Below are 144,179 nucleotides of genomic sequence, written 5' to 3'. Positions count from 1 at the left end.
AGAATTATATTAAAAAAAAAATCTTTAGCAATCCTTTAAATTTAGTAAGTAGGAAATCTAAATTTATCGAATTTCATAATCATTTAAAGTATGCATTATAACGCTTCATTTCATTAAGATTTAAAAAAAGACATTTCTGCACACTAGCTTGATGCAATAAAATAATTTTTTTTTTTGAAGTGAGAACTTCTTTAGAATCTTTGTGATTTCAAACCGGATGCAACGGAAAAAACGACAGGTAAGAGACACAAATACAAAAATGTGTAGGATGAAGCCAGCAAAGAGTGAGACAGAAATATACATACTATTTAATACAGCGCCATCTGTGAGATTTTTTAATACTAACGTGTGTATGAAAGCTCTTGTAGTGAATTTTAATTTAGGATTATACGTGAAATTAAAATATCAATTCACAGAGGGCGCTACCTTACAATTATTTACTAATGACAAAATTTTACATATACTTAAGACGTTTAGGATAATTGTATTTTAATTTTGGAAGGTTTCACTTCTACCACGTGTGAATTGCACACTTTTTTTTATTTTTTTTATTGCCTTTGTAGGCAGACGAGCATACGGCCCACCTGATGGTGAGTGGTTACCGTCGCCCATGGACTTCAGCAATGCCAAGGGCAGAGCCAAGCCGCTGCCTACCGCAACGTCTACGTGATTACATTTAAAAAATTACGAAGGCTAAGAATGTGTTCATTAAAATTTTAATGACCCTACTACCTATATAGTTTATTAGACTGTTATTTTTTGCACCATAACTCGGACGGAATTAGTTTAAAAATGTGATATTGAGTAAATATGATTATTCATACAAGATTGTCCTTATACAAAATTGTATCGGCGTTAAAATAAACGGCACAGACACAGTTTACTCAACAAATCTGAGAAGACGCTGACATAAGCTTGCTCAGCAGTTTAGAACCGAGTTAATACAAGATCTATAGAGATCATTGGTTTCGCTTCCGTCCCTCTTTAACGTTATGTATTATCATAAAGCAAGAGCCAGATAGCCATACTCGTAATACGGATTGTACACTCGTGACTTGTCTAATATTTTTCTTTTATGATGTGACGTTTATTTTCGAGTCCAAAGGTCCACAACAGTATCTTATTTTCCACTCATCGAGTTGCGAATCATAGAGATAAAAATAACGGTTATTATTTTGTTGTTGTTGTACTTAGGATTTGTCGACTAAATGTGATAATATTAACTTACCTATTTTAAGTGATTGTATTAAAATACATCGTAAAATGTTTTCAGTCCAATTCATTTTCTTAATTTTTGTATTTGATATACTATAAGCGATAAAGTTTTCATTTTTCGCATTAGACCAATCTTTTTGTTAGCTTTCAAAGATTAAAGAAATCAACACAACATTTTTATTATTATATCGCAATAATCTTCTTAGACGAATTTGACAATTAATAATTATCTTATTATTAATAGTTGAACTGACTATTTTCAAGAAGAATTTCTGAAACATTTAGTACACATTGGATAAACAGGATAAACATTAACCTGTATTTGAATGTTTTCAATTGTAATCCAATATGTTCCAAATTGGTAGCGTTTCTTTGACTAGACCGTACTTACTTTCTCTTCTTTAAAACCAGCTTGGTGTTATCAGGAAATGTTCTTCGACAAACCATGTTAAAGGAAAATGGCCTCTACGCAATGACTATAAAACACAATGAGGAAAAAGGTATCATGTACACATTTCGCTTTGAATTTCCGCACCCAACGTTAACATGAGTTAGATTTGAGGACAATATAAAATCAATGCGAGAAATGAATATTATTTGATAAAAGTGCTTTTGTAAATATTTTACTGTTTTCCTGGTTGGTAACAAAATACTTTTGTTGAAATGAAGTCAAATATTACTTATATGTAAAATAAATAATATTGTATGTCCTGCTCGTGTTGTCGTTCTTGTTTGGCTCGTCTTTGGCTCGATTGAGTTGTAACTATAAGAGAAATTAATCACTATTTAAGCTTCAGTAAGTTGTTGTCGAGAACTTGGAAAAATTAATAGTTGTAGGTCACGTGGAAGGAAAGAGAAGTTGAGGAAGATTGCCAACCAGGTGGACTGACATTATCAAGGAGGCCACAAATACCAGCGTCCCGGGCGCCATTAAGTAGGCCGAGTACAGGCAATATTGGAGAAAGCTAGTGCAAAAACTGGACCAAGGTGGTCACGACCCTCAGTAATGAGGAAGCGACAAAGAAGAAGAAGTTGTTGTTAATATTTGAGCGAAGGTTTGAAAAGTACAATTTGGATAAAATAAATAATTAAAAATATATTTGTATATATATCTCGGGACGTCAGCAGGCCGGGCTTTTACTTATTACGATTGTTAATTCATTCGGTGGTCGTTGAAATACGAGAAATGTTGAAATATGTAAACTGTAGTGTTGACTTTTCACTATTTTCAATATACATGCCCTTAAATTACCAAAAGAAGCGCGGATAACAATAATAATCAGTGATTTAGAGTCATTTGGTTTGTGTATGAGCACCACGTGCGACCGCTGTGAACAAGAAGTCATTGTGGCCTAAAGGATAAGACGTCTGGTGCATTCGTATGTAGTGATGCACCGGTGTTCGAATGCCGTAGGCGGGTACCAAGTTTTGTAATGAAATACGTACTTAACAAATGTTCACGATTGACTTCCACGGTGAAGGAATAACACCGAGTAATAAGAATCAAACCTGCAAAAATATTATCTGCGTAATTACTGGTAGGTACCATTTTAGTACATAAGGTACCAACGTATATACGCCACCCACTTTGAGACATGAGTTGTAAGGTGTCATTTTTAAATACAGCTGCCTGGCCGTTCAAACCGAAACGCATTACTGCTTCACGGCAGAAATAGGCAGGGTGGTGGTACCTACTCGTGCGAACTCACAAGACGTGCTGGTTGTTTTAACAATAATTGTTTAGTGTGTAAAATTTTATTGTTATTGAAATTTATTTTACAAATATTAAATCTAGCATATTATAAAAACTGAAGTCCTAAAGTCATTGCAATGGTATTATTATTATTCTCTTTACTAAATTCACATAAGCAAAGCCTTGAAATGTCACCGATAAAATATGTTTGATTAAAATATCATAGCCTTGTTTGGTATTACAGTGGCATTCGAGAGAATAATACACGCGGAATTAATCATGAGTGGAACGTTAATTTAATTGATTTATGGTTTTCGGGGCCTGCTGCTGTTCCGAATGGTATTTTTTTGAAACATCGTCATTTACTTTATTTTGTAATTTTCTTTTATGGTTTAACAATAATAGAGTTAGTGTTGCAGTTTTTTAGTACAAGTATAGGGCAGTTTGATTTGACGAAATGGACTAATGTAGCTTGTCTGATATTTTTCACTTATTTTTCTTTCTACCTATGCTGATAGCCTTGAGAGACTATTTCAGCTTCTCCTTGACGTGTAGACGAGCTCAACGGGCTCGAATCGGGAGTGTTGCTAACACTGGCCCTAGCAAGAGCAGTGCTTCGCAGAATCTAACACCGGATCGGAAACGCGACCCACTGAGAAGATCCGGCGAGAAATTCAGTGGGCTTTGTCTATGGGTTAATTTACTCATTGAGCCCTTCGTCGTAAGCGACGGGTTTGGCGAGGATGGTGACCGGTGCTTGAGGGAGGATTCGTTATGACGTGTTTAGGGCATTTTTCACGATTATTCAAAGCGGCACTTTAAATTGATCCGGCCCTACTTCGGTCGCTATCCAGCATTAATTGGTGGAAAAGTGCATTTTGAGTCATACTTTTTGCCTATTTAGCTACAAAGTAATCATCATTTTTAGTTGCGCCATTTTGAGAAGGCGGCACGACATGAGAACCCACTCATCGTAGCCGCTGGAAATTACATACCCGACCCAGTAGACCGAATGGTAAATCGTCGACGTCGCCCAAAGCACATCATTACAGATCCTCCTGATCCATTAACGGTGCTTTTAGGCACCACAAGCACCAGTCACCGTCCTCGTCGAACCCGTCGCTTGCGATGAAGGGCTCGACGAGCGTACTAACCCATAGACACAGCCCACTGAGTTTCTCGCCGGATCTTCTCAGTGGGTCGCGTTTCCGATCCGGTGGTAGATTCTGCGAAGCACTGCTCTTGCTAGGGCCAGTGTTAGCAACTCTCCGGTTGAGCCCCGCGAGCTCACCTACTAACGTTAGGGTGAAGCTGAAATAGCCTCTCAAGGCTATCAGCATAGGTAGGGAAAAAAAAAACATTTTTAGTTTGAAGGGTAGGACATACTCATAACAATTGAATTTCCAATCATCGTTCACAATGCTGTTTCAGGGTAACCATTCGGTACCCATTATGTTAACCATTTAATCAGAGGTAAGAAGTTATCCATAAATCTAGAGAATTAAAAACATGTTTTAGTAAACATATTAGTCAAAATACCGTATTCTGATTTAAAGTTTCGTTAATTAACCAGAACGATTATAACTACAAAAACTGCCGAAATCCGAAGGTGTAAAGTTAAGACATATTTAAATGAAACCAAGAAATGTCTTTCTTTGTCTATTATTTATGTAACTTGCTTCTTCATATCATTATTTGAAGTACCCGTAAAATGGCTATATTAGTCCTAAACGAGTTGCTTCAGGAATACTTGCGGAAGTGTTTAATCCAAGCGAGTTTAGAGACTTGTGAATACTTTAGACATTCCCTTCGTTGCTTGTTTCTACTTTTTAGTACTCTGTAAAATTAGGGACCAGTTTACTGTACGTGTCTGATAATATACCAAATGCGTTCAAATGATATGTTCTGCTATGACCTTCAATAATGAGTGAGAGCATAGCAATTTTATTCAGTTCGATTATTTTAATAATAAGATGGGTGACGAAACTAATTTTGTATTCAAACGATTTCTATCCAATAAATGAGTCACTGCGGTCAATAGAAAGAAAAAGTATGGCAAATTAGGGTCTTCGAAGTTTATTCCTAAAGAATCAATTTCGTTTAAAGATCCTGGTACGATCATTTGATGGATAATAACGTCAAGTTTTACTTTTTACTAAAAAGAGTAACATTTTTTCATAAGCATTATATTAAATGGAAAACGGATTTTATCGCATTACACTTAAACATCAGTTGTATTCAATTTTCAATTTTTCTCTTGCTTGAGTAATTAACGTAGAATTTAGTTAAAATTAAAAATTTGTTTACTCATTTCTTCTATCTGTAGTAATGAAATTTAATTTAACAAATTAATTTTATAATTAATTCTATAACCTGTCGATGGACGCAGGACATGTTTTTTTTTTATATAAAGTGTTTTATGTACATTATCAAATCAATAAAAGAACATGTCTCAGTATCAGAATTTCATTCATTTACCGCTATTCCAATATTGAATATTCAATGATAACAACACTTAAGAATTGACCCTGATCAGGTATCGGTGATAACACACATTTTACTTCTGAATTTTTCTGTAATTAGCTTCTAAGCATAGAGCAAGTTGTAAAACTATAAAACTTCAAAAGCTTGTACGTAATCGTATATTTAATATCATCATAAACCCATGCCTTATCTGATAGAATCGTTGGTTTAGCAGGATCGTTATAGCCCAGCGAAGAATTATTACGGACGCACCTGACGCCACGTAGCGAGGGAAACTTGCCACTTAGTGGATGCCTGCATTAAAGACGAGACGCTCTTTCCTGTACTCACTATGTTTTTGGTTTTAAAACGTTACGCAACAAAGATTTATTGGTGGTAAGATAATCTTTCGGCACCTAAATGCTTGGCCTAAAATTTCATAGTCTGTTGAATTGTTCACTTTGATTAAATAGATGAAGAAGCTGGTTTCCATAATGTATTTGGTAAATTATTTTCTCTTAAACACACAGGCTAGTCGTTACACAAAAGAGTCTGAGACTTCTGAAGTCTGAGAATCTTTGACGGCATCCACGTTTGTCGTGTCCTAAAGTCTTTGGTAACCGCATAACGAAATACATTGAAAACTAAATGTATCAATGTACCAGATCGGGCAGACTATAAAATTAGTGTACCTTGAACTCAAGTAAGTGATCGTAACCAGAATAAACACGAAGACGACACGAAATCGTAGTGCAAATGAAATTTGAAACTAAAACGTTGCGGAGTAAAGAAGAATCTTTGATGGAGTGCTATTATCTGAGCACCTACCTACTTAAATATCACAACGTGAATCGCTGCTAAACTAGGGAAACGAGTGGAAATTGCAAAAAAAGATCTACTACAAATAACATAGATTATACAGGATGGAGCCATAATATGTGTAAAACCACGAAAAGTAAATCCATTCTCAAAGTCTGGCTAGTTTTCAAAATGGTCAAATTTTCTAAACAAACTAGTGTCTAAAAGCGTTAATTAACTCCGCTCAACAGTAAATACATAGTTTTCCGAATTATTTAAATTCGTAATGAGCAACAGAGTGAACGTCCAGCATTCTACAAGTCACGTCGCACGGGACCCATAAACAGTGTCTTTCGACCGCCCGTTTGCCGCAAGAACTTGTTCTGTTATTTAACATTTAGTGCTTGTTCACGTTGACTCGCGGGCGCGGTGGCGGGCGCGGTCACGAAATATCAAACTTATATGGCGTAATATACGAGTGTTCACGTACGAAACGCACGCGCGGTCTAAGTAGCGGGCAAGCTAGCGACTTGCGCGCGCGTTCCGCTCGCGACAATATCAGACGCGCGAGTTGCATGGGTGTATTGACGCCGAACTAGCGGCGAAGCGCGCGATTCACTCGCGACGTCAGGTAAGTTCAACCAGTTTAATTAAACTTGTCGCTAGAAACGATATGTCTTTCAATACAGAAGAAATAAGAATAAAGTATGAAATTCACCATACCGTTGTTCTCTTTCTTTATTAATTTCATGCACACCGTTTCTAATTGTTATCATCTCCCACTTTAGGTATGAATTTTCGGTTAAAAATAACAGATCGTCGTGATGTTTTCAATTTCACAGTCAAACTCGCGCAAACGCCTGACGGCCAATGTGAACACGAACTCGCTACGTCTACCGCGCCCGCACTCGCCGCCGCGCCCGCGCGTTCGTCGTGAACAAGCACTTAAGCTACCGGACGGTGACCGGAACGATGTAAGTGCACGAATGCGGACGGTAATTGCGTTTTAGTCCACAGGTTTGTCCAATAAATTTGTTGAAATGTCCGAATACGATTTATGTTGTTTGATTTTATTCTAAAATCAATTTCCATTTGTTTTTTTTTTGTGTTGATAACGTCACTGTATTGAAAAGTGCAAAGTCCTGTGCTCTGAGGAATTGTTTGAGATGATACCGTCATCTCGTTTTTACTATCGCACCGCCCGCCACCGGAGTAGAGTTCATCCGTAGTATGGATGCGGTCATCCACAGTGCGTTTCAGAGGTCATTTTACCACCTACCATCCGGCTATGGAATGAGCTCCCCTCCACGGTGTTTCCCGAGCAGTATGACATGTCCTTCTTCAAACGAGGCTTGTGGAGAGTATTAAGCGGTAGGCAGCTGCTTGGCTCTGCGCCTGGCATTGCTGAAGTCCATGGTCGACGGTAACCACTCACCATCAGGTGGGCCGTGCGCTCGTCTGCCTACAAGGGCAATAAAAAACAAGTCCTACTAATGAAAACTTCCGCGCGTAAATTACACGATACTATAATACATATAATGTGATGTTAATATTAAATAGCGTGTCAAAAGTGATACAGCAATCTATATCTATACTAATATTATAAAGAGGAAAGATTTGTTTGTTTGTTTGTTTCGAATAGGCTCCGAAACTACTGGACCGATTTGAAAAATTATTTTTCCATTAGAAGCCGACATTGTCCCTGATGAACATAGGCTACTATTTTTTTTTTTTTTTTTATTTTTGGAGTTTACTCCTTAAGAATCGATTTACATAATATATATAGGCCCGGGGTATGAAAATTATGGGGACCAAAATCGTACTAGAGAGTATAGCATGTCACACGAAATGCGTTATGCGCCTGATTGGCCATGGTGATGCGTGCGCGCGCCAATCAGGAGCCAACGCGCGGCCGCGTTATCGCAGGTGACGCCGGGCTGCTGCGCCGGCAGTCCGCCACAAAGCCTCGTACTGATCGCGCGTTTCTCTCATTATTGTATTTTCATATATTTGTTAGTCGTTTGTTTTGTGTCTCGTTAATTTGTTAATAATCTGTAGTGTATCGTGTTGTCGTAATATAGAACTATTTCTCGTATTGTTTCGTTTAATTTACCGACATCGTTTTGCTTGTGGCCGGACGCCGTTCGGGTTCGATTCCTGAACGTATCAACTGTTAGTGGGTTGATACCCGAATATAACCCGCTACAAATCATTTATTAATAAAGCTTTTTTAATAAATGCATATTTTACTGTATTCAACTGACACAAATTTATATTTATATCCAGTAAACTCCAGTCGTGCGTCGGAGCGGACACACACACTTTTTTTTTTTTTTTGTTTCATGTGTGTTTTAATGTTTCCGAAGCGAAGCGAGGGCGGGTCGCTAGTAGTATAATACATTCATTAGCTATGTTCTTGTTAAGTAAAACTAAACTAAATTTAGCTTAAAATATACATAGATTAACAAATCAGTAATATATAGATGTACCTATAAGATGTACCTATAACATTTCTTTATCGTCCATTTGAGATTGCCTGTTCCCAAATTTCAAATTTGTGAAAAGAAAATACCGTACGAAGAGAGAAAGAGCCCTCTCATTGAATAAGTTTATTCGCATACAATCTGCGTATTTACTGTGTTATTAGACCCAGTCATTTGTCGATCGTCCTCTTTCATTACTTACGCTTAACGAGTTTTATTAACAACGTTATAAAGATTTACGATGCCGAAACTCGATTGTTGATAAATTAATGAATCATTATTGGATCGCGCGTTCCACGATATACTGAAGGTTAATTTCTTATTTTCTTTTAATAATAATGGATATTTACTTTACTTCAATTAATTATTTATAGGTCTTTTCTTTTTTTTTTGTGTAAACTGAACGTTTTATCTCTATATTAGTTTGTGATTAATTATATCATCCCACGCTCAAACTTAAAATTCCAATTAAAAAAATTCAGTGCAATAAATCACTTAACAGTTAGGTTGTACTTATTTATTATTTCTTCTGTTTTTGAAAGAATTAAATCTGCTGTAATTTAGGTTTCATTATAACCACTTTGACGTTTTAATCTTGCATTTTATATTGATTATATTATTTACATTATTTAGTATTGCAATAATAGTGATGTAACTAAAGAACACATGAACAAAGTGTTTGGCCTTAATAGACACTAAGTTAGGTCAGTGGACTTTATTCCTGGAGACATTGATTGTATTAGTTGTTTACTTTAAATTAAAATTATTTAATTATCCTCATTGACTTACATTGTAATCCTAGTATTATGCCGCACCTAGGTTTTGGTACATTACAGAAATAAAAATTATTTCGAACGATTCAAATGCTTTACAGTTATCGCCGTCACGGCCGATTGATTAATCCATAAAAATAGTTTATAAATGGCTAGTTTACAAATGAATGCACAGGCACATATTCATTTTTTCATATTTTTCCTGCCCTGTATAAATAAAGCCTTCGGAAATTTCCTACGTCGAACACCAAAGATAACTACAAAATCTAAGTAAACTTTAAATAAGCCATTGAAACCTCAGCCCAAGTTTTGTAATTCTTGCCACTTTCATTCCGACAACGAGCAGATCTCGCCGTAAACGAAAACTTGATCCGAGTTAAACTAGTTTCATTGAGACAAAACTGAAATCTCAAGATTCACGAAGCTGTAAATAATTGTATAATTGTAGAAATATTTGTAGCATCTGCGGCGTTAGATAAAATAGGGTTAGATCAGGGGTTCGTAAACTTATTCTGTCCACTTTGAGAATAAATTATTTTTAGCGCCCCCATTTTTTCGCCTACTTAAAAACCACTATAGCGAAAGCTCAGTCGGTGTCTAAGAGTCCTCCTAGATGAAATTATAAATCGCCTCCCAAGTACACAACGCCCCCATATTTTTTCCGGGTCTCTTACCGCCCCCCTTTAGGCCTTCAGCGCCCACAAGGGGGCGTTATCGCCAACTTTGGGAAATGATGGTTAGATGATCTAAGCGAACTACGTATACACGGGTTTTAATCAAAAGATATGCATACAGCCTTTTTGACTTCAATCTTCTTCTATAAAAGCTGAAATTCTGTAATGTTCAGCAGTACCATTGCTTAAATCTCCATATTAATCGCAAAATAAGCTATTGTTGGGTGTTCATGGAGTGCTGTACCCCACAGCACGTGATAGGCGATGAAGACCCGAGTTTAGCTGGGAGACATACGTCTCATATCGGTAGTCAATGTTTTCACAGCTATGCCGTGTTAAGCCGAAGTGGGTACCAACTTAATATTTGTATGCCGAACAGGTTTGAACGACACTCAAATGAAATCAGCGAAGTAATAAATTATTAGAGTTAGAGGGCACGTCGTGTACGGGTAGGAGTAGCTCTCGCCATAGTAATATCAACCTTCCGAAATTTTATTATAAAAGCGCAATGGGGGCTGGTTAACTCTAATTTTACGCCTAAAGATACAGCCATACCTTGAGAATATCTATGGGTTCTGTTAAATATCCGGCAGGCTCAAACTCGTAAGGCAGTTTCTTTTCTTTTACGAAAAATACAATAAACCTGCCTAATAACATATTCAGTATATTTAAATTCAAAAAATATGTTTGATGCAGTATGAGTATAAAGGCGTAAAATCCGACTGCAGTGAATGTGTCGGATATGACGTCAACTGCCATTTAAAACTCGGTCTGGATATTGCATTAGATTTGCAAAAGTCCTCTTGAGAACTATTTTAGTTTAAATGTGAAATTATATTCAACTAAACAGTAGTAGGTGTTGAATCTGTTGTTAGGTATGAAAATCATTCACCATGTTCAATCCTTCGCTAATTGTTGAGCATCGTGATGCGCCCACCCGATTTTCGTGTAATTTACAGCTGCTTATGTCGGTCAGGATTTAATCAGGACTCCATGGAGCGGTTGGTAGTGTAAGGGAAAGTCAAGGGCAAAAGATCTTGCGGACGATCTCCAACACGATGGACCGACTTCATAAAATCTGTGACTCACTTCAACATAAATGATTGCTCTCACTCTGCGAAACACCGTGCTACATGGCGTCGCATCGCGAGACCATCGGTATAGCAGGATCCGACTGATGCATAACCACGACCATTCTGTCAAGAGTGTACGAATAGGAAGAAGAAATGTCGGTCAGTGGCACACTTAAGTGCGTCGCTCAGTCTCGTGTCCAGGCGCTCGGATACTTGATCACTACATCTTTTCAGATTCCAACCCCTGGATCGCTTTTCATTCAATTTACGCGTTACTGTTAGTCTCTCCAGGTTGAGAAATGAATGACATAATATGATCTCTCTCATGAAAATCATAGGTTTAAACAAACTAAGCCTTCAAAAAGAAGAGGCAGGTGTAGCAGATTGACGAATATGAGTTCTGATTTTGTTATTCTGTAGTCCAAAAATGTGTTAAGTTGGTGGTCATGGGGGTCGGGACCGGGGTCGTATCCGTGACCTGGCCCCCTAAGAGCTAGGGGTCCCACCCGTTTTGTGCGGGGAGGGACCCAGACGAGGGGTGGCGTGCTCTGCACGCTCACCCGCAATAGGAAGCCGGGTGATGGTAGACCGCGTTCCCCCGACCGCTCTGGGGGAAGGTGTAACGCGGCGCCATCAAAGCGGGCTCTCGGCCCGCTGAACGAGGGAACCGGTGGTCGTTTCGCTGGCGGCCACCGGTCCGGCGTCCGTGGGACGGTGGGATGGATGTAATGTGCTCTGCGTCAACCCTGTCCCGCCGTTTCAATAGCCCCGACTGGGCTCCGGCCCGGTCCGAGGTAGGGCGCCGGTTGTGAGCGGCAGGAGTTTTTAGTGAGGTTCAACTCCCACATACCCCACCTGCCGCGCGGGTGGGGATCCGGCGATTTTCTCCTGTGGAAAAAAAAAAAAAAAAAAAAAAAAAGTTGGTGGTCATAAACGAAATTGAATAATAAACAGAATTATACTTGGGATAGAGAGAACAAACAAAGATGAGAACATCGCTAGAATGTTCACAAAATAAAATATGCGTTAAGGTGTGGCCATAATGTCGTGGGTAACAAAGCATGGCTTTATTTATCATTTGAAGTCATTTCTTTTGGACTCACAAAAACTAATTTAATTTATAGTATTTATAGTAACCAGTTTAATCCTTGCTAGTGAAAATTTTCTTTTATTAAAATAATTTTTAATAATGTACAAGTGTAAATGTTGTGCTGCTTGTCAGTAATAGTAATAGTGCTTTATTTTATTTTATTTTCTTTGTTGTTTCGTTGTAGGCTGCCCACAGGTCGTTATTACTGTGTGTACTTATGTGTGTTTTGTATTCAGGTTCACCATTTAATTTGATTTCTGTTTTGTTTTTTTCTTATTTCTTTATACTAGTTTATACCATATTCTCAGTCTGTATACACGTACCTAGCCTTCATTCCCGCAAAGAACCAAAAGGAAACGGGGTGACTGAAAATCAGCGCTGTTCGATTTATCGACCTTGAACAGCATTAGCTGAGCCACCTCCTTTTGCCTTTTTCTCTTCTTTTTCTTTTATTTTATTTGTATTTTATTTTTATTTAATGTGAAAGGCAGTAAATTATTTTATTATTATTATAAGCTCGACAGTCCATTGAATGCAATAAAAAATGTAGACCAACTTCATCAAAAAAAATTACCCCTAAATTACGAAACTTAGAAAGAATCTGGACTAAATAATATTATTGTTGGCCTTCAACAAATACTCGAGGCATTCAACTGAAGATGAGTATATCAGATTTCAATAAAACATTTTTACGAGATTCTAATGCCGGCCGAAGAAACATGATACAATCGACAAGTTTACTCGGCGTTCGAAGAAAATAATATAAGTTTTGTTCTGTATCTCTTTAATATACCATCACTATGACTTGACATTATGAACTTTTGAAATTTGAAAAATTATATATTGCTTATTTATGCTAGCAAAAATTCTTACTATGTTTTAATTACATTAATTTAAAGAGAAACGCCGTCAACCTCCTTGAAACATGTTCTCAAAGTCTCAAATGTAGTAAACGCATTACTGCTTCGCGGCAGAAATAGGCAGGATGGTAGTACTTATACATTTTTAGGAAAGAAGGAAGGATTTAGAGGAAGAGGTAGACCTAAGAACAAATGGATGGATATCGTGAAAGACGATATGTGTAAGAGAGGAGTGAGCGAAAAAATGTTACATGATAGAGGAGTTCTTCTCAGTTATATGCGCTCTTGGCAGAGTGGTCGTGCTCAACATTCGGGTGGTGGTGCGGTTTTTTTTTTTAAAAATGTATTGCTTAGATGTGTGGACTAGCTCACAGCCCACTTGGTGTTAAGTGGTTACTGGAGTCCATAGACATCTACAACGTAAATGCGCCACCCACCTTGAGATATAAGTTTTAAGGTCTCAGTATACTTACAACGGCTGCCCCACCCTTCAAACCGACATGCATTACTGCTTCACGACAGAAATAGGCAGGGCGGTGGTACCTACCCGTGCGGACTCACAAGAGATTCTACCACCAGTAATTGTTTGTTATTAGTATTAAATACAAAATCTGAAATAAAAAAAAGCCTATGTAGCTATCTATATAAACACAAGAAACACGATTATTTAGATACAAAGTGTACACATTAATCACAATTAGCTTTGGAATCCAAATTGACAGGATACATCCTGGTAGCTACCTTAATGTTTATGTAATCATTTGAGACGTGTATGACATTTGACACATGTGTGTTTGTAAGTCATATGGTCGAACATTAAATTTGTAATTAACACCACTTACTTGCCCCCTCAGTCGTAACACGGAAATATCTTATAGAATTGATTGATAGCACAATGCTGTTGTCGCGCCGCCTGACTCGTTTAGCACAGCAAGCTAGCCAAAACGTCATACCAGAACATTTACTACTACCGGCACCGCGCGCTGACAGCATTCAACAACATTCTTAAGATACCTCACAATAATCATTATTGACAAGATCCATCCTCATCGAGAAAGACGCATCATTCATATTTTCATCGACGAACAATCACGACTAAAGCATTGTAAATTATAATTAAAGCAAGTAGCAAGAATTCAATTGGTTTTATTATAGAAGCAATAAAGCCACAGTGTCTCGCGTAGACAGCTGTTTTCACTAATAAAGCATTCAGAAATATCTCGATATCATATTGCTACGAGTACTGTTTATTTATAAAGCGAACCATTTTATATTGCAGACTGTAAAGTTTAAGAGTAGGTACTTACATAAAGAAAGAACTACATTTTACCTTTTCTAAGTAGTTTATATTAAACTCGAACAAAATGGAAGGCGTGGTGGCCTAAAGTATAATGCGTCGGTTTTTTATGAACCGGGCGATGCGACCATGTTTGCGTTAAAATCCTGCAGGCACGTATATTATTACAAAACATTATTTCTAATGAAACAGGACCTTAATGCATGTTCACGAATGACGTGTACGATGGAAAAGTACATACTCGTAATAATATAATTTAAACGAGTAAAAAATATAATTTGCTTAATTACGTAGGTATACTTATAATACTCCCCTCGACTGGATATCTGTATACTAATGCCCCAGCGATAAAAAAAAGAGATACTACAGTATTGGTTTCTGCCACGAAGCAGTTATTCATTTTGATAAGTAAGGTTGGAACAACCCTTGTAGTAACTATTCAATTGTGACTTAGACCTCATATATCAAGGCAGGAGGTAGAATTAGCATCATGACACACGTATACAGGTTCCGAAAATCACTTCACACCAACAGACATAAAAAAAAAGAGCTGTGAGGATTCAAGAAACTGGAACTCATGGTATCTATGTAGTTTCACAATATGTGCTGATACCGATAAAATCGAAAATGTATCATTTTCCACGGTGTATATAGTTTCACGAAAGCTCTATTGCCTTAAACTAAATTCAGATTAAAATTTATTAACAAAATTGGTCAAGTGAAAACAGCGAATGCGTAATCAATGAAGGTATTAAAAAAATAAAGAACACAATACGAAGAAACTTATCGCCCATTAGGGTAAAGCGTTTGAGGTCCAATTTACTTCTTACAGAGTAACTAAAAGGCTAAAGGTGTTATAAATTTTGAACACGTTCATTAGGGCCCACATCTCTCGCCCCGGCTTTTAGCCGGCGACACACGTCGGAATTTCGTAATAAGATTTCCTTAATTTAAGACTACACATTCACCTATACGTAGATAACCAACTCATTTGTGAAATTCTCGAATCAACATAATATTGGAGCGGTGGTGTCAGGTATCATGGGAGCGAAATACTTAAGCGGCTTTGTTACAGAATTTTATTAATTAACTAGTAATATATACGGGTTGAAATCCTCAATTTTTATCCAGATATATGAATTAATAGTCTCTTTGTCTATAAACGATAAAATAGGCAAAAATTGCTCCGAACTCATACTGTAAAAAAATTCCATAGTTCGGTAATCTTAGTAGTAAGTATCTTTATATTCCACTACTCCCATACTACTTGTTATCAACTCCAGTACCGAGTGTCTTTTGTCCTAGATGGGTATACGAGCAAACGAAACATCTGGGGATAAATAGATAGATAAATAGTTCATACAACAAAACGCGGATCTTACAACTCAGAGGGAGGCATGTGGTGTGTTTTTTTTTTCCTACATATGCTGGTAATCTCGAGGGGCTATGCCAGCTTCCTATACTTCACCGAGCGAGTAGGTGACCTCACGGGTCTCTAACCTGACGAGTTTGCTAACACTAGCCCTAGCAAGAGGCATATGGTCCAAGTCTTAATTATATTTATATGGGCCCGTCATACAAATCGGAATCGACACCTGCTAGATGGAGCGACAAACTGCGCAAGGCAGCTAGCTAGCTGACAGTGACTGGATGCGTAGAATCGAAGATCGGGTTCATTGGCCAGTTTTGGGGGAGGCCTATGCCCAGCAGTGGACTGCCGTAGGCTGATAATGATGATTATGATACAAATCGGAACGCATGACAATTTCACTGCAGTGAAACTATAGTGGCTATAATTATTGGTGCGGAATCAGAATAAGTCAAACTACTACTATTTAAAATACATCAAATTTGACTTATTTGGCCTCAAATTGACCTAAATCACATAGATTAACTTCAAAAAAGTGTGAAAATAAAATAAGATCGGGAATGATAGGTACCTCATCAAAAACATTTGAAATAGTCGCATATCTTTGCGGAGGATCATCCGATATCCTGCGTTCTGCTGGGAGTCGCCGAGGGAATGTAGTTTATGAGTCAGATACATAAAAATAACGAGAGCACATGTTCGATTCATTGTATTCAATGAGAAATAGAATAACATATCCTTTGATAGATGTTAAATAAAAAAATATATTCAAATACACAATTCTGTGGTGGAATTAGAAATTAATTAGCAAAAATTCATCCCGAAATGGATTGGCGCTGTGCAATTTTAATAAGGTACGGGCATCATCTTTTTTAAATAATAATGAAATAAATATTTGCGGCCTATGAACAAAGAGATAGGAACAAAGGTTTATTTTCTCTTTGTTGGTAGAACGTTTGTTCGATTGAGATGGAACTTGGTAAAGTTTTTGGCATTTCAAAGATGACTTTTGGTATAACAATGCGCGTGAGTCCGCGCGAGCAGTTCCAATGAATTTGTATAATTTAAGTTAAGCCACACAAGTTTTTGTAAAAATTGTGAAAAAATGGTGTAAAGTAAAAAGAGGAAGTTTCTCGTATATTTTATGACAGCAAACTCACTGTGCTTATACGTTACGACAGAAGCCTACTCCCTCCCGGTTCACACTAAATTGGAAAATCATTTCAGTATTGTACGTAATTTTTGTCGGAATCGCTGTTCAAGGGTTTGCTTTCCCGAATTTATGATTTTTGTCACTTTAACTTTCCTGCTTTTCGAACATATAAAGCTAACCTTTTTTTTATATATATTTTATTATGTGTGATTGTTATTAAAGTTTATATAATAAAAAAAAGTTATTGTTTTTAAAAAAAAACTAATTATCTTAGCCGAGGAGAAAAATCTTTATTAACATGCATTATAAGTGTAATTTCCGCTTCCTTACGTCGTGGCCTCTTTGAATAACTTTTTCTTGGACTAGCTTGCGGCAGATTTTTTTTTTTTTTTTTTGTTGCTTATGTCGGTGGACTAGCTCACAGCCCACCTGGTGTAAAGTGGTTACTGGAGCCCATGGACATCAACAACGTAAATGCGCCACCCACCTTGAGATATAAGTTCTAAGATCTCATTATAGTTACAACGGCTGCCCCACCCTTCAAGCCGAAACGCATTACTGCTTCACGGCAGAAATAGGCAGGGCGGTGGTACCTACCCGCGCGGATAGCATCGTAAAGAAGTGATGAGTACAGACCCTCCAGTGCATTGAACTTCTACCTCTGGGGCTTCCGCATACCTTGCTTGTTACTAGCAGCTTTTCTATATTGTCGCGTTTCTTTCTGGCATTCTGTCCGAAGAACTCAAGACTCCTCTTGAACTCGGTAAGAATGGATTATTTTATTGCATAGACCAGCGAACAACACAACATCACAATGTGATTTTTATTGCTTAGATGGGTGGACGAACTCACAGCCCACTTGGTGTTAAGTGGTTACTGGAGCCCATAGACGACGTAATCGACATCTACGACGTAAATACGACACCCACCTTGAGTTATAAGTTCTAAGGTCTCAGTATAGTTACAACGGCTGCCCCACCCTTTAAACCGAAACGTATTACTGCTTCACGGCAGAAATAGGCGGGGTGGTGGTATCTACCCGCGCGGACTCACAAGAGGTCCTACCACCAGTAAGTAATTACGCAAATTAAAATTTGCGGGTTTGATTTTTATTACATGATGTTATTCCTTCATCGTGGAAGTCAATCGAGAACATATTTTGTAGACTACGTATTTCATTAGAAAAATTGGTACCCGCCTGGGATTCAAACACTGGTGCATCGCTCAAAACGAATGCACCGGACGTCTTATACATTAGGCCACAACGACTTCTAAATGCAGACTAAAGGGAGCTAAGTATTAATTGTGAACAAAGTCTTTTACCTATCAAACTGAAACGCCCATACCGCCTTTTAATATGCCTTACCACCACGCTGCTAGTGAAATATTTATATAGGCCTGCCTTATTATGGGCACGATACAATCGTATTCCGCTGAAAGCATTCGATTTTTTCCATAATTGCTATACAAATAAAATGCTTACTGCTTATCAGTGCTTACTGCGGCCGAGTCAGCTTTATTCGCAGCGTAGACGATAAAAGATAAACCGGCAACGATTCAGAAAGACAAACTGCTCGCCAACGTATTTACTGCTAAACACAGCATCTTCTAACGCAATTCTTTCCCAAACAAAGCTATATCCGAGAAGAAATATTCTGTAAATCTCAGAAGCGGCCCGGACCCGTTTCGCCCACTCTCGGGAAATAAAGCATTACTCTATATGAATAACTCTTCGGAGCTTGACTTGCCGATGTTTTTCAAGAAGCACGATAATCTACTCCATTATTCTTTCTGTGAGTTTAGTCTGTACCATCCATGGATATATTACATTTGTATTCATGAAAGTGGAATGTTTTATTAGTAATTGTTTTTGTCTTCGAACGAAATCAACGTAGGCTATTCAATTTCGTGTATTAGGGCATTATTGTGAAAGACAAAATAAGTGGCAGATTGTACGGGACTCATCGCATTTTATAATGCCCAATGGACTAAAACAGTGTGTAAAGTAATGTCTATGTAAAAGCAACTACAGTGAAAAGCTCTCTGCGTAAAATATTACCACTTTGCGTAAAACTACTTTGTAGCTTAAGTGAAAATCAAGATATTCTGATATGGAACTTTGTTTGCATATCTTTCTTATTGCATTTCCCTAACAAAAACTGTTCTTAATTTGTTTGACGTTGGATCTAAGGAATTGTAACTACCATTCAAACTAGAGTACCTAAGCAGTCGTCGACACACACGGTGCTACCATCATAATTAAAATCGAATTTTTAACATATAGGTCTATAAATTTATTACCCAATACGCCTTACGGTACAGTACGATAAGATCTGTTTAATTCTGGCTCGGAGTTAGTACCTTTATTAAATTTATTTGGTGTACAGAAGAAAATACTAACTTTCAGTACAATCAAGTGTTGAAGATGATATAATTACGAAAACAAATAAACTATTTACAATTTACACTATTTATTATTTACAATTTTATATAATTTGATTTGTTATGTTGGTTCGACTGGATTGTGCCAATTGTAATATTAAACTATTGTTTGTATTCATTGTGAAAGTATTGACTTAGAAGCATAAAGTACCAGAAAGACAATGTATAAGACGGGCTATAAAATATAAGATATAGTTATTGCAAAGGCACAGAATAAGTTTATGGACAATGTTTTAGTGATTCTATAGAGGCTGAGTCACGGGCAGTTAACTCCAAAAAAGGGTCAAACTCGGCTGTTAGATTGGCTCGGACTGTAGACGCTACGCGGAACTCTTTATTGGCCATCAGAGATTATCGGCTTTACGTTTATGTGATCTTTTTCAGTTCTGTGACTATTTCTACTACAAAGCCGTCTTTTGGTAAACTGTTGTTTTTGCATTCGTCAGTAATCAAAATTTATTATAAACATTTACAGTTAATTCTAATGCAGAGTAAAAAATGTATACTTTTCAAAATATTCAGGGTGCTTTAATGTATGAAAACCGAAACTTTTGTCGTATTGTCAGATTTTGCATGCTACTTACTATATTATATGCAATGTGCAATTTGAAGTCGTCGTGGCCTAAAGGATAAGACGTCCGGTGCATTCGTATCGAGCGATGCACTGGTGTTCGAATCTCGCTGGCGGATACCAATTTTTCTAATGAAATACGTACTCAACAAATGTTCACAATAAGCAATAAAAATAAAAAAATAAAACATGTGGTATTTTATTTAAGCTACGAATTGGAGTAAGACGGAATAAATTCAAAAAGCAAGTTTAAATGTTTCACCTGTCTTCACCTGCATGGAATAAGGCCGAAATAATAGTCTCGTAAATTCGTAAATGACAATTTCGAAGGCCACCCCAAAACTTCTTCCGAACTTTAGGGGCTACAATAAAAATGTCAAATCGAAAAATTCTCTTTACATAATTTACTACGGGCACGAACGTTGAATGTTTATAACCAGTGAATAGGCTGCATTCGTTTTTAGTGTTTTATCTGGGTACACTGACTGTATAAACAACTATCCTATATTATTTCAGGCTGGGAAATTTATTTCTTTTATACGTTTTTTATTTCTTTCAAGGTAAAAATAGTACAACTTCTTAGAAAAACGAAGTTTTTGATAGCAAGAATACTGTGATGTGCACTTAAATATTTAGTACTAAATATAGTATCTTATACATATTATATTTGACGGCGTTAACGATATTTATGTTATATAGCACGTGCAATAGGAGTGACTCACACAAGCCAGGCGCGCCGGCCGTGTCGTTCCACTCGTAAACAACAACTGCAACAGAAGTGACTCATAAGCCAGCTGCGCCGGCTAGTATAAAAAGGCGGAACGTGCCTTGAAATGAACATTCGTTGGACTGCGCTTGCCTGGTGCACTTACTATATCCTTGTTACGTTGTGTGATTCAGTGATTGTTGTACGTACTGGTTAGTTGGACAAGTGTTAAAGTGAATTGTTAAGATAACATATTGTTGATTAAATCAGGAATCTCAAGTGACATCGTTTTACTTGGTGTTCAACAAGATAATGTCTACCCTCAAGCTTACATATTTTTAAATATGTTTAACTCAAGCTTAGTAAATTATTTGTTTATTATTTAAAGGCGAAACTTAGCTAACAATAATTCTGTGATAAGTTTTTATTTTTAGTTCGGCAAGTTTAGTAGATACTTCGGTGACCTTTTGTTAAAAATCATCAGTATTTACACTACCATTACCACATCGGCTATCAAGCGTCCCCAGGGAAATATGTTAGTCTGTATCGGTTGGTCGATCATTGCCCAAATTAAATTTACTGCCTCAAGCCCAACAGATCGCTATAACGATACCGCGACCGCCATTTATTGCCAATAAATATTTTTTAGTAGCAGCTTCTACATGCTCTTGTATCGTTTTTCAGACCGTTCTTACACCGTATTTTATTTCATAACCGATAATTTTATTGCAATAGTATAGGGTTTTTGTATTCATTCGTTAGCTCAGAAGTAAAGGATCGGGTATGCACGATTTCATGGTTTCAACGTTTTAGTGGGGATGATATATGTGGGGTTTAATTTGGAATATACTTTTAACTGTTGATTATATGCAAGAAAACCTTAGTTATTTGATAATTCGATTTGGCGTTAATATTAACTAAGTCTACGTTGAAATTGTAACCCTATTGTAATGCATGAAATTTCAGACTGACTCTCAAGTGAAGAAATTCGTGGCATTTGGTTTGGAAAAAAAAACCAATATGATTTTTGTTAAGCTGTCAACCGCTTTTATCATATCTTATTTTTATTACAGTCGTTGTAGCAATAAAGTACCTATAACAATTCCAAGTTAGTTATCTAATCATCAGGTTGGTTATGTCTAATCATGTAATCATCAGGTTACTTAAGTCTAACCAACAGGTTGCGACCGGGACTCAAACTCAGGTATCCAGTTAACGCCAGGCTCAATAACTAACACAGAAATGAGGCCATCGAGTATGTCAATATATCAATATAACCTACGTGATTTGCTTAATATTTTCATTTCCGCTTTATTGTTTCATATTATTGTTTTTACTGGTGGTAGGACCTCTTGTGAGTCCGCACGGGTAGGTACCACCACCCTGCCTATTTCTGCCGCGAAGCAGTAATGCGTTTCGGTTTGAAGGGTGGGGCAGCCGTTGTAACTATACTTGAGACCTTAGAACTTATATCTCAAGGTGGGTGGCGCATTTACGTCGTAGATGTCTATGGGCTCCAGTAACCATTTAACACCAGATGGGCTGTGAGCTCGTCCACCCGTCTAAACAATAAGAAAAAAAAGTATAGCACAAGCAATTTCCGAGTCTGTTCCTATTACAACAACAAGAAATAAAAAGAAATGAACAGAATGAAATGAGAATTTAATTTTACACTTGGCTGGCCAGTGAATGACAAGGGTGAGCGTGTGTGGATATCATCCTTTGCGATTTCTCACACTGATTTTTCTTCGGTGATAATAATAAAAATGTATTACGAACATATTATATTGCTTTGTCGTTTTTTTTATTATGTCCTATGGAAAAATCCATTTCTGCTAGACGCATAATTCAATAGAGTATGAAATAAAACTAAGCTTTATTTCTATTACAAGGCTGTTTTTTTGTAAATGAAATAAAATACACACCTACAGTTACTAGTGGTTGTGGTTTAACACTAATATAAGTTTCGATGAAGGTTGCGATAAAAATTGGTCTACAAATTGCTATCTAGAACAAAGAACACTTTAAATCTCAGACTTCAGAAGAACTTGTCCAAGCGATGAAAAAAATTCAATGAAATTGGATACGAATAGAACTTCAATTAAGAAAAACCCATTGCTCCGACTGACTGATCCTAAATAAATCATAAATTGAAAAAAAAATGATAAGTGTTTTCTCAAACCCCTGTAAGAATATTATATAGTGCCCACTCAGAAACAATGGAGCTTAAACATGCTAAAGCCGGTCGTGTTTTTAGTTGCCAAATAAAAATCAGTTTTTTTTTGGTTTTGACAAATCTTTGACATAATTAAAACTACATTTACCATTTAATTTCGCGCTTTTTATTGTTGTTTTAAAGGTTTTTGCTTTTCATTGTTATATTGCTTTAAACGTCTGTAATACTTTGCAGTTCATATGTTGAATAAAGCCCTTTTATTACTTTCCTGGTAAGCAGATGAGCATATTATTATGATCCACGTGATGGTCACTGGTTACAGTCGCTCATGAATGTCAGTATTATCTGAAGTACAACTAAGCCGCTGCCTATGGTTGAGTAAGCTTTGGTCATCCATGAAAAATTCAATTTAAAAAATTCAAGCCTAAATCATAAAAGTAATAGGTACTTTAAATTGATGACAATTAATTGATTGAAATTTGTGTTTGCCACTGTTTCCAAAGAAATGTAAAGTAGTAGTAGTAGTACTTCCCGTCATGACGTATGCAAGCGTAGTGTTCGCTCACTCAGCCCGCACCCACTTGAAATCCCTTCAGGTTATTCAATCACGATTCTGCAGGATAGCCGTCGGAGCGCCATGGTTCCTTAGGAATGTGGATCTCCACGATGACCTGGAGCTCGACTCATTTAGTAAGTATCTACAGTCGGCATCGTTGCGCCATTTTGAGAAGGCGGCACGACATGAGAACCCTCTCATCGTAGCCGCTGGAAATTACATACCCGACCCAGTAGACCGAATGGTAAACCGTCAACGTCGCCCAAAGCACGTCATTACGGATCCTCCTGATCCATTAACGGTGCTTTTAGGCACCATAAGCACCGGTCCCGTCGCTTGCGATGAAGGGCTCGACGAGCGAACTAACCCATAGACACAGCCCACTGAGTTTCTCGCCGGATCTTCTCAGTGGGTCGCGTTTCCGATCCGGTGGTAGATTCTGCGAAGCACTGCTCTTGCTAGGGTCAGTGTTAGCAACTCTCCGGTTGAGCCCCGCGAGCTCACCTACAAACGTTAGGGTGAAGCTGAAATAGCCTCTCAAGGCTATCAGCATAGGTAGGGAAAAAAAAAGTAGTACTTATATTTTTCCGACTGAAAAGGCAAAGGTATCACAATACGGCCTAATATTTTATATATATATTTTTAAATGAAAAATGACACTTATTAAGAAGTGAAATGAAATGAAATTGATTAAATTGAATTAATGAATTGCATGAAATTAAATGATATGAGATGAGATGAAATATAATCTCAATAAAATTGTGGTTATTTACTGAGACTTGTTTAATGGACTTTTTGGAGGATCCCGAGAAGTTAGGTCCAGCAGCTTTGTTTCATTTATCCACATTTGAGCACTTTCACAGATACTAAACAGTTAATAAGCTACCGTTATTACATATTTAAACCTGAAGATATACTAAATAGATAAAATAAAACAATTCACACAACTTCGCCCCTCGCGCTCCCGCCAAAAAGCCTAGAATTGTAAATTCATAATGGTTTTTCTTTTATAATAACAATGAATATAGTCAAATGAAGGGAACATCACCAGACGGACCTAGTTTCGTCAGCGTTAGTTAGCCAGAAAAAAAAACAAGAAAGTAGGTATAATATGTTACTGCACTCTGGTATCAGTATAGAAATACTAATATTATTATTGTGATCTGTGAAAGAATGTAAGTATAACAGGATATTAAATTAGAGTATATCTGTACATACCTTGTTAAAGGAGTTATTACTCTGAACCTTGTAAGTTTATTAGTACGCTAGTTGTAAGTTAGTTAGAACATGGTGATCTGCGAAATTCGAGTATGGTATTATTATTTGGTCATTGTATAAAATGTAGTCGATCTGTAATGATTAAAATTAAAACGTAATTCATATGTTTTTTTTTCATTACCCAATTGCTTGTAGCCTAAGGGCCTTTTTTTCGGGCAGCTGGCCGTACCTCCTACGAGGTGTCCACGCCTAGGGGGCGTACGAGATATGTGGTATTTGACAGTCTGCAGATGTTTGGAGGAGACCGTGGGCCCAAGGATATTTGTAGGGTAACCTAATCGGGCGGGACTATTTCGATGAATGGCTACGTATGATTACGATATATGTCGGGGAAAGGCTTTTCCCGATGGCATCGTCATTAGTGGCTGTGGGCTTCATTGGGATGAAATGCGAGCACAAAACACAAATGATCACTATTGTTGGCTTTATCAGTAGTTTAATTCAGTTTGTACAATATTTTGTTATTTCACTGTAATATTGTAGTAATTCTTCTCAGTCGTTCACTCCTGGCGGAGTGGTCGTGGTTACGTAAGTCTTAATATTTGGTTGCGGCTTTTGAGAGGCTTCTCCATCTCTCTCTATTTGTGGCGGTACGTGTACACTCAGTAAGGGAACACTTCGTAGAAAACTTAACCAAGTCTGTCCACCTTGTGGGTGATCGGCCGCGAGAGCGTTGACCGTCTACTCTTCCTTGAACCACTAAACGTTCCAATGATCTTTCATTACGAATGATATGTCCATATATGTATTGTAGTAATACAACAGCTTAAACCGAGCAGCGAGTTCGGTGCACCAATCTCATTCTATTCCCAACGATTTAACTCGGTACGTTTTTATGGGCCAAAAAATGTGTCAACCGACAATACAAGCCTTCCCAAAGTAAAGATGGCGCCTCAACCACGCTCAAGACAAATGCACTGCTCTGATTGGTCGCTGCCTACGTGAATTTACAGTTTTCGTACCTTTTATTACAATTTATTTTTATAAAAGGTTTTAAAGCTATAGCAAAACGTAACAAACAAAATAAAATAAAATTGGGAATTATAAAAGCAATTACAACGTAAAAAATAATAATAATAAGCATTATGCATGTAAACAAGAATCAACTCGACTCATTGCTTCCTCTGACTTACATATGTTACAGTTTAATCCAGTATTCAAGTTTATGAATAGCACACAGTCATATTGATTTCGTGATTAAATGCGTACATGTGTACGTTAAAACGAAATTAAAAAGCTGCTTTAATCAAAACATCAAATAAGAATTTCTCGGTACTGTAATAACGAGTTTTTTATTTTTATTCTCCATGTTTCTTTGCTTCCGGGAATTTGATGGCATATCGGAAAACCAAATATCGACAAAAAGTTCCGTCCAAGAATAAATATAAGTTAATCGGAACATGAATTGAACATGAATGATCCATGAAATAAATTATTATGATTAATATATACATTTATAATCTCTCTAACTAATATCTCTAGATTGAAACTTAGCAAACATTTCACCAAACTTGCTTTTATTAGATTGGTATACATGGTTTTTTTTATGGCTCAGATCGCGCCCACCTGGTGTTAAGTGGTTACTGGAGCCCATAGATATCTACAACGTAAATGCCGCCACCCACCTTGAGATATGAGTTTTAAGGTCTCAATATAGTTACGACGCGACGGATAGTTATAACCACCCACCCTTCAAACCGAAGCATCATCATCATCATCATCAGACTTTATCTACCCACTGCTGGACATAGGCCTTCCCCAATGCCTTCCACAGAAGGCGGTCCTCCGCTTTCCGCATCCAACGACTACCCGTCGTGCGCACTAAGTCGTCGGTCCACCTGGTTGGAGGACGCCCCACGTTCCTGGTACCCATCCGTGGCCTTCATTCGAGGACTTTCCTCTCCCATCTGGCGTCGTTGGTTCGACAGACGTGACCGGCCCATTGCCACTTTAGCCTGCTGACTTTGAGAGCTATGTCGTCGGCTTTGGTTCTCCGTCGAATTTCTTCGTTCCGGATTTGTCCCTTAGAGAGATACCGAGCATAGCTCTCTCCATCGCCCGCTGTGCGACTCTTAACTTATGGGCCAGCCCCGCCATCAGTGTCCAGGTTTCCGCGCCATAGATCATCGCGGGGAGAACGCACTGATTAAAGACTTTAGTCTTCAGGCATTGAGAAATTTGCAAGGTGAGGATTTCACGGAATTTCCCAAATTCGTCCTGGGTACGACGTTAAACTTCCTAGTCGCCAACCCGCATGCCCAGCGTGGTGACTTAAGGGCACAAACTTCCCAATGACAGGACACAGAATGCTGAAACCGAAGCGCATTACAGAAATAGGCAGGGTAGTGGTACCTATCCTTGCGGACTCACAAGAAGTCCTACCACCAGCAAAAATGTATGTTTGTTTTTATGCAAAGGAATCTTTGAGCGTCGTTTTCACTGACTTCAAGCGCCCGATTTATCTGAAAACTTACACACGCATCAAAAGCCGATAACAATACAATAATTTTATAACTTCGTTTTAATACTAGACCAGTATAAATAGGATAAAAATAAAATAGATGTTATTAATTATTAGTTCAGTTTGCTATTTAAGTGTGTTTTTTAGTTTTTCAACAACGTTTAAAATAACACACCTTAAGATCTGAGGTCTGCGTAGTCTATTTTAACATGGATTGTGGTTCGTATAAAGAATCTTCCACCGAGCGGGTGGGAGAATTAGCTCAGGAGACCGCTCTGGTACAAATATTGTTGTTCAGAACTTGTATACGCCAATACGCAAGATATCGTGAAAATATCGTTAGCACGATTCAGAGATCGGTACACTGTGTGTATCGAGTGCTATACGATCACATTTTGTTAATAATTTAATTAGTTATATAATAATTTAAAAATTAAGTTAAAAATTTAATGAATTAAATTAATTTTAGTGAAGGCAGCGGCTTGGCTCTGCCCCTGGCATTGCTGACGTCCATGAGCGAAGGTAACCACTCACCATCAGGTGGGCCGTATGCTCGTCTGCCTATACGGCAATAAAAAAAAAAGATGGGTGGACGAGCTCACAGCCCACCTGATGTTAATTGGCTACTGGAGCCCATAGACATCTACAGCGTAAATGCGCCACCCATCTTGAGATATAAGCTCTAAGGTCTCAAATAGAGTTACAACGGCTGCCGCACCCTTTAAGCCGAAACGCAATACTGCTTCACGGAAGAAATAGGCCGGGTGGTGGTACCTACCCGCGCGGACTCACGAGTCCTACCACCACTCAAGAGGTCCTACCACCAGCAATTACGCTAATAATAATTTTGCGGGTTTCATTTTTATTACACGATGTTATTCCTTCACCGTGGAAGTCAATCGTGAATATTTGTTGAGTACCTACGTATTTCATTAGAAAAATTAGTACACGCTTGGGATTCGAACGTCTTATCCTAATGCATCGGACGTCTTATCCTTCAAGCCACGACGACTTCAATAAAGTTGAAAGCTATCAATTGCATTAACCTACAAACGCCAGCTTAGAGAAGCGATGATTAGGATATGTAGATAATCAAAGAAATGATCGAGTCTTCTTTATTTAATTTGCAAACCAGAACTTGTTAGTATAGCAGTATTTAATCTAAATTACAACTCTTAAATATACTCGCAAAAATGTAGTTTACAGTATTTTAGTTGCGGCATTAACAAAGATGTCACAGAGTCATTAAGGCGTCACTAAAACCTAGCCTTAAAACTTTCCCGCGCAAGTCACTAACTCCTAATTATCATTTAAAAGTACACTCGGGTACACAGTGACCACAAAAGTCTAGTTAGAGGAATGAAATAAAACTAGATGCTAGATAAGAACATACTAATGCAAGAACCGGTTTTAGCTCAGGTCAAATGATAAGGCAGTTAAATGGCTCGGCAGGATTAGGTAAAGATCGTAATCTGAATATTTCTCGGCGGGAATGCCTCTATGAGGAAATTCGACTTATTTTATTCAACGATAATTGCCTTAGTAATCGAGCGCTATGTCGCGCAAATGTTGAGTCAGTGTTTTATCATTTATTCGGATAAATACGACTGATAAAAGTAATCGTCTTATTTGTTCTTGATTAAGAGTAATTGAGAAATACAGTTACATTTCAATTTAAGTTTTTTGTGCTTATTTTTTTGACTATTTTAGTGTTAGTGAAATATTTCAAAAAGTAACATAAGCGCGATAGCGTTAAACGATTAAATGCCAAATCTATAAATAAGTTCTTTTTTTTATTGCTTAGGTGAATGGACGAGCTCATAGCCCACCTGATGTTAAGTGGTTACTGGAGCCCATAGACATCTACAACGTAAATGCGCCACCCATCTTGAGATATAAGTTTTAAGGTCTCAGTATAGTTACAACGGCTACCCCACCCTTCGAACCGAAACGCGTCACTGCTTTACGGCGGAAATAGGCGGGGTGGTGGTACCTACCCGTGCGGACTCCCAAGAGGTCCTACTACCAGTGAAAAAAATATAAAGATAACAGCTATCATTACCATTATCACACCACATTATCACAGATACACCACATTACCATTGCCACAGATACCATTTTCTTCTCTTTTTGTCGACTAATTTTATTTTTCTTTACTTAATCAATGAATTTTGTGCTATCAATCATGTTTTGGAATTAGGTTTTTTTTTCTTTCGGTAAAGACAATTTAATCGAAAGAAAAATAAAAGAAATGTATTGCATAAAATGAATCTAAACTTTGAGACGTCAGTCGAATTTCGATCATTGGGTGAACACTAGTTTAATATTAAAACTTAAAATTACTCAAGTTTCAGAAATGATTTCAATAATTAGGAAGGAATTATTGGAAAAAATAAATTACTACGGGACTGACTTTTTATCAAAAAATAATGGGGAACGGGCGCTAAAAAACATTCTTATTCGAGTCACAGAATTATCCGGATCTTATAAATCAACTCTATTCACTGAGAGATGAAGTATAATTTAAACCTATCATATATTAACTTCTATTGCGTCACTATTAAATAGAAACCAAAATTAGAGACATGATCAAATTACCTCTATGTTTCAAAAAAAGTTGATTAAACCAATCATGACAACATTCTTACGAACAAGTATTTTTTGAGTACACCAATATCTATATTCGTAAACTTTCATCAAGATATTTACGTGGTCATAAAAAAACGTGATAAAATAGGGCGCCGAAGTGGGTTCTATATAGAATTTTCCACCTTACAACTTCTTTAACTATTTACGAACCTTAAAAGTATGCCGATAGCGCTGAAATCCGAGTTAAGTGACTCTTATCTAGTGCTAGTTTCCTTTTGGGCTGTTTATACTTTGAGAGCTTAATGCTATTGTGAATGATAAAGAATAGTGTGATGTATTAAATAATTTCGATACTTAACAGGTTATGGACCGAAGCGGTCTCTGTGGGTGGATACTATTACTTTGCCAAAACAAAATTAGCGGTCCCTTGGGATCGCCGCGCGAACTAACCTGCCTAGAATAACCCTGACCGCAAGCCTTCTATTGAATATGTAAGAATCGCGGACCCCCATGGCACATCCAGGCTAGTATAACACATTGAAGGTGGCTATTCGAAAATGTAATTGTATAATCAAAAAACTAAAAAGTAGGAATAGCTTATTTGAGCAATTCTTTATCCATATGCATTTAATTACTTTTGGCAAAATCCCAAAAAAGCTGTGTCCTTAACCTGTTAAGTGCGTAGCTTTATAGTGAGGCGGCCAAGAATACTACCTTCTTCTCTTCCTGCCGTAGTCGTAAAAAAACGGCTAAAGGATTCAAAGGAGAATGTACAAATACGTTTGAAGTCGTCGGGGCCTAAAGGATAAGACGTTTATTATTATTATTTTTTATTGCCTAGATGGGTGGACGAGCTCACAGCCCACCTGATGTTAAGTGGTTACTGGAGCCCATAGACATCCACAACGTAAATGCGGCACTCACCTTGAGATATAAGTTCTAAGGTCTCAAGTATAGTTACAACGGCTGCCCCACCCTTCAAACCGAAACGCACTACTGCTTCACGGCAGAAATAGACAGGGTGGTGGTACCTACCCGCGCGAACTCACAAGACGTCCTACCACCAGTAGAAAGTGTAATAAAAAGAAGAAAGGAGTGGCCACTCCAGGAAGAGTAGTGCTGGAAACATTATTATAACCACAAGGGAACAGACCTACGGTGAGTTCCTAACAAATTACCAATTATCCTATCGATTGCGCTTTTTTAATTTACGAAAAATAAAAACTAAAGAGTAATATAACCTTTATAATATAGCGTTTTTAAATTATTAAATGACGTTTTCATAATTTTTATCCACAGAAATTCTAGATTAGAAGGAATTCTTATAGATTAAGAAAGAATTTGCTACAAGCTGCATTTATTAAAAAAAAAAACAAAGTTTAATAATTATCTCTTTTCTTTGTGACGCTATTCTTTATTATTAAAACGCATTTTAAATAATAAAGTCAAATTGCGTATGTTTTACGTGGACGTTCGGTATAATTTTAATTAAACTTTGAAAATACAAAGTAGGCTTCCGAGGCTTGCAGGATTTTGTGAACTTTGATTGAAGTTACACATCAAAGAGGAAAGCATCATAACATAAAATTGAGGATTATTGAAATTCAAAAATTAAAACTTTTAATATACGGCCAAAGTTTTCGAATTTCAACGGTTAGCATATTTTAGTGTTTGTGATATTTTTGATAAGTTATAAGAGCAGTTGAGCAGTTTAACGAAATAATAACAAATTTAAAACCAATTTAATCAACATTAGCATAATCCGCTACTTCGTAATTTTAAGCATAAGTCGTTTGGCTTCCTTAAATTTTCGGTACGCATCATTTAAACAAATGTTGATATATACTTAGTCTGGCCATAAATACTGTTACAATAAAAAATAAACAAAATATTACATTTGAATTTGGAATCTGTCATTTTTATATGATTGCTCATTGAGTTTTCTCATTTTGGCGCCAATACATTGTACAATATTTTGCGATATTAAAATGGAGTGGGGTGATAAAGAGAACCGAATCGCTGTGCTTGCATTACACAAATTAGGTATGGAGCCAAATGCAATTTTTAAAACTCTCCATACGCTTGGTATTAGTAAAATGTTTGTGTACCGGGCTATTAATAGGTGCAATGAGACCTCCTCTGTTTGTGACAGAAAAAGATCTGGCCGTCCACGTAGTGTTCGTACGAAGAAGGTGGTCAAAGTAGTAAGGGAAATAATTTGAAGAAATCCTGTCCGAAAGCAAAAGATTTTATCTCGGGAGATGAAGATAGCACCTAGAACGTTTTTTTGTTCCGACTTCATTAATTCGGTGCTAGTAAATAGGGCAGTGATGCTTACTAGTTCGTCGGTCGGGCGTCCTCGGGGTGACGCCACGTGTCTGGTTGTAGTGTTGACTGCGGGAACCCCCTTACTTTTACTGGGTCCTGACCCCGGACGGAGATCGGACGTCGGGTGTAAGAGTGCAGGGGAATCGTATATTGCGGTAGGGCCCTTAAATTCCTTGAGCCCGCGGTCTGCTCCCAACACCTGCAGATTGTCAAGTCCCCATACCCCGCGCGCCCCCTAGTCGTAGGGACCTCGTAGGAGGTTCGGCCCCGGCCAGAAAAAAAAGTGTTGCCTACTATTTTATGTTTAATCAAAATACGCCCAACAACTAGATTTCAATTTAGTTTTGTACCGCTAACTATTTATTCATAAGCGCTGTTATACTAAAAGTGTTGTTTAATAATTTATCACGTAACTCACAAGCTGTCGGCCTCACAAAGAAACTCTGTGCAAGCGAGCTCAGTCCTCCTTACAGAATGCACCTTTCAGAATTAATATCCGCTCTCTTTGATGCTATTGTCATGCCGTATTTTCATAAAACAACTTTGTTGAATACGAAACTTTTCATTCTTAATATATATTTAAGATTTTAGCTTCCTAAATTGAGCATTTCAAATTGTAATTGTAAATAATAAAATAAAATATTTAGATCAGATTTTTAGCAACATAACTATTTAAAGAATTCCTTTAAATTTTATAATTCCAGACACAAAACATAATGAGACAAGAAACTACATGTGAACTAAAATACAATTAAATTCAATATTTATAAATTTATACTTAAGTACTATTATAAAGTGGCACTTTTGGTGTTGTCGTTTAAAGTGGAATGTGACCTACACAAGTACTTGCGTAGTTGGAATAGTCCCTTAGGCTACCAATAAATAGATAGGGAACAAAAAAGGGACCTATTTAAATAATTTTCTCTTTTTCTCTTCTTCAAAGCATATTAGACACGCCTCTGCTGCTTAATTTAGTCTTAAATATCCTTGAAACCTTTCTAAATCCAAAAGCTCACTCAGTTTGAAATGAAAAAAGACTATTCGATCTTAAAGGACAAATCCCGCACAACTAGGCTTCTGGCCGACTTTATCTGTTAGGAAGGACGCATATTTTTAAGGGCCAGGTTTGTACCTGCAACGTCAAACGAGGATTTCGGAGTGACAAGGGTTCAGCCTGTGTAAACTCATCACATTTGAAATGTTCTTGGTATCCATTACAATGTTTAGTGGCGTATCTGAAAATGTGCTCCAACATTATATTATGTAGTGGCAAATAATATTGGCTACACAATTTACATATTATTATTACTATATTGTATTCGAGCAGAATATTTATTTCACTAAAAGACGATAAGTAATAAATTGTTATTTTTAATTCTATTTTATGCTATAGTTATTCATAATTTTCTTAAATTTTTTCGTTACCATCACAATGTTTGTTTCAGGAAGCAGTAGTAACTCAAGGCCGAATCAATTACGGATTGGAATCGTAAAACTTCCCTTCGGCTTGGTTTACGGTTGCGCTCCACTCACATCTGCTCTAAGGGGGCCAATTTTATTGAATGCCCTTAATATTTACGCTCAGAAATGTATATTAAGCAGTTCGGCTGTTATATTGTCATGAAAACGAGAAAGGCCTACTTTCGAAGAATCAATGAGCCCTAATAGGTAATAGTAATAATGAAAAGGCCAGTTTTTTAATGCTCTAAGTTTTGCTTGTGCCTCAGTCTGTTTAAATATTTATTGTGTAAATAAAATATTTAAAAAAATGTGTGTGTCTGTGTGTCAGTGCAAGTCACACACGCTACAAGTCAAACATATAAAAAATAAAAATAATCGCAAGGGTCAACCACTCCGCAGTGCAATGGAGCAGCCTCAGTCTGGGGGAACCGCCTACATGATCACGGTATCCCTACGCCAGGTAAATATCATTTAGCAAGAGAAATACGAGAACCTCTATCAACTGTGTAGCATCTCGTCACCGCGATTCAGGAACTGTTGAATTTAAGTGCAGCGACATCTGTTGATAACAAACTAAATAGAAATAAAAGTATCTCAGGGGGTTCCGAGAGCCACGACAGCGTGCACGGACGTCAAAAACACACTGAATTAGTCGGGGACGCGAGGCCGCTCGGACCCGCTTCGGCAAGCCAATCGCGGTACACTTATTTTTTCGTTTCGTTACATTTCGTTTCATCGAGTTTGAAATCACAACGATTCTAAAGAAGTTTCACTTTAAAAAACAAAAATGTGATGGCTAGTTATACAATTTTTAAATTCACATACAAGTATGTGGTAATTAGAACAACACTTCACTGAAAAGTTAAGTTGCGAACTGCTCTTCATGAGCATGTGAGAATACGTAAATGAAACTTCACCGTTTCTTTGTGTGAACTTCGAGAAGTTACTTACCTTTATTTCGGAGAAAGTTTCATCTACAGGTAATTGAAATAGCTACATACATATGCGATCGAGTTTCGCGAAGCAGTCGGATTATACTATCTATAAAATAAACGAAGTGATATTAAAATTTTTAGTCATCATGGAACGATTTGTATACAGTAGCAGTTTTTATGACGGTTTTTTTTTACGGTCCGCATTAAAGCCGCCAGCCATAAGCTACGATTTTAGCGCCCTTTTCAAGCATTTCTATGTTATTACATAAATGTCACGGACAGTTTCCTGATGTCTCTAAGTAAAGTGGGTGACTGCATTTACGTTATAGATGTCTACCGGTAACCACTTAACACCAGACTAACTATTTCGCCAAAGTACCTAAGTAAAGGATAGATATACCTAAGATAAGATTTCCGGTGCATTCGTATCGAGCGATGTACCGGTGTTCGAAGGCAGGCGGGTATCATTTTTTCTAATGAAATACGTATTTAAGAAGTCTTCACAATTGACTTCCGCGAGAGACCTTAGAACTCATATCTTTTTTTTATTGCCCTTGTAGGCAAACGAGCATACGGCCCACCTGATGCTGAGTGGTTACCGTCGCCTATGGACTTCAGCAATGCCAGGGGAAGAGCCAAGCCGCTGCCTACCGAGCAAAGACGCTGCCTACCACGCCATTTTTTTTTTTGGGTCGCGGCTGAACCTTCTGCGAGGAGATATGTGAGACTCAACGATCTGCAGGTGTTACTGCCTACCGCACCTATCTCAAGATGTCTATGGGCTCCGGTAAAGTCTTAACACCAGGTGGGCTGTGATCTTGTCCGCCCAACTACGCAATAAAAAAATAAAAAGAAACCTTAAGTACATATATAGAATATTATGGTTAACCTTTACCATACCCGGAAGGATGCCGAAGACTGGGCAAAGTGGAGGAGTTTCAGTAGGACCCTGGCAGTGGACCGGGAAAAGGCTATTAAGAAGAAGAAGAAGATATAGAATATTATAGGTGTTAGGGAATGTTTGTATGTTGGGTCTTTCGTAGCTTACTACGTAAAAACGGCTAAACGAATTTCATTGAACAGACAATGTAATGATACATAATTAATAACAAATGGGATATTTTTTTATCGTACTTAATCCGTGCGTCCAATCCTTCCGATGCCAAATATATCTGCATAACCAATACAATGTGTGCGCTGGTTCGTGATTTTATATTCGGGATTTGCAAATCGGCTGGAGTTTACGGACCAGTGACTGACACAAGCTACACTTTATCCTGAGAAAATATACATGAAATAATTCATATAAAATACAAATTTAATGTGAATTCCACTGCGGGACATGTCTAGAATAGAACATCGTTTTTATTGTATTTTTTTCTTCTACCTATTAGCTGGTAGCCTCGAGAGGCTACTCCAGATTCTCTGTTCTAGTGGGCGATCTCTGAGGGCTCAGCCTAAAAGAATTTCCTTATACTTACATTAGCAAGAGAAGCAAGAAGTATTAGAAGAGGAAAGTAAGGGCAAAGTGGAGGAGTTTATGTGGGAAAGCGGACCGTCGCACTAGAATGGAAAAACGATAGAAAGAATAAGAAAACTAAGAGCAGTGATTTGCTGAATCTACCACCAGATTAGAATCCTTAATTGATAGTTTTCCATGCCGTTGTGAAGGTCTACATTACTAACATACCACGGTGCTGAAATTGCTAGTGCGCACAGATGTAGTTTGGATGACCTGAAGGGTATTTAGATACGCGAGTTTGGTGTTCACTCACGCCGCCGAACCCACATAGACACCCTCCAATCCCGTTTTTGTAGGTTAACTATCGGAGCACCGCGGTTCGTGAGGAACGTCGATCTACACGACGATTAGGACCTTGAATCGATCGGCAATACTGAAATTCTGCTTCGAAATGGTACCTCGGTAAGGCCATACGCCATGATAATTGCCTTATCGTTGCCGCCACTGACTACTACCCGACTCCGGCTCACGCAAGAGCTAGTCACCGGTGATGCCCTAGACACGTCCTTACAGATCCATTAGATCTACTAACTTTATTATTAGACTCTTGCAGCTCTAGCACTAGGAGCAGTAGATACTCTGGTAGCTGACGAGTACTCGTACGATGAGACAGTAGTCTTACCTTTCAAAAAATAAAAGGATAAGCTCTAAGAATGCTAATTGCGTTAACAACGTTTCCAAAAAACAATCAATCAAACATCCAATAAGGTTTCCTAAATAAATATAATGATATGCTAGTAAAAGGTTAGCGAAAAATCTAATGCTCTCGAAAAAATTAGTCGTTCAAGCCGATTTACATTATTATTTATCGGGACGCTAACACTGTGCCTTCACGCTACGCCACGCTTAAATCAAGACACATCTTATGTGTCGGATTAACAAAAGTATTCCGAAACATATTACAAAAAATAAAGTATCTAAATGTACCAGAAAAAAAAAAAACTGAAATGATCAGCAAAGATAGGGGCCTGACCCGAGCTTTCTAATATAAAAGCTGTCGCATAATAAAGCAATGAAACGTACAATAAAATTTCCCTTTTACTGTATACGGACTAAGTGCAATCGAAGAGAAACTGGAAGATATAAATTCGAATGCTCAACATATTAGAGTATCAAAGTGTTTTAGGTGTATTGTATTTCGTTAATTTCATTGGTTGTATCGACAAAATTATAAAAGTACATATTTATTGTGCATATTTATACAATATATTAACGATTTTTTGCAACGAAGTTGCTCATGGGACGATGCGGAGGGGTACCCTAACCGGGAAAAAACGTCCGTAACGTAAGATTTTTATTAGTAATGCACACAGTGTGCAACTTAACTTTGTAATAACATACAAATTAGTAATGCACACAGTGTACAATTTAACTTTGTAATAACGCACAAAAAATTACATGTTTTTTTATCATTCATTGACCACGATCTCAGAGCGTTCGTTTGCGCAATACACTAAATCTTATGCAAACAACCGTGAATGAAGTGTACCACACTAAGTTCGCACGTTACCGAATGACCGTGGGTTGTTGCGAAACCTCCAGTTTTATTTTCTTTATACCTCGAATAGAACTTAAAATTAATATTTTTATAATAAGGAACTTCGTTCCTATCCGGTGTCCCACGACACCACATATCTTTTTTTTAACTCCGTGACGTCGCCGATTATAGGTTGCTCGGTCGTATCCTAGGTAGGCAAGGCACAATTTAATTAAATTTATTGAATTACCGATAAATTTGATTTTTTTTGATTGATTGATAGGCGAACGAACTAACGGCACACCTGATACCCAAGTAGTAATCAGACCCTGTAGATTTCACAATATTAATGTCACCCATTGCAATAGGAAAACTACCTACCTACCTACCTACAATATGTACATGAGGTTGAAGAACCGGTGGTTTTGTAGAACGCCTGTGCCACCCTTCGACTGAAAAGCTTAAGCATCTCGCGAAAGTTACACGCGCTATGATGGTACCTGCCCGGGCGTGCTTATAATATGCTCAACTACCACGCTGCACCACTCAAATGCATACATTTTGTGGATCAGATTATTATAACACACTTGTATACCTTCATTGTGTTATTATTTGGTGAAAACATTGAAAGTACAATTTTTTTGAAAGGAAAGATGTGTTTGCTTTGAACTCAGGCATAATTTTCTCATATTGTATAAAATACCAATTGGTTAAAACTTTGTACTGAAATCTAACGATTTGGGAAGTCAAATGCTTAATCAATTGGTTTTAAAAGCTTGAATAATTTTATATTTAACAAACACCGGATCGGATATTTCATTTTCTATGTTTTGAAAATGGTTTTTTAATAAGGTGAAATTAAAAATAAAAAACACTTACAACATAATTAGGTATATTATTATATATAATGTTAGGTAATTCCGCAATGTTGTAATCATGTGAAAAAACTATAACAAAATTTATTTACCTTGTTTTTTATTAATTCTGATTTAATATTCACAGGCGTAGTAGAAAATTTAAAAGGTTCATTATAAAGTTTTAATTGAATTAAAAGTACCTTTCCGAGAGCAAATTGTAAACATTTCGAAAAATAAAAATAACAAATGCGTCAAGTCTTTCAAACGAAATTAGCTAATTTCCTCTGTCGCAATCTTCTTGAATTGCTCCAGGAAGACCAACAAAATAGAGAACAAAACATCATTAAAATTGTTCAATTAATTACGATTGTTGTTAACTTTGATAATTATTTCGTAAACAAAATGTGGATTTATTTAAAGTGTTTAAATAAAATTATCCACTAAAATCGATAGATGTCTATAATTTTTGCAGAGCCTGAAAACAAAGCTAGCAGATTGCGAGGAGATAAAAAATGTCTAGTATTTAACAAGATTTTTCTTGTGACATGTTTCTAATTCATCAGCACAGCATCACAGGCTGCGCTTGGAAGGAAACATCTAAATTTATCGTTGCTTTTACAAATTCACCTGTACAAATACGTCTACGGTTGATTATTTTCGTGCAAAAACGTCAAATGCAAAACGAATACAAACATTCAAATATTTGAACTGTCGACTCGACGCGAAACAACTTCGCCTCGTATTTCATAATAATGTATTTGAAAAGTTTAACGTCTCGTCTCGTTTATCGTCAGAGCCCGAGCTCTTTCCGTTCTAGAAATTTCGACTTAAATTAACAATATCTGGTATACGCAATTTGTCGTTCAGTCAGTTTGATAAACGAATAGATAGATATAAGTTACGATGCTTTGCAAGACTTGTCAGTCAGCGAGAGGCTGTAACTCAATCTTGAAACCATAAATCACAGCGGGAAACTTAAATTAGTTTCTTTTAAGGTTTCTCTGCCTACCTCCGCGAGCATCGCGAGTAATTATAGTCTTAATGGGCAGACAATTTACTTTTCCGTCGCATCTTTCAGTTCTGTTGAATTGTGAATTAAGTTTTAATTAATTTTGTGTAACGTTTGTATAACGAGGCTTTAATTAGAATATTTTATTAAATTTACTTATCTAATTAAATAATAACATCCCTTAATAGCTTTTATTTGGCAGAATTGCTGACGAACTTATGAAAGAGATGATGCGATTTAATTTTTTTTTTTTTTAACAATCTAGCCACGTTAACTGGTCCCGTGATAAGTTCATAAAGAACTTGTGTTACAGGTACCAGATAACGGAAATAAATGTAAGATTTTTATTATACACATACATATATTTAATATACATCCATAACCCTGGAAAATACATTTATATTTATCATACAAATATCTCCCCTTGGAGGGATTCAAATCCGCGACCGCCTTGTGTAGTGACCATGTCACTTACCACTACACCAGACGGCCGTTAAATATATGCAGTGGATACCTATACATATATAGTGTAATAATTAAAGGAAAATAAATATTCAGGTATGATACTGGTTAATTAAGTGTTAAAATGTTCACACCCGCGCAATTCATGATACGTGTTTACATTCAGTCATTGGATATCTTTGAGGAAACAATTGTCTTTTTATTCAGTAATTTGAAAATGAACTGTAATAATATAAATAAGACACTCGCAATACGAACAAAACCTTCCAGCGTTTGTGTCCCTGGGCGCTCTTTATTGTTTCGAAAATAATAAAGCGTTTTAATTTTATGTTAGTAATGCTGATGAGAAATTCGTTTCTCGAGACCCGGAAATTTAGGACAGAAGTTTGTGATTTATATGACGTCTTAGTGAATATTCATTAAATTTGGTAATTAAATTATATAATTAATTACTATCCTTATGGAATCTGCGTTTATTTTGCGATTCACCTATTGAGTTTTTTTGTACTATTTTTTTACTTTAGTGCCACACTGAACCCAGAGATAGCCAAGTTAATATATGATAATAATAATATTAATATGTGATAATAATTTTGAGAACAATAAAGCAAGGCAATTACGGAAATGAGCGAGCGAATTCAGAAAAAAACTTCCTTAATTAATTACAATGTACTCGTAGTAGTCACATTATCATTTGTATTGTTACTCGGAAAATCATCTATGACCTTACTACGAATTACACTACTTATTAGTACATAATAAATAGAATAACATAAACGAGTTTTCCTGAAATTGGGAAATAATAGTTAAAAAAAAACATGTGTGCAATTCTCACGTGGTAGAAGTGAAACCTTCCAAAATTAAAATACAATTATCCTAAACGTCTTAAGTATATGTAAAATTTTGTCATTAGTAAATAATTGTAAGGTAGCGCCCTCTGTGAATTGATATTTTAATTTCACGTATAATCCTAAATTAAAATTCACTACAGGAGCATTCATACACACGTTAGTATTAAAAAATCTCACAGATGGCGCTGTATTAAATAGTATGTATATTTCTGTCTCATTCTTTGCTGGCTTCATCCTACACATTTTTGTATTTGTGTCTCTTACCTGTCGTTTTTTCCGTTGCATCCGGTTTGAAATCACAATGATTCTAAAGAAGTTTTCACTTCAAAAAAATTGCTGAAAATTGTAGACGTTTTGGTGATACTCAGCTTAAAAAAAAATACAAAATCAGTTTGAAGTTTGAAATCATACTCATACATACTCGTAAAGGCAAACATGCGTATAAAGCTAAAATACAATTTACACGTAATTACGGACAGTGATCTCTTTCCTTCAAAAGCGAATAACAATTACGAAACACCAAACTGTCATAAAATTGAAAGAACAAATTCTGGCGACAACACAACCTTAATTAACAAAGAGACCAAGCAAACAATTAGTGGCGGAAATAACTTTGTTTCAGCTAATTGCGTACCATTACCATGTTTTAAGTACATTAAATAAATGCCAGAGGTAATTACATGGATGTTGATATTTTATCTTATTCAGGTTCGCGGTATTAAATTCTAAGTTGCAATGAAATTGTATACGTCGAGGGGTTTTGTTTTACTCACACTGGCACGTTCCAAAGATCAATTGAAATTATTGGTATATCACCCCTCGAACTGATTTCAGAAATCGACAATAGTTTGTATAGGTTCGCACATTTAATATGTTTGCATCAAGAAATTCTACCTTTTAATTGAGACGGTCCTGACAAAAACATAAGGGAACTAAGGGAACACGATGCAGATGATATTGGCCACACAGAACCTTTTGATCTAGAGCCTAAGAAACTAAATAAAACTTGATATCATCGAACACATTTACATAATATATGGGATCTTTTTATTGTGAAGATGAAACTCCAAGTGAAACAAACTGCGAAGCCTCGAGATTTCTCCGATTATTTTTGTGTGCGACGAAACTTATATGTAAAATAAATCATTTTTACATAGATGACAATAATTCCTAAATTGCCACCAAAACATAATAATATGCATAACGTACCCAAAATGTCGGAAATAATAAACCCAAGCTTATATAGAAATAGCAGCTTCAATTATATTGAAAACTAGCGACCCGCCCTCGCTTCGCTTCGGAAACATTAAAACACACATGAAACAAAAAAAAAAAAAAAAGTAGCCTATGTTCATCAGGGACAATGTCGGCTTCTAATGGCAAAAGAATTTTTCAAATCGGTCCAGTAGTTTCGGAGCCTATTCGAAACAAACAAACAAACAAATCTTTCCTCTTTATAATATTAGTATAGACATGATTTTAGGGTGCAATCGTGTCGTATTTTCCGACAGTATTTCTACTCGAATAAGGAAGTACAAAATGTGATGATCAAGTGGAATGAACACAACTAGAGAAGATAAGGGAATTCCAAGTTATTTCTTGCACCGAACGAAGAATCAACGAGTATTCTTTCATACACTTGAATAGCTTGATCAATTTGAAAGAAGTGAAATACATTTTAGAAATAATGTTCACAACTAAAATTATTGGTACATTTTACGTTATTCTGCAGGAACTCGGAATCGATGTTTCGGAATTCAATACGCATAATTCAAATTTACTCGAGTGAATGGTGATTGTGTATCTGGGATGGAGATACCTGATTAACTAATTAATTGAATCATGTAATAATGTAAAAGTGTAGCGCAATGGGGATAGCGTCCGTGCCTGATGCGGATTTTATGTTCTAACAAATAACTTTCAGATTGTGTCGTCATCGTGGCCTTTTTCCGGGTAGAAGCAGTTAAACCTCCCGATTCAAGGAAGAGGTAAGTGGGATATCCTGTGACACAAAGTAATTGAGACCCTGACCTCTGGTCTCAAACTGGATGAAAGCTTTAGTACTTAGAATTGCTCCTACCACCACTGACCAGAGAGGCATTTTGGACATACTATACAGATACGTACATATAAAATAATCGAGTAAGGAACATAGCATTTTTGGAACGATTGGTTTTCCAGTCAACCGATTTCTAAAATAGGCAAGCATATATTATATTGGAACGACCCTTTATTCCCCTCTCACGACTTTCTGTCAATATAAGCAGTTTTAAGTAAAACAACGCAAAAAAACGCCTTCCCTTTTGTTTTCACTCAATGAAGACAAATGTTTGTTTATTTTTCCTTTACTTTTCAAAGAAACTCCTCTTTCGTGTACTAGTTTGAAATTACAAAGATGTTTACGTTTGAGTATTTCATTGAAAACATAAAAGCCATAAACGAAATAGAGAATCAGTACGATTGGCACATGATACCGCCATGTTTCAAAGGTAACTAAATATGCCGCGTGAGCATCCCGTGTTTGGTAATATAATCTTGATTACTGAAACTAACCTCTCAAAATCAGTGGCATTTACGCTGCAGTGTCTGATCTGCATTTGATACATTATAGTTGCAGTGAATGATCTTCAGTATGCTATGAGATCAAATTTCAAGTAGTCTCTTTGCAGCAGGCTGAAAGTCTTAGAATGAGAGGTCGTCCTCAACAGAAATAGTGACTACTTCATCCTGTACCAATGGCTTATACTTCAGGACGTCTAAGACTACCAGATACCTACCAGATTGTCCCCTTCTAATAGTCGTGGTTCCCAGATTTTCGGGAAAGTCTTAGTCCGGATCGTTGGATCTCTTTGCAAGCTATATCCTAAATTTCGTAAGGAGTGCTCTGTGGAACTTTTTGAAATGGTACCATCTTTTCTTTACCATCATACCACTTGTCGGCGTTGTGGAACTCTCCTTTGCTTCCGGGGACCTATTACTAATTGTACAGTTTGCTACCAGAAGTAATTTCGCTCCTCGACCGTCAAGCTCCGAAATTTACTCACAGACTCAGTATTTTTTCATTCCTATAACATGTTGCTTTTTTAACGTTGCTTAAGGCAAGGTTTTTATGTTAGCTAGCAACCTAGCTATGCTCGTGACATTGTTGAAGTCCACGAGCTATCTGTTGCTAATAGTTGGAACGCTAACTTATAATAGTAAAAAGTAATTGAGCTAGGAACCAGTCACCAGTATTGTACAAAATTTCTACTCATTATTTTCAATGAGGCACCTGAATACAGGATAAGTTAATTCGGAGAGACTGAAACTTATACGGGCAGCGAGACTGCGGATGTATTATCCGTTGTTGTTATTGACGTTCCGAGCCAAACAGGTTCGAACGGGCTGCGTATAAAAAGGTATTAAGTGGAATCTATTGTCTCGACAAACAACTTAACGGGAACAAACTTCTAAGATCTCTGTTTTGTCGGACGTCAGCGGAAACAAACAATGACACCGGATACCTCATCCTCGTTAGATATTGAAGGATTTGAAGGAGTGGCGACTACCACGCGATTATATCATATACTTTCTTTACGGTACTCGTGTAAATGTGTCACTAATCTTGTGTAATGCCTTCGTTAGTGTTTCAGACAATGGCAATGTTAATATTAAAACGATTAGACTATAAATATATTTTAATTAGGGAAATAGCAAAAGCAGCAAAAAAAGCAATGTGATTGACGTGAAGTAAACACGAGTTTCATTTTCAGCCGTATTCGATTTGTAGGGTCTTATAGGTTTTAAAAAAAAACACTACAAACCTTAAGTAAAGGAGTACGTTTTAAATCACTACATAGAATAAAACAAAGTCGCTTTCTCTGTCTCTATATCTGTCTGTCCCTATGTATGCTTAAATCTTTAAAACTACGCGACCGATTTTGATGCGGTTTTTTTTTAATAGATAGAGTGATTGAAGACGAAGGTATGTATAATAACATCCATTAAATAGTAGAAAAATTAATAATAAATTACAGTTTCCGAAGCGAAGCGAAGCCGGGTCGCTAGTAAATAATATAAAACGTAAATTATCGTACATTAGTATGTTAAGAAGTTGTTTTTTTTTTTTTTTTTTTATTGCTTAGATGTGTGGACGATCTCACAGCCCACCTGGTGTTAAGTGGTTACTGGAGCCCATAGACATCTACAACGTAAATGCGCCACCCACCTTGAGATGTAAGTTCTAAGGTCTCATGTTTTAGTTACAACGGCTACCCCACCCTTCCAACCGAAACGCATTACTGCTTCACGGCAGTTGTGTTCAGAGATATCGATTGAAACGTATATTCCGCATAAAAGTCTAAAGCGACTATTGTTGTCAGCTCGTCCTACCGTTACGAATGCATAGAAAGGAAGTGAAGGCGATAACGTCAACTCCACTACAAACTCGGCAGTGCATTGTTTGAATTGCGCATCACAAAAGAATAACATTTTCATTTAAAAAAAAAATCCACGTTCCTTCGAATCTGTTCCTCGGTTATCTGATCTGGCTTCCGACATTTTTAATGGTGAAAAACATTAGAGCATTTCATCAGGTTTTCCTCGAGATAAAACATTTAGGAGGTTTGTTTTTCTTTTCTTTTTTACGTACTATTTGCTTGAATAATTTTAATTACCTAAATGAATGTTTTTTACGTACAAATTTGTACAAGTTTTGGAATTAATCGTGAAATATGTTAGCTTACAGTTACGCAAACTTCCAGGTGTGATAGGTATTGGAATTATGATGATCCTAGACAGAAAACTCTTTTATTGTACTAAAATAAGATACTATTTCAATATATATTTTATTTATTTATTGCTTCGATGGGTGGACAAGCTCACAGCCCACCTGGTGTTAGGTGGTTACTGGAGCCCATAGACATCCACAACGTAAATGCGCCACCCACCTTGAGATATAAGTTCTAAGTAGTAGTCTCAGTAGTATCTCTAAGTAGTATCTCAAGTATAGTTACAACGGCTGCCCCACCCTTCAAACCGAAACGCATTACTGCTTTACGGTAGAAAATAGACAGGGTGGTGGTACCCACCCGCGTGGACTCATAAGGGTCCTACCACCAGTGAAGACAATAGGCAGGGTGGTAAAATCATAGCCCATCTGAAATTGAGTTGTTCCTACAATCCAGAGATGTCACAGCATGAATGCCACCCACCTCGAAAAATAAGGTCTGATTCACAATTGTTTTGCCTTTCAGGCCATTGTTGAAACCAGAACGCATAATAACTTCAGGGCAGAAATAGGTATGGTTGTGGTTTTAGCGAGCTGCCTATACACCTTCCCATTAATAAATGGTTTCATGTTACATCAATACGCATTTAAAGACACTCGAACTTAAGCTCTTAACACCTAGCAGCTTTGTCAGTATTCATTTTCTAGTTTCTTCTCGAAATGTTCCAAAACTTTTCACCGTATTACCGTTGCAAGTTCGGGGTTCTCACGAGGGATACTGTAGATTGAAAAGGATTTTCGTGTTAAATCCCAAGGCTTCTTTTTGTTCGACGAATTATGAAAGAGTTATTAGATTTCATTCATAAATATACTTTAAATTCTATAGAATATAGAGCGTTATTTGATTCATATTTTAGTAATTCAGTCGTAGCATTTATAAATTAAACTTTTGTAAGCCAGTCAGTGTCTAAATTGAAACTTATGACTCAAAATATACCTTATTACGTATTGAGATAAGTTCTGTCTTTAAAATTGTTTTTATAAGTTCATGTTGTGAAAACTAGCTACAGGACGATCTAATAAATACTTTAAAAATAATAATAATAAAATACATAATAGAATGAATCATTCAAGATTATAATATAAGAAAATAAAACAATTTTCATAATCTCAATGTATTTATAATCAACTTCCAATTATTATACTAACATTAATATCACAGTTCATAGGTGTTTAAGAAATCATGTCATATCAAATGCCAATATCTATGAATGATTAGTAATTTAGTTAATGTGTAAAGAAAATAACATTTATTTATGAAATTGTCGTTTTGAAGTAAATAATACTTTGAACAAAAAATAACTACAAGCTATATTACATTTAAGGTAAATTTATCCATACTAATTATCGTTGGGGATTCAGAGAACTTTGAGTAAGTAAGTGAAATACAAACATAATTAATACTACAAAGGCCTGGCTGTTTTTGAATGGGGTTTTCGTCTTCGCGATAAGAGAATCTCTGGTGTAAGATAAGCGCCAACTGTATTCTTTATTTAAGTTAGGGTCATTTTTAATTTCAATGGCCTCGCGTGTCATACATAATTATGTCGACTTGACTTGTTTCTTTATTTAGATTTTGTTAAATATTATGAAATGATCGTTATCACAGTCAAGACTGTGTAGATACACAGCAAACTTGTGCTGATGGAAATTAGTAAAAAGAAAACAATAAACACAAGATAAATTGGAAAAAGTAGTTTAAATTTGCGTGTGACTTACGAAAACCGAATAAAATACTATGAGACACGAAATACAATTAAAAAGCCTGTCAAATTCATTGAGCTTATTGTTGGAAAGCTGAAGAAGCTTTCATATTTATTTATTTTAAAACCTATTTCGCTCTTCTAATCTCTCTCAGCAGTTTATCTGCATAAAAATATTTAGGAACAAATTGAATTTTAATATTATAAAATTTATAAATTATCAAAACGACAATTTCTGTTAGACATAAAGTTACAAAACTATTTACATCAAATTCGTATATATTACAAGTTTCAAAATCATTGGCTTAGATAATTTCAGAATTGAGTGGCTTTTAATCTAAGTGAAACGCAACGAATCCAACTTACAAATGTATACATGCACGGGGCGTAATTAAATATATATTGTACGTTATTTGTACAGGTTTTTTATTCATTTCATTTATTACTTCACAAAGACTTTTATAGAAAAAAATTCACAACAACAAGCTTTTAGGATAGGTAACATGAAAACTATATCTAATGAGCAAAAGAAATATATCAAATCAGATACGGTAACATCGAAATTTGGAATTTCAGTACAATTTCAGAAGAACTTATTACCGAACATACAATAATAAATAAATTATAAATTAATACGGTAAGTTTTGGTACTTGAATCACGAGATCTAATTCCAAATATCTTGACAAACTGTACACAATAATAGCGTCACTGCCACATTATTTTGCAATTGATAATATTTGTCATATACTATAATATTTATTGTTCAGTTCTTACCGCCTGGTCTGTTTCAAAGCCCATCCACTGCTACCTGTAATGAAATTATTTGATTAATTTTTAATAATTATTATTTGATTACCTATAAATATATTTTATTAATTTTAATATATGTAGTATGATACTGGTCATTAAAGTTAGCCGTTATAATTCATATCATGTCCTATTAGTCAAATAATCTGCTAGCCAAATAATAATTCAATTACAAAGCTAATTGCTTAGCTCAATGTACCGACTATATTCTATGGTATAAAGTCAAAAGCAGTAAATAAATAAATAATTGACACTCTTGACCCTACTTGACTTCTTTGTAATTTAATTAATTGTATTGATTGGCGAAGCTTCGACAACGAAATTAGCTATGGTCTACAATGTCCTAAGGGCCGTATTAAAAGGTACGGACCCACTAGCGCATAATTGGTGTTAAAGTGTGAGCATTTGGTAATACCACTTCCTCTGCACATATGGTCTTGATTTTATTATATCTATGGGTTTATCCATAGATAACCCGGAGCAGTGACAGACAAAAAACGAAAAGCGCCAGAGTATATTTCATTTCCACAAATGACTCGCAAAAATTTAACGCACAGAAAAACAGAATCTATGGACAATTCATGAATAGTACCTAACGATTTCCACCAAGAAGTTTTCCGTGATATCAGAAAGAAAACTGTAATTGAGGTCTTCTCTTTGAAATCGTCTGAATCGTATTTAATAAACAGTAAGGGGGAAATAAAGTTAAGGCTTCAAGTAGGTTTATTTGAAAATAGTATCTGTATAAAATATAGATAGTCTTTGCAGGACCTTAAGCGAGCTTTTCTATCCGAAATATGGAGCTTTTGGAGCTACCTCGTTGGACTGGTCATTAATGTCTCTGTCTACAAACCATGGGTATTCGATTCCCATACAAACTCCAATACATTTGATAAATACAATTGATATAAGATGTATTGGAGTAATTGAGGCTTGAATATGCTTGTTGTTTTCCCATATAGCTCAAACCTACTGTATGGGGAACTCTTGATTCAAAATTTTACCTCCGCATGCTTTATATGCTAACACTTTCTGCCACTCCATTCTCCAGTATACAAAATGCAAATTTGCGACCAAATTTTGTAACTATATCATACTTCAAACAGCATGTTTTGGGTGCAGCCCGTCATAAACAATTGTCCGTGTAAAACTTCAGTTGCTAATGAAAGCCAATTTCCTGTAGCAAATTTGGATTGCAGCCAAAATTCTCTGTGTCCATACGAGACGAAATTTCGAATTCAGCACGTAATGTCAAGTGCAGTTTGTAGTCGGTCACTTTAACTGCCATTTTAATAGTTTTGGTTGTTCAGTGTTAATAGAATAAAAATTAATAGGTTGTTCGGAAAGTAATTTCGTTTTTTCCCGACAGAGGATTTAATTGTATTTTTTTGGACCCAACTTCACATTAAAGCCGTATAATTTTTATATGGTTTGAGAGCTGATATACCAAGACTTGTGTGTGAAAAATTTCAATTAATTCTACGTAGTAGTTTTTGGTTAGTGACCTTTTAAATATAGAGAGCGGTAAGTAGCATTTTCGAAATATCTTAATATTTTACTACAAAAAGGGTAAAAATGCTGTTCAAGCCAGTAAGAAATTAACCGATGCGTATGAAGAAGGTGTGTTGACAGTACGCCAGTGCCAGAACTGGTTCGCTAAATTTCGATCCGGCAATTTTGATGTCGAAGATGCACCACGTTCGGGAATGCCGCGCCGGTTGAAGCTGATAAAGTCGCGATAAAGGCATTAGTTGATGCAAACCGGCGAATAACAACAAATGAGATCGGATTGAGGTTAAATTTATGAAATTCAACAGCTTATGACCATTTGAAAGGCCTGGGATTATTTCGACGTTCGATGTATGTGTTCATTTCCACAAAAAAAATGAAACTACTTTCCGAACAACCCAAATATATAATAATAATAAATGTTTAGGTCAGAAAAAAAGTATCGCGTCTTATTATAAACATGAATATGTGCTGTATTGAAATTAAAATAGTAGGTACCTATCTATATTTAAAATTCTAAATAATTTTCACAAACATGTTGGAACCCAGAAATCTTTTAATCTAAATTTAAGGCTAATTGCTAATACTTAAGTAGGCGAATGTCTGCATAGTTCGTAAATAGTTTAAATCTATTTAAAATATATTTTTTTTAAATTCATTACTTTCCAACAAAAATTAAGCATTTCACAAAAAAAAGTTACGCTTCAGTACGTTATTTTATGATCGTAAATGAATAAAATCAGGTAAATAAAAAACCTTGGTCAACTAATTTTGGGTACATTCGCATTGGATTGGCAAATCATAATGAAAGCAGAGTTAAGGTTTCCGTAATTTGTATATCTGGTAGAAGTTTTGATGATCTCGCGGCTCTCTTAACCAATAAGTATTTTTTTTAGTATCCATTCAACGAGACGTATCCCGCCACCCATCGTAAGACACGACCGTCGACTTCTGAGTTATAAAGCCTAGCGACTGTCCTACCTTCCAAACCGGAATGCGTTACTGCATCGCAGTAGAAATATGTAGATAGAATAGTACCGTGCGTGTTCACAAGTAAAAAAACAAGTACAAGAATATTTTAATTTGTAACCAGACATGATATGGTTGTATAAAATCCTCTAAATAAAAATTAAAATTTCATGTTTACATATGTATAATAAAATATATTGTCTTAATGCAGACTGAAACAGCTGCACAAAACTACGACGCAACGGTAAAAGTCTAAAAGTCATAAATTCTAGTTTCCGGCAATTAGTTCTGGGCAGTGCATGGATAACTTAAAATATTTTTACGACTTCTGCAATACGTTTCAACCTGGAAATAAAGCAATTAGGAAACAAATAATTCAGATTTATGGGAAAACATATGCTTAAAACTGGGAATGATTTGAAAGAACAGAGGGATAGCACAAATACCAGGGTCCGGTTAAATGAAGAGTCTTGTTTTCTAAGCTATTTCAAGATAGTCGAAAAATTTACGCATCAAAGATTTTTTTTATTGCTTGGATGGGTGGACGAGCTCACAGCCCACCTGGTGTTAAGTGGTTACTGGAGCCCATAGACATCTAAAAAGTAAATGCGCCACCCACCTTGAGATATAATTTCTAGGGTCTCAAGGAATAGTTACAACGGCTGCCCCACCCTTCAAACCGAAACGCATAACTGCATCACGGTAGAAATAGGCAGGGTGGTGGTGCCTACACGCGCGGACTCACAAGAGATCCTAGCACCAGTAATTACGCAAATTATAATTTTGCGGGTTTGATTTTTATTACACGATGTTATTCCTTCACCGTGGAAGTCAATCGTGAACATTTGTTGAGTACGTATTTCATTAGAAAAATTGGTACCCGCCTGCGGGATTCGATCATCGGTACATCACTCAACACGAATGCACCGGACTTCTTATCCTTTAGACCACGATGACTTCAAAATGTGGTACTGGAGATTTCTATTGGAAATCCTTTAGACGGACTTTGATACTAACAACTCCGTTACAAAAACCTCAAGATTAAGAATCGCTTTTTGTTGAATGCGCAAAAACAACAATTTTTTGTCTGGTTGCGCAGAAACGTGTGCTCCAAGGCCAGATTATAGGGAAGAAATTGAGTAGATTGCTAGATTTTATAAAAATACCTCTAGCAATGGTCAGGTACTTCCATTATTATCAGATTTTTCCGCAATTAGATGCATTAGATAAAAACGTCATCTCAAGTTATTGCAACGGAACAAAATATTAGGGGAAGATGAGGATCCACAATATGCACTTTTAATGAAAATAAATATACAAAATAAAAATACAAATAAAAAAGCCTTATTTCATTATAAAAAAAAACATAAGCGTGATTAATGAAAATCGCTCTAATAAGATGGAACTGCTTCGAATATATTTTACGTTGGAAGACCTTGAGCAAATAATGCAGGTTGCGCTTGCTGCATTGATAGGCACATAAAACTGGGTATTTTTAATATACCTACGTCTGTGTCTGTTAAGATGGCAGTATTTAGTTTATCCTGCTTTTTAAATTCGAGGGTTAAATGTAAATGTAAACACAATACGTAATACACAAATCACGGGGAGCCAGACTTGCTTGAGTTATTAATGGCGTCCTCGTTTGTCGATTGTTGAGTATATTTGTGTACTTGTAGAATTATAATCGGGGCCAAAAATAGAAAAGATTTTCATCAATGTTAGGGGCAGTCTGCAAACAAAAAAAATATACTTTCGTAAATATACTTTTGTAGACATCGGCTTGGCTTTGCCCCTGGCATTGCTGAAGTCCACGGGCGACGGTAACCACTCACCATCAGGTGGGCCGTGTGCTCGTCTGCCTACAAGGGCAATAAAAAAAAATTAACTATTTAAGCGATTTGTATATTTTAAAGCCTTGCTTAAAAAAAATAGCAAAAATACTAGTATTATTGGAACAAAAGCATTGAATTGTAAACTATAAATTTCAAAAATGATTCCGGAACGAAAAATTTTGGATAAATTTCTATTTTAAACACTTTTTTTTTAAACTTATTTACTTCATGTACATTAAAAAATTATCAATGATTTTGGCAGTTAAATACAATGATAATAATAGTATTTAGTCATTCAAAATCATTGGACATAATATAGTAATGACAATAGTACACCTACCAGAAATGTTTAATTTATTTAATGGTCTAATTTTAAGTCCGTTTTGCTACTAAAATGCGATATTAATTCTCATTGCTAAATATTTTATTACTTAATAAATCTCCAACATTTCTGTGTAACATCAAGGCAGATTATATGATGAGCACAGCTGGCCGGTCGGAAGCTTGTGCCCATAATTTAGTCATGTCATAAAAATGAAAATGTTCTCGTTACATTTTTTTTTTCTTTACACATATTAAGAACGTACTGTAATTTTTGAGAGATCTACTGAATTTAACCTTCATTATCAGTTGACTGTCATCATCGTCACTGGATTTTGACGATTTCAGTGTTTTATATTAGCATTATTATAATAATATTATGTATCGTATTAACATTGGCATATCTTAACACTGTCAATGTGTAAGTCAATCATTTTAACAAAAGAAAATATATGATAGACATTGAGATAAATAAAACTTTTATAAAAACGGATGTTCGATGTAGAGAACTTATTAAATTTTTCACCATAAATAGCTGTTAACGCTTCCAATAAAATTTCATACTCCTTCGTTCGCCAAATTTGCGTAAAAAGGGATACAAAATTTTTGCTTCGCGTATTATTATATATAGATACTAATTTATACAGTAATTAGGCGCGTCGTTTTGAAGGGCGTGAGTAACGTATTAGAAAATCATTATCATGCAAATGAGTAGCTTTCATAACGTTGCTCCTGGCTGGGATTATAAACAGTAATCGGATTTTAGCTCTGATTTTAATTAGTTGTTCAAGGTCTATCATCAAAGTTTCAGCTGTATCAATTACAGTAGTAATTAGTTCCAAGTCTATAATGATATTGTAGTAGTAGAGTAAGATTTTTAGTGATGTAACAATAGCTTGTGAACCGAAAAGGGTACCATCATCCTGTCTATTTCACAGCCATTCATCATTTCTCCTTTCACACTCCTCTATCATATACCATTTCTTCACTCACTCCTCTCTTATTCACAGCCTATTCATAGCCGTTATGCTTTCCAATTGGGACTTAGATTTCAGGTCTCAAGTTCGGTATTGGAATTCACGTAAATATGTTTTCGTCAAACACCAGGAAGGGCATGAGGTTGTTCGTCTACCTACTCAATAAGAAAAAAATTATAAGAAATTATTATTGTTTATCTATAATATTATTATATACTGATTCTAGAAATTTAATAGTCTATGACAATAGACCCATAATAATGTTCAAACTTAAAATATCAATTAATTAAAATCCAAGTTCGACTACTGACTGAGGGACCACTAGTTCAATATTAAAACACCTTACATTGTACTTTACTGTTACTTAAACGTATTAATCAAGTTAATTTTTTTAATATAGTGTAAACGTATATTTTATAATGCAAAAGAGTATTTGTTCTCGATTAACTTACCTTGGGTACATGGTGTGTAAGTCCGGATGTACAGGAACATGGGTGGCATGTACGGCGTGAGGCGACATCGCAGCTGCATTGATTGCTCGTATCCGCGCCCTTAGTCTTTCATACTGCTCCGGTTGGTATTGTGCAGCTATCGTCACTGCGCTCCCAGAATACTGTGCGCATAAGGTCTATTTTTGAATGAATTATAACAGAATGCCTTTTTTTTTTTTTATTGCCTTTGTAGGCAGACGGGCATACGGCCCACCTGATGGTGAGTGGTTACCGTCGCCCATGGACTTCAGCAATGCCAGGGGCAGAGCCAAGCCACTGCCTACCGCTTAATACTCTCCATAAGCCTCGTTTGAAGAAGGACATGTCATAGCGCTCGGGAAACACCGTGGAGGGGAGCTCATTCCATAGCCGGATGGTACGTGGCAAAAAAGATCTCTGGAAACGCACTGTGGATGACTGCAGTGGCTCCAGGTAGTATGGATGAACTCTACTCCGGTGGCGGGCGGTGCGATGGTAAAAACGAGATGCTGGTATCATCTCGAACAATTCCTCAGAGTACTCCCCATGGAACATACGGTACAAAATACAGAGGGAACCGAAGTCCCTCCGCAAACCCAGACGCTCACTCCGCAAGCCTGAAACAGCTGTCTGGTGAAGAGCAATCAAATAAATAACGATTCTACACTTTGAAAATACAAATCTCGAAATTAGAAGCATAAAAACGGATTCGCTTTTAACCGAAACATATTTTATATGGACTCTTCTGTAAACAGATTTAGATTTTGTCCCAGAACGATTTTAAAAATATTTTTTGTCACAAATTTTTTAACTGCTTTGTTGGATTTTAAAGCTAATCCAATAAATGGAAATTATAGTTCCGTACCGTCATATATTTTTCTCATTCGGTTTTCAAAAGTTTTTATAATTTAAATTAAATTGTTTTCTTAGCAAATATTAGTTAAGACAAAAAATAATAAAATAAACTAAGAAGATACCATAAAAAAATTATGTATACATCAAATGACTAAGTTTCTAAGAATTTAAACCTTTTAGTAAGTATTGAAGTCGTCGTGGCCTAACGGATAAGACGTCCGGTGCATTCGTGTTGAGCGATGCACCGGTGTTCGAATCTCAGGCGGGTATCAATTTTACTAATGAAATACGTACTCAACAAATGTTCACGATTGACTTCCACGGTGAAAGAATAACATCGTATAATAAAAATGAAACCCGCAAAATTATAATTTGCGTAATTACTGGTGGTAGGACCTCTTGTGAGTCCGCGCGGGTAAGTACCTACCTACCTACTCTGCCTATTTCTACCGTGAAGCAGTAATGCGTTTCGGTTTGAAGGGTGAGGCAGCCGTTGTACTGTTAAATCTAAGAACTTAGAACTGATATCTCGAGGTGGGTGGCGACATTTATGTAGTAAAGCCTATGGGCTCCAGTAACAATTTAACACCAGATGGGCATTGAGCTCGTCCACCCATCTAAGCAACAACAAAAAAAAAATATGTGGCTTACTCAGTCCAATAGCAAATTACAAACCTTCAACGCAGCGGCAGCTTGTTCATGAGTGGCTCTTGTTAAATCACGTCCATCAACGCTGAGTATCCTGTCCCCTCTATGCAGCATACCGTAAGCTGCTCCCGCCACGGATACTCCCGAAACAAATACCCCACAAGTATCCTCCTCGCCTTCAATCCCTTCAGAGTCACCGCCAAGACCGCCGACGATGTCCATACCTAGCCGCGATCCAGAACGGACCAAGCGAACCATCCGAACGCATCTGCGAGGTAATGTATCCGTCAATCTCACAAAAGCCATCTATTCATTAATATATAATAAGTTTAGGTGGAATAATTAATTTGACACATAAGTTAATAAAAAGTCTATATTAAAAAGTCTCGCTTTAGTGCAGTTAATATAAGTATGATATGTACAGGAATAGCTCGTCTATTGAACGGATAGTTTCTAACTGTTCCACTCTAAATCATGATATGAGCTACGTTTTCTCCACAACAGCTACTTTTCTCACTCAGTATTATCTACTGTAAGCACCCCGCGTTATATGAAGTTTCAAAACATTTGTAAAATTCTCAAAATTTCTCATTCAGTCTATTTAAAAAGTAGTAAATATTTCTTTAGTATTAATATTGTTTAAGTGAACTAGTGATATTAACTACCTTATATGGGTTTGTCAGATGGCAAAATTTCAAGTCACTAATTCATAAAAGTTTTTAATCTCGATTGTATTTTTTTGACTGTATAGACACAAACTAATGGAAAAGAAAACGCGGTGCAGATAAATAAACAAATATGACATTATTTAAAAAAATTGTTTTAATATTCCGAAACATCAGTTCCGCCTTATGTCTAAAGTACATGTCAATACGTAACAAAACTTACTTTTACCGAAAAACAAATTTTGAATTGGAAATATCCTAGTAAATCTTTTAGGGAATATAAACGAGTAGGTTGCGACTAAAACAAGTAGTAATATGATGGTAATAAGGCGACAGAATATTGTAACTAGATTCCAACAAATTCACTTAATTTTACGGGCTGATGCTTCAGAAACCGATGGTAGTTATTTTAAAGTTCAACACCAAGTTATGTTTTTAAAGATGTACATTATTTTTTGATTTGTATAAAGGATTTTTTTATATTTGAATGCAGCGAAAGGTGAAAGCATCCTACTTATCTTGAATAGTTAATTAAAGTTCGAAGCAAGATACAAAGACTCTACAAGCAAGCCTAACAGTTTTATAGTATTAACGAAAAGAGACAAAATTTAAGCTTACAGCGTTCAGAATTTGCTCCGGATTCCGTTAAGGAATTAACTTACTTAGTTAATGTAGTTATAATGATATTAATAAGGTACGCTTTTCAAAGACAAGAGCTGAGTTTGAAAATGTTGTAAAAAGTTCACATTCAAACTTTCACTGAATATGTCGAACGTTATTTACAGTGAAATATCTTTTTGAGAATTTAACAGCACAAGCATATTACTTAAGTGAGATACTAAAACAATTTATTACATACACTAAAACAGCTTTATGGTGTTTTAAAAACTTTTATAACTCAGACATACTTATATACATAAATACAATAACAGAATTTGTTGCCAAAAAGGGGTGTGTTTACACAAAACTCAACGCTTAAGCCGAAGTGGTGCCAAAAGTCGACACGTTAAAGTAATTTAAAAAGAGAAAAACAAAATCTAGATTGAAAAGCTAAAGTTTACCTCGGTATTTCACTTGGCTCCTCCTCAAGAAGTTCGTGTAGTGTTGAGCACGAAGTAGCTTGTGTTCTCGCTGTTTTAACAAACAAATTCAGTTTAAAAGAAAAAAATAAACACACTTAAGACACTTCTGTGCATATGTTAGCAATTCTTAATCATTTTTCTTTTATTAAAATAATATGTATATCAGATAACAAGCTTTACGCTGCTTTACGTTAGGTAATTAAAATACTGGATCTCGTTTGGGAATATTAATTGGAAAATCTGACACCACAGATTATATTTTATTAAAATAACTAATTAAATGTCGAAGCATTGATAAACGATAGTTTTTTTTAAATATTTTACCTATAATGCAATATGATAAATTCTTGCTTGTTTTATATTTAATAAATATTTTCTGCGATATATTTTTTTACTATAGAGGGTCAAATGACCTCGTGGCAGAAATAGGCTCATGCCTGCAATGGATGCTCAAAATACTTCCTGTTCCTATATTTAGATATTATAGGAAAAAGTAGTAAAAACGTATCTTCTATAGACTCTTCAAAGTATGTATGAATATGTCAATTATTGCTGATAAATATTTGAAAAACGATTGTGGATTGAGAAAAAGATAATATCAAACTACTGTCATTACGTGGGTAGAGTAGATAACTATTGTACAATTCGCGCTCAAATTGAAATTAAGCGTTAAAGCATAAGCATTGTAATTAATTAACATCGTCAGTGTCAGATCCAATCCGACTGAAGAGCATAAGGCATTAATGCTAATGAAGTATTGTTCTCCTATTTAACATTCTGACTTACTTCTTCAAATGTGTATAATGTCTCTTAGTTCTAATTTTGTTAGTTATATTTAAGCTCTATTATATTGCTCTGTATAACAAAGAAACGAAATAATAAGTATTTTTTATTGTAATGTAGTTCCGTATTTCTAAATAGAAATAAATTTCACAAAACCTTTAATTCACTTAACCCCATATCTTTCATTTCCGTCAATGCAGTATTAATATTCCACGTTACCAAAAATTCCTTTTCCTGTAGCGCAAACGCGGCAAAATTCGCAGATAAGAATAAAAATAATAATAAGGAAAGTCCACTTTTGTTTACATGTAAAATAAAGATACACTCACTAGAGTAAAGCGGTGCGGTTTTGGCAACGGGCGGCACCGAACCGGCTGGTAATACTACTAAGGTAACTTGCTCCCCTGTATTCCGAAGTGCAGACACTGCTTGTGCGTGAGTCGCACCAACAAGCGATGTCTCGATTCCCTGGACAAATCAATCGAATAAACATTAACAAGCATTTCAATCAGAATTATTTTCGTTTTGTCCATTAAATTTTATGAGGCTGCTCTGTCTCTTCGCGTGGATGTTGTAAAAGGAAATAAGACGTTCACCGGGGAGTAGCGGCATTTTCTGAATATAGCACCAGCTTCTTGCGATCGGAAATCGACATTTACTACTAGTTAGGTAGGACCCACACGGACTAACGTCTGGTAATTTGAAGGATTGAAACGCTATTGAGACTTGGACCTCTTGTCGCCAGTTATGTTTAAATTTGTGATGTCTATAGATTTTGGTCATTATTTTAGAATAATTACCAAAATTACGGCCTACTAAGTGTAGACTTAGTGGGCCGTAAAATCATTTAAATATCAGGAATAGACTAAGCTAGTTAGGACATTGCATCATTTAGCTCAGGGCGGTCCAAATAAACTCACATCTTCATCCCTGACTGCAAGTATTTTATCGCCTAATCTCAGTCTGCCGTCGTGATGTGCTGCACCACCGACGGCTATATGTGATATAAAAACGCCTCCTCCTCCAGCCGCGTCATCAGACCCTCCCGCTATACCGAGTCCGAGGCCGCGAACGCCACGCCACAACGACACCACTCTTGGTCTTCGGGCACGGCAAACTCGCTTGTGAAACATACAAAACGATATTGAAAAAACGAACAGTTTTTTGTGGACACTATGTAATGAAACAGACTCTTTTTATTTCCCTGCCTTGAGAGGCTATGTCAGCGTAACCGGGCGAATAGGTGAGCTCACGGGACTTAAACCGGGAGTGTTGCTAACACTGGCCCTAGCAAGAGCAGTGCTTCGCAGAATCTACCACCGCATCGGAAACGCGGCCCACTGAGAAGATCCGGCGAGAAACTCAGTGGGCTGTGTGTATGGGTTAATTTACTCGTCGAGCCCTTCGTCGCAAGCGACGGATTCGGGGAGAACGGTGACCGGTGCTTGAGGTACAGAAACTTATTGTAGAAAGATTGTAGCAAATATTTGCAAATATACGCTCCACAAATTTCTCCTATAAAAGTGCTCCTACAAATAAAAAGTAGTGGATAAAATCAAAAGTCATTAGCGTTACGGCTTGATACTTCACGCTGCGCTTTACATTGAGTCTCCACTCCAAACCATTTACGGCCGTCTCCTTTTGTATTTACGAGCCACGCGCTCCGTCCGTTAACACTTCACCGTACTGATCCTGTAGTCTCTATTCTCTATTAAACTCTCATATTTCGACGGAACCATCAGATAGTTTTTTTAAAGTTACCTATTTCCGTGGAAAAATCCCAAAAATACGTCGTTTACTTCCCGCACTTTTTTAATTAAACCCTAAATTTGCCTAATTAAAGCGCATAGGTTTTGTAAGGGCATGCAGAGTACTTTTTTTTTAACTCACTAATCTGACAACGTTGCCCGCTTTTTGCAATGCATCCACTGCGACAGAATGCGACGCACCCTCCACGGAGATGTCATTAACCTGTACGACAAACATTTGTGAACCAAATTATTCAGTAGTTTTCATTTTATTTAATGCAGATGCAATTTGATCCAACATATTAATTAGTTTTACATCTAAAGGGTTTTGTGTTCTAGTTTCCTGTGATTTTATCATTTTCATGCTTATAAAATGTAGTTATCTGACATACTAATTAGTTTTACATCTAAAGACTTTGTATTCTAGTTTCCTGCGTTTTAATTAATTTTAAATAAATTCGGAAAATACCAGTAGATGTGTCTGTTTATTTGGCCTTTATCTTTGAATTTTTTTTTTACCAATATGGTAGGATGTCTTGTGAGCCTGCACGGATAAGTACCACCACCCCGCATATTTCTACCGTGAACAGTAATGCGTTTCAGTTTGAAGAGTAGCATAGCTGGTGTACTATAAAACTGAGACTAAGAATTCAGGACTGAGGGTGGGTGGAGGCATTTAAGTTAAGACTATATGCCCCAATAACCTCTTAAAATCAGGTGGACTATGAGCTCGCTCTTTGCTCATCCTCCTAGAGTGCCAAGTAAAAAGTGAAATCTTTGAATATATTTTATTAAAATAACAAAACAATAATGAAATTAAGGGATATATCCATGAATAAAATTTTACTTCATCACCTCAAAATACAAAGCTTCAGGACATTCATAGTAAATTCAGTACACAAGATAAGGATCTAACGACCTAAATTAGCACGGTAACCGTAAGACGTTGCAAATTAGGCCTTTTGTTAGTATCAATAAAGATCTCAATCCTAGGGACGGGGCATAAAGCAGGATGATTTCGTTAATCGTATAGATGATAATCTTTCCTTTATTGCATGTAGTTTAGAGATAATTCACATCTAGACGGCTTCATTGGGATCGTGTAGGTGCTTCGAACTTCCTTGTCGAATAACTCTACAAAGGTTATCGGGGTACTTAATGTGAGGTTTATGATTAATTGCCATGAATATTCAATTAGAATTATGGATATTACAGGTGAACGAAATAATTCATGCTTTATTTGATGTAGCTGAGATTAACGTTCGTGAGATGTTGGCGTGTCTGAGCTATTAACTAACTCCAAAGACCATTTTTATTATTTATTAAGCAACATTACATGTTGTATTAATGTTTTGATTATTTTCCGATTCATAAATCACGAGCTATCAGCTACCTGGAAAGAAACAATACGCAGAAAATTCGTTTCAAATTTCACAACATCGCGTGAAGCAACTAACATTTTTCATTAAAAATGATTTTTTTTTCTGTGTAACCTTTAAACAATGAATTTATGACGTCTTTTATAGGACGTTTAATTTATTTTATTAGCTCATAAAATGTACTGTTTTGTTTTCATTAATTTAACAATTTCGACAAAGATAATATTCCTCTCTGCTTTTGTTCAGTCTTTCTCGTTTTTATTTAATAAGGGCTGTTTCCTGTGAGTTCATTCAGTACATTGTTTTATTGTTTTAAATGTACGTGCTTTATGGGAGCAATCAGAAGACAGTTTTAAAATTTGTGACAAAATGATTGCTTCACAAAATTAGTAACTACTTTGTTAAATTCTATTTCTAATTGAGACAAAGTCTAAATTTCAATAACTTTTTTCCCATCCTGCAGATCGGAATGTGTCTAGCTGCTTTACTGTAGAAGTAGGCATAGTGATGGAGGCTTATCATACAGATACGAAACCATAACTGTTATTTGAGTTTAAAAAAAGTAACATGTAAAATTAATGGAAACCCATTGAATGGACCGTGAAGCCAAGGACAAGCTTTTCCTTTAATAACAATAGAATACATATTTTTAATAACTAATACAATATAATAAATAGAAGTCACAAAAATTTATGAAAAACCTAAGGGGCCTAAGCCTCATAAATAAACAATAAAATCATGTTACATACTTACTTGCAATAAAACATCGCCTATTTGTAGTCTGCCATCTTTCTTGGCTGCCCCTCCGGCTGCTAGTCTGGTGATTGTGACGTCGCCGTCTGTCTCGCCGCCCGCTATGCTAAGCCCAAGACCACTCGCACCCCGCTCCAGCGTTACGTCACAAGTTTCCCAGTCAGACTCGTCCGCTTCTGAAGTGTACTGCGAGATTATAAATGAAACTTCACTTCATTTTTTATATGGATCAACAAACTCATGGCCTTGCCTAGCCTAGCCTAGTGTGAAATGGTTACTAAAGACCATAGACATCATAATGTGAATGCTACCGCGTCCTTGAGTCGTGAATAATTATCAATCATTGTATATTATTTATTCAGCTATGATAGTTTCAAAGTGCTCATAAATTTTAAGAGTAGTTATAGAAAAATCTCTAATCACAGCTTTAACCGTACATGTAAAATATTTTATAAAAAAGTACTTGAGTATACCTATTTGTAATCGCTGCATGGTCATATCAATTGATACGGGAAAATCGAGCGTCTTATCAAATAGACTGTGGACATTTTAAATATATTCATTCATACTGCATGGTAATAATGGCATTCAGTATCGGACTTATTAAGGGTAGTTTTGGCATTGCTTTTTTGTGAAGAAAAAAATTGTTTAGGTAAATTGGGTAAAAAAAGCCTCAGCCTCACTAGGATGGTACTTAATGGTGGTATGGCATCTTATGAGCCCACTTGGGTAGGTACTACCCTTTTTTAACACTGGGGAATCCATTTACGGATACCCTGTCGAGGGGGTTACGGACCGGGTTATGTTGGACTCCGACGCCTCCAAAGAGGAAGAGGGAGACGAGGAGAACCAAGGTCCCCCAATTATTCACAGGAGACTACGCCTTGAAAAAGGCGCGCGAGGCGTTCACCCCGCAAAACCAACTACCGACTAAGTCTCATCGAGCTCCACCACACCGGCTACACCAACCCTGCGGTACCGCAATATGCGTCGAAAGTCCGCCTTCGACGGATGATACAACGGGATTTCATCTCCGGGAATATCCCGAAGAACGTCGTCGGGTAGGTAACGCCCTACTTATTTCTGCCGTGGAGTAGTAATGCGTTTTGGTTTGATGGGTGGAGCAGTTTTTGTACTGTAAAGACTGAGATTTAGAACTCGTGACTCAGGATCAGCTCCAGTAACCACTGAATAACATGTGGGCTGCGAATTCGAACATGCATCTATGCAAAAAAATTGGATCAAATTATAAATTTTCATGCTCAATGCAAGTACAATGTTTTAAAATACTGATAAAAATAAGTTTAGGCTGCAGTTAATTTGTATGAAAAAAATGGAAATTAAATTAATTGTAAACTACGAATTTATTTAACTAGCTGGCATGAATCATACTTAAACGAAGTTAAGCAATACGGGTTTATGTTTATGAAGTCACAAATGGGAACAATTTAGCTAAGAGCACTACAAACACGAATGGTGTGTTTGCTGCTTTAACAAAATATTCATTTAGATAGAAATTTACGGCGATGGTTGAAATAAAATATCATATTATATATACTATTCTTATTTATTTTCAGCTTACATTTTTATCTTTTTTTTTAAATCGAGGATAAGCCCCGCAGTAATTTTGTCAAAACAAGGATCCCTTGTCGGTACTATCGGAAACTGATACATTTTTATATAAGTTTCAAGATATACCTACACATATAGAGATAAAACACCTTGATGAACATGAAACAGGCCTAATCATTAATGTTGAATTAATGCCGTATTTTATAAATACGGATGCTTCCACTATGTGGGGGAATGGGACCTACCCTAACCACCGCGTCAGTATTACTCATTGTAGTAGTGATCTAATTAAGTGTTGGATTTTCTAAATTCCAATTGAAATTCCATTAAAATTAGCATAATAAATGCGAAAATTACTGAAAATGTAAATAATAGCCTCCCGAGAGAAATGTAAGTCCTTATGGATAGGCATCACCATCCTGTCTAATTCTGCCACCAAACACTCTTGCATTTCGGTTCAAATAGTCGGGGTGGCCACTAAGCTTTGCAATCGAGAATAAGACCTCATGAACTATGATGGAAGGTATTCATATTGTTTTTTTTAATCCATATTCATCTATCAGTTACGTTAGCCATTTGAAGTTAGGTTGGTCATGACCTCTTTCACGTGTCTGTGTATTAAAAAAAAATATACAAAGGCAAGCACTATGTTCGAATTTATTTTCGACATTAAAGAAAATCGATCTTTTAATTCGGTAATGATCCTAAATATTGATGTAATATAAAAAGTAATGTAACTCAATCGAATGGCCGGTTCAGCTCCGTTAACATGCGGCTCCCAGCATTGTTACCGACCTGTAAAAGGCTTCAGCATTATCATTAAACTCATGCATGATAAAACGTTATGGTAAACAATAAAAGGTTATTACCCTCCACGCGATGAGAGTACATCGTGTTATGGTGAAAAAACAGTTTTCAAAATGATCTTCACAAGGCAAGCCGAGCTTCATACACTTTTTGAAACAAGCATAAAGCGGCCGTTTGTTTGAAAAGTACACGAACACGGCCCAAATTACGGTTGTGCCGTTAGGAGTTGAGCCGAAATAATTTGTAGGTTACAAAAAAATGGATAAAAGAGGTGCCTCTATCGGATACCAGGGTTATTTGCTAGACTAAGAAAAATATATTTTAACGATGGAAAACATTGCTAAATTGCCGCTCCACCAAATTTTTCCAAAAAGAAATCGTCGGAAACGGTTTTAGCTAGAAAAAAAGGTTAACAATTTTCCTTGTAATTTGTTAAAGTGTAGATGTGGATTATAGGGCATTCAGTATTCATTTCGTAAATTAAAATCGTTAAGGGTTTTTATATTGTATATTAAGGAACGGACTGATTCTTTCAATGAATGGAAGATACTACACATTTCGGATGTTACGAATAATGTGAAGCGTGCGTGGCCTAATTGATAAAACGCCCGATGTACTCGTATCGATTTGTATGATCACGTCGTTTTTGAATCTCAGGGGATGATCGCAATTTTTCTAAACAAATATGTACCGTTTATTTTCACTAATGACTTTCACAGTGAAATAATAACTTTTGGATTGTTTACATAATTCAAACTTGGAAAAAAATATTTCATATCGGTAGCCGTAGAATGTAACGCCCTCATAGGTGTACCACTTTCTTTCCAGTTTCTGCAATTTCATTCTTATTTAAATGGTAGGGTAATGGTATCTGTCATACAATAGCTCAATTGAAACTTCTTCAAGTCATTCAATCCCGTTTTTGCAGGATAGCCCAAGGTCGGAGCACCATGGTTCTTAAGGAACGTGGATCTCCATGATGATCTGGAGCTTGACTCAGTCAGTCAGCTTCATTGCGCCACTTCGTGAAGGCGGCACGACATGAAAACCCTCTTGTCGTGGCCGCCGGAAATTACATACCCGATCCTGTTGACCGAATGGTAAACAGTCGACGTCGCCTAAAGCACGTCATTACGGATCCTCCCGATCCATTAACGGTGCTTTTAGGTACCTCAAGCACCGGTCACCGTCTTTGTCGAACCCGTCGCTTGCGACGAAGGGCTCGACAAGTGAATTAACCCATAGAGACAGCCCACTGAGTTTCTCGCCGGATCTTCTCAGTGGGTCGCATTTCCGATCTGGTGGTAGATTCTGCGAAGCACTGCTCTTGCTAGGGCCAGTGTTAGCAACACTCCCGGTTTGAACCCCGTGAGCTCACCTATACGTCAAGGAGAAGCTGAAATAGCCTCTCAAGGCTATCAGCATAGGTAGGGAGAAATAAAAGTGCACAGAACATTCCGGTTCGAGCTGTCTAACGGAGCGGTGCTCTCTGTTGATATCTCTGTACACTTGAAATATAATAAGCGGAATACATTGGAAAAGTAAGTCTTTATTACTATCACTATGGAAGGCAATGATAATGATGAAGAGCATGGCATCAACGACGCTGACGTCAACATTTTATAAACACCATGTAACCGATCTCAATCCGTCATATATTTTACATTTATAATAATGATAACCCATTAAGCCAAAAATACTGGTAATTTAAAAAGAGTTTAATACGACCCGTGTTTCCTCAAAGAGAATTTATGCTACGAGGAAACCGTAATACCATTATAGAAACTGAATGCCGCTGTGTCCAGTTTGTAGGTAGTTACTGTGTAAAGCAAACCTGGTAGCTTCCTGCAGAACGTCGGGCGTTTCCGGGACTTTGTGCAGGCTGCTCTCGGCCGCACTCATAGTTACCCACGTTAGCTGAGAACAATAGTATAACTTAAGTTCTATTTAATCATAATGAAACATTTCTATTATGTAGTAACTAAAACGAAAAGATAACGTAACTGCATTTATATTATATACAATTATGGATTTAATGCGGCTAGTTAAGTAATAATTATTTATTAATTTGTGGCGAGGCTTAGGGGTGGCTTATTTCCAGTAGTCGACGTCTGTGGGCTGATAAGAAGAAGAAGTTAAGAAACATAAAAGGTTTTTGACACCTAGAAAAATTTGAAAGTAAATTGTAAACATTATTGTGAGCAGACAGAGAATGTAATTCGAATTGTCAACAAATTAATCAACACATATTTTATTTAGTTGGTGGTACATACTGCTTTTAATATTCACTACAGTAAAATACGATTTTTAATTACAAAGATATTCAAGAAATTTTGTATGGGTAGTGAAATGTACTAATCTACTTTAGTACTTAGTGATATACTGATTAATTTAAGGGACTGACTCGCCTGTGCAATAGCTAGCGTTCCTGACTGTTGCGAGTTCGATTCCCACATCGGGCAAAACATTCATGTGATGAATAGGTTTGTTTGCTCTTTGCCTGGGTGATTATTTTCTTCTTTTTTTTGTTTAGATGGGTGGACGAGCTTACAACTCACCTGGTGTTAAGTGGTTACTGGAGCCCGTAGACATCTACAACGGCTGCACCACCCTTATTAAGTATTATATGGATATACTTAACGTATGTAAGTAAGTATGTCAGTCTCTGGTATCCGTGACAGGGAATCCTAATTAAGGCCGGATGACCGTGTGTGATTTGTTCCCGGTTATTTATTTATTAAGCGACTATCAAAGCGAATCGAAACAAAAAATCAATGTCCCACTCACCCTAAGATTAAATGGAGCCTTAACCTTAATTGTACTGTAATAACGGTAAAAACGTTTTTTTTTTATTACTTAGCAAAGAGTCAGCGAGTTAAGAATGAGCTAACATACGGCAAAGACTCAGTGAGCCGTGCATCCATAAATTCGAAACACGCAAAGAAAGATTTATTTGAATCTCGATATGCGGACTTGTAACTGCTCTCTTAGAAATACAGGAAGAAGAAAAAAAGTTTTGTACAAAAAATCGCCTATTTCTTTTGAAGCAAATGAAAATAATATGTTTTCAGTGTTATATGCACTAGATACGACTAACCAAAATCGGAGATTTTATTACAAAAAAATATATTAAAAATAAATAAATAAATTTGCAATTGCTATGCATGGCAATTTTATTATCTACTAGCTGATATGTTCATGTCATCATAGCATCATACCATTTTTAAGCCTTTCTCTTGTAGACAAATAAGCTTATAATTAACAAATTAAGCGTTGTTCTATTTCAAGGTAGGTGAATCACTCAGATTCAACAGGCTACACTAAGAGCTCTGTTGGTTTAGGAAGACATCGACAACCTATTTTGAGAACAATCGATACAAAAACTTTGTCCATTTTGTATAGCGCAGCAGAGGTCTCATGCCAGTTTCGCAAGTTCCAGACTAGACACTACTTTCAGCCTATTCTTAGGTTACGTTCCGGTTCGATATGTAGGAGAACCAATATCACAGAACAGTCGAGAGACTTTAATCTGATATCTCAGGGCAGACCAAAATAAAATGAAAATTACTACTTTAAGTACTAAGTCACGAATCAGCAATGTTATCTAATAATGACATTTTTTTATTGCTTAAATAGGTGGACGAGCTCATAGCCCACCTGGTGATAAGTGGTTACTGGAGCCCACAGACATCTACAACGTAAATGCGCCACCCACCTTGAGATATAAGTTTTAAGGTCTTAGAAAAGTTACAACGGCCATTTAAACCGAAACGCATTACTCATTCACGGCAGAAATAGGCAGGGTGGTGGTACCAGATTTCCTCCTGACACAAAAGATAGGTAGACCTTTACCACTATCTATCAAAAGCATAAGTTTTACTTGGTATGTTGTATGGTATGTTGTATGTTGTATGTTGTATGGTTGACCAATCTCCTTTAGTCGACAAAAGAACCAAGAAAACCAGAAATAATTCTGAAAGAATTTATTTTATGTTCTGTTTCCAAAAATCATTATCTAAAAGTATACCTAATAAATGCTTATTTTTACCAAAAGCGTTTGGACCAGTAGCTGTCTAACTCAAAGAGGTTAAGCTTGAAAAGCAAAACAAAGGACAATTTCATTAAATCTAAATCACAAAAACAGAAGGTGCCAAAAGCAAAATGTTATTCAATTAATAACATTAATAAATTTTGATTGGATCAATTACTACAGTGTTTTGTTTACTTAGAAATTTTGTGATAGGCTATAATTAATCTACAGTATCAAATTATTTGTATTTTCGTAAAGGAAAATGTTTTCAACAGTTTTATTTCATCAATAAGAATTAAATACTCGACAGAAACTAATCTGTTTGATTTGTTTGTAATCTGTGTTTATGGTTTGACAAGACAGATTAAGGGGGACTTTTTGGCGGGAACGCGAGGAGTGAAGTTGTGTGATTTGTTTTATTTTGTCTATTTAGTGTTTCTTCAGGTTTAAATGTGTAACAATGGTGGTTTATTAACTGTTTAATATCTGTGAAAGTGCACAAATGTGGGAAAATCAAACAAAGCCGCTGGACGTAACTTCTCGGGATCCTCCAAAAAGTCCACTGAAAAAATCTCAGTAAATGACCACCATTTTACTGATATTATATTTGATCCCATATCATCTCATTTCATTTAATGTCATCCCAGTTGATTAATATCTCAAATTAATCATCTTCATTTCATTTCACTCCATATTTTCATTTTTCATAAAATTAAGAATATAAATTAAAACAAGACATGACTTAAAGGTCTTAGTTACCAGGTCATAAAATCCCTTAAAAAAAAAGACAGATTAAGGAAGTGAAAGATACAAACGAACTGAGAATATTCGGTAAATGTTTGAGTTGTGAGGAGCGTACCACGGCTTAAGCCACAGTAAATATTTAGCTAATAAGATGAACGTACCTGAAAAGAAAAGCTCAGTAAATATTGGTCGTTCATTTCTGATTGTCTTGTTGGTCAAGTGCTTAAGTGTCCGTGTTCGATATCCGGTCCGAATCAGTATCTTCGTGACGGATACTTGGTTTTTAAAGTCTGGGTTATTGTTTCAATTATGTTTCCGGTACCCGTAAATCAAAGAAAAAAAAACTTTTTTTTTTATTATTTCCCGTGTAGGCAGACGATCATACGGCCCACCTGATGGTGAGTGGTTACCGTCGCCCATGGACTTTAGCAATGCCAGGGGCAGAGCCAAGCCGCTGCCTACCGCTTAATACTCTCCACAAGCCTCGTTTGAAGAAGGACATGTCATAACGCTCGGGAAAAACCGTGGAGGGGAGTTCATTCCAAGCCGGATGGTACGTGGTAAAAAAAGATCTCTGGAAGCGCACTGTGGATGAAGGAAGTGACTCTAAGTAGTATGGATGAACTCTGGTGGCGGGCGGTGCGTTTTTTCTTTTGTTTATCGAAAATTTGATTTTACTTAAGTATTTTTGATTAACTCATTTATTAAATTATAGACATAGTTCTTTAATACTTAATTCTTTACAAATCTCATCCATTCTACTTGCGAGAAGATTATTAGATTAGTAATTTGATTTGTGTGTGTAGAAGGATTATAGAGAATGAAATACCTATTAAACATGTTAATTAAAGTACAGTAATATACAGAAATAGATAGCAAATATGCAATAGTTGCATATATATGTACATTTCGAGTGTAAACAGAATTTTTATGGCATATATACTGGTGGTAGGACCTCTTGGGAGTCCGCACGGGTAGGTACCACCACCCCGCCTATTTCCGCCGTGAAGCAGTAATGCATTTCGGTTCGAAGGGTGGGGTAGCCGTTGTAACTATACTGAGACCTTAGAACTTATATCTCGAGGTGGGTGGCGCATTTACGTTGTAGATGTCTATGGGCTCCAGTAACCACTTAACATCAGGTGGGCTGTGAGCTCGTCCATCCATCTAAGCAATAGATGGGTGAACAAGCTCACGACCAGCATGTTGTGAAGAGGTTTCTGGGGACCGCAGACATGAGTACTTGAGTACTTTGAGCTATCCACCTTGAGACATGAGGTTAAAGGCTGAATTGTACTGTGTAACGATTATCCTACCCTTCAAACTAGAACGAATGATTAGTTCACGGCAGAAATAGGCAAGGCGGTGGTAAATACCTACCCGTGCGGACTCAGAAGACGTATTACTATCAGATTGTCATAAAAGAATAAATGCTACTTGCGATAAATGCGTGCTACTTGTTTGTTCTACATAATACATTATTGCATTTTTATGGTGTAGGTATATCTGATAATATTCGTAGACTTTGTATTTAAACACGGAAACAAACTTTTAAACTCGAATATCAACCGCAGCGAATTCCACAATCTGAGCTGCACACTAAATGGAAATATTATAGAAATCGCTTTTGTAAGAGGTAAGTATCGAGATAGAAAATAAGGTGTTTACCTAATTAAAAACCTACATAAAAAGATGGGCCAGGAGTACGAATGAAAAAATCGTGCACGTTAGTAAAAAGTAGAGAAAAGAATAGGAATCGTAATATTCAAGTATAATTAAGAATTCACGGCAAAATAAAGCGTTTTTGAATGTAATCCATTGAGCGTAAACCGTCGATAGATCGACTCTCTATTAACGCGTATAAAGTGCGAAGCATCGGAATACCGACTATTTGCGCAATTTCATTATAGATTTTAGGTACCAACAAGTACGGACGTGTGTACGCGTGCATAGGGTATTTAATAAGTAAATAACATTTATAAATAACTATTTAAAATTATTTTGCTGTGATTTTAGCATTGATTTTTGTAATTTTGTAATTTAGTTAAAGTTTTTTATCAGGAACTTATTATTTTTCAAAAATCCTTTAGAAATTTCTGCAAAATATGAGAAAATAATCTCAACACTAAAATGGCTAAATTTATTGTTTCCGATCTTTCGAATAATTTACGTAATTATGTTTTTTTTTTTTTTATTGCCTTTGTAGGCAGACGAGCATACGGCCCACCTGATGGTGAGTGGTTACCGTCGCCCATGGACTTCAGCAATGCCAAGGGCAGAGCCAAGCCGCTGCCTACCGTTTAATACTCTCCACAAGCCTCGTTTGAAGGACATAATATGTATACGAATGGTGAACAATAGTGAAAGTGTTGTAGTATTATAATATCCAAGTTAATACCTGCCTAAATTTGAGTTGAGCTCTTTGCGAAAATGAGAAACATGGTCGAGATTGCTGAGATTATAAATAAAGCGAGTACATAGGCTTTGCAATCTCTCAAGTTTGCTTAAGAGCTCTTCAGTGGCACCCCAGTACAGGCATCAGCGTAGTCAATAATGGTTAGAATTAGGGTTGGGATCAGCGAGATTTTGCTTCATCGTAACGAAACAATTAATGTAGCAGCTTTAAATTATAATAAAAAAATCTAAACCTAGTGCACTTAGCTACATCTTAACAACAAATCTTTACTATTTTTTAAATGTAAGGTCATAAGGTCATTTGAAGGGCAAAGCCGATTTGGCGTCCAAAATGCTGGGAGTCCTCAACAGAGCAAAGCGGTACTTCACGCCTGGACAAAGACTTTTGCGTTAAAAAGCACAATTCCGGGCTCGCGTGGAGTACTGCTCCCACCTCTGGGTCGGACCTCCCAAATACCAGCTACTTTCATTAAAATTTGACTCCATTCAAAAAAGGACCGTTCGCATTGTCGATAATCCCATTCTCACGGATAATTTGGAAATTCTGGGTCTGAGGGACTTTGTTTTTTTCTGTATTTTGTACCGTATGTTCCATGGGGAGTCCTCTGAGGGATTGTTTTTATGATCGCACCGCCCGCCACCGGAGTAGACTTCATCCATACTACTTAGAACCACTGTGTGCATTCACAGTGCGATTCCAGGGATCTTTTTTGCCACCATCCGGCTTTGGAATGAGTTCCCCTCTACGGTGTTTCCCGAGCGCTATGACATTTCCTTCTTCAAACGAGGCTTGTGGAGAGTATTAAGCTGTAGGTGGTTTGGCCCTACCCCTGGCATTGCTGACGTCCATGAGCGACGGTAATCACTCACCATCAGGTGGGCCCATGCTCGTCTGTCTACAAGGGCAATAAAAAAAAAACTTTTGTTACAATTTGAAAAGTATTGTGTTTAGTTGGACCCGCTCTCAAAGTCGTAGATTTTTTATAATTTCAATGTATCTTATGTGTATTCGTCCCAGCAGCACATAGAAACGATAACAGTTGACAGATATTGATAAGATAACTACTGATTGTATTTACAATGAGACGTAACATTGGTACGTACGAAGATAAGTTACGTTGTTCGCATTGCGACGTAACCAAATATTTCAAAGTAAATTAATTATTGTTTTGACGAGTACTAAAGAGAATATTAACGAATTTTTACTTATTTTCGTCTTACTATTCTTAACTTATTAGTTATGTTGTACAAAGAGCTATTATGAAAATTCAAAAATGTTGAACAGTTTTACCTAGTACCTGTGCTGGCAAAAATGTACAAGATAATAGAAGTTAATACTTTCCAGTTTCCCGCTCAATGCTCTCACTGGTTACTGAATTTAAAAGAATTAAATTAAGCTGGTTTGCTTGGTGGCCTTCAATATCTCTGAAGACAATACTAAGCTTAGACTTTGAAAAACAGAAAATCTATTTCAAACATCCTTCTAAAATTCTTTAGATTTCGTTTGGCTGCCTTTACAATCGATTTGAACCTAATCACTAGGCTTAAGAAAGTATCGATAAAACTGTGTCCTTAATGTCGCCAAGGTTAATGAGTGAAAAAAAAGCGATGCTGTGAATTTTAAATCAGAAGCCCAATTTAGATGTTGCACGTGATCTGGGTCAATTTAATCATCTTATTATCGTCACGAATTAAACGAACCATACGATTCCGAAATCAAGAGACAAGCCTTATCTGTGAAACGACCATACTCTCCGTCCATGAAGAAATTTCGAATTGGTCTAAAGGTCGTTGTGGGTAAGTAAAAATGTTATCTGGCAGAAAATGCAGCTTATTGCCGGATTTTATGATGCAAATATAATCCAAAAAGTATATTAAGCATTATTATACATATATTTAAGAAGCATTATATAGAAGTAGGAAAACTCTCGATATTATTTTAATGTATTTATAATATGCTCTTGTTGTTTCGTTCAGTCCACCTTTCCATATGTCGGAGCCATTTCATAAAAACCGGCCATGTAGAAGGTGCTTTTTATACAATTTTTATACAATATTTAGAATAGTGTAAACAATAAAACACACTAAATATAGACCAATATCGCAAAATTAAGAACAAAATATGAATTAGTGTCCCATATAACTTATTTCATATAACTAAGGGAAAATAAAATAATAGTGTACACAAAAAGAGTTTGAGAATCAAAGTTATCCTTTTAATTCAAGAGACCATTCAGTGTCAAAATATCCAAATGATTCAATTATAGGCTGCAAAATATTCATTTTTTTCATAATAATTTTATAATAATTAAACATTATTTTTTCGGAATTTAAGTCTATTTATATGACCCGGACATAAATTTTGACATGAAAAATGATAAAATGATGACAAACCGATACAGAAATTCTAAGTTTTTTTTCATTTTTATTTCTAACAGAAAACGGTAATAATGTAGCTCCCGATGTTCTCAAACAACAAAGAAGTGCCGGTAACATGACAGTTTATACGATTTCTATACCGTCACGGAGTATTATTGTATTTTCTCAGTAAACATGGCGCCGGGAGATGTAAGGAAAGATTTATGGCACAATATTACACGGTAGATATGTGCCAGATTAGGAGATACGGTGAAATGGAAATAGCTGCGGATCACGGCCGCGTGGAAGGATAATAACTAGTGTAATTTCCTGGCACGTTGAATAGTTACAAGGTAAATGCTTCTAAACAAATGAGAACCTTCGGCTAAAGAGTAGCTGTAATACTCACTTGTTTATAGTGCACTTAAATAGGTAGTGATTACTAGTATTATGTTCCGGAGCTCTATTCATGCTAGTATTAGCATTTAGTGTTTATGGTTTGTTCTGATTTTTCGGAACCATGTCTGTTACTGTAAAAATTAAAAAAATAATCTTTTATAACATTTAAATGACAGTTAGTTGATCAATGAAATCATAGTAAAGATAAGTAGCTTAAGTAAGTAAATAAAACGGTCGAAAATTTTCAATTCAGTATTCGGTAAAGACCAATGATTCTACTAGAAAAAACTAATCCGAAATGAGGTTAAGTCTGAAATGAATCTCCAGTCTAGATATACTAGGTACTAGATATTACGCCTTTTCTATGGCAAGTAGGGAGACGAGTATACGGGCCGCCCGAGAGGGAGTGATTACCGTCGCCCGTGGACATCAGCAATGCCAGACGCACAGCCAAGTCACTACCTATTGCATGATACATGCTTTAATCCTTCAAATTATCCATTATTACTACTTGGCTTACAATATGCTTTATCACTAGCAACGGTAGCTTGACGATCGTAATATGCTGTTCTAATAAACAATAAGTCATTATCGTTCATTTTACGATGGGTTTCATTATCAGCATTTAGGACACTTACAAAAAGACATTAGTGATTTTGTCCGAAGCCCCAATAAAATACAGGAGCTTAAAAAAACAAGTAACAGTTTTGTATGTTTCGATATAGTTACTACACGTGACTTTGAAGATTTCGTTAGATTTAGTAAGAGCATTATGTACTTAAATTTCTATCAGTGTTTTATTTATTTATTTATGTACACACAGAAAAAAAGACATAGTACAGAGTAATAGGAAGATTATGTACAAAGGCACTGCTTATTTCTTTAATTATTAAAAGTCTTGATACTTTTCAAGACGTAACAGGACTCGGGCTTGATGAAATTAATTTGAATTTTGTATTGGCTTTAAAGCTATCGCTATCCTTAGTATAGACACAGTAGAGAGCAAAATTTTGCAATATTTTATGAACCCTCAAAGTGAATGTTAAATTTTATAGTAAAATATACAAGATCCCTGTGATGTATGTACCAGAGACTGATATAAATACTTATATAGGATTAAATATATACATATATAGACAATAAACACCCATACATAGAGTGCAAATAAGTTGCATTTTAAACAAACCTGTTCATCACAAGAATGTTTGCTCGATATGGAAACCGAACCCACGACCCTCAGCGCAACGGTTAAGGCCGCTAACCACTACTGAGTCAATCTTTATATTGTACTAGCTGACCCGGCAGATTTCGTAGTGCCTCAATCGATAAATAAAATACCTAAACTTTTGTATAAAATAAACTTAAAACAAACAAAAGGAATCGGTCCGACGTTGGACACATCAAAGGAAAAACAAAATTGTTATTATTATTGTATTCCGAGCATTTTCATATTTTTTCACCTTTTAAACCTTCTCTGGACCTCCACAAATAATTCAAGACCAAAATTAGCCAAATCGGTCTAGCCGTTCTCGAGTTTTAGCGAGACTAACGAACAGCAATTCATTATTATTTAAAGAGAAGAAGAAAATTTAAAGTTTCCCCAAACTTCGTAATAGGGCTATTAAGATAGGAAACAATAAAGTTCAATAATTATGAAGTTGTTTACTCACATTCCTCAGATATTTGGAGTTCGATCTTATCGAGGTCCTCGATCTCTTCGTCCTCGAAGTCAGTTTGTACGGTGACGTCACGAGTGTAGTGCTGTAGCGCGATGACGTCAAAAGACGCCCGTTCTTCTGTTGGTGAACTCTGAGAGGCTGCGCTAACGTTCGGGATCTCGGTGGTCTCGTGTCTGACGCGCTTGCACGCGGCACAACCACAGAGGGAGCCGCGCACTCGCAGCAGCCACACTAGCCCAAACAGCGCCATCCACGTGGTCATGCTGTGACTACACACTTCACCATTACAACACGCTTCACTGTCGACTAACTAAATTTAGCTCTCGGACGCCAAACTGATCACTTTTGTCTTTTTATATACCGGTATAGTTTCTAAGTTCATAGCTCATTTCTGCTGAAATTGTCTTTAGTTTTTTTTGGAACGAAGTTCCTTATGAGACGATGCGGAGGGGTACCCTAACCGGGAAAAAAGGTCCGTAACATAAGATTTTTATTATTTATGTATACTCTTAGTATGATGGCTATAGTGTCTAATGTATAGTCTACATGATGACGGCTATTATTATTATTCATATAAATAGCTGTTTCTTTGTATGTTATTATTACATATTTTTTATAAATCATTGTGAATAAAATAAAGTTGATAACTTTGTAAAGTAGTTTTTCTTTCATCAATAAAAAAATCATAATAAAAAATGTATACCCGAATAATTATTTTCTTTATACCTCGAATAGAACTTAAAATTAATATTTTTATAATAGGGAACTTTGTTCCTATCCGGTGTCCCACACATCACACATCTTTTTTTTATAACCTTTACTAATCGTTAGTAATTATTTCATCGAAAATACCGTCTAACAAAGGGTTTGTTGGGAAGTATTATCTCTATTGATAAGCTTCAAACGTAATTATGAGGTCTCATAAAAATACTTATACGGCATATTAGATCTCTCCACTACGTTATGACGCGCCAAAGGAACTCGATGAGATGATAAATGAAGGCAATAAATTGCAGCCGCTATGATACAAATGGCAGCTCTTAACGTGAAGGGCTCATGAAAAATATCAATTCGTCACAAGCGATTGGTGAAAATGTGCGATGGGATAAATTAAGGTCAAAGCTTTATATGTAGCTTTTACATGTAACTAAGTATTCTTTGGAAAAAGTTTCCCCGTTTGACTACTCGTAATACCATGCCTATTGATAGCTATAGGCTTAGTCAATTAGATAATTGAAATATCAATAATGGGTGGTAATGCTGCCGAACGTACTGTACTCTTCAAAGTTATTTACAGTAAACCGCCGCCATATGCGAACGCTAGACCGATTCCATCTGAAATGTCTGCGTAAAATTCTCAACATCTGCTGGTCTGATCGCATTCTGAATACGGAAGTTTTGCGGAAAGCCAATATCATGGGAATTGAGGCTAATATACCGTTAGATCAATGTATGACAAAGTATGTCATCAATGTATGTCATCATGTGATCAATGTATGACGAGATGTACTTAAGCGTCACATGAAGAAATGCGTCATTGAGTCTTCTGAGCGGGAGCAAACAGCCGTTCGACAACCAGAATAGAAATCTTAGGTGAAAACCAGAGTAAAAAATATGAAGAGAAACACTGCTTTGAAATAGATTATTGAAGCGATGAACTGAAAGCACGCCAGCCTTGTGCTATCTCTTACAACTATTATAACGGCATGCTCACATGTCCACATCGTGCACGTTTTTTTTTTTGTTTTTGTTTTTATTGCTTAGTTGGGTGGACTAACTCACAGCCCACCTGGTGTTAAGTGGTTACTGGAGCCCATAGACATCCACAACGTAAATGCGGCACTCACCTTGAGATATAAGTTCTAAGGTCTCAAGTTTAGTTACAACGGCTGCCCCACCCTTCAAACCGAAACGCATTACTGCTTCACGGCAGAAATATGAAGGGTGGTGGTACGTACCTAGTTTTAGGAGTAAGAACGGCTATGTCAGCCTCATACGAGCACACCGTGACCATTAGATACAGAGTGGAAGAGGTCGCCGTAGCCGATATTAGCCAAGAAGAGAGTAATTGAAATATAATACTACACGAACCCAACCAATTGTATAAATCAGCTCATGAAGCTCCAACATCTTAAAGCTTAAAGTTTTTGATGGCGTGTTAGAGGCAATGTTCTATCTATATTTTCAAACCGATTCCATTAACGAGTTTTAGGATGGGTAGAATGATGGCATCACAGTTCAATATATAATATGTGCTCTCAATCTAAACTGAATTTATAAGATTTACTTCTATATTTGACTTGTTACCGTTCATTAACTTTTTTTTAAGGAACCTTATTTTATTTTTATTTTGTATTATTAATATTAAATATAAAAGCCGTTTCTTTGAAAACTTCCAATCCTATTCGTGCTTCGAATCTCATTTTTATTTCGTTCAGTAAATTAGTTTAGGAAATTTTCGACTTTCATTAAGTGTCTTTGTTGATTATATTACTACAAAGAGTTGTTTCTAAACTTTTAATTACAATTTCTCAATTTATTTCGAACTAAATCATACTAGACTCGTTTCGAGAATGCGAGGAAAGCAATTGTAATATAATTAATAGCTAAATAAATATTTCGAAGAATATGAGTATGCTCGTTTGAATTATAATGTATTATCATTTACGCAAATGACCTCATACACGAGGTCAAAGTCTTAATTTCATTGAAAAAATAAAAGTTCTAATTGTGCTTTTATTTCTCAGAATTTTCCAAGAGACTTTTAAAAAAGAACTCGTAATTAGATTGAAACTTTTATTAATTTGAATTCTAAATGAAAAATGTCCTGGCAATCAAATTAAGGTTCGTCGAATTTGTTCTTACTCGTATCGTGGATTTTAAAAACACAATTAACTTCAATAATGTCATTGTAGATTTTGTGAATAGGCAATTTATTATTTTTCGCTGTCCTTATGGTAGCCGGTACCGCTCGGTATCTACCATAAACTTTAACCCATAGATACAGCTCACTGACTTTCTCGCCGGATCTTCTCAGTGGGTCGCGTTTCCGATCCGGTGATAGATTCTGCGAAGCACTGCTCTTGCTAGGGCCAGTGCTAGCAACACTTCTGGGTTGAGCCCCGTGAGCTCGCCTACATGTTAAGGCGAAGCTGAAATAGGCTCTTAAAGCATAGGTAGGAAAAAAAATAGAGTGCTTCAGTATTTTGGTCGTATATGAAGAAAACTCTGACAATTTTGAGACTCATAGTGATCGGCAAAGGGGAGAGAACATGATCTAGGAGTCAGAGCCAGAAAAGATGGAGTGATCAAGTGCTCCAACACCTGGACACGAGACTATGAACTAACCGACATAAGCGGTTATAGATCACAAGAAAATGTCTCAGTCGGGCGCACCACGATGATCAGCATTGGATAATGCATTAGAGTAGGAAGAGGGGGATGCGATCAGTGCTTAGTGTGTTCACTTCATAGTCCCTAGATCAAAGATTACATATTTTTTAACATGAAATTGTATTTGATTAAGCCTCAAGTAGTAGTTTATGTATGTAATAGAGCTTTCAATAGATGAAATAAAAACATTCAGACAATTACGGTATGGTAAACATGTTGTTTGTGTGTTTGAAATCTTATTATGCTTAAATTAAATAGGCTGTTAATTTGGCCAACAACAATTTAAATAATAGAAACTTCTTCTACGATAATGATATCGGAAAATCACTAAATTATGACTGATAAAAAGTACTGTATGTCTGTCTCCGCGTTCTTTTAGTTTTAATCATTTTAGCTATTTTTACATGATTTAGTAATAACATAGGTACATAATATAAACCTATAAAATTTCAAGCATATAATATTATATAGTATAGATAATTCTACGCTAATACAACTACGACTGCTGTTTTTGAAATGCTAATGTCCTCCAAATAACAATATTACTATTGATGACAATCAATTCAGTATACATCATTTTTTGGTAAGAAATCATAGTATGTAGGTTTCGTTTAAAAAAGATCGGATTGCGAGTAGTTGGAATCTAAGGATAAGATTGCAATTTTGTTCTACTCAGTTTTATAGATTATGAAATCAGTTAATAGTTTTATGTTAATGAACCAGAAAGATATAATTGAGAGACAATATGTTAATCGGGTTTTTCGGGGTGGGAGGGATTGTCGGTGGCCGAAAACCCTTTCTAGCTTGACTGGGCTATGTAGGCGAACTCAGGGGCTCAGCTAGGAGGGAAAACTTTGCTAAGAGCTGCAGTAGCGTTCCTAGAACAACTATCAGATCGGAATCGCGACGCTCTGAGAAGATCCAGCGTGAAACTCATGCGGGCTGATATATAATAAATTTAACATCGAACTTTTTGGCGAGTTCAACCTGACATAAGCATTAAAATAATTCGGACGAAAACTCTGTAAATTTAAACCGAAAATGCAAATCATGTGCGGTCATAAACCATAGCTATAAAACAAAAAGATAAACGACATGTGCACACCCGGTGCTGTTCGTTGTAGAATTAGTATGCATCATATAAATTTTGTAATAAAATGTGACGTCAGCATTACTTAGTTTCGTTTCGTTGCAAACACGAATCCGAACCTCGCTAAGTATGCTGTGAATTCATTTGAAAAGTAATTCAAATTTGGTTCACTCCGACAGTTCAGTCGGAATGAATAGAGTCAGATTTCATATAGGAAGCAGTATTATTTTCATCATGCTCCAAATTTGACTGAGGCCGTTGCTTTTAAATGTAAACTTGCATATTAATCTTAACGTACCTTACTAGTTTTTAATGTAATCATCTATTAAACACAACTGGTCGTAGGACCTCTTGGTGAGTCCGCGCGGGTAGGTACCACCGCCCTGCCTATTTCTGCCGTGAAGCAGTAATGCGTTTCGGTTTGAAGGGTGGGGCAGCCGTTGTAACTATACTGAGATCTTAGAACTTGTATCTCAAGGTGGGTGGCGCATTTACGTTGTAGATGTCCATGGGCTCCAGTAACCACTTAACACCAGGTGGGCTGTGAACTCGTCCACCCATCTAAGCAATAAAAAAAAAAAAAAAAAAATTGGGACACCATACCAAAGTATCATTTTAGTAAAGGTCTACTAATGAAAATTTACGAAGCTATTAAATGAATTCTTGAGGCTTTTATTATTCACCAATATACGTACATAGTCTTTATGATAGGCGAAGCAGAATACGTGCTGATGACTTGTGAAATATTATCTAAATCACAGCTACTTACACGAGCGAAAAATTGTACGAAGAAAATATTATTGGGCTTTTATTCATTACTTGCTTTACCAACCGTGAGTTGGTATACAACACATATAACTGCGTACCTATATAAATATATGTATATATTAAAAATATTTCTTACGTATAATATTTGAAATATTTAGATTTCTATGTTAATTAAGTATGCTAATTAAGCTTATCATGTAAATAAATATGAACACAAGAGTTTTTGTTTATTCGTAATCTACGTGTTTGTTTTATTGCCCGAGCAGGCAGACGAGCATACGGCCCATCTGATGGTAAGTGATTACCGTCGCTCATGGACGTCAGCAGTGCCAAGCACAGAGACAAGCCGCTGCCTACCGCTAATTCATCATGGTAACGGTTTTTTCGATTGCCTTGAAACTCGGTACCTTTCGCATGGGCTTTTGATAAAATGATGGGTGAGCAGATTATTAACAGAAGTATTAACTAAAAGTACTAGCGCCTATAGAAAGACTGTACGAGTATTTACCACTATGCCTGCTACTCTCGTGAACCAGTTTGGAATAGCTGATACATAATTCAATTGCGACTTCGTTTTCAAGGTGGATTGTCTTCACAACGTGAATATGGGCAAGTACCTTGAAATTTGAAGACGAAATCTTAATTATACTGTACGACGTATCACATTATTGATGCTCCTGTAGTACAGACTATTACATCCATGTCAAATTTAGATGACGTTCAAATCCAGTGGTCCATACATTGTGATTTATTATTTATTGCTTTCGACGGTAGACTAGCAGCATACGGTCAATTCTACTGCTGATTATTTGGCTGTTCGGCTCATCAAGAGATAAGGTTACACGATCCCGGACATCTTTAACTGCCATTTCTACATTTCCTTAATTGTACTATCCTAACCGTAATTACCTTTTCCTTGCCAAAATTTTCCTGCTTACATCTCTAATATCTCACTGATTTTACGAGTAATAAAGCATATTGTCGTCCCGAAACAGCATTAAGTTTTTTTTATATATATAGATATTTTTTTGTAATATTTGAATTAATATCATACCTTCTTTGGTACCGTTGCAATATAAAACACGAAGAAACGATAAGCGACACTAAAACGAGACAGCAATATCTATCCATACGGATTAGCCTGCGTGATAATAAGATACCATACTCTTTATAACGATATCGTTTTTCTTTTGCACACAATATGTTAATTTTTTTCTGTGTAAGAGATTTGTAAATGGTAATAATGATTTGTTACCTTCGGGTATGAAAGGTACGCTAGTCATCTTCCTTGTACCTTCATCTTGATAAGTAAGGTATCAGAAAACTTAAGTTTGATTTTTTTCGACCGCCTACACAATTCTTTATAGCTTCAATAGCTCAAGAACAATCACCAAACAAGCTAGAGAGGCTTTTTCTAATTTATAAAGCTACATAGATTCTGGTGTTAGTTGAGACAATGCCTGGTAATGTAACTCGATTTTATTTTCATTGGTTTTTTTCACTTTCTCCACTGAAACCTCCTCAGAAATCAGCGGTTAAACGAAGGGTAAATGACCTTGAGTGACACAAAGGGAAGTGTTTGTGAGTATTTTTCTTTAGGGTTTTTTAATATTGCGTGAAATATGTAGAATATTCTTATAAATCAGATTAAAAGTCTAATCAACGACGTCGAGTGACATTCGAGGGATAAATGGGAGCTTTAGATTGAATTTTAACTAAATATAAAGTTAAAATGAAAATTGTATTTGATGGGCAGCTTATAAAATACTAAGACCATTTCCTAATTGGGGTATTGTATTCATATCGTTTTAGCTTCGCATATGTTTATGGTGCATATTACTGTGGCTTATATTGTCCATACTATACAACACTTTAAAAAAATTGTTCTAAGAAATATTACGGTAAAAATATTATTAATCTTGGTTTTAAGAAAGAAAAGCAATTACTCTGCGGATGATATACTAATATATGACAATCATGTAAATGAAATAATTCACAATCGAGACGAATTAAATACGTAGTGATATAAAATAAATGTTTCTAATCAATTAACGATCTCTGCCTGGCGTTCAGAATCATTAAAAAGAAGTGTGTACTTTATCATCGTTCGTTGTACAATAAACTTTGTAAAACATCACACCGACACTGTATGTTAGTAAATTTAAGGTAAACTTTAGGCATTTTAAATGTAATAGTAATGATTTTAAAATTTTGCTTCATTTGTTTGATTTTGCTTTTATTTCCACAGCACACTATACCAACTTTTAAATACAGTTAGACATATAGCCTTAATTTTTTTGCTTCCGAGAGCCCTAGAAAATGTTATGTGCAAATGGTTGTAGTTTTCAATCATATAACTTATCAGTTATTTGTTATCGACAATTGTGTTCAAAATCAATCTTATCATTGTAGTAGTTCTTAATTAACTTATTAATTGTAACTATACTGAGACCTTAGAATTTACATCTCAAGGTGGGCGGCGCATTTATGTTGTAAATGTCTATGTGGGCTCCAGTACCACTTAACACCAGGTGGGCTGTGACCTCGTCCACCAATTTAAGCAATTAAAAATATATATTCATAGTATGTACTGTACTCAGGTTGGTTCTGCTTCGTGCAAAACTTTTGAACTAATGATTATATCACGTTAAAAAAGTAATTTAATTTAAATCTAAATCTGCTAAATTAAATATTAAAAATGATAAACATAATAAGATGTGATCATGAAACTAATGCATGTAAATTTAATAAGTGAAGCTAATATATCGATTGTGTTTTTTTTTAAAATGTGAAACGCTCCTAAAAGCAACGTAGAGGAAATTTCAATCTTATGAAATCCTCGGAAAAAGCTTGAACACTGAGCAGAGTTTTCGGATAACTCCTACTCTAGCATCACATCTGAATAAGTTATTTGATAGTCAATGATTCCAAACACTATTTGCAAGCTTATACTTATGTGTTGTACCGTAATATAAAGTATTTGAGTACTTCTAGAATACTGTGGGCTTTTTATTCGCTAGGGATCCCTAAAATTTCAAGATTTCCTTTTCATACTTTTTGGTCACACTCCAGAGCCAAAGAATGCATTTAATAAAAGTTCTCCCACGAAATTCTTAAGCTTGTTTTCCTCATTCGAAAGTATGTGTCGAAAATCTACATTAATGAAAAAAGGTTAAAACATCAAATATCAAAAAGTATTTGAAAATAACAGAAGACAGTTTTTATGGACTTACGTAAAATGAACAAAATTAAAATCTATAAGGATACCCTTAAATATTAGAATTGAGATTGTGCAGAACAACCCTTCGATTCCAAGGTAAGGATTTTCAAGTTGGCGAATTTATTTTGAATTACGAGAATGAAATCAAATTTTCGAGATGCTTCTTGTCTTACTGTAGAAGCGTAAAAACAAAAACCAAAAATTGAGTGAAAACAAAAATTACTATTCAACTAACTCCTATTTCCATTTACCCTGAAGTTGTCTGAAGTTTGAAGTCGTCGTGTCCTAAAGGATAAGACGTCCAGTGCATTCGTATCTTACGATGCAATAGTGATCGAATCCCGCAGGCGGGTACCAATTTTTCAAATGATATACGTACTTAACAAATGTTCACGATTTACTTCCACAGTGAAGGAATAACATCGTGTAATAAAAATTAAATCCGCAAAGTTATAATTTAGGAAATTACTGATGGTAGGATCTCTTGTGAGTCCGCACGGGTACGTACCACCACTCTGCCTATTTCTGCCGTGAAGCAGTAATGCGTTTCAGTTTGAAGGGTGGGGAGCCGTTGTAACTATAGGGAGACCTTAGAACTCATACCTCAAGGTGGGTGGTGGCATTTACGTTATAGATGTTTATGGGCTCCGGTAACTACTTAACACCATTCAATAATACCCATCTACATTAAAAAAAAACTATAGTACGTAAGTACTTGAACGTAATTATTGATTAACTTCATCCAATTTTGCTATTTAGTTAATAAAAACAAGCTACATGTTACTACGTTAAAATTTATCTAGCGCTTTATTTATCTTAATATTATTTCTGCTTCATTATCTGTGTAATGGTTCTGTTTTCGTAAGCAATTGCCTCTATATTGGGTAAAAGACAATTTTTATATTATGTATCGTCGTGACGTGAATCTCAAGCAAAATGAAATGTTTTGTAGAGGCTGTATAGCTAACATTCCCCCGAGAGCTCCTTCTGATTGTGACGATACGCTCGTCCGTAAAGGAAAATCCAAAAAAAAAACACCATTGCAAGAGTTGGGTGGAAGCGACGATAAAACCGTGCGAAGTCGGAGAATGATAATTAGTTGGGGGATCTTCCATCCAATCAAGCGACAATGGACCGCGAAAATGTGCCGACGTTCGGCAAAGATTACTTACACTTTAGATTAATAGAGGCGGCTGTCGTCAATACTTAGGTTTTGGAACGTAATATTTGTGGTACAGCTAGGTAAAATAATTGATTGTCTAATTGACTGCGGGACAAATTTTTGCAAAATATTTTTTAATGGTAATGCGCCTAATAATAATTAAAGCGATTTTTTTTTTTTTTTTTTTTTTTTTTTTATTGCCTTTGTAGGCAGACGAGCATACGGCCCACCTGATGGTAAGTGGTCACCGTCGCTCACGGACGTCAGCAATGCCAGGGGCAGAGCCAAGCCGCTGCCTACCATAAAGAACGCGATTGTTTGATATGTAATATTAAAACTATTTCATTCTAATTTACCACTAAGCCTCTTATGATTATAAATAATAGTACGAGCAATAAATCCTGAGATTTATTTCTTTAGGGAATTTAATACAAAATTCTAAATATTACCAATTTCCCGCCGCGCAAACTTTTTTAAAAGCAATCTTATAGTTGCTTCATGAAAATAAACGACCACTTTTCACAAATTGCAACGTAAATGAATTAATTACTTTTATAAAAATCGAAGAACTACTAACAAAAATATTGTATCAATACTTCAATACTTTACACAATATGATAATTTACTTCTATCTTGATAATTATACTCATTAGACTAATACAACAAATATTCAGAATACACATTAAAATATCACTAAGATTTTTATTAACAAACACGTCCTATTAGAAGGCGTCACATTTCCACAAACCGTCACGAATCGGGTAATTCAAACACTAAAGCACAGATATTAACTTCGTGATTTACTTTGAATTTTATGACTTGGTACTTTCAGATCGCGTAGTGTGGAGTTGATTCGCTCGAGAGATGGGACGTGCTTCCCCCTCGGCATCTCCTTGGGCACTGAATGTTCTGATAGGGTGGTTTACGCATGCGAATCAAAGTAGAAGCCTTTAACCCTGATGAGCGGCTCTCGCAGAGTGTCTGATAATGAAACACAACTAGTAAACGACTTAAGAGGTGAAAGCTTGCGGTATTTGAGACAAGACTTAAATTTTGCGTAATTACTGTCTAAATACGCCATGTATTGTACGACCGTATGAGTAGGTACCGCCATTCTGGATATTTCAGTAATGCCTTTCAGCTTCAACGGCGTTATACATAAGAAATCAAATGTCATGAAAGTCGAGGTGTAAGGTAACCATTGAGGTAGATATTTTGTGTTAACTATAGGTACAAAAGTAAAAATTTCGAGTGAGAAATAATTTTGAAAATTTGACATTTCCAATCATGCCACATGCATGCCATATAAAAAATAAATTAATGAGTAATCAAAAATATACTTCGATACTTATCGTTTGAGGCTGTTTCATGGAATACCTTATTTTACCGATAAGATAGCTTATTGCACTTTTAGGTTAAAGTTTACTTTTCCTTAGAAAAATAACACGTTTTCACGAATAATTTCAAAGCTGAAGTTATCAATGTAGCATTAATTAATTAAAATCTAACTTGATTTTTTATTGTTGTTTAGGCTTACACTATTGGCAGTTCTGTTCTGATATCTCGATTATAATGGCTGATGGTGTTAATTTGGCTGATTTTTTTTGCCTGTCTATTGCTAGGATCCTCGAGGCAATATTCGCCTAACAGTGCTACAGAGCGTAACACTTTTACCGAGGTCTGTCCAGCACACGGTTGAAAAACTACCGCACCTACTTACTTGTTGTAAAACAATAATAATGTATGAAGTATATCATCCAATGTACTTGTAACATAAGTATAGGTAGCAAGAGTACAGTATAAATTTTTTTACTGGTGATATTGCGTCTAGTATGCCTGCATGGCTAGGTATCCGCCATCTTACCTATTTCTGCGAAGCAATAATACGCTTCCGTTTGAAAGGTGGGACAGCCGCCGTAAACGTATGCCGACTTTAGAAGTCATGCTTCAAGATGGATAACGGCATTTATGTTGATGATGTCTATGAGCTCCTGTAACTATTACTGCAACCAGTAAGGTCGTGAGCTTGTCTAACCATGTAAGCCATTAAAAGAACATAATCTCCACGTACAAGTTTGTTATTAAAACCTGAAAAATTTAATACAAGATATTTAGTGATCAATTTGGAATTAGGAAATGATATATGATGATGCCCTCGAAATATACTTTTTCGTCATCTTTATCTACACAGATATTGATATAGCATGGAACTAAGTAATGATGAGAAACACGAACAAAATTCAATTTTGGTTAAGAGTGGATAGAAGATTGTAATGTGGAACATATAACGTGTTCGTTTGGTGAAAGCCTTGTTATAGCACGCGAGAAATTCTGTGAGGAGAAGTTGATCAAAAAGCCGGATGGTACGTGGTGAAAGAGTCCTCTGGAAAAGTGCTGTTAGATCGTGAAATCGAGATGACGAGATCACCGCAAAAAATTCCACAGAGAGCTTCCCGAGGAATATACAGTACGAAACACAAAAGAACCGAAGTTCCTCTGTAGACTCAGAGACTCCAAACGATCGCGAAAACAGATTATATCATGTCGCTCTCTTGAGGACTCTCAACATTTTAAAGGCTACTTGACTTTGACCTTGCTCGAAATACCGCTTTCGAAATATCGTCCCGAAAAATATCAATAGTCTCAAAAGTGGCTGATATTCCTTTTACTGTCCAAATAAATATGTGTGTTCTAAGGGTCGAGTTAAAATAAATTTAATTAACGCCATTCAGAGGCCGATCCCAAGAAGCTTACCGTTACAAGAACAAATTTAGATCGTCTCCCCTAAACTATGTTCCAAGAAAAAATCTGATGGCGAGAACCATAGGTCTCATGGTGTATTATACATGTTAGCATACATGGTCATGTATCACGCATGACGGAGGAAAGAGTGGCGAAGCGCATCTTCTTCTCTGAACTACAGGATGGCAAGCGAAAGCATGGCGGACAGCTCCTGCGGTACAAGGACGTCGTGAAACGACACATGAAGAGATGTGATATAGAGCCCTCTCAATGGGAGCGCTTGGCAGCACAGCGGCCAGAATGGCGCAGGATGGTGAACAGCAAAGTACGCGAGTTCGAGGATCAGCGTAAAGCTGACCTTGATTACAAACGCGACCAGTTGAAGGCCCGCCCTCCTGCTGCCATAACCTATAATTATAAGAACGGCGTGCTTACGTGCCCTCAATGCGCAAGGAGTTTTGCCGCGAAGATAGGCTATATAAGCCATCTTCGAGCGCACGAGCGCCAAATCGACGGATAAGAGTTAAAGTGGTCGCCATGGCCGAAATCGGTCGGATGAATCATCATACATGTTAGCGTTGGAGAGCATGTATTTTATAGGCAAGATAAAAAACATAGGGAGAGCATCAAACCCCGTCGAACGCACTACTTGTTACAGTGTTCCATTAGTATTAAGTGAATATTACATTTCACTGTCATATCATTTTCGTTCCACCATGAGAAATATTATATACGCTTTTAATATTTAGTTTAGTGTCAATTTGCTTTTACTGTTTATAAGTGCAAATAAAACACGGTCCAGTTCAATGTTTACTGGAGTGACGTGAATGCCATTAGCCTTGAGAAACGAACTCGAATTTACAATTGCATTTTTTTTCATGATTTAAGGATTATTGGTGGCCCGGAGGCCTTTCCAGTTTCACCAGGGCAGGTGAGCGAGCAAATGCTCAGCCAGGAGGGGTGGGATTTGCTAACAGCTGCCCAAGCGCCTCCGAAGGAGACCTAACAATTCAAGAGCAACTGCTTCGCGAATGAATCTACTACCGGATCGGAATCACGACCCGCTGAGAAGATCCGGCGAGAAACTCAGCGAGCTGATGCATGAGTTAGGTTGCACGTCAACTCTTTGTCGAGTTCGACGAGTACGGTTACCGGGGTCCCTAAGCCTGCTCCTAGTCTTAGAGCTGAAGGCGTCCAATTGCAATAACTTTTGTCTTACCATTCAAACTAATTACAATTTCGAAACAGGTTAGCGGTAAATAATAAAACGCTTAAATACTGTTGTACAGTAAGTAAATATAATATTTAAAACACTGTCACAACTTTTATAAACTGCGTACAAAAAACTTCAGAAAGCACGTTCTTAAAATTTTCGGTCGAGTAACTTTGAAGTAATCGCTATAAATCACAAATTTATGAATAAAAAATAAACCTAAGCACTTGAAAAGAAAATTTTGTACCTCTTAAATTGTAGTTTCGGTAAGTTCTTATGTGGGTCGAACGTGGCTCCCAACTAGGTTTTTATATGGCTTTTCGATTGATATTAAGTATTAATAAACCTTGTATTCTTAGACTACTGTTTACACTATATAATGACGCTAGCGAGTATACAATTCCATCTTCAATAATATAAATACTATACTTATACTATACTACTACTACTACACTGTCGTATACTATACTATACTGTCGTGCTGATGTCGATCTGAATGTTAGACGACGAAAGTAAAGCGTGAAAGAGGAACGCATACGGCAGAGATGCGAATGTTGAGATGGATGTGTGGAGTGACAAGAATGGACAAGATAAAGAATGAGTATATCAGAGGAAGAGTGACAGTAGCCTTGGTAATCAACAAATTAAAGAGCGGACGGTTAACATGGTATGGACATGTGACGCGTAGAGAGAAGATGCATGTGACTCGAAGATGTATGGAAATGGTATAATGCAAGGTAGAGGGGGAAGAGGTCGACCAAACAAGACATGGATGGAGTGTATGAATGACGATATGAGAGAGAGAGGTGTGAGTGTTGAGATGACGGCTGATAAAAGAGAATGGAACAAAAAAATTTGCTGTGCCGACACCACCTAGTGAGGTAAGGCGGAGAAAACAAAAAAAAGTGTGTGTGTCCGCTCCGACGCACGACTGGAGTTTACTGGATATAAAAAATTAAACGAAACAATACGAGAAATAGTTCTATATTACGACAACACGATACACTACAGATTATTAACAAATTAACGAGACACAAAACAAACGACTAACAAATATATGAAAATACAATAATGAGAGAAACGCGCGATCAGTACGAGGCTTTGTGGCGGACTGCCGGCGCAGCAGCCCGGCGTCACCTGCGATAACGCGGCCGCGCGTTGGCTCCTGATTGGCGCGCGCACGCATCACGCAATCAGGAGCCAATCAGGCGCATAACGCATTTCGTGTGACATGCTAGTACGATTTTGGTCCCCATAATTTTCATACCCCGGGCCTATATATGTAAATCGATTCTTAAGGAGTAAACTCCAAAAAAAAAACTTATACTATACTCAATCTTCATCTGTTCACTACATACGTCACACAGTAACTGTGGTTTCAACACAGATTAGTTGGGTTTCCGTTGATCATAATTTATTGCCCAAAACTTTATATAATATTATGCTATTAAGTGCTTATGCATAGTGAAAAAAAAATCTGACGTATCGATTAGTTAAAAGGATTAATTAGGGTGGCGGAGTAACGTGGAACTTAAGGACTAGTAGTGATGCGACCCGCAAAAGCATTACCGGTCGGAGAAATTCAATGTTGTTTTACTAGTTGCAAACTCATTGATCACTGTGTTCTTTCGACACTTAGCTTGGAGCTGTTAAATATGGAACGTGTATGTATTATTATTATTTATTTTTATCATCCTCCTCCTTGCGTCGATAATCCTCAATGCTGAGAGTGGTGGCCTCTGAATGAATTTTTATCACACTGATACACCATTTTTATTATAATCTGGCGATTCCTACACATGTGCACGGCTATGAAATTTCTATGGGTCTTAAAGTGCACCATATTAGTTGATCCTGTGTTGTCTGCACTCAGCGTAATCCGTCCTGTGCCTTCCGGTGGGCGACCCGAATGCATGATGCGGCATTGCACTTTTTAGACCCAGTATCCCTTTGTACTACGAGCAATGTGCCCTATTTACTGCCAATTTGACCTCGTAATAATTAACATGGTTATCCTGCTCGTTTTATTAGGCGATAAGCGTTATTTACGAATGATAAATAAATATAAATAAATATTTTACTAACAATCACGCCACGTTAACTGGTCCCGTGATAAGTTCGTAAAGAACTTGTGTTACAGGTACAAGATATCGAAAATAAATGTAAGATTTTTATTATACACATACATATATTTAATATACATCCATAACCCTGGAAGAGACATTTATATATATCATACAAATATCTTCCCTTGGCGGGATTCCAACCCGTGACCCCCTAGTGTAGTGACCATGTCACTTACCACTACACCAGATGGACGTTATTGTATACGTATTGTTCGTCATTCGATTTCACACCGATAATCTGTAGCCAAAGTCCTCTCCATTGCCTTATAGGTGACTTTGCGTATTATCATAAGACAGGCGAACGGCCAGCGAACAAGATATTCTTATTTTTCAAAAATCTTTTTTGTCACATACCATCCGACTTTTATATGAATTTCCGTCCACGATGTTTCCTCGATGCCATGACATATTCCTATCCAAATCAGCTTTGAGGAGAACCCTCAGCGGTAGGCAAAGGTTTGATTGTATCCCTGACATTGTTGACATCCATGATTGACGGCAACTATCCACTATCAAATCATCAAGTCTATAAATGGAAAAAATAATAATTCAATATAGCACATGAATTTTTACCCTTGGTATAGCTTGATTGTGCCTCAATTGACACCTATTGTTAATGGTACAAAGCTCAAACGGTTCGAACGAAGCGATTCAAAGTTAACATATGCTTGCAAATCACCCGAGTAATACTTTAAACTATTTAAAAAAAAAACTCCGTTTTTATTTCAAAGGGTAACTACTGATACAAAAACAAATTATATTGTATTTAACTTTTAAAATTTCTTTGAGAGAATATAACTCAAAAATGAATCCTTTAAGTTGATTAGCATAACTTAGTTTTGCAATCCGATGCAAATCAGTGAAAATATCTGACCTATCTGCATGCCTACCGTGGGAGCAAAGTGCAAAATTGGAATTTCCAATGCTCCAAGGCGGAACACTCGTGAATTTCTCTGGCATCGATTATGAATCATATTTTGTGATTTAATGGATGGATCCCGTCGAGCACTTTGAGATATTAATCGTAGGTCTCGACGTTTAAGTTAGGAATAATTGATTTATTTACAACAAAATTCACGGATTATTATAGTTTTATTATAATCTGACATTTACTATTTACATTAATATTATAAATTGATGCATTTAAAACCAGATATTTAACAACAGTTTATACCTACTATTAAAAATCATTCGGTAGAGAATGTTAGGTATTTTTCCCGTCGTTACTAACAAAGAGGAAAATAACGATACCTAAAAGTACACCTACATTTAATGTAATTTGTGCAGGACAGCTATCGGAGTATCATGGTATGTGTTGAATGTAGATCTTCACGACGACCTCCAAACAGAATCGATACGTATGTGAAGGCAGCGTTAGAAAGATTCTTCGAAAAAGCAGCGCTACACAATAACCCTCATATCGTGGCCGCCTTGAATTAAACAACCGACCCAGAGGACGGGGCAACGTAAAGTCGCCGCCGTCCTAGACAAATCTTATCGGAACTTTCATATCCACCTTCGGTACTTTTAGGCTCTCCAAGCACAGTTCACCGTTATCGTCAAACTTGTCGAAGAGTTCGATGTGCAACCTACCTCATAGATACAGCCCACCGAGTTTCTTACCGGATCCTCACACTGGATCGCGATTCCGATCCGGTGGAAGGTTTAGCGAAACATTGCTCTTGCTAGGGCTGGTGTTATCAATTCTCTCAAGTTAAGCCCGTGAGCTTACGTTCCCGTCCGAGCGTAACTGGAATAGCCATTTAGGCTACCAGCGATTAGGCACGGAACAAGATCATAACGGAAATGACGCTCCCCTAACTTAATAGATGTTTATTTTATTGCTGTACTAGTAAAGCTGTAGAAGAAATATAAACCAGTTTATTCGTAACAAAATTGTCAGTCATATATTGTGACAATTCTTTTTTTGTAGCTCTAGCTCGAAATGACTGATTTTTACCTCACATATATAAAGTTATCTATGGGCTCCGAAACGAGTTTGAAAGCAGGTATTTACCTTCCAACGGTTTCTTTTGACGTTAGGAGTACAAATTCGGAGGCGACCGTCAAAATATCAATATTTATAGGATAGTTATTAAGCTATCGCATAGCTTTTATTGTGGGCCTTGAGCGCGGCGACCGAATCATGAAATTCCGTAACGAAAAAAACCTTACACCCCTCACTCCGCCTACCATGTAGCTCGCGTTCAACACATTCACACGTTGCGGTAGTGTTTGTGAATAAGCGCGTGGCGTGACGTCACACTGCATGCGCATCATGAAAAGTCTGCCCATCTCTCTCTCGCGCGGTCTAGCTTATTTGTGTGAAGGGGACAGTTAAGGTTTTGCTTTTATTAATGTTTTAATATAGCGTGGTCTTGTTTTATTATTGTTTTAATATTAAATTATCATTGTCTAATTATAATTGCTTAAGTTGATAAAAAATGCTATGCAATCAATAGCTTTACCGCGATAGTTCCCGAGTGCCAAACGTTTTTCTTTTTTTTTTTTTATTATAGAATTGATTTGCTTGCTTAACTAAAATAATTATTTTGTCGAAATAATATAACTATGGGCGACAATGCCGAACTGGAAGAAGAATACTGGAAGTTCCCTACAGACTACAAGACCGCCGAACTAACTACTTAAATTAGACAAGTTGTCGCCGTGTTTTGTTCCTAATTAATTATAAGTTTGCGCTCGGCTTTTATAAGCCTAAGGCCATCGAGTTTTAACATAATTACAGAGACAAACTATTTTGATTACTTTAGAAGAACACAATGAAAAATAAACGAAACTGTGAACGAATTTTTGTTTGACTTTTGAGATATTATGTTAAAATTGCTTGTTTTTACATTTCACTACCCATGTTTTGTGCGTGACATTGCATCATCCCAACGGTTTATAGTTTAACCATCCTGGCTGAGCCTTTGCTCGCCCACCTGTCCTGGTGAAACTGGAAAAGCCACCGGGCCACCAGTAATCCTTCAATCCTAAAAAAAAAAAAGCTTAACGTGAAGAATTTTTTTAGAATTGTAACAATTTATATAGTGATTTAAAGTTATGGTATTTTTTTTGTAATTAATATATTTATTTTCATAAAAATGTTTATTGCGCTGTCGTTTCAATTTCATTAAGAAACCCGTGTGACTACATTTGCGTTGTTGAGGTTTCACATAAATTTCTTTCGATGCAATGTTTCTAAAAGAGCAATTATTTTATTATATAAATTAATATCTATCATTATCTACGTGAAGCAAAAACTTTGTACTCCTTTTTACGAAAATCACGCGGATGAAGAAGTATGAATTTTTTTCCACTTATGCAGAATATTGAGGAGCAGTGCACAATGCTAACATTTCTTTACAATTATGCATAAAAAATACATTAAATCAATAAAAAAAAACATTACACACACTACCATGTATTTAACACACACAAGCATTTATACTGATTTGCTTATTGTTTAATTTCTGTGGCCAAATTGAGAATAGAATTAATATTGTTTGACTTTAATATTATTTGTCTATAGCGTAGTCATGGCGACATCTGTGGGTATAGAAGTATATTAGTCTTTGACAATAAAACCATAATAATGTTTAAACTTATAGTTTACATTAGTAATTATAGTCGAATTTCCACTACTGGGGGACCACTAGTCATATTTAACAGCCTATTTTAGTCCACTGTTAGACATAGACCTCTACCAAGGTACGCCACGTGACCCGATCCTGGACCTCTAGTCTCCATCCGCTGCCTAAACGAACGAGCCTTTCCCATCCCAATTCCAATTGAGGCCCTCAGCGCAAAAGTGGCCTAAGCCATACTACCATAGTTAGTATGGAGATAATGAAGTTCGAATTTACAATACTTCGTAGGCAAAAAAATACGTGCTAAAATGATGTTTACAAAGGCATCTATTATCTTATACCATTAAATGAGCAATTCTTGTATATATATATAGTCTGAATCTCGGAAACAGCTCAAACGATTTTCATAAAATTTAGTATACAGGGAGTTTCGGGGGCGATAAATCGATCCAGCTACGATTTATTTTCAGAAAATGTTGTTATATTCGTGTTTTCAATAATCGACTTTATGACTCTTCCCTATATCTATTGGCGAATAATAATACTATTTTTACTGCTTTAAAGACAAAACAAGATGGCGTTATAAAAAAAAAAGGCGAGCAAAGCTCGGTCATCATCTAGTCTATGGATGAAACTAGGGATAGGCCGATTTTGCATCAAAATTTATTATGTTTTAAATAAATTGTAATACATAAGTACGAAAATGAATTGTGGGTTAGGCCACTTTTACGCTGACGGCCACGTTAAACGAGTTCTATGACGTTTCAAACTTCCTTTGTTATCAACACATTCAACTAAATGCGTTGACTGCGTAACTTGTTATTTCAATGACATTCACTTTCAATAAAGGCAATTGAGGGAGATAACGTATTATTGAAAGAACTAAATGCAGTTTCCTGGTTCAAAAGAGTATATTCAAAAATAATTGTATTGAGTGGTATAAAGCAGTTTTATTTAACCATATTACTTGCGATTCCACCCAGAAACTTTCCAAAAACTGTTAATTATGTTCCTTAAAGAATAAAAGTATCGATTTTTATATGTTTACTAGTATAACTCGAGTTGCCCCAGAATATTTGTGTAAACGTGTATTGGGCAAGGGCCAGTAATGTTTAAGAGGTCCCGATTTCCGCGAGGTAGAAAAAAATTGTATATAAATCATTTATTCAACGCCTCCGTCTGATTTATATATGTTCACGTGGGGTAGCGTCACGCACATCCGGCCCGCCCGTGGTGTCGTTATGTTATTTATTACCTTATTTTGTTCTGCAAATATTAACACACTCCTTGACTTCATTCGCTACCCGAAAAGGGTTTTTTTTATATGGTCAAGAATATCGTATTATCTTGTACATTAATCATGTATTAAAAGAATTTATTTCTTTTGTTTTTTCATGCAGAATATTTTTCGTTGATTAAAAGCTAACAAGATTGTTCCTTTCTAAAATAACACTCGTTCGGAAAATAATGTTTAATAATCTTTATACATATTATGTATATTTCTTCTGTGCGTGTGTTTGTCACTGAACTAACTCCTCCTAAACGGCTGGACCGATTTTAATGAATTTTTCTGGTTTTTTTTTATAGCTTCGTTGGATGGACGAGCTCACAGCCCACCTGGTGTTAAGTGGTTACTGGAGTCCATAGACATCTATAACGTAAATGCGCCACCCGCCGTGAGATATGTGTTCTAAGGTCTCAAGTATAGTTACAACGTCTGCCCCACCCTTCAAACCGAAACGCATTACTGCTTCACGGCATAAATAGGCAGGGTAGTGGTACCTAACCGTGCGGACTCACAAGAGGTCCTACCACCAGTAAAAACCAGTGTACCTTCAAGTGGATTCGAGAATGATTTAGATTTACAAATCAACACGGCAGATGGCGCAGCCGTCGGTATCTAGATTATTTATCTTTCCTAGAAATATTTTTTATGGCAAAACAACGTTTGCCGGGCAGCTAGTAAAGGATAAATTAGAAAAATATTCTGCTGAGCAGTGTCTTGCTCGAACTCCATTGCTAATATTGACAAACAGTAATGACTTTAAGTCACGTTTCGAAGCAAATATCTCCCAACATGGAGGAATCGCATTACACAATGGAATCACTGACTTGAATTTAACACAAATAATGGCGGTGCTATAAAGCTTCACAATTTGAAATCCACCATTGGCAGAATTCACTAACTGATCCTTAATATAGAATGGGAAATAATTAAGCTCGAGCTAATCAATCACTTAAAGCTAGCAAATGAAAAAAAAACGTTCTGAGCAATCTGTATATATAAAAATGAATTGCTGTTCGTTAGTCTCGCTAAAACTCGAGAACAGCTAGACCGATTTGGCTAATTTTGGTCTTGAATTATTTGTGGAAGTCCAGAGAAGGTTTAAAAGGTAGATAAATATGAAAATGCTCGGAATTAAATAAAAATAACAATTTTGTTTTTCCTTTGATGCGTCCCCCGTCGGACGGATTCCTTTTGTTTGTTTTAAGTTTATTTTATACAAAAGTTTAGGTCTTTTATATATCGATTAAGGCACTACGAAGTCTGCCGGGTCACCTAGTTTCTTAATAAAGAGCTACATCTGTTTCTGAGTGTGTCAAGGTTCATCTGGTATGTACACTTGATTATCCACAAGTCGGAAGCTAAGTTGAACGTTGATGCCTATTAAGATTGAACTATTCACAAAACACAGTTCAAGGCTTTCATGGTTTTATAATCCGTCGTTTACCGTGTTTGCTATATAAGTAAAAGATTTTCTAATTACATATTTCACTTTCCTATTTCTTAATTGTACGCATTATACATATATGTATCTATTAGATTACTATATATTATATTATAAGCGTTCTAAGAAGTCCATGAAGCATTGTCATCTTAAAAATCAAACCAGCTTAGCGTGGATTTGGTCTTTGCCGCGGAAACACGTCATACTTCATACTGCATGTTTGCGAATCGCCGAATAGTCGAACGAATATCGAAGGATATAGTAGCATCTAGAACGCTCGAGAAGTACAACACCATCTATTGTCAAATAGCGGAAACACACAATACTAGACTTTTGTGGAATATTCTCAACGATTCGAGGGATTTCGTCACGACTATAAAAGCGTTGCAGACATGGCACGCAGTAAAATCGGAACTACTTGAAGTGAAATAGCGAACGGACCACCTGAAGCGAAGCGGAAGAAGCAAATTGAGAATTTTAAGGTGTTTGTGAAGTGTTTTAAGTGCTTTAAATGCTAATACAGTGTTATTTGTACTTTGTAGAATTTATTTATCCGGAACCCCAGCGTGTAACAATAATATTCATTTATTTTTAAAGAACTCCTGAATTTCTCCGTAGTGGTATCCAATATCCATTCGTCCCACTATACGACTTACAATCATATTTATTATTATATGATTATTGTATGATCAATTATTACACAATAATTGATCATACAATATTTTACCACCTCTATTATCATATTTAAATGAAATTAAATGTTCTTAAATTGTATCCCAAAATAATTTAAATTAAAACTAAAGACATCCGTAGGCACATTTCTCCTTATTCTTTGACCGATCGACCATCAATCAAGCGCTTCGATAGCGAAATGCACTTCTAGCTTTATTTTGATGATATTTATAATGTAGATATTTGGGTATAACATCTCACGTTTACTCTAAGATTTACGATTTATGAAAATATACTACTTTATAGTTCTCGTTGCCTCAAATAGTCGAATAATAATTTTACAAAAAGTGCTTTTTGTGTATCATTAAATTTCTTCTGCTACATCAAACCGTAAAATCTGGCTTAAACAAGTTTACGATTCACGAAAGCCTAGTAAGGTCTATATTATTTTAGGATTTCGAATATTAAAATAAAAACTCTAGTACGTTCGAATAATAATTGAACATGCAATTTCGAAAAGGGCACATGTCGCATATTTTGTCAAATACGTTTTTTCATATACATGTAGTTTTGAGGCTTACCTACACCCATTTTATAATAATTCCAGTAATTTTCAATTGCTAATTAACACTAAAATATATCTCAAAAGTTAATAATATTTTAAAATATTTTACACTGCTTTAGAAAATAATCAGTTTTTTTTCTTTTCCTGAACATTTTATATTCTCAGAGATGTGCCCTTTTCGAAATTGCATATTCAATTGATGGTTTACTATCTCGAATGTATGAACCCGTTAAATAACCGAACACGCCACTAGTCTATAAATACACAAAGCTCAGGAAACAAAATCGTGCGGATACAATATAATATAAAAATAATAAAATCGTAAAGACATTTGTTACGAACCGGTTCTCTTCCTGGGAAACCCCAGAAGGTCGTTCCGTAATCAGGCAAAGATTAAGACTATATTGAATGGATAAACGCACCTGAGGCTTGTTTTAGTTTCAACAATGCGGAGCTCGCGTAGTGTCGCCTTAAGCGGTGTAGTGTTAGTAACACTAAGGTAAGTCATATCGTTCGTTATATTCGAAATGGTTTCATGAAAAGATTTTTTCAGAAGAAAAAAAAAATGTTTTCGAAACTTTAAATTGATTCTTTAATAATGAGTTATATGTGATTTCAAATAAACGCACGTTTCAAATAAACACACAAGAAACTAAAGTCATATAAATAGTTTGAAGAAAAAGAAGAAAAAAAAATCAGTTTTTTTTTATTACACTTCTAATTAAACATATTTGGAAAAAGTTTGAAGGAAAAAATATCGAAGGATAACATTCGTTTTAAACTTAGCAAACATCGTGAACAAAAATCATATCAAGTTTATAATAAGATTATATTATATATTGTACGATATTTGTAGATCGTAGAGATGAAACTTATTCGTCCATGTTTCAAAATCGACAATGAAATTAGCTTAATTATCAATTTAACTGAAGCTTACATAACTTATGTACGTAGAACGTAAGAAAAAGTAACAGTATCTTCAAAGCTCACCTTAATACTAACTACAAACCCTAATAGTAAATTTGGTTATTACTAGAGTTCGTTTGACATTTAATTTTCAATAGTATCATCAGGGCTTCTTAATATATCGGTAATTAAGTTAACTAAACGTTAATTAAGTTGAACGTTTTTGAATAATTATTGCTATTGAAAACTTTTATTATGCTCTCATCTGTCTTCTCTAATATTCAGAATTACACCTTGATCTTTATCCTTTTACCTACTCCATTTTAGTCGTTCGAAGCCTTCTACTCACATTTTTATTACAGTTTTATGAAGCTGGAAGATGAAAAGATTAATTTTAAGGTGTCTACGTTCAATTTATTGCACACCACCGTTATCTAGTGGAAGTTTCTACGTATTTCATACGTTGCAGATATTTCTTCTAATCTGCAAAAAAATATCGCATTCGTTCATAAAACTACGATGATTTTATTTGGACCCGTTTTTGCATGACAAATCACGTAACAAATTCCTGAGCTAATAAAAGACGTATTAAAAAGTTCAAAAATTAAAATTCAAGCCAAATTTTGTCATTGCCTGCGATTTGCGGGCGTAGTCTTGTTCAACGGGGTCGATTAGGCAATTACGCATTCCATTTGCGATCGTTTAGACAGTAAACAACTCCAGATATCTATGCTAGATAATGTCTACCTAGTAGTATTACAATAAGATCAACAACAGCAGCGTAGGGGATTAGGCGAGCAATATTGTGCCGTTAACGTGTTTAATTTTAAATTTTATCATTAAGAAAATAAAGCGTATTAAATTGTTTAAGTTCGTCTAATTGTGCAATTTTAGTGTTTACTCTTTCTTCAAATCTTATTAGGAGTCGATTGACAAGATTGGTATTTATATCATTGAGCAGAGTCATACCCTTCATTGCCATGACACGCTGTACCATTATTCAGATAAGGATTAAATTAAAATTTATAAATATCAATGCTATTATTATTTGCGTACGGCTGATGGAGGTCTAGCTCGAAGAGATCGCATACTTGCAATAAGCCAAGGGACCGTGATACTGTGTCCTAGGTTTTAAAGCTGCTGCGATATTCCATAAAATTTTCCTTTTTTTAATTTTGCTTCCTTTATTTATTTATATGCTTCATATATTACAGTCAAAGCATTTTTAAAAGGTCGTCTACTTTGTGATTAATTAACTCCTGATATTACGAAGTATCGAAATTATGTACCTAAGTACGAAACCATTAAAACTACACCTGATTGGAAACAAAAAAAATACATTAATGGCATTCACATTTTCAAATTTATATTCAATTATTTATTTATTCTATGTTTATCGTGAGCTATGTATTCAGTTTCTTTCGTATCTTTTTTTTTGTTCGTACCTATGCTGATAGCCTTGAGAGGCTATTTCAACTTCATCCTAACATGTGGGTGAGCTCACGGGACTCAAACCGGAGTGATGCTAACACTGACCCTAGCAAGAGCAGTGCTTCGCAGAATCTACCACCGGATCGGAAACGGGACCCACTGAGAAGATCCGACGAGAAACTCAGTAGGCTAATCGTATCTAATATAGCATAAATTGTAATAAAGAATAGCTCGATTAGAAGGACTCGATTAGATAAAAAATAACTCGATTACAAGGACATTACTTCATAGGAACGCAAATCACATCACAGAAAGAGAGGTGACAATTTAGAAAAGCTGTTGGTAACAGGCAAGGTATGTGGATAAAGGCGCAGAGACAGAAGTCGAATGCGCTGATCGGAACAGATACGCTCTATTCTCAACACCTTACTCCACGTTGCTACCCAGCCGAGGATAGGCAGGAGTGGCGCAGGATCCAGGAGAAAGTTATTAAAGGAGGCCACGTCCCTTAACATTGAGGATTATCGACGTAATGGGGGGAGGAGGAACTCAGACCATTTGTTATAAGATAGATCGAAATCGGCAGCAAAGACGTCTAATTTGTTTGCAGTACCTAAATGCGTAGCGATCACTATTTTTTCCATTAAAACCTCTTAATTTAAAACCGAAATGAACAATGTAAATGGTATCATCTATCTTAAAGACAGAAAGTCTATTTCCGAATGTGAACAACGGGCTTCTGATCCTTTAGGCCACGTATACTTATTTTATTTATTTGTTATAGCTTGCTGTCGTGTTCACATGAAGCAGTGGTGTCTGATATCTATTACGGGGTGAGCAATTACTCCTTTCCTGAGGATTTTATATTCGGTGTCTCGACGGCCGCATTTCAAATAGAAGGAGCGTGGAATGAGGGAGGTGCGTTAAGCTAATAATAATATGTATTGTAGTGATAAAGAATTTAAGTGAACGATATTTTTGTAATCTTGTTATTTTTAAATTATTTTTAAGTAATAAACATTATTGTTTTTGATTTGTCTTATTTCTCGAATATGTGTCTCTTTTGACGAACAATTAATTATCTTCGGTTTTCAAAGACTATTCGTGAAAACAGTACTTTGGTTGAAACATTTTCGTTATCAGTTTTTGTTACACATTACAAAGAAATGAGGCTATTGTTTAAGAACAATATCTGAAAATTGAATACAAGCAAGAGAGTTAATTAAAGTGAATAAACAAAAAATAACACCTTTTAAACACAAGATCCGGCTTAATATGAATTCAAATAAATCCTTAATAATAAATATCTACGTAGACGTATTTTAAGTGAACATAAAAAAAATACTTCAATAGCGACCACCTTCACCTTAAGAATATTATATATCGCTCCAAAATTTCCGGTTACTCTTCATTAATTTTCTATAAATATTTATACAGAATATTTTACGAAATCCATGGCCCTACTAAATAGGCTTAGCGTTATTATTCATAAAACTTTTGGTTGGTACGAAGTCAAATCGAATATTGGCAATATTACGTATTCAATGCGACACACATCCTGTTTTTTAAAAGAAAAATTCAATAAAAACGTTTTATAATAAATATGATATATTTTTTGCTTCAGGAAAAGGAGAGAGTATTTGGGACACGTACGTTCACGAGCATCCGGAATATACCCCCGATAAGTCGAATGGAGATATTGCAGCTGATTCATATCACAAATTTAAAGAAGACGTACAGTTGATTAAGGCACTGGGAGTCAAATATTATCGTCTGTCAATATCGTGGCCGCGGTGAATATTTTCTTTAATAAAATTTGCTTTAGCTAGTTAAGAAACTTCAAAAATATTTATATACCAATTTAGAAACCGTATTAACAAAGGCGGCTATAGTTATTTCTTCAAATGGTTAATCAATGTAGTGATGCGTGTTCACGTTATTTACACCGTGGCGCAACTAATTATCCAAATTTATAATTATTGAAGGTTTGATATTTATTTTACATTGACATTTCGTTAATGTCAAAGTCGTTCGTGAAAATGAATTAGATTCTTGGCGCTTTCATACTAAAGTCGGTATTTGCCTGCAAGCTTTAAGCTGCATGCGTCTTGTCCTTTCCGCTATGATACTACACGTTAAAGTACTTACTACTACTTTACATGCCTAATTTTGCGATACATAAAATTATATTATATAACTATCTCACTTCAATTTTTTACAGCTTGCTACCAAATGGAACAAGCAATAACATAAGTACTGATGGAGCGCGATACTATCGAAATCTTTTCGAAGAGCTTTTGAAAGCGAATATAACTCCTATTGTTACGTTATTCCATTGGGATATGCCGACGCCCTTTATGGACCTAGGAGGATGGAACAACCCCGTGATAGTGGATTACTTCGTAGATTACGCAAGGGTCGCGTTCAATTTGTACGGTGACATCATTAAAACGTGGACCACAATTAACGAGCCACATCAGCATTGTTACCAAGTAAGGAACGAGGTCAAAAAATGCTAGACCATTAGCATGTGTTTCGCGCTGGGCGTACATTGGAATATTGTAACGTACTTGAACTAGTTTTAATATTGCGTAAATTCTATTTTTAAGACAGTGAGATCACTCGAAATTTTAGGTCACAGTTCTCAAGTTTCCTATTTAAATTTTTATTTTTCCAAAAACGAATTCACGATGTTTTTTTTTCGGTTTGATGAAACTTAAATGATTAATTATTTAACAACGAAAATTTTATATTTGTACATTTTTGGTAAAATTCTTCTAATGTTAACAGGGTTACGGAGCCGACTACTTCGCACCAGCCATAAAGTCACACGGTGTAGGAGAATATTTATGTGCACACTATTTAATCTTAAGTCACGCAAAAGCATATCATTTATACGAAAAAGAATTCAAGCCGCATCAAAAAGGTGGATATAGAATCTTATTTCGTTACTAACGTTAACATATTTTCGCTCGCACCATGGTTACTAGACTTTGTGAATGAGTATTTCATTTTTTATCACTCTGAATGAGTAAAGCTCTCTACCCACCGATGTGATGTGGCTACCGCAGCGTATACACCTGGAATCGTCTGTGGCCTAACGAAAAAAAATCCCTGTATAGTCGTATAGATTAATGCGACTGTATTAATGGTTAAATCCTGATGATAAGGAATTCCCTTTTTAAGCGATAAACTTCCACTATGAAGAAATGATAGCATATAATAAAACCGAATCGTGCAAAATGTTAATTTTATTCTTGTGTAATTTTGTGTGGGCAGTCCGTCCGCTGATTTGTATTCAACGAAACTAAAAAAGTAATTTTATGTAACAGTAACAAGAAAATATTTTATCTAGTTTTTAATATGCAGGTAAAGTTGGAATTACTTTAGATGCATTTATGGGAATACCAAAGGATCCTCGGAACTTTCAAGATGTACTAGCTGTTCGAAGTTACCTGCAAATTCATGTAAGTACCAATACAAGTACAGACGAACCAATTGATACCGCCATTCAAAACAACATCGAAATAAATGCAATACCAAAAACAGTTTTTTTTTTCTTTTCTTTATTGAGTGTTTATTTTTATTATGTCTGTTTGCTGATATAAACCGAATAATATTAATCGGGGGGTAGTGTATGTGAAAGGTGATCAAATTCTCACACGACTGTATTCGTAATCGAAGAGTTTTTCCTTTAATTTATTACCGAATTTTATTATAATTTTTCGCCTTATAGAAACTTCATTTTCAGTTTGATCTTTACGCTCATCCAATCTTTTCTGCCGAGGGAGATTATCCTACATTCGTGCGACAAAGAATTAACAATATGAGCTTGGCTCAGGGATTTGCAAGATCACGTTTACCGTATTTTACTGCAGAAGAGGTGAATATAAAATCTAACAATTTTTAAAGTACATAGACGTATAATATATTATTTATGTTATACTTAAAATCAAGGGAATTCCAAGTATTTGTATTGCAGAGAATCTCTCAATTAAAATTTTTTTTAAATGCGTATACGGCGCCCCATAGTAAATCGATTTTAAATAGATTTCCAATACTTCCGTAGTATATTTACTTATTCGTTACTAAGTCTTTTTATTTTAATAAACACAACACCATGTACAGCCAATAAAATCACCTGAAAAATAGGTGCGAGCTCATCTCTTGTACCACGTTAAACAAGTTTTAGACTAATTTAAATTTTGTTGTTTATTTTAGGCCTTGGTTTTAATTATGCATTAATTTGCTATATATTTTAGCGTTAACTAGTCGAACCCGCCTGTTTTGCCGGCCAATCTTTGATTTGAATTTACCAAACCAAACTTCACGGAATCACCCGCTAGGCCAAACTAAAGATTTCCTAACATCGAAATTGGTCCAACCGTTTCAGATTTTATTGGTAACATACCTATGCATGCATGTTAACCTATGTAAATGAAATTCAATTTGTCTACTGTGTATGTATACAAATCGATTTTTTATTTTTAATATGCCGGTTTTCAAAGTGATTATTGGGAGCTGGTTAATAAATTGTTAATTTGCCGTAGAATATTTAAAATAGATATTTGGTATTCGGGTCTGCATTTTAAGTGTGTAGTTGTTTCATTTATTTATTCACAGGTCAAAATAATCCGCGGCAGCTCAGATTTCTTCGGACTTAACCATTATACCACGTACTTGATGTCACCATCTGAAATGGAATTTTCCTGGTCGATACCTTCAATGGATCACGATGCTCAAGTTAGAATGGAACAAGACCCACACTGGGAAAAACCCGGTACAGACTGGCTTTCGGTATGAACATTTGCGTTATGAAGTTGTACGAACATTTTGTTGTACTATGGGGTCTATGGGTAGTTTTAGTATTCAAGTGTAATTTTCCTATTGAAGTCTTATGCATGTTTCTTGTCGTAACGTGAAGTATGTTCATGAATCTTTAATTTTTTTTAATTTTACGAGATCCTAAAGACATGTTTTAAATTATTTTCTTTTATTGTTTTCTAAAATTAATAAATAAAATGACAGGAAGCAAAATGACATACCTAAGTTGAGTAATATGAGACTTTAATCAATTAGGATGAAATTAAATATAAAGAGATGAGATGGGATAAAAGCAAAAAGGTGGTTATAGATGCAGCGAGAAATTATTTTCCTTCAGGAAAACTCGGATCTTTATCGGAATACGATGACACCCGAACTGTCAATGAATGTTCGTATTAAATTAGTGACATTTTCATATCCATTAATATGGAACTTTATTGTTTAGTGTCAAATGTCTAAATGAATAATATCATTGTATAATATATTATAGAGATGTTACAACCATAACAATTATTACTTAAAACGGGATATTTACCAGTGTATTATACGAAATGAGTTCCCGTTATTTTTAAGTAATAATTGTTATGTTCGTGACGATGTTAGCTTAAAATCATAATTATGTTACAAACACCTTCTGTAACTTTGAAAATACTCAGTTTTATTGTCGTTAGTAAACAACACGTTATCTCCACTTTGAAACATAATCAAAAGTACAACAAAATAAAGCTTATTGGGAAATATTTACAATTATAAAACTCAATACCTGCCTAAATTTTATGTCATTGGCGTCCCTCTCGTACCTAAGTAAACAACCTGTGTGTGAGAAAAATTCGACATAAAGGGTTAAAATTTTATTAAAATTAAAATTTTACCTACTGCATATTTGGATCGATGTTTTCAATATTTTATAGATTTGTTCATAAATGAGATGAAAGTTATAAGCCATTCGTCGTATCACTGCATAATGAAAATCATCAAGATCTAGATAGAATTTCTTGCGTGGTCGTCGTCGTGGCTTAAAGGATAAGACGTCCGGTGCATTCGTATCTAGCGATGCACCGGTGAGCGAATCCCCCAGGCGGGTATCAATTTTTCTGATGAAATACGCACTTAATAATTGTTCACGATTGACTTCCACGGTGAAGGAATAACATCGTGTATTATAAATCAAACCCGCAAAAATTATAATTTGCATAATTACTGGTGGCAGGACCTCTTTGTGAGTCCGTACGGGTAGGTACCACCACCCCGCCTATATCTGCCGTGAAGCAGTAATGCGTTTCGGTTTGAAGGGTGGGGTAGCCGTTATAACTATACTGAGACCTTAGAACTTAAATCTCAAGGTGGGTGGCGCATTTGCGTTGTAGATGTCTATGGGCTCCAGTAACTACTTAACACCAGGTGGGCTGTGAGCTCGTCCACCCACCTAAGCAATAAAAAAATAAAAGTGGTCTACCCAGCGAATATTTAGTTGCGTATTATCCACTCTATATTATTATATAGTTATATATAGGTCTGCTGATGCGACTTACCCCCTTTTTTTTGTTAGGAGGAAATTGCCGGACTTCCACCCTCCCCTGGGGATGGAGGGTGGGGCATGTCGGAGTCAAACTGACTAAAACCTCCTGTCGCCCAACAACCCACGTCCGAACCTCGCATGAGACAGAATTCATGAAAAGGCAAAGGGGGGAAAGTGAAGCGTTTAGTTCGGAGCACATCTCTCTCATCACCCTCCCCCTCGGGACGCCGGACCGGCGGCCGTCGGCGCCACGACCACCAGCCCTCTCGGTCGGCAGGCTATTCGGAGCCCGGCTAGATGGCGCCGGTTAGAATGGGTTATTCTACGGAATACCCCGCTAGGTCAGAACCAGCGTGGGTCCAGGATAGCCGGCCTTCCATCACCCGGATGCTCTTACGTAAAACGCGTGCAGAGCAGCTTGCACGTCGTCTTCTTAGGCCCCCTTCGCCGGTCCCCAGACCGACATGTGAGGGGGACCAAAACACTTAGAGGGCCAGGGCTTGGGCGAGATCCGCTTCCCTGACCCCCGCTCGACGGCGGCGGGCTTGTGTGTCTCTCACGCGCCCCGCCGCCTCCTTCTGCGAGATGGTGCACTCGCAGAAGTCGAGCATCAGCTTCCACGACTCGTCTCCGCCGAGAATCGATGCCACAGCGCTCGGCAACGACAAGTCGTTTCCTATTTTTGCAACGAGGTCACGGCGCCACCCCTCCCATGCGGGGTAGACGACGAGCGTGTGCTCCGCCGTGTCCAAGTCGCAACCACAATGGTGGCACTCTGCCGTTGGCTCGGCTCCGATCCGGTGCAGGAACTCACTGAAGCAACCATGCCCAGTGAGCACCTGCGTGAGCTGAAATGTGAGGCATCCTCTGTCACGATTCACCCAGTCCACAAGGACTGGGCGAATTGCCTCGACGGTCCTACGACCAGTCGAAGGATCGGCCAGCCGGCTGGACCATGATTCCAGCACGGACCGCCGAGATTGGGCCCTCCGCGCTCTGACCACACTGAGGCTGGGAGGCGCCGCAGCCCGCCACAGATAGTCAGCGGCGAGCGCCTCCGCCCCCAGGACCCAAGGCGGCGTACCAGCCAGTATACACGCTGCCTCGAAATAGATGGTGCGATAACCACGGATGACCCTGACCGCGATGGTGCGTTGTGGCCGTCGCAGCAACTTCGCTACCCCCACGGTCAGGGACTGGCCCCACACATGCGCCCCGTATAGGGCCATTGATCGCACCACCCCCGTATAGAGACGGCGCGTCACTTGGTCAGGGCCCCCGACGTTGGGCAGAAGCCGGCTTAACGCGTCGGCCACCCCCAACAAACGAGGGACCAGGATCTGAATGTGAGCACGGAAGGTCCAACGACTGTCCAGAATGAGGCCGAGGTACTTCAACTGCACCCCGACCCCAATACGAACGCCTCCAACCACGATATGGGCATCAATAGGTGGCACTCTCCGGGGCCTGTGGAACCACATGGCCTCGGATTCACCGAGTGCTACGTCGAGGCCCAATCTCCTGATTTTGCCGACGACATGCGCCACCCCAGCGGTAGCAAGACGGTCAGACTCAGCAAAACTCTTAACTTCTACTTCTCTAACTCAAAACTTAAGAGAGCACGATAAATGCAAACTTTTCCGAAAAATTACCAAGGAAAATCTTTTCTCACTATATCTATATTTACTAAGACTTTTTAGTGTATTTTTCGGGAAAAACTTGAGAAGCTAAGTCCAGCAGCTTTGTTTCATTTTCCCACATTTGTGTACTTTCACAGATGCTAAACAGTTAATAAACCACCGTTATTACAGATTTAGTGGGTCGCGATTTCAATCCGGTAGTGGATTCTGCGAAGCACTGCTCTTGCTAGGGCTAGTGTTAGCAAATTCTCTCAGGTTGAGCCCGTGAACTCACCAAACCCTCCGGGCGTAGCTGGAATAGCTCCTTAGGCTACTAGCCTATAGACAGGGGGAAAAAACGTCACATTTCAACCTGCAGAAATACTAAATGTACAAAATAAAACAATTCACACAACCTCGCTTCTCGCGTCCCCCGGAATCTTTACATTTAGCAACTGCCAACAGGGCTCTGGTTACCTTTAAACAGCTTTTCTGCCGGTTCGAATTTTTAATTCAAAACATTTCATTGTGTCTAATCTGGTACTCGAAAATAATTACATTTTAAAACTACCCGATGTGCTACCACATACGATTTCGTTGCATGGCAGTTATCCCATCTTTTACACTGCATTGCACGAATACTTCGCACCAGAATAGGGAATTGTAAAATATCTCACCCCTAGTGAATACCAACAGTTCAGTATTTGTGTCTTTGATAAAAATAGGTTGATAAAAAATCAACATATGAATGATGAAGTTTGTTTACAGGTTTACCCAGAAGGGTTTCGAAAGTTATTGAACTACGTAAGCGATAATTACGGAAGAGAGATTCCTATAATTGTCACAGAAAATGGCGTCGGTGACAAAGGGCAACTAAAGGACTACGATAGGATCTCATACTTCAACAAATACCTATATCAATTGCTTTTAGCCATACACGAGGACAACTGTAACATTATAGGATATTTTGCTTGGACCCTTATGGACGACTTTGAATGGTCAGATGGATACTTGTGAGTTTATTTTAAAGATGATTTTTTCATAACTTTTAATTATGTCATTATTAACCTTGTATGCCTTTCTACCAGCCATTTATTTCTTCTCTAATGTCCTATCCAGTCTAAGGTGTTTAGTCTCTAATCTAAGTCTATCGTATTTTTGCTGATCAACTTGTGCATCTTCACCTTACCTTGTTCACAACGTCATTTCCGAATATTCTCCGACAATGCCGAATATATAAGTACAATACCAAAAAAAAAAGGTTCTATTAAGGTTCTAAATAAGGTTCCCCCCGGTGAAGGTCAAGGGGCGACCTGAGGGCGTGAGGCCGCGCGGCGCGCTACCAGCACTCTAGCGCGCTGCCGTGGAGTGAATAGAGCGACCGGTCGACGGTGTATCGCGTCCCGACCCGGCAGGCTGGTTCTGGTCCAGCGGGGTATTCCGGGACACCAGCGGCACCGTCTGGGCGGCCCGACGGGCTGCTGTACCGAGACGGCCGACGTTTCAGAGCCTTCGATTCGCCTCGAAGGCTCCGTCGGCTGGGCGTCCTTGGGGTGAGCCGCGCCGTCTGGTTGTAGTGTTGACCGCGGTAGCCCCCCTACCTCATCCGGGTTCTGACCTCGGAGGGGATCGGACGTCGGGTGTAAGAGTGCAGAGGAGTCGTTTAGTGGGTGGGCTCTAAAATCCTTGGGCCCGCGGTCTGCTCACAACACCATGCAGATCGTTGAGTCTCACATACCCCGCGCGCCCCTTTTGCGCGGGGACCTCGTAGGAGGTTCGGCCCTCTACCCGAAAAAAAAAAAAAAAAAAAAAAAAAAAAAAGGTTCTAAATAAGGTTATACCAAAATGGGATATTAGTATTATCTAAAATGTAAACCTGCGAACTAAGTCAAATAATATTAACAAGTTCCATTTTAGATTCCAAGTATTCAAATGTAAATACCTTTGCAATAAATCTACGCGATTTATCGATCTATGAAACATATTATTGGTGTTGTGTTTTCTTGATCGTACAACTTAGCTAGCCTAGCCCAATTAACATAGTAGAAAGGAGTTGTCAAGAACTTGGCTAGGCGTGTTATTTTAAGAAAACAAGTTTTGTGTGATGCTACTATTTAATTATAATCATTCAGCATTCGTAATAAGCCATCACTACAGTGTTGACATTTGAAATTCTATTGCTCTGCTAACAAGACGTAAAGGACCTGTTTCTGAAGCTAAAGCGACATAATAACATCAAGAACATAAAACCATATACTACTTACACATCACATATATACATCACTTATCTGAGCATAAATTATTACCGTTTTACGAAGTTCTTGTTCGTGACCCGTAATCTAAATCGAAATCAGCTTACGGATGCCTCCTAGGTCACACGAGACCGTTGACCTTAGCTATTTTCAAATTGCGAGCTAAGAAAAACTGATTAGTAAAATACAACCAACCGATCGCAAATATTGGATCTTCAATTTTTTCATAATTTCAGGAATCGCCTGCTAATATACTCGAAACACCAATACTTTAAAATTTTGAAAACTCAACAAATTACAATATCTAAATTTATATTTCATAATTATATTTCATTCGGAAAACATCGGTAACATTTTTAATAACAAACCCAAAATATTCTTGATATAATTTCACAATGGTCAGGCCGATATAATTAGTTATTCTCTTGTGTTTTCGAGTCGTATACGATGACGCGATTGCAAACAAAAGTATCTCATACCGGAGACAAAAGACAAGAACGCTTGACTTTGACTAATCAAGTATTTGAAAAGTCAGACTGGGTATAAAAGCAGAATAAACACGAGATTAAATCTCAATCTTTAGTTTTACCAGTCACGCCTGTGTTATTTAACCTACCATTACTATCCATCCAACAACTGCTCATTCGCTACACTTTCTTCTATAGTTCTCTTTATAAGTTCGGTTACCCATAGGAATTCGTACCACGTTACATTGCAAAGTATAAGAACTTTTCCAATATTTACAAGGTTTTTGACCTCGAGTATCAAGTTGGGGGACGCCATTCAAGCATATGTTTTTCTCCCGTAAGAGGGTAATGTACACAAAGCAGAAAAATATCATTCTTAAAAATATTTACAGGTCGAAGTTTGGGCTATACAAAGTGGACTTTGACAGCCCTGAAAGAACCCGTACACCAAAACTCTCAGTATCGAGCTACCGCAACATAGTACAAACTAGAAGAATTAATTTTGACCGGTACAAGCCGCTTCCGAATAAACTCAATCATTTTTGATGATAAATTAATATAGTTTTTTTTTTTGCTTTGTAATAACTTTTAGGTGAAATTGATAGAAATAAAGAATATACCATTGTTACAGAGTTTTTGCGATTATGTTATGACACATATTACTTTCCTAGTTTTCAATTATCCAAATACCGGGGAAGTGGTATTTGGATCATTCACAAAGTTACACTCATTAATTTTTTTTATTAAACCAATTAACAGAAAAAGTTAACAGGTAAGAAAATTAACAGGTAAAGTTTCTTATATTTGGATTGTGACAAATGAATTTCAAATAGAAGAATGCGTGTCGGACTAACCATAGAAAAAAAATGACTCTCAGAGCGAAGAATTTCACATTTTCGTCTCTACGGTCTACAGCACGTGTAATCAAAAGCATTCCACATCTCAGAAAATACGAAGCATAGCTGGGTCAAAGTAATTTACGTTAAGAGTACATATCTTTTAAGCTTTATTATCTCAAAAGTTAAGTACTAACGGACGACTGCCCATTTTTTATAAATGGTCTAATATTAATTTTAATAAACACATACTTGAAAAAAAGTACGCATATGGAATTTGGTGCCCTGTCTCAAAATAAGTTTTGATAATGAAATTCAACCCTAAATATTTCCTAGTCTAGTTAGTTTCAGTAAAGCTATTCTTGTTATGAAGCCTTAAGCAAAATTTTAACCTCAAAATGCTTTACAACTCAAATGTCTTATCTTGAAACACAAACTGGTCCTAAATTTCCAAAAACCATCTCTAAATAATTTCAGTATAGGTTTTTACTGTTGGCCTCTGGACGAGAGTCTGTCAATTCGAAGATTTCTGATACTAACAATTGGTGTCAGTACACATTTTCATACCTTCTTTTCCGAAAATTTCTACACGGAAAGTTATGAGGCAATTAACTGAATATTGCGTCAGGTAATTGGCACTTTCGTTCTGAGTCTTATACTTATACGACGTTTCAACCGGTTCCAAAATTAAAGTAATTACTAACTTTACTAATTGTGGGTTTTCCTGTAAAATATCACCGTCACTCATGGACTTCAGCAATATTAAGGTCACAGTAAAGCCGCTGCCTACTGCTGGTGATTCTTTTCAAACCACATTTGAAGAAGGATATGTCACAGTGCTCGGAAAACACCGTGGAAGCATATTCATTCCAGAGCCGGATGGTACATTACAAAAAGGCCTCTGAAAACGCATCATGGATGAACTATAATCCGGTGGAGTGCAATGCCAACTGTAACAAGAAGATAATGGGATAATCTCGAACAGTTTATCAGAACACTTCCGGGAAAAACAACACCTATAACTTATCTATGAATACCGCAAGGATTGATATTATAATAATTATGTACTTGTAAAATACTTCGAGTCTTGTGAGTACGCATCGATCTGATCGAACCTCCTTTATGTGTAATTCTGCCGCAAAGGAACAGTTTAAAGGACAACCATTATTCTAACGAAATTGAGAGTTTGACCTTACGTCTTTAGCGTTATATATTTACGTCGTTGTATTTATAGGCTTTGTTCAACACTAGGTTGACCGTGAACTATCATCATCATTGGTAATGTAGGCCAATGAAAAAAAAGATATATACTTATATTTAAACCTTGAAGCGACTTGTATTAATTAATACTCGTATTGTCCAAATCAACATTTTTAAGAGAATAAGTTTCTAGTTTACATAATCGAGAGATTCAATGGAAATAGGTTATATTATAAGAAATAGGTAGGTAGATAACTAGGTACTAACATTTAACAACTACTATGCAGCGAGCCCGTCTGTTCATTTACTACCCAAAAAGTCTAAATGTTCTTCTAGTATATAAATAAATATATTTTTTCTAGTTTCTAGTTTAGTTTTAATTTTTGTGCAGGAAAGTTAAATTGTCAGCAAAGCGTAAAGCTTTTCACCTAAAGCTTTCGTTTCTAGAAGGAGCTCTAAAATGGCATGGGGGGCATTTGTGCTAACTCGCGTAAATTAACAACGTAACACTACGGAACCCCAAACTGGTGATTACCAACCCCACGACCCTGAAAGCCCTATTGGTCGATTGTCTGGAGGAAAACTAGCAAATTCTATAGTCGGCCTTCAAGTAAAACGAAGATCTTTAAACTGAAACATCGAATTGAAGTAGTAGCGCATTAAATGATGTTATTGATTCTAAATATTTTACAACAAAATAGAATTTTAATTTAGAACTTGTGCCTTCATAGGCACATTTAATAAATTTACAATTAACCTTGGCACATGATAAAATATTTATAAATGCATTCTATTAACAAAATATTACCTAACCTAATCGTGTCCTTCGTTGGTGACTTTAAGATTGCTGTAGGTCGTTTTAGGCCAACTTCGTGACTCTAATTAATTTGGTCATAATATAACAGGGTATCGCAATCCTACGCTTAGATGATCCATTGATGAAAAACATATTTAATTTCAATAATTATATACGTTCACACTTTTCCTCGTATTTTCTCTATTTTTCAGAATCTACTTGGACGCCTCATTTGTGAAACCTAAAGACCCTCTACAGAGGCATAAAATATGGTCAGCTTTATTTTTTGTCTTGTTCAAATTAACATAGGTGGAGACAAAGAAGAAGTTGATGAAATGAACTACGCCATGTACGACACATTGCATTTTATCATAAACATTCATTTTAATTTCTCTAATACAAATAATTCGTAGCCTCATTTCCCTTTAAAAGTACAGTTTCGTTGGAGTATGAAATTTTTGAGACCAAAAGTGAGTCATTTATTGATTTGTCTTGGATTTGAGCCGTTGCCATATTATTATCTTTACTTATTTAAAAAAATCATCACGCTCTCATGGTTTAACTAATGAAACGCCCCAAAAAATCGCTTCTACACTCAAAAATAAAGTACTAAATATTTTTCAAAAAACCAGTAAGTTAAAAATTAAAAATAATTCCTGTAAGTTAAAAAACAGTAAGTTAAAAATAAAATAGCACCTGAGAACATTTGAAACCGTTCAAAATAATCAAATTATTCCTCTCAAAGGCAGTCGACTATCTTTTTTCCAATAAATGTTAAATGAGAATTTAGTCTTCTAAGCTTTGATTAAATTCCAGAAATGTAATGCCCACTTTCGTTTATTATTTTCCAGAATTTAACCAGTCTATAAATAGCTTTAAATTTTACGAATACTTTAACCCGTTTTCTATGTCTGGAAGTTTTACAGATATTTCCGTCGATATAGACAAAGGCATAGTTAAGAATAGCTGACTAAACGAGGTCAGCCTCAGCCCGAGACTTCGGGTTTCGTATTTATTTTAAGGGCATCGTAACTTCAACAAAACTATGTTAGCAAACCAGCACTGGATATAGAGCGTTTGCAGAGGTGTCACTGTAAACGTTTTATGTTTAGACTTTTATCCCATCGGTGTTAGCATTTTTCGTTGACAGCACAAAGTGAGAAAAAAAAATTCGCTGCTTCTTCTTGTTATTAAAAAGAAGTTTTTGTAGTGAAATCTTCTGTAATTTGATAATTGCAGGCTTTTTTAGGAAGCAGGGATCAATTTAATTGTATATACTGTTTTGACAAACAACAGGTGTACTTAGTTACATTTAAGTTTTATATATTATAAAAGAATACTATATATTATAATATATGTACTTTCGAGCCTATGCCATTTTTTTTAAATGAACGTTTTATTTATTTAAAAACTGTGAAATCTGGCCGCGTTGCATTCTGATCCACCATTCAAAATGTTATCGTTAAAAGTATGAACTTTCATAGCCATTCTTTCAAATCCATTTCATAAAACTATTTTCGTAGATTTTAATAATACTATAACAAAAACTGAAGTGTCAACAACAAATTTATAACCTTAGACTTGGCTCCATAGGACTAGTTTTGAACTTGGTTGTTGTTGGTGGCAGGGCGTTTCGTGAGTACGCACGGGTAGGTACCACCATCCTGCCTAATTCTGGAGTGAGGTAAAAATGCGAAAAATATTAGACTGCACTGTAAACTATGGTAATTAATTAACACCGGGTGGGGCGTGAGCTGATCTACCCATCTAAGCAGTAAATAAAAAAGGGTGGTAAGTTCACACACAACGTGTTCGATGTAACTACCTATATTTAATCTAATTTTTCCTTATACATTATACAAAGTACCACACATACAAAATACAACAATAAAACAAACGAATAATTAATACAATAATTATTACGTTTAGCGTTGAAATTTAGTCGGTTTTGGTACAGGTTAAATACTCTCCGTACCGTTTGCGGTATGGGCTAAGTCGATATGGGGTAAGTAATTAAGATCTGCAACCACACTGTGAGGTTAATTGACTGCCTAGGTGAGAAAATGGATGTCCATACATTTGTCTTACAAAAGCCATTTCATTATATGACAATATCACGGTAAGCACCTCATCGGTCTAGATTACTTGACTACTGAACAAAGGTGGCGTAGTTACATTCCCTATTAGATTAGGGAAAAGTAATTTGACATCCGTGATTAGGATCAGTGTATTTGTTCTTGTCTTGTACGTATTTCCGACACCGTGTAAAACAGCGCATGTGAAAATGTTAACTGGGGCCTGTTGGATGTGAAATCGTATTTTGTTTGGAACAGGCTCGTGGCGAAACGCTATTTGTCACGAAGGCACTGGTTTGATATGTTTCAGTTTTACTAGAGTCTATAATAAAGTTAAGGTTTCAATTGGCTGAATTGATCATAAAAACGAATCCATGAGAGATGGTTATAGTCGGAAATGCGGCATAAGACAGGACGAAAATTAGATCTAATTGATCTCAATTATATAGTCCTAATCCCAGGCTTCAAATCGGATTACACTACTACTTCGCGGTAGAAATAAGGTAGTATTGTGAAGTCTATACATTTAGTTTTTAAAGGTTTGATTTTTATTACGCGATGTTATTCCTTCAATATGAACCTTGCCTAATAGCTGGTAGCCTAAAGGATTATTGCAGTTCCGCTCGGACAAGCAGGGAGCTCACGAGCTGAACGTAAATTCCGACACCAACTCTGAGACATGAGTTGTAAGGTCTCAGTTTTTACAGTACAACGACTACCCCACCTTTCAAACCAAAACGCATTACTACTTCACGACAGAAATAGGCAGGTCGATGATATGGGATAGTCTAGGATAGGATAGACATAGTCTTATCCGCACTGACCTATCCGTGCGGATAAGACGTCCTTCCACCAGTAATTACATAAAATGTAATTTTATTTTGAATACCCCTTATTCCTTCACTGTGGATGTAAATCGTGAATATTTGTTAATTTTACTAGAAAAATTGGTACCTGCTTGCGGGATTCGTACACCGGTACAGTTTCATCGCTTAATACGAACGCAACGGGCGTCTTACCCTTTAGGCCAGGACGACATAAGCTTGAGACAATTGCCAATACTAGCCCTAGCAAGAGCAGTGCTTCGCTGAATCTACCACTGGGTCGGAGTTGTGACCCACTGAGAAAATCCGGCAAACACCGTATTGTCGCATCGCTCAATGTGAATTCACCAGGTATCTTAAACTTGGTCCACAACGACATGGAATTGTATTGTCAATTGTAAATATTGTGACTGTGAATAAAGTGGGTTATATTTATTTGTAAATTGTAAAGCTGAGTTTGATGGGGTAGCTGAGGTCATCATCCACCTGATGCTGCGTGAATGTCGGGGGCTATAGAGAAGAATGCCGCTATTCACCTTGAGACGTATGATGGTAGTCCTTACAGTAATGGCTTTTCTACAACTCAGACCAATTATTGGATATCAGTGTTGACTGGAAACGACAAGACCTTCCGTCGACCAGAAATTTTCCCGCGGTGGACAGATTTTGCGAATGTTTTTGTTCAGAGCATATTATATACATGCATACATATTATGCTTACCTTGAAATAGTCCTTAGTATGATTTAGGTTTTTTTCAAATATGTTCTATAATAGCTACCGACTTCCAATTTAGCCCATCAACCTTACCATATCTCAGTTACTGATTAGCGTTCGCACTTATCAATTTATGAACATTACCTGATCCACGGCCAATTAATACGGGCGTGGCTTACTAAAATGACAAAAGTTTACTGTTTCTACTTCCGTATCTATACCAGGTTCAGTGTTTCAAGCTACTGCTTGTCACAGGAGACCACGATACAATTCCATGTTGACCTTTTAATGATATTCCGAAAACCATATATGTAATCACAACGTAATTCACTAAATATTCAGCAAATATTCACATCAAATAAAATACAGACAGCGATTTGATATTGATATGATGCCAATGAATTTAGTAAAATTTTATATTATAACAAAATCTCACAAAACTTTAGAATTATAAAAAGAAACCAGAACACAAAAAGACCAGTACCGTACCAGTAGTAATAGTATGTAAGTTTAATGATAGCCTTATAGAGTAAGTCATTGTCACTGTAGAAACTCTTACTCAAGAAGCTTAACTTCGAGAACATTCGTTTTTAAAACTTTTTATTCACAGAAATGTAAAATAACTTTTCAAAGATCCATTTCCGTGCTGAAGTCTTTATTGAATTATTCAGATTTTTAAACTTTTGGTTCAGCAGGCCGCCCCGCCAATTATTTCTAATAACAAAACCCTTTTACTTTGGTACTTCCAAAGTTTGTTTGGTTAGGTTTGATTAAAGTATGCCTCTTCATTGGACTTCCGATGTAGAAACAAGTTTAATAGAAAATAAAATAATTAAATAATCAAGTTCTAAGGTTATCTTAAATTTTATTGAAAGCCTTCAAATATTGAAAGCCGTGCTTAACGCTTTATCCTAATGACCAACGTAATTAGATACTTTGAGCCCTTTGAAATAATAATCTTAATACGATATTTTATTGCGTAATGTGATTTGGGATGTAGAAACAAATCAAAGTTGAAAAATTAACGAGTTTCGACATTCAATAAACTAAAGTATTGTATTATTTATTGTATTGTAATGTTAGTTAGTATATTATAATAAAAATTAAGCTGAAATACATTTATTTGAATAGCAACAGAGGTTATTTCTTTTGGAATTAGAATTGCCTTCCAAGTGTAAGTAAGTAGTTGATATAAAATAATTTTAATAAAAAGACATTTAATTATCATCATTTTTTATTAGCTAGTACCTACTACAGACGTCTGCTAATTTCTAAATCCTCCTCTATAGCTCGTCACAGTAATCGACCTTGTGTTATCGCATCCAGCGTCTTCCCACGATTCTCATTAGATTATGGTTCCTAAATTATAACTTGTAAATTATTTAAAAACTTAAATCTTACTATTACTTATTAATTACTTTCTTACTATTCCAAGACAGTATTAGGAAGTTTATTTATTTAATAAAATACACATAAAAAAAACTTTACAAAAAAGCATTTATTCATCCGTAAATCAATGCTGACTGACATCAACAGTTAATATTCGATGGTTTTCTTCCACTTCTGTAGACCGTGAAGATCAATTGAGAATCTCGATGTGTTAATCTGCAAGACTTTCATTTTAACAGCACCACCAGTCCCGTGTCCCTTTCCCATGTATTATAAATTATGTTCGCTCGCATAAGTACACTATAATATAACGAAAATTAACTTTATGGCACCACAAACTTTGCTTTCGGAACAATAACAGACTTTGTACCCAGCACATCAGCTTTTAACTGTATTATTTACACACTAGGTTAATTAACGTACTGTTTCATTAGTAATTAGTAACTTACCACTTAGTACTTAGAAGAGGAACACAAAAAAAATACGCAGAGGGAGTTTGTAATTTGAAGATAAAAAATGGCGAAATTTTTTCCTTACCTTGATGTTATTATGTATTATTAAAAAATGAGATCTACTTCTGCATATTTTTACATATAATATGGTTTTTTTTTTTCTACTTGGACCGGACTTTTCGCTGCCTGGCGTCGTGGCGTCGATGCTTGGCGGCGACGGTCTTGGAAGGCTATGCTCGACTTCTGCGAGTGCACCATCTCGCAGAAGGAGGCGGCGGGGCGAGTGAGGCAAAGCTCTCCTCACTACGCAGAAATCCGCCGCCGCTGAGCAGGGGGTCGGGACCGGGGTCTCGTCCGTAACCCGGCCCCCTAAACGCTTCGGGCTCCACCCGTGTCGTGTCACTGGGGGCTGCCGGTTCGGCGTCTGGGGGACGGCGGGATGGATGTAATACGCTCTGCGTAAACCCTGTCCCGCAATTTAAACCCTGTCCCGCCGTTTCAATAGCTCCGACTGGATTTCGGGGTAGGGCGCCGGCTGTGAGCAGCAGGAGTTTTTAGTGAGGTTCCACAAAACAGAAGAAAAAACTGTATATACTGATATCACAATAATCAATTCTACTGTAAATAAAATTTATAAGGCTTACATACATATCACAATTTTTCTCATCAATTACTAACAGCGGTCTTTCGCTGATCCTTTCAATATTGCATGACACACAACGCCAGAAGCATCGGTACTTTTTTCTAGAGTTATACAATAGCTAGTAGCTAATAGTTATAGCGTTTTACAATATTATCGTTGGAATATATCAACAGTGAACTTGAACCAGTATAATATATGAAGTGAGATTATACCAGTATAATAATCTATAATATATCTATACGTGAAGCAAAAACTTTATACCCTTTTTACGAAAATTGCGCTGACGGAGAAGCATGAAATTTCCCACACTTATAGAGAATATAGAGAAGCAGTGCACAATGCTAATATTTTTTTAAATAATGCGTAAAATATACATTAAATCAATACAGAAAGCATTACACACACTACCATGTATTTAGCACACACACGCATGCATATTATTTGTTTACTGTCAAACTTTTCTTATTGCATAAAGTCTATGGTCAAATTGAGAATTTATATATTATTTATCTTTGTTAATATTTATTTGTCTAAAGTGTAGTCTTGGCGAAACCTGTGATTATAGAAGTATAATACCTTTTTTTTTTTTAACGCTGAGGAATCCATTTACGGATACCCGGTCGAGGGGGGTAACGGACCGGGTTATGTCGGACTCCGGCGCCTCCTGAGAGGAAGAAGGGGAGAAGAGAAGGGCCGAGGTCCTTCACCTCCCCCAATTTCTCACAGGAGACTACGCCTTGAAAAAGGCGCGCGAAGCACTTGCCCCGCAGAACGACTACCGACTAAACCCCACCGAGCTCCACCACACCGACTACACGAAACTTACGGTACCGCGATGCGCGCCGAAAGTCTCGCCTTAGGCGGTACCCGTACTAATGTTAAGACGGGATTTCATCCCCGGGAAAATCCCGTAGAACCTCGTCTCGGGAGACACACCGTGAGCGGCGCACAGGAGCCACCTTGCACCGCTTCACCGTCGGACCAACAGTCGAGTGCCGAGCGCCCCCGCACCCGGCACTCGATAGTCCCTACGAGGGCTGAGCGGCGGCCTCTCGCAGGCGCCGTCCACCCCGCCTTCTGCGCTGAGGAGCCGAAGAGGGATCCCGTTCCCTTTCGCGCTCCTCAGCCTCACGAAGCGCCATGACCAAGTCACAGAACCCAGCCATGGCCTCCCACGAACTCCGGTCCACTACCATACGGGCGACGATAGCCCGCAAAGAGAGGTCCTGCCCCAACACCGCGACGAGGTTTCGCCGCGGGTGCTCCCACCGTGGGCACGCTTCTAGCGCGTGCTGAGCGTCATCGTTCGGATGCCCGCACTGGTGGCACCCCGGATGTGGCTCCCTTCCGCAGACTCTCCACAGATACCTCCCGAAGCATCCATGCCCCGAAAGGACCTGGCTGAGGCGAAAGGAGAGCTCACCGTGTCGCCGGTCCGACCATGCCTCCAGCACAGGCACCAGTGCCTCGAGCGTGCGCTGACGAGTGGCCGAAATTCGGCCGAGCTCCTCCAGCAAGCGCTCTCTCCATTTGGCATACGCCAGACCACGCGCAGCACGCCTCCATCGATCGACAACCGACGGGCCGGGTGTCTGTTCCCGAGTCGAGGACTGTGTTCTCCGTCGGTATGTCGTGGCCAAGATTTCGGCCTCGAAGTCCCACGGTAAGGATCCGGCGAGGGCACAGGCCACATCCTGAGAGATGGTGCGGTACCCCCTGATGACCCTCACCGCGAGCGTCCGCTGAGCTCTGAGCAGCAGAGCCGCCTTTCGTGCGGTAAGTGCGGGCGACCACACGGGAGCACCGTACAGGGCCATACTGCGCACCACCCCCAGGTACAGTCGCCGGATACCGGCGCTGCATCCACCGGTGTTGGGAAGAAGACGGGTCAGCGCACCCGCCGTCCCCATCAGCCTTGGAACCAGCATTTTGAAATGGTGGTCGAATCTCCATTTGCTGTCCAACACAAGGCCCAAATACTTGAGCTTCGGCTGGACACCTGCCACAGCCAGGATGGCCGCTGACCGGTAGTCGCCTCCGAGAAGTATAATACCTAAATAGTCTTTGACAATAGAATCATAATAATGTTCAAACTTATCATTTCAATTAATTATAGTCGAATTTCAACTACTGCAAGACCAATAGTATATAGTAATTGACTAAATAAATCATGAAGTTAATTCTTAAATCTTTAGTTACTAATTTCCAGATAATCATAAAAATAATGCCTAGATTTTTAAAACAGATAAATTATGTTGGTTGGTTATATCATAACGAGGATAATTAATTTCGTACGATGCGATACATGAAATTCAGGATACTAATTTTCGTAATTTTATTCGCAACGTATCAGACTGAAGCCTTGTAATAAAATTGGTTGGATAATTAATTAAAATAATGAACTAATTGAACACGCCTATGCGTCTGGAAGGACAGAATATTACGCGATAAGCTTACATAAAATAATAATTCTGTCGTTTCTTATTAAATATCTTTTTTATAATAACAATAGCTGACTCTTTTGCATGCGTTTTCTTGGTGTAATCTATTTATTTTTTATTGCTTCGATGAGTGAACGAGCGCACAGCCCACCTCGTGTTAAGTAGTTACCGGAGCCCATAGACGTCAATAAAATGCCGCCACCCACCTTGAGACATGAGTTATAAGTCTTTTAACTTAAAGAACTTCTGATAAACTAAAGTAACCTAAGCTTAACTAACCTGAGAGGGCTGGTGGTCGTGGCGCCGACGACCGCCAGTCCGGCGTCCCGAGGGGGAGGGTGATGGGAGAGATGTGCTCCGCACTAAACGCTTCACTTTCCCCCCTTTGCCTTGTCATGAGTTCTGTCTCATGCGAGGTTTGGACGTTGGTTGTTGAGCGACAGGAGGTTTTAGTCAGTTCGACTCTGACATACCCCGCCCAGTATCCCCAGAAAAGGGCGGAAGTCCGGCGATTTCCTCCTGACCAAAAAAAAAAAAAAAAAGCTTAACTAACCTAACCTAAAAATCTTTTAACCTAAAAACACAATGTAAATACATAATCTTTAGTTACATAAACACGTGAACGATATAATACGTTTGGATTACGCTTACTAAGTCCTAAGATAGCGATACTCAAGCGTGATGTGTTTGATCAGTAAATATGAATCCTCCGTAGAATCAACCGAGTAAGTTAGAACAGGTTCACCGTTTTAATTATGGTTTGCTTTGAAAATTCTCTTAATACAATAATATTATTATGTTGTGGATTCATGGAAATAGTTCATCTATCAAAAACACCTCTTCAAAAACTTCATCTACTTTCACTCTACGACCATTTCATTGATCGGTAATAATCTGAAATAATCTATAGTGTATTAGAAAGAAGAAACTGTAAGCCGATAAAAAAAAACGTGCTTGTAATATTTCCTATTTATAGAGCTTAAACTTTAGCTAGCTTTTACAGTGGATAAAGAGGATTCCTGTAGCTCTTGCTATCGTTTTTATCGAAAACATTAGAATGTCAAGGAAAATAAAACCGCTCAGCCTCGATACTGAGACCTTAGAACTTATCTGAAGGTGGGTGGCGCATTTACGATGTAGATGTCTATGGGCTCCAGTAACCACTTAACACTAGGTGGGCTGTGAGCTCGTCCACCCATCTAAGCAATAAATAAAAAAATAAAAAAGATTATTCATATTCAACAGCTTTTGTACGTTATTTTATTAGGAATTACTGGCTCCAAGAAAAAATGTTCAGAATTTATCTATGAAGAAACACACGCTTACAATAAAATATGGAATGTGTTCTAATTTAAATAGATAAAATAAGCAGGGCTCTTCTTTTGTTTCGAAGAAGATTATTTCACATTAAAAAATAGCATTGTTATTCAAACTCGTGTTGTCACAGTAAGAAGGGTTAAAGTATGAAGTTATCGTATTATATGATGGCGGCTACGATTAATTTTGCCACATTTATTCCTTAAGACGCATAGTTCATTCCAGTCAGCGTAGTTCAAATCCCACATGCCCCGCATGTAATAGAAATCATGTAATAGAAATCAAAACCCGCAAAATTATAATTTGCGTAATTACTGGTGGTAGGACCTCTTGTGAGTCCGCACGGGTAGGTACCACCGCCCTGCCTATTTCTGCCATGAAGCAGTAATGCGTTTCGGTTTGAAGGGTAGGGCAGCCGTTGTAACTATACTGAGATCTTAGAACTTATATCTCAAGATGGGTGGCGCATTTACGTTGTAAATGTCTATGGGCTCCAGTAACCACTTAACACCAGGTGAGCTGTGAGCTCGTCCACCCATCTAAGGAATAAAAATAAAAATAAAAAATGTTCCTTAGGTGCGAAAACCTCGAAGAAGGTTCTACCTCTTGCCTGAGAAAAAAAAATGGTAACAACCCTATCCCCTCGGGGTTCTGATTACGGGTGATCGAACTCTTGTCCGAGAGTGCAGGGGAGTCGTTTAGTAGGTAGGGCTCTAAATACCATCCTTGAACCCGCGGCCCGATACCAACTATTGCGGATTTTTCAGTCCCACGTACCCTGAGTGTCGTATAGGCGTGGGAACCTGGTAAGAGGTTCGGCCCCCGGCCCAAAAAATTGCTTCCTCTGTTCGAATCTACAGACTCTGCTTACAACTAAACAATAAGGACAGTGAATTCGTCGTCACTCCATTTCAGTAAACAAACTAAGTTAAAAACCACAGCAAGTATATTTTAAAGAATAGCGGGATACATAAGTGCCATTAAACTTGTTTATATACATTAAAAGCAATGTTAAAATAAAACACTTGACCCAATTTAGATTGCCCTATTTTTTGCTAACACGTCTAACAGGGAAACCGAATCAGTAAACAAAAAGTGTTGATGTATGCATAGTTTTGTTTGTAGACGAAAATTATGAGTCATGACACGGAAAACCATTCAAAAGTCTCAGCTTTGGAATTTATTAGTAATATGTAATAAAATAATGAATATTTTGAAAAACTTGTTTTTTTTTTTAAAGATTTGTTTAGACTGTATTGAACATATTATTATACCCTGTCACTTATAAAATAAAACAAAATTAATAATTGAAAACAAACAGAACGGTTATGTTTCGCAAGAAATTGTTTAAGCCGAAGCTTAAAACGGCAAAACAGATTGAATACTTATTTTAATATCGATATTTTCGATCTATACCTTTAGTATAATATTACTTATCATTGATAATTCTACGCCGCTAGTGAATCGAAAAAAGCCGCTTCGTTTGTCCAAAATTATTCATACAGAGCTACTCCGTATATTTTTCTTTGTGAATACTCCTCGAGACCAGCAAACGCCTACTTTAGAGGCACGAACCGAATTTCCGTTTTATTTATAAGCCGGAAAAATACTCTTTGATTTATCATGAATGTTTTCCCCTTCATGCGTTCAATCCGATATTTAAGTACTTCATTTGCACCACTTCAATGAGTGGATCCGTCTAACAATTTAAAACATGATTTTGAAGTCATTTTTGTTTGATATATTATTAATTTCGTGAATACGATAACGACTTTTAAATATTTACTAGATGATGACCTGTTTACTAGATGATGACGGTTTATTTTTGATAACGCCATCTTGTTGTGTCTTTAAAGCGATTAGTTACCCTCAATTAAGAAAAACAGTATTATTATTCGTCAATAGATGTCGGGAAGAGTTGATTATTGAAAACACGAATAAACACGAACATTTTCTGAAAATAAATCGTAGCTAGATCGATTTATCGCCCCCGAAATCCCCTGTATACTAGATTTTATGAAAATCGTTGGAGCCGTTTCCGAGATTCAGATTATATATATATTAATATACAAGAATTGCTCGCTTAAAGGTATAAGACCAAGTGTGTCATAAAATTAATTTCTACATTATATCGTAAATTTCGCCGTAGAGCAGCACATCTAGGTTTTAATAAATTTTATTTTCAAGCTGAGCGTCAATGAACTTTGATCATGTGTTGCTGATAGCAGGGTTGCTAGGACTTAGTTTATTCAATTCCATTAATCAGCCAAGTTTAAATTGTGATTTATTCGAAAGGGACTTACTAGCGTTCAGATTATCAGAGAGCGTTTGAGATAGCTATACATAAGACAAGATATTTTTTTTTTAATTATTATAGTGTATTAAATAATAGTATTTATTGGTTTATCGATTCATTTATAGTCAATACGTTTTGATTTATTATCCGATTTTCTTGAAACTTCATACAATTTTAGAGCGTTCTTTGAGCAAGTACTAAAATCACATTAGCATAAGTTAAGAGCATGTGTAGTTTTAATAATATAAATTAGTGATTTTACGCAATTGGTAATGGACACAGCATTATAATAATACTAGCTTTTATCCGCGACTCCGTCCGCGTGCAATAAATAGTTACTTTGGCATAACGCTAAATTTTACTCCCCACTTCATTTACGTAGAAAGTGAAAATATTTTTGAATTATAGAATGTTAAGGAGCTATTTAAACCCCTATTTTGAAACATTCTTTATTGCTGCTCCACTTGTATTGGTTTTACCGTGATGTTATATAGTATACAGCCTTCCTCAATAAATGGGCTATCTAACACTGAAAGAATTTTACAAATCGGACCAGTAGTAGTTCCTGAGATTAGCGCTTTCAAACAAACAAACTCTTCAGCTTTGTAATATTAGTATAGATTTTATATTTAACTGATACACAATGTAATCACTTTAAAACTAAATTATACTTTAATACAAGTTTAATACTTTGACATTATATGATATTAAGTTAATGTTAGTTAAGCCACATTATATAGTTAATATGTATACTATAGCAATCCGTACGCTGCTTTCAATTTCATAATTGACTTATATGGAGATTATAATATTGTTAACGTCGTTAACAAAGTTTGAGAAAACAATGTATTAAACTTACTATGTATGTATACACAGTGTTATTTTGTTTACTTTTTAATCTGTTGGATTGTTGATATTTAGGACTTTCATTGCGTATCAAAGACGCATACTATGTGCTTGGAATAGTTTGTTATACTGACGATATATATTATTACACTAAGTGTCGAATAAGAAACGAATGAATACAAATGCACCTCAAAGAGTTGATGTTGAGGTTTTTTCTTGTTTGTTTATTGCTAAGATAGGTGGACGAGCTCACCGCTCATCTGGTTTTAAGTGGTCACCGCTGCCCATAGACGTCTATAACGTAAATGCCGTCACCCATCTTGAAATATAAGGTCTCAGTTTTTATATTAGAACGGCTGCCCCACCTCTCAACCCAAAACGCATTACTGCTTCTCGGCAGAAATAGGCAGGGTAGCCTACCTACCCGTGCGGATTCACAAGACGTCCGACCACCAGTAAAATCATTGTCGCACACTACCTATGTGATGTTTGTCAATCGTTGTTCAAGTGAGGTAGTGTGTGTTTTGAACAGATAGCACTGCTAGGGTTTCGTGCGACAGAGATAGCGCTCTACGAATTCCAGATTTGCCGATTGTCTCTTTCCAAAGGTCCATGTGCAATATTTACGGCTGGGTACTGTAACACTATTTGTATAATATTTTGACAACTCAGATAACCTTGAGAAATTGGTTGTGGTGGGCAAGGTAGAAGGGAAGAGACCCGTCGGCCGGTCACCAAACCGTTGGTCGGATTAAGTAACGGCGCTCACCAGAATCTCTGTTACAACTGCCCTGAGGGAAGCCGAAGATCGAACGAAGTGGAAGATGATTGTACAAAGAGCCCCAAAGACATTTCAAGGACACGACCTTCAGCAATGAAGTTATGCGAATTGTAGAAGTATTCTCGAAGGATTAATAGATTTAGAAGATTTATTAGAAGTCGTCGTGACCTAGAGGATAAGACGTCCGGTACATTCGTGTTGAGCGATGCACCGGTGTTCGAATCCCAAGCGGGTACAAATTTTTCTAATGTAATACGTACTCAATAAATGTTCTCGATTGACTTCCACGGTGAATGAATAACATCGTGTAATAAAAATCAAACCCGCAAATTTTAATTTGCGTAATTACTGGTGGTAGGACCTCTTGCGAGTCCGCGCGGGTAGGTACCACCACTCCGCCTATTTCTGCCGTGAAGCAGTAATGCGTTTCGGTTTGAAGGGTGGGGCAGCCGTTGTAACTATACTTGAGAACTTAGAACTTATATCTCAAGGTGGGTGGCGCATTTACGTCGTAGATATCTATGGGCTCCAGTAACCACTTAACACCAAGTGGGCTGTGAGCTCGACCACCCATCAAAGCAATAAAAAGAAAAGATTTAAAATATCGGTCGATTTAAAAAAAAGCATCTGATATTTTAATCATAAAAGCACTCAGAGAAAAAAAAACTAAAAGATTATTCCATTATTTGAACAATCGGAACTTCCTAATATAATATAGAAACTTGAAAGGGCAAGTAAGACGGACCTCGCATTTATCTTTCACCCTTTACTAAAACAATAAAGGGCAAAGGGTTCTATATCATAAAATGAAATTATATTATAATAAAATTGTTATGCTCTTGATTTTTTGTAGGCAAAAGAGACTCTTTAAGTATATTGAATATGTTCTGCTGACATAGTGTGTTATGAAAATAATAAAAAAAACAATTTCTCTTTTATTTAATTGAGCACCGCGAATCCTTGATCTGAAGAATAATAATATGAAATATTTCCTGTTTATCGTATTAAATAATTTAATAGTTTTTTCTTTCCTATTGATTAGTCTTCAGTTTTTTATTGCATAATAATATAGCTCGCACTCATCTTGGCGAAAGTCTGCAGCCCATAGTCATCACAGCTTGAATGCCGGTACACCCATACTGAAACGTAATTATCATTGGGGATTTTAATTTTAGTACAATAAGAGGCATTATAACGTGCGAGTCAGAGTTATAAATCATTATTATCAGACCTCTCGCTCACACTTATAGGTATATCGGAACTCTCGCTCATATAACAATACTTGAATCTGGGAATCCCTCGGGAACATGAATTAAGTACATTTTTCATTATATTTGTACCTGACTACGGGATTTGGGTAGCAGCGTAGTCGTATCGATACTACACCAAAAATTTATAGTAAAGGTTAATAATAATATACTTGCTAGGAAGAAGACGGTAATGATTTCAAACCATGTGCTTGCTAGTCATACAAAGTAGTAGTCAGTCGTATTAAAGATTTAAGGTCAATGTCATTATTTTATCAGATTAGTTGAAAAGTAGCAAAGCGAAAACAAAACTTGAATCTTTTGAAACAATACTTACTACAACGACTTAGAATAATCGCGATTTGATTGTTCGTCAAATTTAGATAAAATTGTTTTTATTTTTTTTATTTTAAACATTTCTTTTATTAATTAGTATTGTTAGAATGACGAAATTTTTACGAAATTAATATTATAAGTGAGCCATTATTAAAATTGCTTTGGGAAGAAAATAAAAGAAAAGCTAATTACGGTAGATTTAGCTTGAAAGGGTAGAAAAAATATGTACATGCAAAACAGAAACATGAAAAATAAAAGCCGCGCTAAAAATGAAGTCCGCCAAGTGAAAATTGTTTTCGGAAACTCGTGCGAGAAATTTCAAAGGAAACGGTTTCTTGGACTGAATTCAAAATGTGTTTTGATCCTGAATGAAATTAGCGCTGATAGGAAAAAAAAGGTTTTGCACGTTTCTTTCACTGTAATTTTTAACGCCAATAATTTTTTTATTCATTTATAGATATTTTCTGTACAGCATAGCACTCCTCATACTCAACAAATGAACAGACGAACTTGCTTAAACGAATGAACTCGGTGGCTCAATAAAGTGGTTGATTTGTCTATGTATGTCCAGGTGTATCTTATACAAAAGGTCGTAAATAAGACAGGATCGGATAACTGATGTGTCGATAGTCCATTCACAATATAATCGTTCACGATCCTGAGGACCGAATGGTAAACAGTCCACGTCGCCCTGAACACGTCATTTCGGATCCTCCCGATCCACTAATGGCGCTTTTAGGTACCTCAAGTACCTGTCATCGTTCTCGTCGAATCCGTCGTTTGCGACGAAGGGCTCGGCGAGTAAATTAACCCGAAGGCACAGCCCACTGAGTTTCTCGCCGGATCAGCTCAGTGGGTCGCGTTTCCGATCCAGTGGTAGACTCTGCGAAGCACTGCTCGGGCTAGTGTTAGCAACGTCGTCAGGTTTGAGCCTCGTGAGCTCACCTACTTGTGAGGTTACGCTGACATAGCCTCTCAAGGCTATCAGCTCAGGTAGGAAAAAAAGCACAATATAATCACAGTGATAATAACAACGACAGCTATATTTAAACTACATGCTAATAACCGTATAAGCAAAATTATTAATAAACGTGCAATGAAACGCTAACAGAATTTTTCAAACTTCTGTAAGGAAAAGGTGGTGTTTTATTAGCTTACTCTTATCCATTAATCTATTCGCTTATTACCAGACATTAGTTTGTATTGGCAAACTTTAATTGAAAGAGAAACAAAACTACGGCAACAGCAACGACTATATCGACGCTTGAAAGGCAAAAGTGACTAAGCGACAATAACTGCTTTTTACATAAATGATAGGCAATAACCATATTCGATGCGCAAAAAAAATATATTTCTAGGTCTACTAAAATCATTTCAATCCTACAGCTACTAGCTAGATTCTACTACAGCTGAATTCGTTAAAATACATTTTGTTTTCAGGTATTTCAACTTTAAATTAGTCTACTGTAAAGTTCACGCATTGTCGTTTAGTCACGTTTGCCTTTCAAGCGTCGATATGAATATTAGATTTAGTCGACCGTTCTCAATGTTTTACATAGGTACTATTGAAATCTAAAAGTGAAAATTTTCCATACGTAAATTTATTTAAAAAGAGTTCTTTCTCCCGTCCCGGAATCCCAAGGGCAATGAAGCATTTCTTTGAAATCATGAATTAAAGATAAACAGATTAATAACGAACCTCATCTTGTATTACACAGCTGTCTCGGCCACGTTTAAGTGCTCGTGACAAGTGAAAAGATAATTCCTCTTCAAATAAAGTTTTCGGTACTGTCGGACGAATAAAACTTAATAAGACGATCTTTGTGCGAAATTTTCTATTTCATAATCTCCGTTTAACACAGCTCTCACTAAATATATTATTACTGGTCTTTAACTACGAAATAAACGTAATAGAAAGTTAGTCTTTTTTTTTGGAGATATTTTTATTTTATATCAATCAAAAAATGAACGTATAATATAGATGGATGGTTAGGGGCATTGGCTAGATGCTGAACCACCTGAACAATGGTCTAACTTAAATGATGAGCGATTAAAATAAAAATTTTTTTTCATCACAATTGTCAATGCGGTTCAAAATCCTTTTGTTTTGGTGTCCGTTAAGCAACGCAGGTAAACCTTAATGGTGATCGTTTATTTCGTGCCGCACCCATTTATCAAGTTTTTTATCTTGCCAATTTGACACAAATGGACCAATATTGTTTTGATCCTAACGTTGAAAGCTGCTGGTATCTCAGCGGTAGATTGAGTACGGTAGACCGATGGTCTTAAGTTCGGAAGTTGTACATATATGTAAACTTCTCTTGAAAACGTATTATATACATATGAGTTAACGTTTGAAATCGAATAACAAAATTTGAATAAAAAATTACAATAATACCTACACCAGAACAAAATAAACGACTTCCACCGGCATTTTTTTTTTCCTACCTATGCTGATAGCATTGAGAGGCTATTTCAGCTTCTGCTTGGCGCGTAGGTGAGTTCACAGGGCTCAAACCGGGGGTGTTGCTAACACTGACCCTAGCAAGAACAGTGCTTCGCAGAATCTACTACCAGATCAGAAACGCGACCCACTGAGAAGATTTGGCGAGAAACTCGGTGGGCCGTGTCTATGGGTTAATTCTCTCGTCGAGCCCTTCGTCGCAAACGGCAGGCTTGACGAGGACGGTGACCGGTGCTTGTGGTGCCTAAAAGCACCGTTAATGGATCGGGAGGATCCGTAATGACGTGCTTAGGGCGACCACGACTGTTTCCCATTCGGTCTACAGGATTAGGTATGTGACCGGTTTTCAAATGCCCCATATTAAAATATATACTTATGGTATATAAGTATCACATACTAGGCTCAGTGAACATTTTAACAGCATACATAGGTATATAAATATATATAGATATATACTGAATTTTATTAGCATTGATGGGTAAATGAACATTCCGTGACAGCATAATCTGAATGCAGGCCTGTGACCGATTATTGAACTATGTATATTGAAAAAATGATTTTTCTATCGGACAATTATGACAATACGGTAACATCAATTTATATCTTATGGTATATACCATAAAATTTGAATTAGGTGGACAGCAACAAGCGAATTTAAATAGAAATTGCGGTCCCATTACTCACTTTGTGAGAGATGTATGAGAAATGGTAGTAGCTGTAGGTGGCCGGAGTAGCCTTACTTCTATACCCTTGTCTATTTATAAAATATTAGACCAACTGTATCATGTACAAAGTAATTTACAAAAAAACGACAAAAAACAAAAAATGCATATGAGATGAATAGTTAAAAGACTAACTTAAGACTGTCCGAACTAAATATTTCACAGCACTGATTTCCGGTGATCCCAGTTTCGGGGTGGTGTTATGAGACATAAAGGGTATGGAAGGTCCATGCGGACCGACAGGATGGAAAGTCCTTGTAGCCACCTATGACTTAAACGCAATCCGCAGAATCAAACGCGAATCGAAGAACGAGAACTACAAATAGATGAAACATACATTATAAAAATATAAAAATAATATAAAACTTTGATTTATAATACTAAACTTTTCTTTACAAACAACAAACTTCAAAAACCAATCAAAAAAACATGTGTCTAAAATGTTTCGACATGCGAACCCCAAATCACCAGGTACACACATCAGTAAATTTCGATACGATACGATGTCGCATCGATAGCGTACCTCGTCTAAACCGACTACCATGGAGAAAATTGCTATCGAAATACGTAACGCATTGGAAATTGCCGCAATCTGTTAGCTTTATGTGTCCCAAGCGAGCACTACACTTACTCGCATTTTTGAAATTTATAGCAGAGTATTTTTTATTACTATCCACTAGCACCTAGAACCGGATTTTGTTTAATGAGAGACAAGATGAGTTCTGACGTTGCCTTGACGAGAAATTGTGCTTTTAATTGCGATTTTTATTAAGGCCTCGCTCCACACGGCTTCGTTATTATATACTCTGTTTTAGTATCTTTTTGTGACTACACCAAATTTTCATGATGAAACGGGGCACGTAAAATTGTACTAAATTACAGGCAACACTTTAAGAGCTAGAATACCTTAGTCTTCAATTATTAATTCTGTTATAATTCTAAATTGTTGTTCAACTATGATTTTGTTCAATCATTGAAAGTCAACTAAATTTGTTCTAATGGAAGATTATAGGAAATACCACTAGGTTATTGAGCAATAATGTAGGAATTTATATATGTCTATAGCTGGAACTAATAAAGCTTCACAATACGCTGACAACACGGGTTATAAGTCTTCTCTTGGTCACGTTTTCGCACAGTCATCAAGCTTGGAGACCCTAGAAATTGTGCATACAGACAACTGGAACTACGCCAAACATTTATAAATGCAGTGTTTCGTGAATAACGAGAAAATTATTCGAAAATACCTTACCTACTAGTTCTGAGCTGGTATACCACGTAATTGGACAGCCGCAGTAATTGTTTTGGAAGAACGCTGTTGTTAAAGCATTTTTATGTGTAGTTTTAGTATTTTAAATGCTGTTTTAACTTGGCTCAGCTGTCAAATTTCTGCGTAACTTTTGTCTGCAATAACTTGGAGACTCAAGCTTACATTATTTTTTTGTTGCAAGCAATGTGATTATGTTGGTGTCAAAATCTTGCAGGTTTTTAATGATATACGTACCTACTCAGCATATGCTGACGAATTAATTCCACAATGAAGGAAAAACTTTACGTAACAAAAATCAAAACCCACATATATTATAACTTGCGCAATAGCTGGTGGTCTGCCAACTCTGAGGCGTTTTATGAGCACAGGTAGGTATAACCTTCCCTCTATCTCCTGTGGAGCAGTAATGCGTTCCGATATTAAGGCTAGGACTATTCGATTGAGACTTAGACCTCATGTTTTAAAGTAGTTGGCGACAGTTGGTTGGTTTCGATGCACCGGTGTTCGAATCCCGCAGGCGGGTACCAATTTTTCTAATGAAATACGTACTCGACAAATGTTAACGATTGACTTCCACGGTGAAAGAATAACATCGTGTAATAAAAATCAAACCCGCAAAAATTATAATTTGCGTAATCACTGGTGGTAGGACCTCTTGAGAGTCCGCACGGGTAGGTGCCACCACCCCGCCTATTTCTGCCGTGAAGCAGTAATGCGTTTCGGTTCGAAGGGTGGGGGTAGCCGTTGTAACTATACTGAGACCTTAGAACTTATATCTCGAGGTGGGTGGCGCATTTACGTTGTATGGGCTCCAGTAACCACTTAACACTAGGTGGGCTGTGAGCTCGTCCATCCAACACGGCAATAAAAAAAAATAAAATAAAAAACTTAAGGTATGATCTCTCTGGGCTCCCGCAATCATTTAGCACCAGATTTTTTTAATTGTGATAAGGGTGAACGAGCTTCACATCCCACTTTGTGTTAAATTATGACATCGTAATGTAAATGATGCGACTGGCGAATTGCGTAAAGGCGGTCCCGATCATCAAATCGGAATGCATTACTGCAGTGTGGCAGAAATAGGCAGGATAATTCAAGCACAGCGTCACAATACGCCTAACCCTTTAATGTCGATTTGCGATTATATTTAGTATACTAAGGGAACGCTCGTGCTCATATTGAAATCAATCCCATAATATATCCTTTACGACGCCCATAAAGTGATTCTTGCTATTCTACAGTATACAGACGCGACACTGGGTAATCTCCATTTATTTAATTTTTGAATAACAAAAGAAAAAATTCGCCGAGCTTACTTTTTTAAGCCAATTTCAGTGCTTACGCGAAAGAAGGACTAACAATAAAAACACTTGTTTGCGTTTTCAATCTAATTTTAAATTATTATTTCAACAGATGTGATTTACTGTTTTGTTTATGAAACAATCAATAACGCAACAAAGTAAGTACAACGCAGTTCTGGTTTATCAAGACATAGTTGCAGTGTCGACTTTATATTTCTTGACAACAATCCTCGTTTTCCAGTTGACATTGAGTTGAGTTATTGAGTTGAGTTGGATTATATTGTTTCTGTATGAATGTTCAAAAGTTCACGACTAATATATAGCTTATGCTACAATTTTTAACAACCAGAGCCTTTGAGTAAATGAAAAAAGTTATCTGTTTTTATGGGCAGAACTTCCTTTTTCAAATTTACTTCGGCCATATAAGGTGATAAAGTATATTATGTTAAATCCTTATCAACTTTTATAAAAATATACTAGAAATAAATAAGGGTAAATATAGTGGTAAATATTAGGGAATAAAGGGAACATGCGTACATTTTGGGAAGATCTTACCATCTCTCCCGTAAGCAATGACGTATGAGGTCATAGCTCATCATGGACATTCTCTTTTGGTGTTTAAAAATTTTTGGACGACCTAGCTTATAATAAGCGTTACCCTACCAAACTATTTCATAGTGAAGAACTTATTGAGTCACATAGCTTTAAGAGAAATTATCGACAGCTGTGTCATTCGTTGGGAAAAATAAATGTGTAAACCGCTGGCATTGTGCACCGTTTGCGGAAACAGAACGCGGGTGGTGACGTTCACATGACTGCACAATACTTACAGGACACGACCGAGAAACAATTGCAAGCGTCACAAAGCGAGTTTCTTTGTAATGAATGATCAGCACCTTTTTTACTTATACCGTATAGTATAATACTTATTTGGGGTTAAAGAACCAGTAAAATATCATGAAAAGATAATCTCAAAAAAGATATCGCATATGAAAATTTTGGCTAATTGACAAATAAGTAAATTTCAAATTAATAAAATTAGTAAAATTCTAAACGTACAGTCATTTTGACGACGAAAAAGACGCAAAGTGTGTTATACACTGAGTGTCTTTTAGTCTCTATAAAACTTGTATATGTCCTAATATAACCTATGCAAGTATAGTGTCTGCCCACACGGCCCGCATACACATAAAGTCCCTCCAGGTCTTCTAATCCCGTTTCTGCAGGATAGGCATCGGAGCACTGTGGTACGTAAGGAATGTCCATGTTCTCGATGATCTAAATTTAAAACCGATACGTAAGTATCTAAAGGTAGCATCAGAACGAGGCTTCGACAAAGCGGTGCGACACGATAACCCTCTTATCGTAGCTGCTGCTAATTATGTACATATCCGACCCAGGCGACGGCCGCCGTACCAAAAATGTCTTGTCAGATCCTCCGAATCCACTCTCGATGGCACCGTCTTCGTCGAACTCGTCGTAGATACAACTCATTGATTTTCTCAACGGATCTTCTGCTAAGTTCTGCTCATGCTAGAGCTAGTGTATACAAAACCTTTCCAGTTGAGCCCGTTCGTTCACCCATCCATCCGAGCCCCTTAGGGGAAAAAAGTAATAAAAATGTGTACTACATACATGTATACAAACGACGTAAATGTACTGATGTTTAAGTCATTTATCAGTCAGTCATCAACCATCCCTATGATATATGTAACTAGAACCTAGAATAGATAAAGGCAAAGTCGATAATTTTAATAGATCCTACCTACGTAAATTGTAGCTGACTATTGTTTGTTAGCGATCCAACAAACAATAGTGAGTTACAATTTACGTTGCGAAGATAACGCATGCAGCATAGGAGCAGTCGTGTGCGATCTGCCGGAACAGGATGTGGTAGTGACGTTTGCCTGACTGAACAATACAGACACGACTGCAAAATGCTGCACAGGGCCCTGGAACTGCGATATTTTCTGACAGATATTTTTTTCTGTATAGAAACTAGCGACATCTTGTAGTGGCTGCCCCTAAGCTTATAATAATATGTTGTTAAAGTTAAGGCATTAAATACTGGCATAACTAAATTTAATTATGGTATAACAAAAAAATAAAAATTAATAAATCTAACAAATCTTTATTTGTTATAGACAAATTGATAATTTTATCAATTTTTGGTTTCTGAAAATTTATAACATCCTTCATTAAAAATAAGATATAGGTAATATGTTACTGCCATCTAATCGAAGCGAAGTCATCTAGTGGCCGATGCCCGTAAACATTTTTGTTGAATGTTTGAATTCCTTATCTATAATTCATTTATGTGTATTATCTATAATGATACAGTTGACTCAACGGGTCTGCGACTTTTTAATAAAACATGAGATAATTTTCATACAATTATAGTACAATTATTTAAAAAAGTGCTCATTTATTTTCATTTTAACTCTTACTACTTAACTACCACAGTAAATTACTCTAAGTCGAGCTATCCAGTTCTATGTTAGATTTATGTAAAAGGATATTAAAATTAAGACTTCAAATATACCGCTATTTCTCATAATCGTTCGTTGATTTTCATATTAATCTTACCATGAAATTTCACTAAAAATGTCTTCTTTTTATTTACATTCTAGGCTTGGGAAAATTAATTTTCTTGTACAATTCATTACCTACTTTCTTACGTAGTTTCTAAATAATTTAAAGGAAGGTAATAATATAAAGATATGTTACTCAGAGTAGGCTTTTCTCGTTAATATTAATCATGGTATTATTTCAGCGAGCCTCAGTATACGTCATATTATGTATGTATATTTGCCCCGCGGTGACGCGAATGCAATCGCTCCATTCCCAATGCATATCAATTAATATTCAAATTAGATTATTTTTTTCACTGCGCGGTAAGTCTATCTGCCTTGTCAATGAATTTAAATTAACCTAAGAGACTTGTTATTAATAGCCATATCGAATGTTTTGTTTTTGTAATGTACAATTTCTGTTAATTATTTTGCTTGTTTACCCACGTAAAATAATATTTATAACGTTTTTGCTTCCTATAATATAATTAGCTTATATTACAAATGCACTTACAAATAAAATTACACATTCAAAATGCTTCATTAAAATGCAACTATTGCAGTACGCCGTGTAATCCGATGGGTAAAAGACATAATATTACTCTGCAGGCAAATACTGTCTGTAATGTTATTTGAACACATATGTTTCTATTTGCCAATACTGTTGTCTGAGAACTAAATGGGATTGAGGTTAAATTGCCTTTATAGTAAAACTGAACGTCGAACTGAAATTTGATCATCTCGAAAATGATTATTTTTCTTATTGGGGACTTTGTTGTATTGATTTCATAAAACTCTTCTGAGCTTAAAAGAAGAAGTAAATATTATTAAATGAAGTCTTTTAAAATTAACACGATACTAATGGAACTGAAAATGAATAGCTATGAAGAGAGAGAGAGAGAGAGAGAGAAGAGAGAATACACTTTATTGCACACCAACACAATTTACATTTTAAAAAAACAAACAGTCAAAAAGCACATATGTACAATAGGCGGTCTTATCGCTAAAAGCGATCTCTTCCAGACAACCGTTTAATTTACAGAAATTCTGTAAAATATAAAAAATATAGCAGGTGCGGTGTACCATATACAATACATTATTATAGAAAATATATACAGCTGTATGAAGCTTTAGACAAAACATGATTAGAATAGGTAATCCGCCCACGACCAATCTCTTGGTCTGATTACTTTTGATTTTATTAATTGCTTGATTTCAATCATACCAAATAACACATTTATTGAGTTCATTAACTCTAAACATTTTCATCAGCTTATTTTCTCATAGTGTACGGATTGATTGCAGAATAATAGAGAAGAGAAACAAATAAAAAATATCTATTACAGTAATTCCACCACTATTTATCAGAAGCAGCGCAGAATCAAATAGTTCTATTATGGTATTGTTTTACTTCAAAGAAACTTTATCCTTCGTCAGTATATCTCCCGTTAGCAACGTATCTTTGCTTTGCTTTTCAGCGTAGTAGCCGATCAATCCAAAACGGAATGATAGTCGGATATTGAAATCGCAAAGGAATTATTCATTCTAAAATTTAAGAGCTTCTCCTGAAACTTAAGTACAAAATATCAATGGCTTTAGTTGAATTTACGTCCACAATTGGCGTTATTGGCAAAACGTGCGTGAGTAAAGTTTTGTACAGCTATGATTTAACATCTCCTTGTTCTCGCACTCAACTATTGAAGTTCGATTATTTATGGTCCAAGTTTTGGAACTTATCAGCGTCCTAATTATTTGTTGTATATGTTCAAACAATAAATTAGCTGAGACTGTACAGTGATAATAGTTTGAGGAAATATTTATGACATGTTAAATTTTTACCCATAGAAAGCCTAACAGCAAGTGTCACTAATTTAAAAAATAAATAAATTAAAGGTGGCATTCATATTTGAAGTTGGTGTATTGCTCTATTACGTCAAAACTACGTATAATACAATAAGAACAGGATTTGATAAATTACTTTGTTTAATTAGTCAATCTTACTTAGAATAAAAGGCCATTAAAAATCCCTTGGCCTAATATATTATATTGATAGATAATAGTGTGCTACGATTTGTGGAATTTATTTACACTAATGGGCTCAATTTTGAGGTTAGGCAAAAATTTCAAACCCTCAATTTTTTTTCTCTACCTATTCGGTGGTAGCCTAGGGGTCTATTCCAGCTACGCCCGGACGGGTAGGTGAAATCGGGCGCTCAACAAGAACGCCTCAATGTACCCGATTCTTGTGTCTTTGTCAAGTGTACAAATTGCAGTTTGATGCCAGAGAACGAAATTGTCACAGGTACACAATCAAAAAACGGTAATCCATTTTAGTAAATCTGATTAAACAGGAGTCAATTTATTCTTTTATCTATATGTCTATTTTTAAATGAATTCAAACCAGAGTGATGCTAACACTGGCTCTAGTAAGAGCAGTGCTTCGCAGAATCTACCACCGGATCGGAAACGCGCCCCACTGAGAAGATCCGTCGAGAAACTCAGTGGGCTGTGTCTATGGGTTAATTCACTCGTCGAGCCCTTCGTCGCAAACCACGGGTTCGACGAGAACGGTGACCGGTGGCTAGTGGAACCTAGAAGCACCGTTAATGGACCGGGAGGATCCGTAATGACGTGTTTTGGGCGACGTCGACTGTTTACCATTCGGTCTACAGGATCGGGTATGTAGTTTCCAGCGGCCACGACAAGAGGGTTCTCATGTCGTGCCGCCTTTTCAAAGTGGCGCAATGATGCCGACTGTAGATACTCAAATTTCAAATCAACCTAACACTTTTACTTATATAGATATAGTTTAGCTAGCTTGTAACGACTTTGTAGGCGAAGATATGTAAAAAAATCGACCACTTTGTCTATAAAAGGTGATTGAAAAAGAGCAGCTCAAAATGCGCAAACATGATGGCGATGCGCCGCGCCGGGATCGTTATCGATAGTCGCCTTTCATTTCCGAATGTCCAACACGTGGAAATTGCGAGTCCATCTCGTATCGTAAACGTCCCCAATCTGCATTTATACTGTATTTATTAGTGGTCCCCCAGTAGTCGAAATTCGACTATAATTAATTGAAATGATAAGTTTGTACATTATTAAGGTTCTATTGTCACCGACTATTTACTTCTATAATCACAAATTCCGCCAAGACTAGACTATAGACAAATAATATTAAAGAAAAACAATATTGATTTATTCTCAACTTGACCACAAAACAAAAGTTTGACAATAAATAAAGTAAGGAAAAACACTGACATCAGTACATTATTTATTTATAAACATCATTATCGCAACTCGAAAATTTAAATCCTCATCATAGTATATCATTTTTTTTTTTTCCTCATCATACATTTTTATAAGTCGTCGTGGCCTAAAGGATAAGACGTCCGGTGCATTCGTATGAAGCGATGCACCGGTGTTCGAATCCCGCAGGCGGATACCAATTTTTCTAATGAAATACGTACTCAACAAATGTTCACGATTGACTTCCACGCTGAAGGAATAACATCGTGTAATAAAAATCAAACCCGCAAAATTATAATTTGCGTAATCACTGGTGGTAGGACCTCTTGGGAGTCCGCACGGGTAGGTACCACCACCCCGCCTACTTCCGCCGTGAAGCAGTAATGCGTTTCGGTTCGAAGGGTGGGGTAGCCGTTGTAACTATACTGAGACCTTAGAACTTATATCTCAAGGTGAGTGGCGCATTTACGTTGTAGATGTCTATGGGCTCCAGTAACCACTTAACACCAGGTGGCCTGTGAGCTCGTCCATCCATCTAAGCAATAAAAAAAAATCAAAAATACATATTTTTTTGTCGAAACTGGTCAAAATGTAATAAAATGTCTTATAATTTCTGACTTGCGTATTTAAGCAACTCTGCATTGTCATTAAGCAGTATTACAACTCTATTTAGTAATAATAAGAGTTTCTGCTCATATCCATTATGATTGACGTGGTATTGATGATGTCTGTGAGCACTGAATGACTTAATATAAAACCAAAAACTCCTCTATCCAGCCTGTAAAAGATATCCAGACTGTCACAATTTAATGAGGTGATCCATAATAATAATAATAGGAACATGCAATATTTGAGATAGCTTCGAAAGCTTACAAAATCGTCATCATCTTGTCAATGTTACCTTTTTATTAATATCATTAAATCCCCTTGTTAATAAACTCGGTAAGCCGTAGTAAATTGACTGAAACAAGAAAAAATGGAGGGCGCTAAAGCTCTCAAAACTCGATTAAATCCTAAAGGCTGTCGCCTTTTACATTAAACACAGAATTGCGTGTTTATCTTTCGTAAAAAAAATATCATGCCGTTTTTATATTTACAAATAAATCAAAATACATATAATAAATAAAAGCCTTGGATGTGGATATCTATGAAGCTACATTAAGCTTGGTCACGGACGACGCAAATACATCTAAAGTGCTCGAAACTGTCCTAAATATAAAAACAAAAAGCAAGATTGAACTCAATTTGCAATGTTGATGGTTCGCGGAAGCGAAATTCAATACTTAAATAATTTTAAACTAGCTGACCCGGCAGACTTTGTAGTGCCCAAATCGATAAATAAAAGACCTAAGCTTTTATATAAAATAAACTTAAAACAAATAATTCAAGACCAAAATTAGTCAAATCGGTCCAGCTGTTCTCGAGTTTTAGCGAGACTAACGAACACTAATTCATTTTTATATATATACATATTAAATACAATTCGTCTCAAGTCAATAACCTTACTATTCTATTTAATTTCCGAAGGTTCACTGAGAAAGTAACTTCCCTAAATAAATTTTGAGCATCGTATAACTTTGCTTTGTAAATCGGTCCTTTTGGCGCTGAGATAAAGCATATTGTTGTATCTCGCTAAAAGATTTTAGTTCCGACTGCAGAGTTTTTGTTTCAAAAAACTTTTTGTTTATTAGCCACTAGAGAAAGAGCGTGCATTTCCTTGATGTGTTATAATGTACCCGTAATGTGGTAGAGCTCTCTGAGAGCTCTGAGATTCGAAAGATACGCAAATGTAAGTAAAAAAGCAGACTTCTCATTCACAAATAAAGTTTGCTCTTAATTTACATTCTCATATATACTTAAGACTTTAGAAAGCTTTGAATTTGGAATGTCAAAGTGGATTTTACAATTTAAATAATAATGTTGAACTTACGAGACTGGTTTTAATAGTAATTAAGTGTCAGTAAATTATAACTACAAAGAATTGAGAATAGTGTTAAAACCAATGATAAATATGTGGAGATTATAGTTATAGAAATATATTGAGGTCGAATGTGAAGGGCCGATATACCTTGGACGAAAGCAGTTGACTTTTATTAGCTTATTACTGTAGAAAGGCAAATGAGCTCATAGCACGGCATTAACTATCCTATAGACATACGCATAGACAAAACGCGAATGACACTACTACACGCCTCGAGACGGGATTTTGAAACTGAAATGAA

At 36.5% G+C, this 144,179-nt stretch overlaps 3 protein-coding genes across 4 annotated transcripts; 1 reads left to right on the top strand and 2 right to left on the bottom strand.

Moving 5' to 3' along the window:
* Window positions 1–46,489: 46,489 nt before the first annotated feature.
* LOC101743654 (disks large homolog 2) lies at window positions 46,490–86,434 on the bottom strand. 2 transcript variants are annotated; one of them, XM_038013016.2, is made up of 11 exons: window positions 86,281–86,434; window positions 75,891–76,355; window positions 66,109–66,191; window positions 61,896–62,081; window positions 59,906–59,986; window positions 58,936–59,136; window positions 58,345–58,483; window positions 57,212–57,281; window positions 55,513–55,753; window positions 53,965–54,125; window positions 46,490–47,902 (listed from the first exon to the last, which is right to left on the bottom strand). In XM_038013016.2, exons 2-11 carry the CDS (start codon window positions 76,159–76,161, stop codon window positions 47,899–47,901), a joined length of 1,437 nt encoding a protein of 478 aa, XP_037868944.1. In that variant the 5' UTR covers window positions 76,162–76,355; window positions 86,281–86,434; the 3' UTR covers window positions 46,490–47,898. The 2 variants fall into 2 exon arrangements, with proteins under 2 accessions (XP_037868944.1, XP_062526094.1); XM_062670110.1 differs by lacking the exon at window positions 86,281–86,434 and having other exon boundaries at window positions 75,891–76,536.
* Window positions 86,435–99,514: 13,080 nt separating this feature from the next.
* Window positions 99,515–112,815, top strand: LOC101738455 (myrosinase 1). Its single transcript, XM_004931040.5, has 10 exons — window positions 99,515–99,668; window positions 102,291–102,424; window positions 103,131–103,299; window positions 103,728–103,998; window positions 104,297–104,432; window positions 104,876–104,973; window positions 105,258–105,389; window positions 106,130–106,303; window positions 110,237–110,481; window positions 112,580–112,815. The coding sequence occupies exons 1-10, from the start codon at window positions 99,616–99,618 to the stop codon at window positions 112,731–112,733; spliced, it is 1,566 nt and encodes a 521-aa protein (XP_004931097.2). The 5' UTR covers window positions 99,515–99,615; the 3' UTR covers window positions 112,734–112,815.
* Window positions 112,816–115,234: 2,419 nt separating this feature from the next.
* On the bottom strand, window positions 115,235–123,045 carry LOC134199432 (uncharacterized). The gene is made up of 2 exons (XM_062670275.1): window positions 122,541–123,045; window positions 115,235–115,359 (listed from the first exon to the last, which is right to left on the bottom strand). Exons 1-2 carry the CDS (start codon window positions 123,043–123,045, stop codon window positions 115,235–115,237), a joined length of 630 nt encoding a protein of 209 aa, XP_062526259.1.
* Window positions 123,046–144,179: the final 21,134 nt, after the last annotated feature.

Source organism: Bombyx mori, chromosome 9 (genome assembly GCF_030269925.1).
Source record: "Bombyx mori chromosome 9, ASM3026992v2".
Taxonomy (NCBI): Eukaryota; Metazoa; Arthropoda; class Insecta; order Lepidoptera; family Bombycidae; genus Bombyx; species Bombyx mori.
The sequence above is the reverse complement of the archived record's forward strand: the minus strand, read 5'-3'. Positions and strand labels throughout refer to the sequence as shown.

Excerpts from the sequence above, each read along its gene's own strand:
- LOC101743654 (XM_038013016.2), bottom strand. The coding sequence starts at position 76,161 with ATGACCACGTGGATGGCGCTGTTTGGGCTAGTGTGGCTGCTGCGAGTG. Across the intron at positions 66,192-75,890 it reads ACTCCAAATATCTGAGGAAT|CTAACGTGGGTAACTATGAG; the intron begins GTGAGTAAACAA and ends TATTGTTCTCAG. Across the intron at positions 57,282-58,344 it reads AACCGCACCGCTTTACTCTA|CGAGAACACAAGCTACTTCG; the intron begins GTGAGTGTATCT and ends TTGTTAAAACAG.
- LOC101738455 (XM_004931040.5), top strand. The coding sequence starts at position 99,616 with ATGCGGAGCTCGCGTAGTGTCGCCTTAAGCGGTGTAGTGTTAGTAACA. Across the intron at positions 102,425-103,130 it reads AGGAGCGTGGAATGAGGGAG|GAAAAGGAGAGAGTATTTGG; the intron begins GTGCGTTAAGCT and ends TTTTTGCTTCAG. Across the intron at positions 105,390-106,129 it reads CGTATTTTACTGCAGAAGAG|GTCAAAATAATCCGCGGCAG; the intron begins GTGAATATAAAA and ends ATTTATTCACAG.
- LOC134199432 (XM_062670275.1), bottom strand. The coding sequence starts at position 123,045 with ATGCTGGTTCCAAGGCTGATGGGGACGGCGGGTGCGCTGACCCGTCTT. Across the intron at positions 115,360-122,540 it reads ATGGTCGGACCGGCGACACG|TTCATTTCATCAACTTCTTC; the intron begins GTGAGCTCTCCT and ends TACATGGCGTAG.